The sequence below is a fragment of the Synchiropus splendidus genome, chromosome 1 (assembly GCF_027744825.2).
Source record: "Synchiropus splendidus isolate RoL2022-P1 chromosome 1, RoL_Sspl_1.0, whole genome shotgun sequence".
Lineage (NCBI taxonomy): Eukaryota > Metazoa > Chordata > Actinopteri > Syngnathiformes > Callionymidae > Synchiropus > Synchiropus splendidus.
This window is the reverse complement of record NC_071334.1, coordinates 54,004,937-54,130,588: the sequence shown is the minus strand read 5'-3', so window position 1 is coordinate 54,130,588 and position 125,652 is coordinate 54,004,937. Positions and strand designations below refer to the sequence as shown.

Sequence of the window (125,652 nt, the reverse complement as noted above, 5' to 3'; positions counted from 1 at the left end):
TGATTTAAGCATCTCAGCTGGTAGGTGGATAAACCTGGATAAACCGCCTCATCGCTGTAGTAAAGCGCCAGCTTTGCTGGTTGGCAGCGAGAAAGTATTAGCGCGGAGATCAGCTGGCGGAGTTACAGCGGGCGGTTGCTATTTTGCCATTACAATTAGTGACAGGTGACCAGGCGCAGAGGAGCAGCATCACTCTTCCGCCCAGCTCTGGGCTGTTTAATTTTAGCGGAGAATGCGCGGCTCAGGAATGCGACCAGGATAGAAGCGGCAACTGAAGCGGCATCAACGACATCCCAGTGATTTGCATTTACTGTCCTTTCTTCCATCTTCAGGCCTCGCGTTTGACAGCTCTATTAAATCCCGGCGAGATCGTTCTAAGGCTTGTCCGAAAAGTTAATGTGCTCTGAATCTGCACGGTGAAAGCTGTGTATATCAGCTTCCTGCAGTCGCTGGACTCCAGTGTGTCAAGCAGAGGGGAAAACATTTGTAAGTCTTTCTGAAGGGGCGATGATGGACTCGATAATGACTTGGCTCTGTAGAAAATGTGTCATTTGTAAGTGCGTCAACCTATATTGTTGGGTTTCTGTTTTGCCAGTATGACTGTTGCATGTGCAGCGGTTCATAGCTTTTGGTCATGAAGGCTGCCCTGCCTGAGCCAACAGGAGATGTATAGAGGCTGACACCTGCAACTGCCTTCTTATTTAAAACGTTTCTTCAGCAAGTTGAGAAACCAATGAGTCACGCTGGGCCATCTCGGAAAGCCCACACGAACCAGGATAGCTACATGAAATGCCTGAGATTTGCCTGCTGATCCTTTAAGAAGGAAGGCCTCTAAAAGTTCTAAAAGTTTTTTAAGCCTTATTTTTAGTTATAATATCTCATCCCACTTGATTTAATATAAATGCACTTCTTTTAAAGTGATTAGAATGTAATGTTTTTTCACTTCTATTGGCAGGTTTTTATCACTTATTTCACTGTATTTTTACCTTGAAAGAAGTGGAAAAAAATCTGCCAATGGAACAAGTGAAAAAAAGACTGCATTGTCTTGAAAGAATTTATCTTAAATCAAGTGGATGAGATATTTTTGAGTAAAATAAGGCTGAACAAAGCCAGGTTTTGCTAGCATTTTCCATCGTCCTTGAAAGTGTAGCAAGTGGATGTGGAGGAAGGGGTTGGTGGTGGAGAAACGTGACACACTTTTGCTTTTTTATCTGCTATGACTGCCTCACTAAGAAGTATGGAGTGGAGGCAATGAAAGACAACAGTTGCAGAGTCATGCCTGACCTGTGGGTCACTAGTGATGTGGTTTGTGTGTTGGCGATCAGCTTGAAGAGTGTCCTTGGATGGTTCTGGAGCATACACTACGGAGCGGTCCAGTCTCATCAGCAGTCTTGGAAGTGGTTTGCTTGCTTGGTTTGTAGACACATTGCCAGTCACTCTGCAAGAATTTCCCCCTCTAATTCTCGCTCCCATTCCTCCTCCTGACATTCACAAAAGCCGATGTAAGTAGAGCAGCAACAGCTTCTCTGATTCTTGTCGAATCTCTTTTGCCGAGTGAAGAAGAGCGTGGACGCATCAGTGGAAGTGATGCCTCCGGGCGGGCGGCCTGCACAAAGGCGTTTCAGATCTTTCCCGTTGTGCTCTGAAGGCTGACGCGACTGACAGAACCTGGGAAAGCAAGCGTCATGAGTTTCTGACAGCAGCCATATGACGCTGCTCTTCGTTCATCAAGATGAATTGTGATTTGTCCTGCTCTGCGAGCCATTTTTCTCCTCACATGGTCACACCCATCTATGGCACAACATCTACCCAATGTTCAATGAAAACCCTCCAGGTCCTGTCTGAAGGCTGTGGTGAGCTCTCCCGCTTCAGTTTCACAGCTGCTCATCCTGTTCCTTCTGACTTCATCGACAAGATCATTTTGACTTCTTACATGGAAATTTTTCTGAAAATGTTTCGGCCAAGCCATCACAGAGATAGGAAATCTAAGATTATTAATAGTTGATAGCTAAGGCTTCCTGGAAGCATGTCTCACTTACACTGTGAACCTCATACTCTTTGAGTATTGCTAGCTCAACGAAAACAGTGTGGATGATCATGGGGCGCATTCGTGAGAAACCTCTGTCGAATTTGCTTTAAATCTCCTCTGGAGCTTATGCGGGGTGATGCTTAGGACCCAAGATATAATCTCTCTCGTGTGTAGGGTTGTCACAATATCAAAATAGCAAACTCAGTATCGATAGTGATACCATGAGGATAAAAAATACTTATAAAGGATTACATTTGTCTCAATATAAAAGACGGAACCACAGATCAATGCATTCCATCTGTCATGTTTTCTCTTCCTCACAAATATCTTCAAAGCTTCAGGAGACTTGACAGGACGAGTTGACTGTAACCGCTTATGTGTTATTGCAAGTTGACTTCTGTCCGCTTCAGTCTGCATCTTTAAAAGAAGAAAATGCCTTTAAGTCAAGTTAAACACAGTTAGCATAGACTGAGGTTGTGCTCTAGCCCTAGATTTTTTTCCATGAAGGCCCGGTGCTGGTGTCCCTGTCTGTCTGCTGAGAGAGAGCGCAGACTGCTGCATCGATACCTTGGCAAATACTTTTCAGAGGATCAATACTTTTGACCACCTCAGTTCTGATACATCCTAAAAACTTGGCCTAAGTCCTGCTTTACTGGCTTATCGTGATGTGGAACAGGGATTAGGCTTCGAGTCTCTTCCCTCTGAGACCGAGTCCTGCCATTCGACTGTGAAGACCCGCTTCTGGCTGAAAGGCGTGATTGTTGAGAGCGTGTTCCAGGTTTGCCCCAGGGCCTCCTCCTGTTCAGATATACCTAGTCCACGCTTTCAGTTACGACCTGAAGCTTGTGTTCTGTGCCACAACAATGCAGCTATGACCCAGCAGATGATAGATTTACAATTGAATGGCAACCATTGCCATGACTATTTACTACCCATTATTTACGTCATTCTTCCGAACCGACTGAATTTTTGACTGGAAACAGACGTGGTCCCTGCAGCCTTGTCAAAATGGCTCCTCAATTTAGGCTCAGATTGCAGCTTGACCTCGTTTAGCCGTGCCATGTTACAGGACGGAGCCTGCTCCAGGTCAATACTGGGAGCCTGTGGACATGTGTGTGTGTGGTGTCGGGATGGTCACGTGCGATCAAGCTGTAAGCTGATAAATGAGGTTCAACCTCTCAGTGTGACACTGTTGTGACTGTGAGGTGCAGAGCCAGGCCCCTTCTGTCCCTCGTGTGTGTGTGTGTGTGTGTGCGTGTACTTCCATCTTTGTCAGAACCCTTATGAGTTTTTGAATCAACAGAGTGAGGACATTTTTGCAAAGTGAGGACATCTTTTTTCCTGGTCCTCACTTTGTCAGGACTCATTTTGAGGGTTAGAACTACAAAATATCTGGGCCATTATTATTGGGTTTTAGTTTGGTTATGAGTAAAGGTTATCTTTATATGGTTAAGTTTAGGTTGAGAGGCTGGGGAAAGGGTGATGTCAATGTATGCCAATGACGGTCCTCACTAAGATAGCAAGACCAATGTGTGTGTGTGTGTGTGCTTTCTGTGAGGGGAGCGCTGCTCCTCTTCTATGACAAGGACATAACCTTCCCTGCTGTCTCTGTGTGTGTCAGAGAGAGAGAGAGAGAGAGAAAGAGTCATGACTCGACAACAGTGAAACTCCTCATCCCAGCTAAACCCCTGCCGTTGGAATTAACACACACACACACACTTTGGATGGGATTCCCTCTGCGGTGAGGAGATTTAATCACTTTGCTCCAGATTGACGGCGGAACACAGCTGATAAATAGACCTGATTACAACCAGATGGAGACAGTTGATGATTCATGCTGTTGTTTTTTGGATTGTGACCAGCGGTTAATCAGCTCTCCCACACATTTTGATCATCAGATGAGAGCAGTGCCAGAGAGCAGAGCCATGAATATATATATATATATATATATATATATATATATATATATATATATATATATATATATATATATATATATATATATATATATATATATATATATATGATAAATAGGAGTTCAGTATTACTTATTCACAACATTACTTATTCACTTTAAGTATTCTCTTTCATTTAAAAACTATGAGGGAATACAGGTATATAAACACAAAAGGTAGTTAATGTTCGAATGAAATTCGCACAGTCAAAACAGTTATACAACTATAATTACCTGAAAGAATGTGTGAGACTAAAATCTGAAAATTAAAGGAATATTTCTGAACTGATTGGTTCATACACTTAAATAAATAATAAATAATAAAAACAGTCTTTTTTCCCATTTCATTTTTCGAACCTTTTGCTCTATTGTTTACTTGTGGTCAGACTTGCTACTTTAACCTGATATGAAGCGTCATCAGAAGCATCGTGACTCATATTTGTGTGTCTTAAAAAGTGACACTGGATGGAACCGGGGAGACGTCAGCTCTGAAGCGTGAGCGTCAGAAAACCAACCACAAATTGATTGAGCTTGACATCTAAGTGCAGCTTGTTAAATATCAGCTCTAATTTTAGACGTGTGTAATATCTAATCCTGGCTGCCGCTCCACCAGACCCCTGCCCCGACACACACACACACACTACAACAGATCCGGCCTGACTTTAGCTGTTTGGTCTCAGTCGTGACACAACTGGACACCACTCAGACCATCTAGGGCATCAAAGTCTGAAGATCTAATTATGACACACTCACACACTCACACACACACACACAGGCCTGTGAGTCAGCCTGAAGAGGAGGCCCTTGTTTGTTCCACATGACGCTCCACGCGGTCATGTATGAGCAGCTTATGTAATCGTAATAAGTTCGTAATTGACTTGATGGCATGAATGGTCTGTCCTCAGTCTGGGCTTATGAGAACATGAGCTTCTGTAGATCCCTCATCAGTCAGATTGTCTGCCGTGAGGCTGGGGCCGACCTTTCACTCACCACTCGCAGCTGCCAAATCACTGTTCGATCCCCAAATCGCAGTTTTCACACACACAATGTGAACGCCATTTTCAGATCACTCACTGCCCTTGAAGTAGTTTTGCTGTTTCAAAAAACACAAGTCTTTGGAATTTGAATTAGACCTTCAAAACTGACAAACAAAAAGTTTTGATTTATCTTAAATGCATTTTTGGTTTCACCGCTGCGTCACAAGTCTTCAGATCTGGATAATGCACGCTGAGCAGGAGCCCTCTGATGAGAAAGTTGAAGTTTCTTGAATGGATTTTGTCAAGTGGCGTGGAGAAGAGTCAGGGTTGGCAAAGTGGGAGTTGAAGGTTGCCACTGGGAGTGACGACAAGAAAGGAGCGCATCAGAGGGACAGCGCAGAGCAGATGGTTGGGACACGCCCAAGGGAGGAGACAGACCTGTGACTCACCTTCAGCTGATGCAGCAACAGCTGGTTGCTTTAATATTAATGATGCTGTCATTCGGAGGTCTTTAACTCTGAATTTTACTTAAAATACTCTTTACTTTCACTTTCACTTTCGACAGAATGACTCTAATGTGAACCCAGCGCCCTCATCTCTGATCTGTCACTGGAGCTCTGTTCAAAGACGAGCTGCTAAATAAGCATCATTCAATGAAGTGAGTGAAGTGAGTGAATTGAGCTCATCGCGGACATGTTCTTAAATTGGTGGAGGGGGTCGGGGGGGAGAGATCCTCACAGCCCTGCAGCCAGAGCTCCAAACAGCAAAGCTGAGAAGTGGGTCATCTATATGCCAAGCGTGCATCCAGCAACAGAGCGGCTCTGCGGCCGCGGCCTCATAAAAAAAAGGATGAATAAAAGAGGAAAATGGGGGAAGGGCAGATGATGATGATGATGTTGATAGAGGATGAAGGTGAGTGCATCGCCGATGCTTTATATTCAACTGACTATTGTGAAGGGTTTTTTTTATTTTTACCATTTTAAAAGTAAGATATTTCAAACAAATACAGGAGCTGCAGGGCTCTCTTAGGGGTCGGGTGAGAAGCTCAGTCATCTGGGAGAGGCTCAGAGTAGAACTAGTTCAATAGTACTGTCTCCAATCAGGTTCACATTTTCTTAATTATTCTGTTTAAGTTTTCTTTTTTTTTTTTAATTATTCAATGTTTATTTTGCTTCACAACACATTCCTCCTTGAAACTGAATTTGGAGCTGTTATAGCTGTTAAGCTTATATGTATGATACATTTAAATTCTTTATGTTCCTCATGCTATGACAATTTATTTATGGGCACTCTTTTTTTCGGTAAACACTAGGTTTCTTTGATTTATTGTTTCATATTCCAATAACTTGTATTTTTCTGTTCTTCTGTGTGTAATTTATTTGAATCATATTTTTATTTGTGCATCTGAATTATTTGTCTCCTTACATTTCCCTAGATTTAATGAATTGTATTTGCCTTTTTCAATTTCAATGTCTTTAGTGCACCTTTATATTTCAGATGCGTAACTTTTCTATAGATTTGACATAAAATGTCAGGTGAATCTGGAGACTTTTGAACTCCAACTTTTACATTTTTGTTCCCAGAGATTTGTTCATTTACATTTCAAACCAAGCACAGGTTACTGTAGCATGGACCAAAAAAAGTTAAAGTGATTAACTACTACTTACTACTACTACTTACTAATACACATTGCCTTACTAGTACAATGTGTATTGTGTGTTTGTATTTAAGAAAGAATCTGATCTATTTAAATGTCATTATCTGATGAACTGTTGGTTGTTACTTCATCTCTTGTATCCAGGATGTTACGTTTACCCACTTTTACGTGATAAAGAGAGCAACGGGCGGAAGTGAAAGTCGTCCTCAGATGAACTTAGTTTTGCACTAAATGCTGACATTGCAATTACAAACACAAATGATGGCAACTGACACGGTATTAGCAAACCCAAATAGTCCACAACAATTTATTCTGGCAACTGAGCAAGACACAGTTTTAAACAGGAAGTGTAACTTTCCAGCTACTTGTGACAAGAAACAGAAAAATGGTCTTTGGTTTCCGTCCGGAACCCACACGCAGGGGGCAGCAGCAGCGGTTCGGAAGAGTCAGGACCAACAAACAAAAACTCAACTGCATTGCACTTTGTTTAAGGCGAAAATGTTTGCAGTGGAAGCGATGTAAACGTAAGGCAGCATGGATCGAATGTCTTGCATGTCTTTTAAAAATGACTTCCGTCACCCAGTGCAACGCGTCGTGCTCAAGTCACGACAGTAGACACAGTAGAATGCACTCTTTCCCAGCCTTTAAATAGAAAACAAAACCAGTATTCTAACACTAAAATGCTGTGCATATCCAGGTGTGGAAGCATGTCCTCAGCCACTTGGCTCCATAAAAATACAAAACAAAATAGAAAACTGCTATGGTTCGAGTATCTTTGTCCATTCGATCTTTCACCGAGGATCAAATGCTTTATTTTCTTTCCGTTTCAGCGATTCACTGTCTCAACAAAGTGAACCCAAAACCTCCAGGATTTTGTTGGACAGCTTGCTTTTCATCTGTGCTTGTTTATTTGTTGTCACCTGTCCCAGCTCTAACCTGGGTGTGTCTTGAATTCTGGGCGGAAACCTGAGTATCTTAAGGAGAGCAGCATGAGGAGAACATGCTTCCTTGTCTCTTTAAGGGTTTGTTAAATTGTCTTGTTCAGGGCTTCGTGCTTGAAAATCCCAAGGCCAATAAACACCACTGCGGAGACGAGTGGCAGATATGAACGCTCTTGTTCCCAGGACAGATTTAAGGTGCAATTAAATAGATGTTTTGTTTCGAGTATATTTTCATAAACAACACAACTGGTTGATGAAAAAAAAAAAACGACGGAAATGCTTTTGATCCTCAACTGAATATCAAGTGGCCAGATGATAAACAGACCTGTCACCTCTTCACGTAGCACAGTGAGATCCTGTTTGAAGGTAGAATGGTTGTTCGCTCCAGTTTACCCAGTGCTGGTTTCAGTTCAACTTTTCAAAACACGCACACAAAATAAATATCACAGACACGGAAGAAAACAGAGCTGGTGAGGTACAAAAGAAAAGAATGATACTGTTTAGGTATCCAAGGCCAATCTGGTGGGTGACACAGGTCAGTATTTGGGTGGGATGACCACCACGGCGTCACCGTTCTTTGGCCGCCACATTAGCACCTGTGCGTCGTTGGCGTTGGGCTTGACCATGGCGTTAGGAGGGATGGGCTCGTTCTTTCCCAGGATCTGAGGCTGTTCTTGTGCTACGGGTTCATTGAGAATGGCTCTTTGACCCAGAGGCTTCTCCGGGTCCACTTGGATGTGGAGACGCATCCTCCAGCGGACGGTCTGCAGGACCAGGGTCTCGGATGTCACCTGGTTGATGGCCACAAGCCACGTGGTGAAGCTCTGGTCGCGGCGGATGCTGCTGAGCTGAGGCACGTTGCTGTCGCTGACCGGGACCCCCCACGTCACGCTGGGATAGAAGTTGTCGTTCATGCTAACGGTGAACTTGCTGTCCTTCTTGGTGGGACCCACGATGGTGCACGTCTCCGTTGTGTTTCCGTACCAGGGGTAGTTGACTCCATCCGAGTCGCTGATAGCTTGGATCTTCCCGTCACGGAGATCCGGCAGCTCCCAGCTGGACCTGCATGGAGATGGATCGGAGTTTAGCGTTGGAGTTTATTTGAACTCAACAAATGCGTCACATCAAAAAAATACTGCACTATAGCGACAGCTTGTACTCAGGTGCTGCCACCGTTTGCAGGTTAAGCAACAATTTTAGTGATGAAAACAGCAACTTCATTCTTACTAAACTGAGCTATTTCCATCCGAGGAATGAAAACTGATTTCTTTGCGAGGTTTTTTTTTAGCATTTTCAGCATGTCAGGAATATTATTTGCTGGACATGACTCACAGATTTTCTTGTATTTTCGAACGATGTCATCCTAAGTATTCCGTCACCAGCGCACCGCACACTCAGGCGCTTACGGCAGGAGATTTTCCTTATTTAAACCACGGACACAGTGGGACACTGTATTGACGGTAGCTTCTGGACCACTCATTTTGAATTCACTGCTTAGCGTCACCCAACCCTCCAACAGACCAGTCTGATCACCAGAAACATGACTTTCTGTCTGCGTGGCCTGATTCAGCAGTGAGATTTATGAATTCACCCGGGGCTCAGATTAGGAAGTCAGGCATTGCAAACGCTTATGTGTGAGTGTGTGTGCGTGCACTTGTGTCCTGGAAAAAAAGAAAAGCTTAATCCGCACTTGCATTAATTCCAACTTCAAGAGTATTCATCTTGATAGCGTTTGCTTGAATCTCTGGAAATGTTTTCCTTCGATTCACACGAGTGTTTCAGCCTCCAAATCGTATAAAAACTAACCACCAGTGTCTCATGTAGCTCCACCACTGAACCACTATCAATGTCTGTCTACGTGTGTGAGCTGCTTTTTTCATCCCTCAGGTGTGTGTGTGTGTTTCCCCTCAAGGTGTCTCTTTGCATGTGAACCTCCTCTAGTATCTCGGTGCACCTGTATTCCCCCATAATGTGTCGCCCCACAAGTGCTTCCATGAGTCTCCTGTGTATGTATCTCTTTGTGTTTATCCATGCATGGCTCTGCTTTAAGCCCCAAATGTCTCTTGGATTCTCTTCAAAGCAGCATCCTTCAGTATCTATATGTTAATGCCGCCTGAGCTGCCATGTGTGTCTCTATTAATTGATGATTTCACCGTGAGTTTCTCTGTGTCATCCGACAACGTCTCACTATGTGTCCCTGCCATTTGTATTTTGGTGCTCATTTTCTGATGAGCTGTGATGTGTATGAACATCCATGTCTACATCCATGAGGGATTGCTGCATTTGCTCTTGACTGGAAACCGTTTCTGTATCGTAACTCAGTTGAGATTGATATGAAGATTGTGGCTTGCTGCTGTTGTCACTTCTCTGAACATAGAAACGGCTGCAGCAGCAGAGGAGTCATCGATTGTCATTGTAGAAGTCACTGCAGCGCGGTGCTTCACTTCCTGTAGCGCTGTGTGACGATGAAGTGATCTGTCATGCACCGGCTTTGGCTCGGACTCTATTCAGATGATTATCAGAAAAGTATTTCTGGATTTTCTCAGACTCTTTTTCTTTCTGAATGACGGTAGTTGGAGTTCATTTCTGTCTATCTGGTGAAGCGCTTGGTCTGAAAATGACAGTTGCACTTGAGATTTCCTGTTCTGACATTAAACCTTCCTGTGAGGATTAAGGCAGCGTCACAATTCAGAAAGGCTTTGACTAGATAACAGACTACTACTATAACAGACTAGTAGTATGAGGCACTGAAAAGTAAAGACAGTGCCAAGCAGAAATCTTTTACAATATTTTCACAGATTTAGACAATATTTGTTTCATTTAAGACACTACGCGTTAATGTTACGTCCCCCCAAGTGTTAAAACTTAATGCAAAATCTAAATATTAAATCTAAATCTAAATCTTAAATCTCTGTCATTTTGAAATGGCTACCCAGCAGCAACTGGAAAGCGCTTTTATGGCAGGTGTGTGAGTCACCTGTGATGTCGACTGCGGAGGAATGAAGCCAGCACCGTGTAGTTCAGCCCCCACAATAGCACTTCCAGTTGAGCAGAAGGGGGCATCTAAATCTGTACTTGGAGGAAAGGGGCATCTAAATCCTTTAAAGTCAGGTTTAGATTTAGATTTAAGATTTGGATTTAGATTTACGATTTCTATTCCATATTTAGATTTAATATTTAGCTTTAATATTTAGATTTACATTTACATTTCATATTTAGATTTAGATTTAGATAAATCTAGATTTAGATTTAAATTTAGATTTTTGTTTTAATAATTACAGAGACTAAACAATGGTACATAACGTTACAGTGTAGTGTCTCAAATGTAACAAATATTTGCTAAATCTGTGAAAATATTGCCAAAGATTTCTGCTAAATCAGGAAAAAAACAGGTCTTCATTTTTACATTCGGCGCCCCATACTACTAGTGCGTGCAGAAATCAGTGGCTCATTTTCTGTGACCAGGTTTGCACACAACCAATTTGTGGAGCTCAAGTCAAGCTTGCCAGCTGATGTAGCGTCCACAGATGGCGAGGATTGGATCAGCGTGGCAGGAGCAAAGTGATGGGTGCTAATCACTTAATCAATTGCAGCAGGCTCGAACATCTCCACAAGCTTCATTGTGTCTTTCTTACTCTCAAATATGTGTAAAAAGATGTCTTCCACAGTGGCTATTTTTAGAGCCTTAAGAGTCTTGTCTTATCACAGCACCCTCTGGTGTGTCATCACATCAGCCTGTCTGGTTATAAATACACACTACAAACCAATAAACTCTTTCTCAAAGTGGGCGAGTGACAACAGACAGATTGGAGAATGAACGTGTCCAGAACTTCAAGCGCATCATTTGAAGTCAGCAGCGAAATCATCAGCACTACCATCCTCAGCTGTTCGCTCCATTTATAGCGCGGTGCAGCATTGTAACCATCAAAGAAGCGACTTAGTAGGAGAATCTCAGCCGCCTGAGTCGACGCCTCAAATGCATCCCAACATTCCTCACAAAACTGGTTTTAAACCAGCTGGAGGAAGGAGAAGGATGCAAGTCTTTCTTAGTCATCTGTAGGAAAATGGCCTTAGACGGATCAGAACTTAATAACTTGAAGTTAGACGACAGGGATGCCGGCTAACTGCAGTCACCCTCCTGGGGTTGGTGTAACAAAACACCTGGATTAGACTTGAGGCAAAAAACATGATCCAACAGTCCGAGCCAACATTTTTAGACCTGATTTATTTTTCGTCTTAAAGATGTTTTCTTGCTTGATGTGTCAAAGGCAAGGCCTCAATACTCCTCTGTCATGCTGTCATGACATGCATCAGCGTTGTGGCCGCACTAGAACTCACCATTGAATTAAATTTGAGGCAAACTTGAAGTGTTTAAAGCTCTTGCAGGCCACATGGAATCACTTGATGGCCTGGATTTGACCCCCGGGCCGTGACTTTAACACAGGCATGAGTGACAAGGAAAGTCTCTCCCCATAGAATTGAGTTATTCAGAAGCTTTTTCAGTTATGTTCGGGAGGAAAGATACCAGGACGTGAAGCTTTATGATGTCTGTATATGTTTGCTATTCACAAGAGTGTTACAGGGAGAGGGGCAGGGACAACCCTGGACAGGTTTTCAGACTCACTCCTATCAAAAATAAAAGTGAAAGCAAAATTGACGGCTCATCTATGTATTAGTTGGAGAGTGTAAATAAATAAGGCATGGGACACACTTGTGGGGGCCATAGTGCAGGGCAATGGGGCGAGGCCTCTAATCTTAGCTGTGCAGCACTCAAACATCCTCCGCATGCTGCAATGTCGAGAGATAAAGAGAAGTGTTGACACATGAACTTGTGGTTCACTGCGAGAGGACAGAAAAAAAAAGCCCTCTAGCGTGCAGAGTAATTACTCCTGAACTAGAACACAACATGGTCATTAAAATTAAAACGCGATAAGCCTAAAACCACAGCGTGATAATCTTGCCGACCCCAGTGTTTAAGGTGTTTGGCGCGCACACACAAACTCGCTCAGAGGACTTCGGTTCTGACGTGTCAGTATGTTCAATTACCTCCGTTTCCTCTGCTCTCGTCTCCCTGAACACCAATGTGAAGACATCTTTGGGTTTTCTTGAAGCTGCTGTCATATTCACCTCCATCACTGACTGTACTCATCATGTATTTGTAGTATAAGTATATAGAAAGAACACCAAATCAACAATTCTGTATCAGTTATGAACCCAATTGTTATGAAGATGCAGTGATAAAGTCTCCTGTTTTTCAGCTATTACTGTTTTAACTTTATTTCAAGCCCTTTTTTTAACCCTTTCTGCTCATTATCACATCACAACTGCTATTAAGAGTGACACTACAATGACTATTATCTGTACAGCTGCTTTACTGACTACTGTATTCACTCACCCAGCAATATACCATTATCAATATATTCTATAACTGCAACAGCTCATGTGACTCTGAGTATAACTACTACTACTCTGATCTTCATACGAGGATGACCACAGTTGATGCGGAAATGCTAATATTGCAGACTCCTAGATTGCTAGACATCAGATACTGGAAATACTGCAGCTGTAACAATGACAATAACTGCCGGCATAACTATAAGCCCAACTTTACTCTTTGAACACTGTTATTACATTGTCATAATCATAACTACTATCATTACCATCGCTGCCTCTGTTGTCTGTCGTTTTTACAGCCATTCTACAGATCACCGATTTTGAAGTCTTTTTTAACCAACTATTATATATATATATATATATATATATATATATATATATATATATATAGATGTAACTTTACCTCCCCAAAATAAATGTATTCTAACTTGACTTATAGTATGAAATTAAAACAGACTGAACATAGAGTTTAGTCACAATTTGACTAAAAATAGGAACTTAAATGTCGGATTTCACTGCCTTCCGTCTAAAATGCACTGTAAGTGGAAAATTGTGAGTGTTGTAAGCAAACCTGGACGGTACTTACATCCCCTTGTCTCCGTAAGAGTTGTGGAACTCCATGTGGTTACAAGCTTGAATCCACCCGATGGTCCACGTTTCTTTACTGGGTACTGGCGGCACAAGTACCCGCGCACAAGCTCGGAAGTGCGGCGTCCGGTAGCGCAGGACCACGCTGGATGTCTCGTCGATGCTGGTGGGGTGGGAGTCGATGGAAGTGTTGACCTCCAGGACGATGATACTGTCTCGGAAACTCTTGGGCTTACACCTGATACTCTGGATGCAGCCCATCGCATTAAATAGCAACACAATCCACAACAACGTCCAGGGGTCTGGGGGAGAAAGACGCATGGGAACAGCAGCTGAAATCACCGCAGGCGGACCCACATCATGTTCTCCAGGAGCATATCAGCCAAGTCATGCGAGTCGACAAAACAAACAGACCTAAAACATCTGCACATCCGCGCGCCTGACAGCGCTCTGCGGTGCGTAAAATCCAAGCGCCGCCGCAAACGTGCAGGTGACACTTCTCCTCAGCGCTGTGACGTGCTCGTGTTGTTCCACTTCAGATGGAAGCCGTGCGTAAAAGTATCGGGTAACTTTGGAGCTAAATAATTCACAACAGAATTTGGCGTCGAATTGTCTTGCGCGTTTTCCTCACAAATTGTTTATTCCATCTGAGACTTGGCGCACTCTGCTTAATCCTCATTAATCCCAGAATATATCCATAAAAATGTTCTTTAATACTCACTCAACTAGGAGCGGCTTACGTGTTCATGCAGAGCTGGAATTGCGCGACCGCAACATGCAAAGCCAAGAAGTCTACCTAAAAAACAAAGTCTCCAGTGTCCTCGGCTGGTCCCGAATCACCGACGGCTCGTTCCCGCACTTGTTTGGTCAGAGGTTAATTCCGTTTTCCTCCTCACACACGCTCCTCCAGTTACCGAGGCGAAGACTGAGAGAAGGAAGCGGCAGCGTATCCGAGTTTGACAGCTCCGCACCATCCAGAGGACACCGCCGGGTCAACTTGAGCGCCCATTTCAGCGCATCCACACATGAAAACATAGCGTCCGTGAGGGGTGAAGCTGCAGCTGTCACATATTTGACCCGGGATCGATGCGCGCTCTGCACCGCGGAGGCTAAATTCCAGCACAGAGTCTCATCGCTGCGTCCGTCCCATCGCCGCCTCGGCAGGTTCACCCCGCTACGCATCGGTCTGACACCGCCGCCTGGAAGCTGCTTTATAAGTCTCATGGTGACGTCACATCCGCCACAAGCACGCTGGGTAATGTAGTCACCCAAATAGGCATCGCTGGAGTAGAATTTCTCTTATTTCCTAACGTTTCAAAGAAGTGAAACTCTTCCAAAGAGTATAATATGTCTCAGACGGTTGACATTGCGCTGATATTACGCATTTACCCCGCTGTTGTTTTATTTATTGATTTGTTTTCATCTATATGTGTTCTTTTAAATTGCTCCCAACTTTTTGGAAATAATGTTTATTTCAATTTTCTCTAATACATTGCAAGTAATGCGGCATTATACATTAATATTATATGACATGGCTTGATTATTTTTACTTTGCATACAGTTCAGTCAACCTTTCTTCTAACATTATACAGAGATTAGAAAAGAATCTGAGTGAAGAATTGTATCTTATCTATTCTTGTGTCATGAGCTTATGACCACTCTGCTTGTTAACACGCCGCGCTGCCAGTTCACGCACCAAGGAGAACTCCTGAATCAGGACCGTGCGTAACGTGCGCCAAACGCGTAACGTGGCTGCAGCAGCTGTGTTCGGGTCGGGCCCTCTTGTCCGCACAGCATCCTTTGTCCAGGCTTTTCTTTTGATGTAACTCGTTCTCTACGTGTCTGCATGTACACTGTCCGCCAACTGTTGACGTCGCGTCTCACCGTGGAGATGCATCATTTTAGCATCTTAGCATCGCGAATGCTAAGATGCTAAAATGTCAACATCACGTTTGTTTTGAGCTTTCTCGGCAGAAGCACTTGAAACAGCGGTTTGTTGTTTTTTTCTGGCGAAGCCGCATGCTGATGCCGCTGCTTTATTTCCGTGCTGTGGATCGGGTTTCGCTCGACTGGCTATAAACAGCGTGGCCACCGCGCATTCCGCCGGCTCTAAATATATCTATTAAGGCCAGGGGAAGGGGGACCGCTGAAGGAGGGAGCGAGGGGGGGTTATTCTCGGAGTGTCGCGGTGAGCTCGGACTATTATCTTCCGGAGGCTGACAATTGGCTGTAACGCGCGGAGACGAGGAGTCCAAACATGCCCGCCGGTGCTAGCGCGCGATCCCGGGCCCGGGAGAGAAACAGCGTCCTGGGGAGACCCGAGTTCATGTCTCTCAATCAGCCGCTCCGGGCCAGTGGCGGCTCCGAGGGTCGAGGCGGCTCCAGGAGAGCCGGCGCGGTGAAGCACCAGCCCAGCGAAGAAGCCTCCGACGCCGGCAGCAAGGACAGGAGAGAGTCGAGCAAGATGCCGGAGGAGGACTGCATGCAGCTGAACCCCTCCTTCCGAGGAATCGCCATCAACTCGCTTCTCGCCATCGACATCTGTCTGTCCAAGCGCATGGGCGTGTGCGCGTCCACGACGTCCTCGTGGGGGGGCTGCCGCTCCATTGTCAACCTGTTGGCGCTCACCGGACACGGAATCACGTGGATCGTCGGCACAATCGTGTGTCTGACCAGGAGCAACACCCTGGCCGGACAGGAAGTCCTGGTCAACCTGCTGCTCGGCAAGTACCCGTGCTCCTCCACGGCTTAGATCACTTCGAGAAGCCTGTTGTCACTTCTCACTTCACTTCACTTAAAAAAAAAAAAAAAAAAAAAAAAAAAAATATATATATATATATATATATATATATATAGGGTAAATATTAAAACATCAATATTTGCAAATTATATAAATATAGTATTTTCAATTTAATCAAATGCCCACACCATTGTTCTGAAAAATGTTTGTGATTTTGGTTTTCGTAGCATTGCTATATAAGCTCCAAGCACCTTTTCTGAAAGTTAAACTAAACTCAGGGGTCATCATTGTTAATACATTTACTTTAAAGTTATAGCAAGTATGATTCAAGAACATATACACAATAAAAATATGCAAACATTTATATGTATAATATACTATATACTATACTATACTATATGTATACTTGTATAATACAGAAATTCATTGACTTTTTTTTAATGAGTTTCTGCTGGTGGTTTATGGATCCACCTCCTCTTACCTGTGCTCATGAGCCATGGGTAGGTAGTGACCAAATGATCAAGATTATATGAAATGAGTTTCTACACAGGGTGGTTGAATTCCTACTTTGAGATCGAATGCTCCGTCATCCAGACCCAAAGCAGGTGGCTGCTCCATCAAGAAATGCCAGTTGAAATTTCACAAGCATCTTTTTAGGATGTCTCCTGGACTTGGCGAGGAGCTCCAGATGTGCTCCACTGGGTTGAGGCTCCAGGCAGAACCAGGACAATCTTGGAAAGATTGGTCTGGGTAACTTGTTGAAATGGTTTGTGTATTTGGAACCAAGATTCTTAGTGAGCATAACTGGTATAGTACTTGTGACGCAAGTCTGTTGCATTTTGCAAGCCCAGTCATGTGACCCAGTCGCCCACTTTTGTCACATGCACTGCCAAATTATGTGCCAAAAAGCAGAGTAATCTCCAGGTCATTGCTACACTGCAGTCTGATTAGAGGCCTGTTAATCTTTAGATGTGGGACACAGTTAAATGATGTTTGAAGCAGCTGAGTCCAGTTGGGGTTTAATGCCTGCTAATGATCCAGTATTTGGGGGACAACAGAGACTGGTGTAGTCAAGGATTTTTCTATTTTACGTCGATGCTGAGATTGGCTCTGCAAGTCTCCTCTGGAGGGCAAAGCAGAACAGAAGATGCACAGTATGTATTTATGTATTTTGAAAATCAAAGCTTTGGTTAGTAATGTGACTGTTTATTACGGTCCCCCAGATATTCACTCTGTAAATTGTACTACATTTAAAGTATATTTTTTGATTGGCCGTTAGTTGCAACACTTCTCCTATAAAGTGGTTGTGTTTTTGTTGCTCCGACTTCCTTTGAAACAACGTGCTTTTTAAGTCTTTGTTCCTCTTTCGTTTCTCAGATCTTTTATTAAGTGTGGTCACCTCAGGAAACAAAGTCAGTTGTGTGGCGCCTTTATCTTTGACTGTAGTTATTTGACTTTCATGCTTGTTTCAGCTGTCAATGATCTTTTGATTTTATATCAGGTATTCTTTTCATCACTGCGTGCCTCACTCTTTTCATCCTCAATATTGAGTTGCCATTTTATTCAGACTTATTTTGACTCTGCATGACAAGTGTCATGATTCTTTTACACAGGCAAAAAGTAGCATGGAGTATACAGCAATATCGTTCTCATTTCTGGTGAGCATTCCTCCTGAGATTTACATGAGATGTCCTTTATCATGTCAAAAGTCAACCTCCACACTTTTATAGAAATAGTAAAATTGTATCTTATTTCATGTATCCCATGATTATGAAACATCTGTTGAATATTAACTTTTTTATCATGACTGAAATATGTATCCATTCATGTTAGATCAAATGTTAATCGAATCGAATCGAATCAAATCTAATCTAAGTGTATTTTATCAGGTTAAACCTCAATTTGAGGATTGGAACTTCAAAAGAATAATATGGTCATTATAATAGGGTTTAAGTTTGGTTAAGAGTCCTGGTTACGGTTAGAAAATACAAACTTTATGTGCATTCAAGCTTATCTATCCTAGTGAGGACCAATTTTGGGGAAAACACCACCTTGTGGGACACTTTTGCCAGAGGTCTAAATTTGAGTATGAGGGCTTGAAAACAACAAGGTCATTATAATTAGGTTTGAGTTTGGTTCAGAGTCCTGGTTAAGTTTATGTATTTGTTTAGGATGGTTTAGTGAAGGATGCGAGGCTGGGAATAGCACTATGCCAAAGAGTGGACCCTACAAACATAGTGCAACAGACCTGTACGTGCGTGTGCATTATCTTCAGGATATTGTTTTTAAAACTTTCATTTAGACACCCAATTTTCCCATGACTTCATTCGACTACCAGGTCGCTCTGATTTCATCTTCACTTTAAAATCCCAAATAAAAATTTTGGATTGAAATGATTCCATATTAATATCTAATAGATTGAATTGTTTTATATAATGTGTTTCTTTAGAAGTTATATTGTAAAATATTATTTGATTTCTTGTTCTAACTCATCTTGTCAACCAGTCATTGACACAAAAACTGAAAAGTGTCAAAAAGTGTCAAGTTTGCTGTGTCAAGAATTTTGTGTTGAAACTCCTGATGTCGTCTGAAATAAATGGACTCTGTGCCCGACAGCCCTCCTTGTTGACGTGATGACGGTGGCCGGCGTCCAGAGACTGGTGAAGCGCAAAGGACCCTGGGAGATGTCACCGGGCTTCCTGGACTGTGTAGCCATGGACATGTATTCCTTCCCCGCCGCCCATGCCAGCAGAGCTGCCATGGTGTCCAAGTTTCTGCTGTCCCACTTGGTCCTGGCGGTGCCACTCCGTATCCTGCTGGTGCTGTGGGCCTTCCTGGTGGGCCTGTCCCGGGTGCTGCTGGGACGACACCACCTGACAGATATGGTGTGTGGCTTTGCACTGGGCTTGTTCCACTTCAGCCTGATGGAGACGGTGTGGCTCTCCTCCAACACCTGCCAAGCTCTGATTTCCTTCAGCACCCTCAGCTGGAGTCCCTTCTTCTGAACCTCCTGTGATGCTGCAAGCTCTCCGTGTGAAGGAATTTAAAGGAGTTTTGCAATGCTCAGGCGTTCTCGTTGCAGGTGCAGGGAAATGGAACTTGCATGTGAGACACAGTTTTGTTGCCGAAGCTTGCAACATCAGCTGCCTCTCCTTTGATTTCTATTCAGGTTGATCAGTGTATGCAAAATGACACCCGACTAAAATCAGCACTCACCATGAAGGTTCAGACTTCAATGTGTTTTAAATTATTTTTCTGTGAGTATTCCCCTGCTTTAATCTCAAATGTCCAGTGATGTGGTGGAAGCAAGATCTAGAAAGTTAAGTTATTAAATCCAGTGAGTTGTTTAAGGTTTGACAAGAGAAACAGAGTGAGATTAGATTCAAGTACGTAACTATGATAGTCTTTGGTTAAAGTTGAGGAGCAGCTTGGTGGGCTTCCATCACATACTCCGGTTTCCTGTCACAGCCCAAAAACACACCAAGGTCAATTGATAACTTGAAATTGGTCTGTGGACTGGAGGCCTGTACATGGAGTTTCCTCCGCTCACCTTATTTGCTAGGATGGTCTCCAGCTCCTACTTTTGAAATGGATGATGTTTGGAAGTTGCTGCACAGTTGCTGCTGAAAGTGTCAAAAAAAAGTCAGTATGGAACGCTCAGGTAGCAGGAGATTCCTGCGTTATAGATAGATATAGATAGATCAAGACTGTTTCCCAAATTCAAGCTTAAGTCTGAGACAGTGTGTCTTGGTGGTCATTTTGTTTGATTTCTGAACCTCTACTTTTTGTGGGTCATACTATTTGCTGCATCTATGCAAAAAGGGCTCGCAGAGTTTTAAGCTTTCTCACTTTTAACTGTCATCTGAATCTGCAGACTTTCCCTCCAAGCATCTTGCACAACTTCCCTTGTGCCTCTCCTTCCTATTTCACTGAGGTTTTCTTCCTCTTCTCTTGTCGTCTACTCCTTTTTTGGTGAAACACTATGATAGTGTTGAACACTATTTTGAAGCATCAGCTTAAAGTAAACCACTAATTTGAAATAATGCTGAGCTAATATTTAACATCATCCTGTCGCTCCTACTATTATTTAACTCAGTTCAACAAAAGGCCTGAAATGTCTGTTTGAAGCTGTATTTTTTTCTGATATTCAATTTGGATTTTAATTTCAAGATTTGCGTGTAAATAGACAACAGTTTATTGTAAATTAGTTTTCGCTTTGGTTATTGATGTAAATGTTTTTCATCTCTTCAATAAAGAGAGGTGAAGTCTTGTATTAACAAATTTTTGTCTTTTTTTTTTCAACTAAATCGACGTTTGCCACTTTCTCCCTTTTTATTAGAACTAATTTAAGTGTGGATGAATTCTTTATACAGGAAGGACATTTCCATGAGGAGTTTCATTCAGAAATTGGCTAGTTTTAGGTCTCAATTTAAGTCCTAAAAGGTTGAGAAAAATAGTCCTGGTCTTTCAAGTATCATTTTAAAACCAGCAGAAAAAGAAATATAGAGTTAATGTTGTTTCAGTATTTAATTCGGTTCATTAACTGTGTGTTTTCAATGAGAGTTATGGACACTTTTTTTCATTCGGTTTTGTAAGACAAGGAACTGCCATTCACAAACAATGAACAGTACCAAACGTGTTCCTTGCCCTCAGCCCAACATAAAAAATAAAAAGAGTGATCTACTCTATAAACATACTCAATAAAAAAAGAGAATAATAGTGGCTAAAACAAATCATAGATTCCAAAAATGACACGCAAAGCAGACTGTTGAATCACAGTCTTGTTATGGAGTGAGTGAAAATTCAAGACAGACCAGGGTCACAGTCTTAATGGTTTCTACATTCAGGAATCATTTGTCACATATTTGAAACAGTAACTTACAACCCACCTGCACCCAAACTCCTCCTGGCCAATCTTGTTTTTAGTTTACAGAGCACATGCAGAATATTTTATGAATCTACTGAATCGAATTAAGGTTTGTAACATGAAACGTGGGTAAAACGCTCACAGGTTCAGCCTTTTACTTGAGTTCAAAACACACTATGCTAGGAGACACCGTGACACGTGGGTGTCAGCACATCTCTGGCCACCATGAGTCATCCGTCACTGTTTCCGGTGTCTTCCCACACGAGCCATCAACGTAACTTGCTCAACACCTGACCCAGAGTTGCAGCAAGAGGACGTCGAGGAAACTAAAAAGAAGCCCCTGGGGGATCAACAGGCAGTTCATCGATGACTGACGCATCGTTATGTCATTCAGTAACAAAATTAAAGCAGCGGTTTCAGTGACTGAACTGACAACACACTTGCACTGTTGTGTATTTGTTGCACCTCGGAGCGTCGTTTATGAGAAGAGGATGGTGAATAACGAGTCAAGTGCTCCCTCTAGAGGACAATACTGGAGACACACCTTTTCATTTTAAGCCATGCGCCGGTGAAGCTTTGCCTTCTGGCTCCGCTCGTTTTGTCATCACAAGCAGCCCTTGTTTCTGCTCTGACTCAGCTCACCAGTCACCATATATATATATATATATATATATATATATATATATATATATATATATATATATATATATATATATATATATATATATATATACATATATATATAGTGATATGTAGTTGATATGTATTTAGTTCGTATTATATTAGTTCACATGGAAACTAATTTCCTTCAACTACTTAAATTTTTCCACACAGTGAAACCAAACTAGATAAACTGTGGAAAATAATACGATTGATTACTCACTGATGCAGAGGTCTAATTTATATCAGTGATTTTTACTTGAAATATTTTGTTCACCATGTTTCCAAATTTCGCAATAGAAATAATAATACATGACTATAAGACTGACTATAAAAAAAATAGAATTACAAACGTACCTGTTGCTACTTTTGATTGATTGAGTTAATTCACACACAGCTGCAGGGTGAACGTCAACATAAATCTGCCTGCTGAGGAATATTTTCTCATAAACACTGAGTCCAAATGAAATTATCCCCATCTGGAGTGCTTAAACAATAAACAAGGATGCAAAACTCTAAAAAAAAAAATACCTGCAAAACACTGCAAACATTACCACAGTCCACTAGGACATAACCCATGGTAAATAAAAACCAAAATAGAAGCTGTGACCAATTTTGACCGTTGGAAATGGAGGACCAGCATATGAGAGACAGGTTCATGGATGTGGTAAATGAGGTCATCATGTGGGTAGATTTGAGTACAAAAAAACAAAATAATAAATAATAATAATAAAAAATAATATAAGTGTAGTTTCACACATTGGTCGAGGGGCGGCAGTGTTGTGTTTTACGCTGCCTGATGACGTAGGACGTTGTAGCCGGAGCTCACTCTCAGGCCGGGTAGAAGCCCAGCAACAACTCTGCGATCGTTTCAACCTATGAAGATTGGCCTTTACAATCGCCATCCATCCTTTGGTTCGAGTGTGTTTTGTGGATAAACATCTCCATCTGTGATTAGACGCTACATTACGTCGTTGAATCGGTAGGTTTGTCGCCTGTCATCTGTTGACGGATTTGAAATGTCGCTCTTGCTCAAAGTGCCCGGTTTTATTGTTGCTTTGTTCTGGGCAGCAGCCATTTTTAATCGCCCTGTCCTACATTTCCCATCGCTGTATTGACACCGTTCTGATCCTCAAATTACGAATGTCACCTGCGGACTGGCTCTTATCGAGCAATGCATTCCATAAGTGTGTTTTACATGTTCAATACAACGTATATTTCGCTCTCCAAATCTGCCAGCAGCCGGGGTTATTATACAAAACAAACGCGTGAAGTTTAGGGTGTTTTTGGAGCTGCTCGACCCCTGAGTGACCAGTAACATTTTGCCAAGTACAAAATGTATTTTTGTCCAAACCAATCGTAGCATTTCTCCTTTTGCTTTTATCATAACATTCCGTGGTGTTTACACAGTCTTTTTTTCCTTTAGCCGCTAGCTTGGGCTGTATGTCCTTCTCGAATGCTTCATCAGCTGGCGACATTGTCAGATATTAAGAGGGAAAACAAGGTTTTTCGTTGTCGTGGATAGTCGTCTTGCGCTGGTATTTGCTTAGATTGTGATTCCGATCTCACACATCTGAAGTTAGCATTAGCCGCATCTAGCCTCGGCGATATAAACACTGTTGTCACAAAATCGCATGCTCAACAAAGTGACTGAAGATTGTCACGATTGCAGCTACGATTAAAACAGTAGGATAGTCTACTGTTTTGTTTTCCGTGGGTTTCTGCCATGTTGCAAATGTAAACATCTGCACAGCTGGATGCTAGCTTCGAAGCTAACGTAGCCTTTCGCTGAGGTTTTCAGTGTGTTTTGGCGAACAGCGCTATTTTACCAAAATCTGAGGCACTGCAGAGGAAGAACGTTTAAACACAGATCATGCTTCGCGTGATCCGAATATCGGGGTTTGGTTTGGTGACATCGGGGAGCCTTGCTCGGCTAGCGGCCTTAGCCATCTGATGAATCCCCTCTTATTTGTTGAAACCGAGGGATTTATTTGCTGAGGTGATAGGATGAATATTCACGAGGCCAAGTTTCAAACAACCAGGGCCTTTCTAACCTTCCTCACCATCAGCCCGTCAAAACGAGACACTGAGCCAACCTTGAGTTTAGTTGTGGTGGTTTAACCTTCCCTTCATGAACGTTGGTCATGGTGCAAACCACATATTGCAGATGATCACTTTGAAAATCATAGAATGTGTGTGAAAGAATGTCCACAGTGCTTCAGACAGATGAGGCGTGAAGGTTAAGTACAAAGTAAAGACATGGTTCTTGGGTTTGAGGTATTCTTGTCATTCAGGCCGGAACAAAATCTTTGAGTTGGCTGAAAATCTCTGAGTTTTGTTGTCTTTTCTGGTGGTTTGGTGTTTGCACTTACACTTGATTTATTTTTATTATTTATTTTTTTACTCTTTGTTGCAGCACATCTTGTTGTGGATCATCTTTTTTGTTGAGCTTGCTCTAATTTTCAAAATTTCTGTCACATTCTATGACTATACGAATGATTCGATCTGTAAATGACTCGCTCATAGTACCAGTAGAATAAGACATATATACTTGAATCACTCAGACTAAGAATTTGCATGATGCATCACAGGCTTAACATTCTTTTCATTTTTAGTGCCCAAACTTATGCCTAGTTGCATGTAGTGATAGGATCTTCGTTTCTGTTGTGAAGGTTGTCAGTCGCACTCACTGATAACATTCCTGACTAAAATAATACAAAGCAACGTTGCAAGTTATAGTTATGTTTCTTTATGTAGGGCCCTGCGATTTCCGCCAGGATGTTTTGAAACCGTGTGTGGTGGAGCCCCCGCCATCCCCAGAACAGACCACAACCAATCAAGAAACAATTTGATGGAGAAACAAGAAACTTGAGGGTCGAGTTGGCATTTATTAAGTTGGTGACCATAGAAACACGAGTTTCTAATCTTGAGAAGTATATCTCACTCCTGTCTGCATTCCTCCTCTCCCTGTTTGTCTCTTCAGATGTGCCACTTCAGTTCTGCGAGCAACAGATCTATTCCTGTCATTTAGTAATGTTTCCTTAGGGATTTTGTGTTTTTTCGCTTGTTTTTATGTTTGCAATTTGCTTTAAGACTTAGACTTAGACTTTCTTTATTGTCATTGCACAAAACATATTACTATATGATGGCAACGAAATTTCGGTCTGAGGCCTCCAGTTTCCAAAAACAAAACGAAATGTCCAAAAATAAATAGATAGATAAATAATAATAAAATAATAACAGATAAGTGCCAGTCCAGAGGATGTACAATTGAACAAATGAACAGTATTGCAGCTATTGTCCAATGTTCAGCAACCTGACAGCACCAGGAACAAAACTGTTCCTGAATCTGGTGGTTCTGCATCGGATGCTGCAGAACCGTCTGCCAGATGGCAGGAGGGAGAACAGTGCATAATGAACATAATAAACATATTTAATATGTTTGATGTGAGATTTCATCTTAAAAAAGGTGGTCAATATTCTGAAGCCATAGCTGCTCTCATGTAAGATGGTGAATATGTAGTGGAAGCCCTGTCATGGAAGCGTGGAATCTGCAGATTAAAACGTAATCTGAAGTCTTTAAAGTTTGTTATCCTGCTGTAACAACCCAAATTTCTCCATTGTGGGAAGAATAAAGTCTAGTTTAACGTGGAATATCTTGGAATTGGGCAAAAATAATGCTCATGAACCCTTTTTAGGCGGAAAAGATACATATTTTGGACAATTGTTACTGCTATTAAGCAGTCTGAGCGAATGAATGTTACAGATATAATAAAGAAGGTAAATAAGGAACTGTATGCCAACCTTTACACTGCGCAAATGTCTTTGTAGATGATGAAAATAGATGAAATGGAAATATGGTCTGAAGCTGCTGGAGCTTTTCGAATCAGATCCAATAACCAGACAGACAGACTGACTGGTATTTTTTTGTTAAAAATGTGAAGTTAGGATATTCATTTGACTGTTTTCAAAAAGGCTGTTCTTAAATCCTGACTAAGTTGATGTTGTAGCTACATTCAGTTCCAATGTCATTGAAAGCCACCTATTATGCTGGGTGATTGCTCTTTGTCAATAGTGTTGTTGTTTACTATTTGGTAAGCTTATATACTTTGCATGTGTTGGCAAAAATCAAAATCCAAACTGTTGATTGTTTTTTTTTTTTCTTTTAGGACACAGAAGTAGTTTGGTTGCACTGAGCAGAAACTATTCAGCTATTCTCAAAAAGACATCTAATATCTAATTGAAAATTGAAATTGTGATTTCGTAATTTCGGAAATTGTAATATTTTTGCCATATCTGCCAACCCTAATTTCAATTTAATTTCCAGGGATTCCACTACATGTGAACGAAATGGCACACTGCCGCGGCTCAAAAGGAGTGCAGCCACTCCTTCAGAATAATGGTCACTTTTAAATGATGAAATCTCATGTGGTCAAATGTACCAAAACAAAGTGGAAACATTCAAACAAGCGGATCAGCAGAAATTAGTAAGCACAGGTTAAACTTAGGTGCAGCAAGATTTTCAAGTTTAAGTAGGGTGAACGTAACTGAGTGTTACATAGCAACTTTTTTGAGAAACAATTTCCATCTTTACCTTTCATAACAACCTTCCTGGCAAGCATTAAGTTGCAAACTGTGACAAACACCTTAATAGTCAGGATAACTGTGAGATTTCGCCTGAAAACCAATATGGTGATCGCAAAAACCATGGGTCTACATGAATCAATGAAGTTCTGTCTAATTCAGCAAAATTACCAGGGAGTCCCTTTTTTCATGGGAACCAGTATGATAGCCAGGGGATAGTGGAAAGTATTTGTTCTTGGATCCATCATGATTCTTAAATTACTCACAGGGCATCATGTGGGATAAATAACAGACATTTAATATATATAGTTTCTGAAACTCTAGAATGTTTTTACATCGTCTTGCATGTGTATTCTAGTAACTCACGTGTAATTCACGTGTAAAACTGACAAAAACATCTCCCTAAACGATGTTGGATAAATATCGATATTGCATTGTATTGCTGTGCTTTCTGTCGCAATAAATAATCACTCGTGTCACCAGACCACTGATAGTATTTTTAGTAGGGATGCTCCGATCGATCGGCCGATTTCAGCTGGATGGGTGAATGCCGATCACTACCTGTCATTGCCGACGGGTCACAAGTGACAGCTGCCGCTCTGATGAAGCATCGCTGGTTGTGACGCGTCCATTCGCTGCTCACTCAGCAAAGGCATGTCTGCCGTGAAGATTCTTTCACGGAACGGGTTGTGCAGTAAATAATTATTAATTTCACCCAGCTCGATAACCAGCCTTTCTCAGGTGTCGTTTATGCTGGATCCGTCGCCGTTTTGGAGTCAGGTGCAGCGTTCGTCAGCCACCTGAATCTGAAACTTTTGAAAACGTCCGGAGTGGATACTGTCATAAATGTAGTGCTCTCTATCTGGGAGATCTGCTACAAGTGGCCAGTATGTAAATATTTCATGGACATAGCGAAGTCTCTCGAGAGTCTCCGAACCACAACATCTCACATCAAATTAAGTGTTTTTCTGTTGTCCTTTTGACAGAATAGTTGCTGCATTTTTTTCCTATTTTTCCTTCTTGAAGAGGTATATTAAAACGTGTCTGAATTAAAATGATTTAATGGTTCATGTTTTCACATCATGTACACAGAAGGTCTCATTCATTGTCAATCCATGTGATTGGTATTGGTGATGATTGGCATTCTGGCTGATCGGTATCGGTGAACGGCAGAAAAAACCCTGATCGGAGCACCCCTAGTTTTTAGTTGTTCAGATGTAAAATGAAAATGTAAATGTCCTGTTCACGAACGTATCCTAGTTTGCCTGTTCGCTTGGAATCATAGTCATGCTCCATCTTGAAAAACATTGGGCGGTGAGGGGCCAGAAACTGCTCTGCTTTTTGCATTTTCTGCTGTCATGTGATATACACTGGCACTGCTAATGGCTATGGTGACTACGTCTGACCCGGCAAGTCTGAGAAGGAAACATGAAGGATAATGACAGCGGGAGACCAGGATTAAATCAAGAACACGAACCGAGGGACAGAATTTGATGAAATCATGCCATGAACTCAAGAAGTTAAAACACATTCAAGAATGGAAGTTGCTTCCAATAGCGTGGCGACACAAACCTGATTCTGAACAAATATAAAATGCATTCTCTCACTGAAATGTGAAATTTGTGAAGTACATTAAGATAGACATTAAGCAAGTTTCTGTGAATAAGTGAACAACTAGGAATGTCCCAATACCAGCCCTCGTCTTCGTGCTGACACTGGTCTGTTGGGTTGATGCTGACCTATTCACACGACTGAACGATGGCTACTATTAGGGCACTCAACAACTGATGATCAGATTTACCAGGTCAAACCACGAAGTTCAACCCTATTTGAATACAACTGACGCGCTTGATACTTGACACCTCAGATGACATCAATGAGCAAATGTGAGACTAGGGTCGGGACACTCAAGATCATTTTTGGGTGTGCTGATCAATCAATAGCTTGGTCGTCAGACGGTGCTGTCGTCCGTGTCATGGCTGTTGCGCCTCTGTGACTGGTGAAGTTGGTGGCCAGGTTTTCTACTGCAGTGTCATGGAGCTTGATTCAGCCCCGCGGCAGGCTTTTGTTTTTTAAATCACAACTTCAAACATTGCATTCATTTCATTGCAATGCCAATTTGAGTTGGGGAAAAAAACACAGATTGCTGATAATTTTGAAAGTCTGAACAGATGTTCTTTTTTGCACAAACAAAATCACATACAAAAGTCATTTTTTTTATGTCACAAAGCTACTAAATACGAATATTACTGCACATTATTTAAAGCAAATTAAATAGCAATACAAAACACAATTTGCTTAATATAATATGGATAACCTTTATTCTCTTTTCAGTGAACAGATCAAATGGTATTACTCATCATTTGTGAATATAAAGGGCATCCTTTTTGTAACAAAAAAAATGTTTAATCTGCCTACTGGTATATTTGATTGGCTGATCGTGATGACGTCATAAACCTCCATATCGGCACCAGTCGATGAGTCGGTGCAGCCCTAAACCTAATGTATAGACCGAAATAACAGGCTAACATGAAACCAGCTTAATTTTGACTTGAGTTCAGTTGTTGTGGTTCAATATATGTTATGTATTTAACATGAAATGTTGCTGTTCTTGTAAATTTAGCATCAAGTTCAAGTGTGTGACATACTCATCTGACCAACACTTTTCTGTTTCTATTTCTGTAGAATCTGAGGCACTGGGCAGAGGCGCAAAGAAAAATTTCCATACTAGATGACATTACATCGCAATGTCCGATCGTTTGGGGCAAATAACCAAGTCCAAGGATGGGAAAAGCAAGTATTCCTCTCTCAGCCTATTTGACAAGTACAAGGGAAAATCAATAGAAACTCAGAAAAACACAGGTAAGATATAACATGTCTGTGAAATTATTCTGCTTGTTCCTTTCCATAGTTTTTCAATGTGTCTTTGCCTGTAGTTCCTCGACATGGCTTACAGAGTCTTGGCAAAGTGGCTACAGCCCGGCGCATGCCCCCACCCGCTCACCTGCCGAGCTTGAAGTCTGAAAACAAAGGAAACGACCCAAACGTGATTATCGTGCCCAAAGACGGTACAGGATGGGCAAACAAGCCGGAACAACCCGATCAAAAGAGGTAATGATTAAGACAGTTCTCTGCTCTCAGTGCCATGTTTTCTATCACATCGACTCCCTTTTTGTTTTAGTTCTGTTGCATCAACACCACAGCTGCAGGAGTCGCAGCCACAGCTGGCTTTACAGAAATCTGTCTCCAATCTGCAGAAGCCCTCGCCAGTAGCCAGCCAGGAGGTGAGTTCATCCACCATATCTGGATGAATATATCTACACTGGAAATTACAAAACTAAACCTGTTCAAATGACCTACAGATAAAGGGTGATGATTTATGAGCTTTGTCTATGATTTCATAGAACACAAACACAAGTGGACCAAAGCAATGGGCCCAGCTAAATGGAAAAGCAGTAGAGCAAGATGGTGAGTGGTGGTTGGATGATTTCTGATCCATAATGTTGACAAATTTTAAGTACTTGTATAAATACACTTGCTTGTCAACTCCAGGTCTAAGGGTCTCAAACAGACTGCAGCCCTTCTCTCACGAGGAGTTCCCAACGCTAAAGGCAGCTGGAGAACAGGACAAAGCTGGAAAGGAAAGAAGCGCCTTCGATCCGTCGTATGGGCCCGGACCAAGCCTCCGCCCCCAAAGTGAGCATTCACGGAATCACCAGCCACATAACCAGATGATGCTGAATAACTTTGATTATTGCTTTGGTTAGTTCAAATGGATGGTGGAGGATAATGTTGGTTTGATTCAGTTGAGCAACATAATGCTATTTTTAGTAGAAAGGATGACAAATGACTTTATTTTTTTCGTTCTTCATCTTCATTCATGTTTCTCTGCCCCCTCATTTCCAGATGTTACGAGCTGGAGGGAAGGTGGAGGCAGGAACCTTCAGCCCTCATCCCTCGGTCTGCTCGTAGATCCTGAGGGTAAACCCACTGCCCCGGGTGAGACGGGAACCCCTCCGGCCACATCTCATCCCACCTCTGCCACCGCTATCTCCTCCTCCACTGTTGTGTCAGCTCAGTCACCAGGGCTCGATCCCAAGGAGCTTTCGCTGCGACCTGCCCAGCCTGTACGAAGAACAACCGTCCCGACTGCTCTGCAGTATCAGCTTCAGCATACTTCCACTGCTGTCTACCACGACATGCTGCCTGCATTTGTACGTTCTTTTTTCTATTTTTTCTACGTCCAGTTTATCTATTGTTGATATTGAATGACACTCACTTGTGTTGACAGATGTGTTCTAAAGAATCCCGGGAAACCCCCGGGCCGGACCCTGCCCCAGCACCTGTAACAGCACCAGCTCGATTCGATAGCAAACCTGCATTTAGACAAAGTTATGCCAAACCTGAATTGGTCAAGTAAGTGCATTCCATTGAGGAAGTAAAATTGAAGAACTTTGCATTTGCTTATGATTGATTTTGTGTCTCAGTGGTGACGTGAGGAGAGAAAACAAATTTGTCAGAGCTCCACCAAGACTCATTTCCCAGCCGATCCGCAGACCTGGTGACAGAACGCTGCGCCCTGCTATCATCAATCCTGACGACCTGAAGGATCTGGATGATCTCGACAATGATTGTGATGACGGCTGGGCTGGTGAGCGTCTTAGGACAAAGTTTCTGTACCTTACACGATTGCCTTTCCACTCACCTGGTGTTTTTGTGATTCACTAGTGTGTATGTACCTGCAGAAACAAATGCCCTTCACCACCGTGACATGAAATGTTCATAAAACATGTTTGATTTCAAGTGCAATCATTTGTGTGCGTCTTCAGGTCTCCATGAGGAAGTGGATTACAGTGAGAAACTGAAGTTCAGTGATGATGAAGAAGAGCACTCTGCCAATGATAAAAGCAAGATGTGGTAGGGCCTCTTTTTTTTTTTAATTAATAATCAAGTGAAGTAATCATCAGATTTCTTCTCTGTGGTGTTCTTTGTAAACCTTGTACTCAAACTATATGTTTCCTTAGGGGTGAGTGGGAGAGAGAAAGGGAGAACCAGCGTGATTGCCAGTCTTCCCCAAGTTCTGGTGAAGGTCCTGAGGACGGTTACCCCTACCAACAACAACACCTTCATCAGCATGAACCTGCCAGGAAGACAAACGGCAGAGTCAGCGCCACAGAAACACTGGTAGTCAACACTGATCAGTTCTGTACACCGTTTTTCACACACAGCACACTTCTTCCATTAATCCCAAGGCACAACACCAATGGAACGTTGGCCATAGCAAAGACAATCCCTTTTGATTTCTGAAAAAGCTTTTAGTGCAACAATTTTGAGCAAATAAAAGGTCTTATGTCTATAAGGCATCTTCTATTATCCTCTCCTATAAAGTTGACATGCAGACAGATTCCTATCATGGATTATTGGCCTGGAAAACCTTTGTCAACTTTATCTGGCCTGTACTGTACTGTAGGTTTCCATGCACTTTACATCCTTTTGTGTCATTTTATTCTAGCTATCTTCTTCAATATTCATTATCTCAGCTCATTACATGAATTATTCTTTAGCACTCCACATTTTGAAGAGATTTTATTTGGCCCAGCATTTAGTTTTAAGCCCATTAAACAGTGTGGCAAACTTGCACGAGTGCAAATCAAGGCGTCAAGTGAAACTTAACGTTAGCTCTGCAGTGCAGGCTGTCTTTGGCGTTGCAGGTCAAACTAAGAAATCTCCATTATTCTGACGTGAAGTTGGGTGTTAGTGAGACAGAGGCACATCTGCCTCGTGTTTTCTCCAACTGTGAGTGTGTGTGGGACAAATATGCGTTTGCGACGAGTGCGCAGTTCCCTCTGTGATTGAGAGTCTGTGTGTCAGCATAGATCTGCAATTGATAGAATGTGACCGAGAGCATTAATACGGTCTCCTCACATCATCAACACATACTGATTGGTCACGGTCTAATGTCGTCATATCACACACCCTTATCTCCAAACAAATTAAGTGAAATTGGATAATTTCCTACAGCAGTCCTACTGGTCTCTTACGGGACACTGGTTGAAAAACGCTGGTTTTATTACATTTTCTTCCGGCTTCTGTGCCACACACTAAAGTTATAGCTATCAGATGAAGCAGTTCTCTCCGTCATTCCCAACTTTCTCTCTGCAGAAAAACCACGGTGACCAATTGACTGACAAGGATGATCACCAGCGTCAGACTCAGCCTCCGGCCAGGGCCAAGTACGTGTCTCCAGAGCTGTCTGAGGCAGTTGAGAGAGCCCGCAAGCGTCGCGAGGAAGAAGAGAGACGTGCGCGTGAGGAGCGACTAGCAGCCTGTGCTGAAAAACTCAAGAAGCTAGATGAGAAATTTGGCAAGACAGAAAGGCAGACGTCACGATCTGATGACGGGTCCAAAGATGGGGATGCCAAAGCGGTCCCTGTGTCTCCCAACAGAGAGCAGGGTAAAGCGCATCATGAAAACTGGCAATATAGCACAAAAGGTGAGAAAATGAAACGAATAAATTCATGATTGTGTGTATGTAAAATCAAATTTCTTCTAAAAATCATTTCCAGACGATTGTCCTTCAGACAACTCCCCTTGCAACAGTTACCGTGAGGAATCAGGCTTCCCTGCCTATCGCAGCAGCGAAGACGATGGCCCAGAATCCTCTGCCTCTGGAGATTATGGTGGGCGTCACCCCTCCAACACCATCCCACCACGCTTTCAGAAACAGCCGCATCAACAGCAGGTCAGCGTTCATTGATTCATAGATTTATTTTCACTGCTCAAGAGAGCTTCATTCATACAGCGTGTTTCATATGAGACACACAAAGCAAATGGCAACTATTTTCCATCCCTGACATAACATCTTTGAATAAATGCTATTTTTGTAGGAACAAGTGTATAAGATGCAGAACTGGCAGTCAAGCCATCAAGCTCCCTCTGTATCAGGCCACTCACAAAGGGGATACTATCCCCCCCATGTACTTGGTTTCGACCCCCGCTGGATGATGATGCCACCATTCATGGATCCTCGTGTGCCTCAAGGAAGATCCGCAGCTGACTATTATTCTGGAAGTGTCCATTCTTCAGGTGGGCATTTGAGAAATCCACTCTTTTCCAAGATGTGTCAGCCATTACAGAATTCTGTGACGTCTCAACAGGAATGGGGAAACAATTGCTGCACCAAGATCACTTAAATAGTCCCAATTCTGATGAGGGGAGTCATCCCAATAGCCACCAGGACAGGAAAACTCCTTCTTCTGATTCCTATCCCGTGTGGAGCCAAGATGGCTACCCACTACGCAGCTTCACGCCACCATACCAGAGGCAGCACGAGAGCTCGGAGAGCGGCCAGCCGGATGACAGGTCAGTGTCTGTTGAATTTGACACTGGTCTGAAGACAATTTGCTGGCCACACCAGTGCATTAGGGCGTAAATTAAAAAAGATGGTTCGTATTTTGTGACAAAAGAGATGGAAATTGATTGCAAAGAGTGCAGAGTACAAATTGGTGGCCCTCAAGAAGCTTTAGAAGAAGACAGGGCTGGCAACATCTTGCACAACATTTTTTTTATTGACACATTTGAATGTCACCTATTTTATCATAATTTTAATCGTGGTTATGACCAAAAAGCCAAACCAAATGTGGTTTGATATGAGTAGTTAATTTTTTCTTTTTTTTTTTTGGTTCTCAGTGTTGATCTGGCCTCCTCCCTGCAAGACACACATGAAGCCAGTGAGGCTCAGCCTGGTCCTCAGGAAGATGTCCCCCAACACTCCTATCAAAGCCGAGAAAGAGAGCACCACGATCATGGATTGCTGTCCAATGCTCAGAGCCGCACGCAACTTCATGGAGACGGTGAATTCTCGAAGAGAGATTCTTGGGACCGGCATCTGAAAGATGGTTCAGACTCTCAGGACGAGAACTTTATCGCCTCCAGAGATGGCTGGAGAAGAAGTGATTGTCAGAAACAAGATGGAGGTGTCAACAGTGCTTCTGGCCAGTGGTCTGAGCTCAGCTCATGTTCAAGTGGCAGCATTACTCAGCCGTCTGAGACAGGCGGACGCACCCTGGTCAGGAGAACTGGTCCAATCAAGAAGCCAGTGCTCAAAGCTTTGAAAGTAGAAGATAAAGAAAATGAAAAGCCGAAACCGGAGCCTGAAGAGAAGCCTGTGCCGTACCGTCTGGAGAAGGAAGTCCTAACCAATGTGTATGACTTGAAGAAGGATAACCAGCCTGTTAACAATCGGTCCTCGCCTGTTGTAGAGAAACAACATGAAGAGAGGCAACGTCAGTCTCCTGCTCCCAAATCCGAGAGACCACTGAGCACTCACAATGAGGAGAGTCCCAGAGAGAGTGTGTGGGAAAGTAGCAAAAACCAGCCTGGCAGAGATTGCCAGGATTCACAAGCACCCCGACGTAATAACTGGATCTTCATAGATGAAGAGCAAGCCTTTGGAGGAGTCAGGGGATCTGGTCGAGGACGTGGCCGAGGGTTTAGGGAGTTCAATCCTCGAGGTGGCAGCCGTGGTGGCAGAGGTGGAGACAGCTTGAGAGGAAGCTACAACAACAACAACAGCAGTGGTCAGAGAACGGGCAGAGGTCGAGCACATACGGGAGATCTTAAGGTGGACGAGTTTCTGAGGGGAAAACCCCGACGACGCAACGTTAGCGAGACTTTGAGTGAAGCGTCTGAATATGAAGAGCTGCCCAAGAGACGGCGGCAGAAAGGATCAGAGAATGGAGAATCGTACCCAGAGACTGGTGAGGTTCGGAAAGCTGATCGAGACTCATGGAGGTCTTCTAAGATGTATGCTGAAGACCAGAACACTGAAAGAGAGAAGGCCAAGGTGGGCCGAGGTTTCGGAGGTCGAATGCTGCCGCCTAGGCTCAACACCAGTGTTAACTACAATCGAAACTTTGGCGGCCAAAGAGAAATGTCTTCATGGAGGGGGCGCGGACACCAATTTAGTAACACAGGTTCCATGCAAGAGAACGGCTACGGTACCGGAGCAGAGACGAGCTACAACCGCAGACCCCCATCTGACCGAGACTCTCTCAAGTATCAACCAAAGTTTTCTGGCACCTTTATGGAAAACGGCTCCGAGGAGCGAGAAGGAGAATACTTCTTCGACAATGAAAACCCCGACAGGCAGATGCTGAGAAGAAGACGACCTCCACGTCAGGACAAACCACCACGATTCCGCCGTCTTCGACAGGAACGTGAACCTGGTTCAAACCAGTGGACCAGCGACGAGTACCTTAATGGAGACTTCACCAACACCTGGTCAAGTCGCCCCAAGAGCACCGCAGAGGAGAACTGGCCGACTGGCCACTACACTGGAGTGCGTCCCAGCCAGCAAGCTCCTGCAGAAGACTGGGAGAGTGGATCAGACAACAGTGACTTTGGCGACTGGAGGGAGAAACGGACGGGAGGGGGCTCTGCTTCTGCACAGGGACACGCCGAGGTTCCAACTGACTCCTGCCTCAGTGAAGCTGCTTCTGTGGACACAAGAGAACTGACCAAGAGAAGCTTCTCCAGCCAGAGACCACTGGTTGAAAGACAGAACCGGAAAGGGGAACCGTCACTGCTGGAAACAAGCAAGATGGCACGAACGCCTGAAAATCCCCCAAATGCTGTGTCCAACAGGAGCGACGGTTGGCAAAATGGAGGAACGTCTTGTAAGAGGTCAGTCACGCTATTTCATGTCTTAGCAAAGTTGGAAAGCTGATGAATATATTTTGACAGAGCTAATGCAGGGATTCCGAAATACCACAATATGCAAAGAATATGATTTACCTAAAAGTTAAATGACAATTAGAAAAATAATATCATTTTAGTGTTTTAGATCACATGTAGTTGGTCTTCTAATGCCATGCACTATTTTCATGTCCCCACACTGTGCAGCTCATCTGTGGAATAAAACTGTGAAGATCAACCTTAAATGTTTTTCCTCCAACTGAAGTCACCTTGCTCCGTCTGTCTTTCCTAGCAGAAGCCCAGACGAGTGCAGTCCAATCTATAACATCGAGCAGTCGGAGGAGCGAGAGCCCAGCGAGTCCTCTGGGAAGAAAATCGACAAAGAGCTGAAACCAGGAGCCGTCAAGACAGACCTGACTGAATCTCTGCCCCAATACGAGCTCAGCGGCTACCCAAGTGAGAATGTGTGATTTGAATGAAACCTGAGAGGCTACAGGTATTTATTCCTGTTTATCTCTGTAGTTGATGAAAACACCGGAGGACCAATTTCAAATTCAGACAGCTACCAAGACGCGTTGTCCAAAAAGCAAAGACGGCCACAGGAGGATGACCGGAGGAGGAAGGAGCAGTCAGCTCAGGTATGTCTCCCTCATGACCATAAACCTGTGAGAGAATTGGTGGTGAATTGTTTTTTTGTTAAATCTGCCCTAGGTCTCGGTGAAAAGCAGATCTCTCACCTCCAAGATCCCACCACGCTTTGCCAAGAAGCAGGGGGCCATGGTCATGGAGCCGCCGGAAGAACCACTCACCTCGAACAACCTGGGAACAGAAATCTGGGAAACCAATAGCTCTGGTGAAGTTCTTGCTTTCACTTGAGAGATTATAGGCAGTATATGACTTTGAAAATGCCATTGACTCTCGACAGTTCTTATCTACAGATGGTAGTTACTGTCAGCAGGAGTTTATTCTTCAGCATCAGTTAGCAAACTGGTAGCTGCATGTTACATGTCATCATATTGTGCGTATTCGCACAACTGTTGCGCTATGGTTGGTTACTTTGGTTACTAACATGTCCAGGAGGAGAATTGCCAGCCCTGAAACACTTTGAGACAGAGAGCCAAGTATAATGTTAGGGTCTGAGGTTTAAGCGTTGGGAAAAACAGTATCCATCGTTGCACACTATGTTAACAGTAGCCCTTATTATCATGCTGCAGCTCTGTCAGTGCAGTCCTCAGGCGGAGACTCGTGGACCAAGCAGGTGTCTTACACTGGAAGTGAGCCCAACTCTGAGGTAAATCCTGTTTAAATATTATGTGTGGCTTCTGTATGGTGTCCCTTACTGAATCCCTGTTGATGTTGTTTATTGTTGTTGTTTATAAGGATTCAGATGCCAGTCCAGAGCAGAGCAAGGAGCAGCACAAACCAGGTCCCATCGGGAACGAACGCTCCCTCAAGCACCGTAAAGGATCAGAAGGTGTCGATCGATTGGAAGTCAGCGGTCCCATCACACCAGTCAACGGCGTGGATCTCCATGTGGACAGCGTTCTGCCCGTGCCTCCTATAGAGTTTGGGGTCAGTGCCAAGGACTCTGATTTCAGCCTCCCGCAGGGCTCAACAGCAGTGCCAGTGTCCAATCCTGTCAACAAGCTCCAGGACGCTCTGGCGACCAACGTGAGTCCAGCTTCCATCTTATACAGTCATCTTTCATGAGCTCCTTGAATAAATGTGTAAATGTACTGCCATAAACAGACGGCGCTCAACCAGAGCATCCCTATACTGTGCTCCAACCACCTGCAGCCGGGAATCAACCTCAACCCCATCTCCTTCCCCAGTACTGATCTCACGCTCAAGGTAGTTGTACTGGACTGACTTGTATGTGAAGGCGCAGAGTAACAGTCATCTTGTCACGCAGATGGAATCAGCTCGCAAAGCTTGGGAGAACTCCCAGTCGCTCCCTGAGCAGGGTTCTCCTGGAGCAGGGTCCTCGGGCGCTCAGCCTCCCTGCAGTGTGGGCTCCTCCAGCGGCGTCAGCTACAGCTCCTTTGGTGGAGTGTCCATGCCCCCGATGCCTGTGGCCTCTGTCGCCCCCTCCATGTCCATGCAAGGTAGAGTGCTTTTTTTTAAGTTATTACTTACCAAGAATGAGAGCTTTTGTCGAATTACTTGAGTCTGAATTGTGAGCTTGCACCTGATCAATGTGAATACTTGTTTTAGTTTGGAAGTCAGACAGTGAATTATCATATTCCACTCACCCTAGTGTGTTTCCAACCATCTCCAGGAAGTCATATCCCTCCTCTCTATCTGGATGGTCATGTGTTTCCCAGCCAGCCCCGCCTGGTTCCACCCACCATGACCCAGCAGCAGACCTACCAGCAGGTACACTCTGACACACCCACATTCCCAAACTGGCTATATGAATATTGTCTTGAATCTTGTTTGGTTCTTTCTCAACACTCAACAGGCTGCAGCTGCTCAGCAGATTCCCATCTCGCTGCACACCTCTCTACAGGCTCAGGCTCAGCTGGGTCTGCGAGGCGGTTTGCCAGTGTCTCAGTCCCAGGAGATGTTCAACTCCATCCCTCCCTTCAGGTGTGGATCGAACTCACCGGACGTCCAATGTCAGTTTAGTGGAAGCTAAAAGTTGCTTTTTGTTTCATCTCTTCAGGTCACAGGTTTACATGCACCACAACCTTTCGCAGCCGAGCCCCATGGTCCTGTCCGGTGGAGGCCCTCTCAAAGCCCCGTACTCGCCTTTTCCGGGGATGCAGCACTCAGACATGGTGAAGTCTCAGTCTGGGTCCCACTACCAGCCCATGAATGGCAGCCAGCAGTTGGTTTACGACAGCCCGATGAGCCAGGGTCCCAGTCTGGGCTCCTCCCAGTTAATGGACTCTCAGCTCATCCAGGTCAGTTCAGCACCGGCATAGTTTGGTATTCAACGGACGGCCCCTAAAAGTCTGGACTCCACAGGTCACCATGCCATTGCCTGCGGCGTCTCAGCTGCGCTACGGCTCTGCTCAGCAGCACCTCATCCTCCCACAGTCCATCCAGCTGCAGCAAGGACAGAACCTGTCTGTGGGCGGTCCTCGGAGGATGATGCCCCCCGGCTCCCAGCCCACCGTTATGACTGGCAGCAGAGATGTAGGTGTCACGTTGATGCTTCCAAATTGCCGGATCTCAACATTGTGTGTGTGGTGCTGCAGCTTTCTCAGGGCTCCCAGATGGAAATGAAAGGATTCCAGTTCTCTGATAAGCCAAATCACTCAGCGGGACTCTCTGGCTCCTACAGGTGAGCAGCCAGTCAAACATGCTGTCTGTCTAGTCTTTGTTCATCCCTCTGAAGTGCCTCTGCTTCCCACCAGGCCTGGTTCTGCCAGCCCCAGCGGAAAACCCTCCGGCCCCGTCGGGCCTCTGCCAACTCACTTTGCCCAGCAGGTACCTTTTGAGGCTTGTTTCGTCATGAATTACATGTATCATTTTTTCATCTCCTTTAACAGTGTCCACTTTTGCTCTACCTTTGAATCATTACACTTCTCCTTCAGTTGACTTGTTTTTGTATCTATAATTTCCGTGTCTATGTTTTCTTGCGGCTTCTCACTCAGTTCTGTTGGCTTTTGTGTGATTTCCACGTGGATGTTTGAGAGAAATGATCATGCAACAGCGGTTTACTCACTCTCTCTTCCCTCCTCGCCCCTTCCCCTCTGCTCCCACCTGCCCTCCCTCACCACTAGGTGCAGCCTGCTCAGGGCAGCATGGTGATGCACATGCGGCCCCCCACCACCGGCCCTTTCCCCAACCCCATCCAGAGACCTGTCATGCAGGTCAACAAACCTGTCATCATCCGCTCCCCTCCTTACCCCAACCCTGGCCGCGACCTCCCCCACTCTGCTCCTCCCTCTGCTCCCGAGCCCTCTCTTAAAGGGCCGGAGGATGGCATGAAGGTGAGCCACCCACTGTAAAGATAGGTAATTTGATTTCATCCATTTTCTTCATCTGTAATAATTGTCTGGAAATATCTCTTTTTTCATGTGGACTTTGCTGTTGGAGCTGTTGCCGAGTGTGTAACGTTACGTCTTCAGCTTCATAGTGTCAGAAAAATGAGAGGACTGAAAGAATAATTGTTATGAACCAATCTGAGGCAAAAAAAAATGTGCTGGAATCAAATCATGCAAAAGAGGTAAATTGGGCTCTGTATCCCAACCTGAACACAGCACACGGCAGATGAAGCTGACCAGATTGTTTTCCAATGACCTGTGCTAGAAAGCTGTCTGGGTGTCTTCACTCTAGAAGGAAACTATGACGATGATAGCCGAACAGCAAGCGTTCCACTAAACGTGACCTAAGTTTGCATCAGTAATCTGCTCTGTGTTTTGCTCACTTAAATCCTGTTACAATGCTTATGAGGAACAGTTATCACTAATATTTTGGCTTTCATCTGTTCATTGGCTTTTTTTCCTTACAACACTGACTAGAAACTTGCAAGTCAGTCTCAAAATACACACAGGATTGTGATAAAATGGAAACAGTTATTTAAAATAAATATTTTTGCCCTATTACCCACCACTTTATGGAGACATTTTTAAACAGATACATTTTCTGCTATTTGTTTCGGCAAAGGTTTCACAATTTAATTGCTGACTAAGCACAATTGCGCTTTGGCCAAGGTTCCTTTGGTTCTGTGCCTCTGGATTTTTTTCAATGGACCAAGTGTGATGTGGCTTAAAATAGGTTAAAAAACACTGATGTATGGACTTCTGTTTACATGCTCAGCCTGTTACATCATAGGAAATTGTGTTTTATAAATTATCATTTGAAAAGCTTAGTCTGTTACATGTAAAAAGTCAAAAATATTCAGTCATCTAAACGGCATGTAAATGTGTTCTCTACCAGCATTCTGTATGAGTTGGTAATTGGCATTCAAAATTTTATTTAGCTTTTTCAGTTTGGTCTATTCCTTTATAATAACTGTAACCAGAATGAATCAGTGAGCGTCACTCGTCCTGTCTACCTTGGAATATGATTAACACCGCTGACTCTCAGCAGTGTGATCTCTGCACATCACGACCTTGAGGCTTTAGAGCACGTGTCAAACTCCAGGTCCCACCAAGTCCCTCCATGTGGCCTGCAGGAGCGTGAATGCAAGACTCATTCTTCCGAGCCTTGTGTTTATTTCAGCTGGATGTAGCTTGAAAACTGTTGATGAAGGCAAACTTCTGTGTGATCCAAAGTTGGCCATGGGAGCAAATTCACTCATCTAATATGACGGCGCCAGCCATGGTCAAATACTCTTTTGGCATATTTTTTCTGCATCACGTTTGACCGTGAAGTGGCTCCCGAATGTTTTTAGAACGTTGTCATGAAGCAGGGCGCCAACCGCTGCCCTCACTTTCTGTCCCACTGTACCATCTCCATCAGAGCGGGAATGTCACTCGCCTCAATCTGATGCTGTAATTCGCTCTCTTGCCGTCTGTTTTGCTCCTATTGCGTAACTCAAACCGACCTTATCTCTGTGGGTCTGTTTTCAAACTTTTTTTTAACTCAGAAACTGACAGAAACAGGCCCGAATGTTGCTCAGGCTGAAGTTACAGGTGTTCGCCAACTGCTTGTGGAAAGCGGTAACTACATCCAGCACTGTATTTACTGATAGGCTTGTATCAATGCAGCGATATTGCTTGTCTTAGTTTTTAACCAAAAAGGGTTAACAACCTTGGCCCTTCAGTGAGTTTGACTCCCCTGTTTTCGGGGGAAAGTGAGGCATCTTTTCAAGCCCAGACTGCTGTGTGCTCAGTTAATGTCGTAGTGAAGATTCTGCAGAGAAGGCTGCAAGTGACTCTTCCCTCTCTACAGAGTAAAACCATGCGAGATGCACGCAAAGCTCTGGTGGAGGTGAAGACACCGACCGGGACTCTGACCAGCGCACTGCAGGACTCCCTCACCTCCACTGGTCAAGCCAAACCTGCTCGCACTGGAGCCATCAAACCACAGGCTGTCAAGGTGGAGGAAGGCAAGGCTTGAGACTGGACCCCGAACCCTTGTCACCAGCCGGCCGCCACGTGCTGACCCTCTCATGAGCGAGGGCCGGAGACATGGAAGCACCAGACCTGGACACTATAACGTCACGTCACCTATAGAGATATCTAAATAAATATATATATAAATCTAAATATATACATAGACACAGTCTTTTAAGCAGATCTCTTCAAGTCCTCTTTAATTTATTAGTCACTTTTACAGGGAGAGTGATCCAGAGAAAAGATGTTTCTGTTTCTGTGTGCGTGTTGATCTCTGAAGTGAGAAAATGACCAAGCCAGTCATTTTTGCCAAACTGTTCGTCCTCGGTGTTCACGGACTCCAGCCTTCAAGACCGGGCCGACACTTGAAGCCGCTCGCCGGTAGTTGAGTTTTTAAACAAAAAAAAAATGCAGTGGGGCACTTTTTTTCTGTTCTTTTGCTGATAAATAAATGTCCATCAACTTTTTTCCCCCTGAAAGACTTACTTTTATTGGAAGACATGATTGCATGTCGCCGCGGCAGGAGCGAAGCACAGGAATTTCAGAAGAGCTGCGTGGGGACTAAATTTGCTTTGCTTTCTAGTGTGAACTGAAACGGTGGATGTTTTACCAAAATCTTGTCGCTTCCACGTGAACTTCACTGGCATTGATGCAGCGTGTGCATGTGACGTGTGTGAACCTGCAGCCCCTCTAACCTCCCGCCACCACCCCACCGCCGCCCCAGCTCTCGAGACAACATTTCACAATGAACTGTATTTACCTCAGCGATCAGGATGCTGCCGTCGACTGTGGATTTTATAAAGCTGGAAAAGCTTATCAGCACCGTTTCTGCGACCCTCTCTTCTCTACCGTCTGAGTTAGCTGGTTTGATCTGGTTACAGATTTATTCTTTTTTTTTTTTTTTTTTTTTTTAATAAACCCAGATTCACGATTCCGCAGCAGCGCAGCATTCAGGGTCCAAACGTCAAGTAGTTCTGTCACACTAATGAACAAACGTTGTCGCTTCTTTACTGGATTACGATCTTTGCTTGGCCTTTTCGTTGTGAGCGCCGCAGTTCCAGTCGACCACGAAGGACTTTTTACTGCTTGAACAATGTGAAGCTGTTTTTTTGTTTGTTTTTTGTAACGGACACTGATGTTGGGAATCACAATGTCATGACGCCGCCGCTTAAACTCTCATGTTGCTGCTGTGTATGTGTATGCAGTGCGCCCAGACCTCGCCAGCGACGGGGTCTCATCTTTGTGGCACTGTAAACGGAGTAACTGTTAAAAGAAGGTCATGTGTTCTTCTGAATGAACTGCTTTGGAGTGTCTGTGCCCCTTTCTCACTGCAACTGTCCTCGTCGCACCACCACCTTGCCAGAATGTTTCTTTTGTACCTTCCAGAGGCTTTGTTTGGGTCACAGGGGCGGCACTTTGTACAGCTGCAGTTTTATTTATCCACCTGACTTTATCCTTTCAGATATTTGGTCATTACTCTCCCTTGTTTAAAGTTGGAAAAAAAGAGCTTATTGAAAGAAAAATAAATAAAGCAGTTGTGATTTCTAAGATGTACAGCTGATCTCTGTGCTCTCACGATGTCATATTAAAATCATGCTTCAAACAGTTGTCAGGGAATTTATGGAAATTGTTTTGATACAGGTTCATCACTAGTGAGTGACAAAGTTTTCTTGTCAGTTTATGATGATCTGGGATTCAGGACTTGTAAATAATGCTGTAATATGCTATTGTTAAAGGTGAGGTTCAAATTCCACTTTTTTTTTTTTTACTTTATCCAATATTTAGTTATTTTTTGCTTAATTTGTCCCAGCAGCAACAGTTCAGAACTACACATTTTACTTCCTTCATTATATGTTATTCCTTCATCCCAGTTTTATTGAGGAATAATATATATAATATATTTATTCATATTTTTCAAACTTTAAACAGTTAAGTCCAGAATCCCTTATGATGTGACGCCTCTATTTACTCCCTCCCTTTTGGAAATATACCTTGGACAAACCTATGTGGAAAGGGAGGATTAATAACGTAAAAGATATTGCATTTAATATAGATATATGTTTGTGGCTGGTGAAAAGTGCGTAGCAATGATAAACTCCAGACTTGCTCACGGCTTCATATCAGCCGACGACTCTACAGACTAAACGGAAGTATCTTACTGAGCCCCAACTGATTCAAACAGTGGAAATTCATAGCAGTTTAAATGTGTCCAATAAGTTTGCATTTATGCGTAATAACGCACCTGTGGGGAAAGGAGGCTGCGTGACGTCAGAAGTGTCAAATTCCAGGGATGTTTTTGGGACAAAAGAAGCCTGTCTGAACGAGGACAGTTCGGTATCTCCAGTCTGCAGGAGGACGTCTGCACGCTCCCCGGTGAGTCTCCGCGAACCCGCGCCGCCGTCCGCCACCGCACCATCGCATTACTTCATAGGACCGTGAAGAATTGTGTTGTTCAACCTTTGACCCGGGCGATGTTCAGTCCAGACTCCAGGGAGCGAAGCGGCCGCCGCTGTCCATGTTTCCGTTGCGTGTGTGTAACTCACCAAAACGTCAAACACAGTCGAAGAAGCAGGGAGTTGAGACGACGCGTCGTTAGCTCAAGCTAAAAGTTGAGTTAGCGGAGCCGTCGTGACTAGCTTGGTCACTACCGCGGTGACGTCGTTGTTTCCCCTTTGAAGCGATGGTAAAAGGGCTTTCTGTCTGCGTTATGCACTTTGTGGGAAAACATTCGGGTGTTTATCTTTTGTTGAGTCGCTCTTCATTCGTCACTTTATTATGTGTGACCTTATTCGTTTTCGTTTAAACCCGACGCTGTTTTACACGACAGTATTGTGGCCCCCTGGTGGTCATCTATGTCAGACACTGCAACTCGTACTGCAAAGATACATGCCACTATATATGAAACTGTGTTTGTCACTTTATGCTTTTCATTAGCATCTCCTCAACATTAAAAATGTGACTCAAAATGTGGTGGTCATCTTGAGGGATTTGTCTCTGTGCCGTGTCAGAGGTCACCAAAGGTCACCCGAGCGACTCCCAGCAACAGGTCGACCCCCGGAGCTGCAGAATGTCCAACAAGCCCCCGATCCGACCAGACGAAAGCCTGCTGCTGATGCAGGAGCTGGACGACCGACTGAAGGAGCACGTGGACAAGCTGGAGCACATCCGCCTGGCTGCCATCCAACTCAAAGAGAGTCTCTCCGGGGTACGGCCGAGTCACGTCCCACTCGTGCGGTCTGCCTAATGCCTTGCTTTTATGTTGGGCTGCAGAGCCACTGTGATCTCCCTCAGTCCATCAGCAGTCACCTGGAGTGGCTGGATCACATCACGGGCCGCACCGAGACGCTTCACCTGAGCACCACGGCCTTCGTTCAGGTGAGCAGAGAGCACTGTTCGTCCGACTGGTTCTGTCATACTGGTCCATGACAGCGCGCACCCTCAGTCACGTCTTCATTCAGACGCCTCACTCTGTCACCTGTCTCCTGCGTCCAGATGAATCCCAAGCCTCGTGCTTGGACCGGCAGGCAAGGCTCCCGCCACCACATGGGGCGGCGTCATCTGCTCGACGACGCTCAGTCGGAGTTGGGCTGGTCGCCGGTTCGCACGCGCCGGAACAGCAACGCTGCCTCGGAGATGTCCTGCAACTGGTGACTTGAGTCATGCAAATCATTTCAGATTCCAAGCGTTACCTCACTTGTTGGTGTGCGATCCATATTATAGTAGTTGGATGATCCAGTTACATTTACATGTGTTTTAAACGTCCTTTTTGTACGACTTTTAATAATCATTTCCTCCTTGACTGAGATGAATTATCGACCTTTCTGTTAATTGAATTTGAAGACCGAATTGTCCGCATTCGTCGGCGTTGAAATGTATGAAACGTAGGAGGTTATCGCACATGACACTGACGCTTCGACGGCGTTTGTGGTACATGATGAAAGGCGATTCGCGTGTGTCGCATGACGCACTTCCATATTTAGGTCAGACAATGTTCCAGCAGGGGTCGCTGTTGACCTGCGAGTCGGTCGTCACTCGGTTGCAAATAAAGTTTTGAAATGATGAAATGTTTTTAGTGATTCGGTTGTTTTGGTATGTTTTTTTTTTTTAAATAATAAACAATGTATTAAGAAATGTATTTTTTTTTTTTAAATCGGCACATATGTTACGTCAAGTTGAAGTGACTCAACGTGTTTAGAGACTTGATGCTAAATTCAACAATTCATAAAAATCACAGAACAGGTGAACTTGACCATTGCAAACCTGGATCCCTGATGTTTTTTAAAGCTAATGCGTGATTATAAAAGTCTATAAAGCGGATCTGACGGATGGAAACGGCACCTTTAAATGAAGCAAAGAGCCGACTGTCGAGACCGACTCGTTCACTGGGCGCACACGGAGCTGGACACGCGTGCGTGATCGTTCTAGAAGGAAGGCTCGGCTCGACTCGTCCGACTAGCGCAGTTTCCCTCCCGAGGATCGCTGACGTCCGCGTTCACTTCACCAGACACATTTGGATTTTTCAGAGCGAAACTATGGCGGAGAGCGACTGGGACACCGTGACTGTTCTGAGGAAGAAGGGGCCGACTGCCGCTCAGGCCAAGTCCAAGCAGGTTAGCTCGGCTTCTACAGTCTCCGCAACAGTTACGATCGAGCTTCCGTCGGTATTTATCATATATCTGACACGTTCTGTTTGACAATGGCGACGGCTTATAACGCGCTTGATGGTAAACACGTGAAACGCCAGGCTGTTTAACAACAATAACAAACCAAAATGGCGTGTTGGTCAGTTCGTTTGAGTTGAAATGAAACCGTGTATTGGATAATCGACCCCTGAAATACTAGTGAAAACATTATCTGCGGTTATAAAACGCCAGCGTCTCAAGTTTGATAACAGCGAAGCTAACATGCTAATGCTAGCCTCGCCACAGCCAGGTCTAGTGACGACGCCTGACATTACGCTGAACTTGTGCTGGGGTGTAGTCGAGTGTTGACGAAGCTGAACTACCCGTCCCTGACCCGTTTACCACCACACATTAGCAGCAGGTCAACTTGTTTACGGCTAACGCGACATGACTCGATTCTGATCGTCTACGTCGTGTACGCTTTGTACGGCTGGGTTTGGAGTATTACTATGAAGGGTTCCTCACTACTAAATGTGGTTGTGGACTGTCAGGGGTGTCATGTGATCAGGTGATGCTGTTTCCTGACTAACTATTGTTCACCTGTTCCAGGCGATCACCTTGGCTCAGAGACGCGGAGAGGAACTTGAGACCTCCAAAAAATGTACGCATGTTTCCATGGCTCTCTGATAAAGGTCTTTTTTAATCATTGATTATAGCCTCCTGCCTCGCTGTCTCTCACCTGGTCAAAGTTTCATTTTGTGAGTCATTGCTTGACTCAATGGCTATTAGCTTTCTGAAGGAGAAAGTCAACATTGATCAGAGTATGTAGTGCTATGGACAAAAGTGATCTACGCAAACTGTACTAGCTAAGTTACATAGATCTATCTCACTGCCCTTGTGCAGTGAGGGGTAACGTTTTGTTCACTTGTCATGTTCTCCCAGGGTCAGCTGGACAGAACAAGCAGCATTTGGTGTCAAAGAACACGGCAAAACTGGACCGAGAGACGGAGGAGCTGCATCACGAGAGGGTTCCTCTGGAGGTGGGCAAAGTGATTCAGCAGGGGCGGCAGGAGAAAGGCTTCACCCAGAAAGATCTGGCAACTGTGAGTACTGAATGTTCGGAGGTCGCCCACAGTTTTTGTATCGTGTGTCTGCAGTTGGACTTTTAATTAAGGACGAGAACTTCCTGCTCCAGCATGTTGTGACGGTTCAGATGAGCTGATAAGATGGAGTGACGCAGCTTTTACAGCCAATGTTTGAGGAACACAAACTGCAGCTACATCTGTGCGATCATGGTTCCAAAGGTCGAGCTTTATAAAAAGGAACGTTGAGGCAATCGGTCTTTTATTCATTGGGAACAGTTTTGCTAACTTTTTTTTTTTTATTCATGTATTTTTTTTTTTCCTCCATCAGGCTGAAGTCATTTTTAGACAGAAGTTGTCCTGCGTCAAACTTGTGTATGATTAAACAATGCCGGCTGAAGCATGACGCCGCAATCAAAAGTAAAAATGTGATAACCACCAAGCCGAAAACATAAACGCAGAAAGAAACAAAAGTATAATTATATATTCATCTAGCACAGACACTTCACTATGCACTGTAGTGTATGAATACTTGCATTTGAGTACTCAGAGATGGAGAACTTATTCCTTATTCCTCAGAGTCGGTATGTTTTTCTTGTAGGTGACGGTCAGTTTCACTGCAGTACAAACACAAGTTGTACAAAATTTACAAAATCTGAGCATGGCTTTAAAGTGGTATGGGTTTCGTGTTCTCTATGGCCGTTCTATAAGTACGAGTGCTCGTTTTCTTTTCTTTCTCTTCTGCCACAGCTGGACCACCAGGTGGTGGTCTCCACCTGTTCCCACCCTGTCTGCACTCTCTTCTTCACCTTCCCTGAACACCTGTGATTCTTGTTTGTCATGTTCTTCCAGAAAATAAACGAGAAGCCTCAAATCATCGCTGACTATGAGAGCGGAAGAGCGATCCCCAACAACCAGGTGATGGGGAAGATCGAGAGAGCCATCGGTGAGCCGCTGTTTCTGTTCCCACTTGTTTGTCTGCTGCATAGATAAATGTTTTCAGACGCAGCAGGAGATAAATGTTGCGCTGTACAACGTGCAGTGACAGTGATCTATAAATTATTTATTTTTTGTGTCTGTCCTGGTCCCGCCTGGTGGTGGGACCATTGCTCCAACATAGCCTTGGTTATTGAAGTATCTTTGAGTCTTGTGTTTACTGTAGACCTGAAAACAGTCAAGCTTACAGTAGAAAACAATGACTTCATATCCAGAAGTCTTGTGACCTGACTGTTAGCCAGAGCATCGACTTGTTCCACCTCTTGAATCTCCCTCCCTTGCTCCCTGCCCAGGTCTGAAACTCCGAGGGAAGGACATTGGACAACCTCTGGAGGCCAAACCCAAAAAGAAATGAAGACAAAGCCTCGAAATCAGCCTTCTCCCCACCTTTTTTACCACCCTCCCCACCCGAGCACTCCCTCCCACCCCTGCCCTTTCTCTCCCCCTTCTTTCCCCAGGCTGATCTGGGCCCGAGTCTTGCTTGAGGCGCGGGCTCCACACTCTGCCCACCGGCAAGTGGTCTGAGTCTCAACCATCATCGACTAATCAAAGTGCTTTTTCTTTCTCCATCGGTTTGCTCACGTTCTGGCATGATGCGACGCTTCAGCAGGAAGTCGCCGGGAATCTCGCGAATGCCAAAAGTGCTCGATCGCATCTTTCCTCACGCGCGCGACAGTGAGTGGATGTCATTTCAGTGTTAACCTTTTAACACAAGGCTTTGTTTGGATGTGAGAAATAAAGTTTGGCTGCTCATGATCTCCGATACCTTGAGTTTTCTTTTCTTCTTTGATGGTTTTTGGGTTAAACTTCAGTCTGCTGCTCTGAAAGACTCACAGGTCTCCAACTAGGACTTTTGAAGCAGAGTTTGCGCAGGTGTTCCTCAACCTGTAATTCAATTACTGTCCACTGGGTGTCAGTAAAAGACTAGTGATAAATCAACTTCCATTTCAACAGAAGTTAAAAACCCTGCGAGTTCCAGTTTACCGATTATCAGTTCTGTGATCTCGTTGACTGCCATTTTGTTTCATACTCTTGTCTCACTGGCATGACTCATTTTAGTTAGTCTGAAAATTTCCTCTGAAAAACGGTCACCGGTCTGACGGAGAACTGTGGTTGAAATTCCCAGGTGAAAGCAAGTATTGAGTTATAAAGTGGAGGAATGAGTCGCATTTTGCCAACGAAGAAGAATGAACACACTTCTCTTGAAGGGTGAGAGAAATTGTTTGGTTTGGGTGTGAATACAATATTTTTTCATAGGAGACCTTTTTAAATTACCCAATTAAAAATAACATACACATGAGATATTGTTGCAATTTGAATATCCTTTTATCACATACTTGATTTTTATTTATTTATTATGTTTTGATTCGTTATTGCATATTGTTGCAAAGCACTTTCCTAGTGGGTGGGATCCTAATTCTGATTCATCAGGTCAAAGATACGTTACAAATAAGTGTATATATATATATATATATATATTTATCAGAACTATTTTTGCCTGTCTTGATTTGCAAGTAGCTCAAATCCAGAGCCCTGTACAGCAGGTCGCCCACAAGATGGCGCTGTCTGCCGGATATTTTTCAACCCAAGGACGAGCATCATTTTGTGCTTGGGTGCGCCACCTGTCGAGCTCTGAAAACGACGACATGGCCTCACGAAGCGTCGTCACTGTCACTGTGTGCAGCAAGTCAAGGTTTGACATTTGGGCTGATGTCTGGGCAAATGCAGCTCATTATTCACCGGCGGAGTGTGTCACAATAATGTTGCTCACCGAGATGAGACATGTTTTTCTCTAGAAAGTGGAGTGACATGAAGGAGGACGTGATCGAAAGGTCAACGTTTTAAAGCCGGGAATGGCTTCATCCATGATATTTTAAAGAACCTGTATTTGTTTTTCCATTTAACAAATGATTTTATTAATATTTCTGGAGCATATGTCTGTAAAAAAGATAATAACTCTGCAAATGTATTCATACAAGACATATAAACAGTTTGCAATGACTCACATGACTCTTTTTTTGTGATGGACTTGTTTCTGCATATGTGCCTAAACAGGAGTGATTGCACGGGTTCAATTAGGTGCTACAGCAGTTCAAGATGGGGTATCGGTTAGAATACCGGAGGAGGTCGAAGAGAGGAGGAGGATGGTCCTGATTCAGAGGTGTTTATTTGCAGCACTCAGTACAGCATCAATATTAGTTTCTGTAATAAAGGAAATCACAATTCACGTCAGGTTACTAACTACTGAACAAAGATGCAGGCGTCTCTAAGTCTACATACAACACAAGCAACACAGATCCATAAACGGCCCAACGGCGACACCTAGTGACCGACATAGAACTACACGCAACTCGGACTCTGTGACGAACGTTACGGACACACATAAACGACGACCAAACGTGCATCCGTACAACACTGTGCTTAACATGAGTGAAGCTCAACTTACTTCTGCTCAGTCACTCAAACGCTTGAGTGCTGCTGAACTAGGACCCGACGCGACCACGACCGAACACGAGCTCCACACATAGGGAAAAGGAACGATGGGAAAAAGGAACGATGGGAAAAAGGAACGTGACGTAAATGCAAATGAGCAAAAGGGCTCTTAAAGTGACAGACTCATGGTGGGAGCCTTTTATACAGCCGCCCCCAAATGTGTAAGGCACATTTGCTACAATAAATCTTAACTGTTCCTGACCATTGACCCTGAACACGGTGGAGGTTCTTCCTCCCCAGATGGAATAGCAGGTAGCACCACGAGCCGGGCGACTGGTCGAGTGTAGACATGTCCCTTGATGTTCACATCAGCTGACCGGATGCACCCGTCAGTACTGCGATGAACTTTCACCACGCGTCCTACAGACCATTGGGCGCGTGGCAATTGAGGCTCCACCACCATGACGACTGCTTCGTTCAGGAGTTCAGGGGGGGAGGAATTCCATTTCTGGCGGACCTGCAGACTGGGTAGATATTCCCTGATGAACCTGGACCAAAACTGATCCGCAAGAACCTGGGAGTGCCTCCATCGTTTACGGCTCAGAATCTCTGTTTCTGGGTAGACTACTTGGGGGAGGGATCCGTCAGGCCGCCCCATGAGTAGGCTATTTGGAGTGATGGGGTCGAGATCTGCAATATCCGCGGACACGTAGCCTAATGGCTTTGAGTTGAGGATGGCTTCGACTTCCAGCAGAACGGTAAGTAGGACCTCTTCTTGGACTGGTTGGGAGCCTAGGCAGGCATAGAGGGCAGCTTTGACCGACCGAATTTCCCTTTCCCACACTCCTCCGAAGTGTGGGGCCGCTGGAGGATTGAAAGAGAACTTGATCTGTTGCTGTGCCAGTTGGATTTGCAAGCTTTGGACCATGCTGCTATATGCCTCCTGGAGTTCTCTTTCTCCAGCTTTAAAGTTGGTCCCTCTGTCTGACCACACCTCTGCAGGGGTCCCTCTTCTTGCAATGAATCTCCGCAAGGCCATCAGGTAAGCATCAGCATCCAGGCTATTGAGGAGATCCAGGTGCACAGCTCTGGTCGTCATACATTTAAATATGAGCCCCCAGCGTTTCTCATGTCGTCTTCCAACTTTCACCACCATAGGCCCAAAACAATCCACGCCTGTGGAGTAGAATGCTGGCTTGTGCAGTCTGAGGCGAGCAACAGGGAGATCTGCCATCCTAGGAACAGAAGGCCGCGCTCGCCAGCGTTGACAGTCAGGACACGTACGTTGGTATCTTCGAATCAGTTCCCGCCCTCGAAGGATCCAGTATGATCTTCGCAGCTCCGCAAAGACCCGTTCTGAGCCAGGGTGGTGTAGGTCTTTATCGTACTTCTGGACAAGTAGGTGTGTCGTAGGGTGAGAGGCATCCAGGACTACAGGGTGCAATGATGGGTGTTCTTGACCGGCCAAACGTCTGAACCGACCGCCGACCCTGATAAGGTTCAATGACATGTCCATTTCTGGGGAGAGGGTGAGCAAGCGACTCCCCGCTGAGACGGGCTTGCCTGCTGCTAGGAGCTTGTAGTCTTCAGGAAAGGACTGTTGTTGGGCTAGTCTAAGGACCTGATTCTCCGCTTGGTGGTAATGCTCTGCGATCAGGGAAGGACTACTCTGACTGGTACATGTCTTGTACAGTGGCATCTATGAGCTCCTGCCATGTGTTGTGCTCCTTGTCACCTGTAAGAGGGGGTGAAGTAGCTGTTAGTCCACAGTGAGTGACCTTTCGGAGCTCGGTTTCCTCTTCAGCTGATGCCAGGGAAGGTTGCTCAGGCCAATGTTCAGGGCTTTGGAGGAGGAAGGTAGGTCCACAAACCCATCTATTTGGCTCTACCAGAGATGCTAGGGTCTTCCCCCTAGTCAGGTCATCGGCTGGGTTATTCTCGGACTCAACATAGCGCCAAGTGCACTTCTCAGTTAACTCCTGTATCTCTGCTACTCTCACCCCTACAAAGACCTTGTACCGGCAGGACTGAGATTGTAACCAGGTCAAAACAGTTGTGGAGTCTGACCACAATACAATGCGGTCCAGATTCAGGGTGAGTTCTTTCTCAATGAGATAGGCTAATTTGGCACCCACCAGGGCTGCACAGAGTTCTAGGCGTGGAATGGATTGGATACGCTTGGGGGCCACTCTTGATCGAGCCATGATGAATGACAAGCAGGTCCCTACAGAAGGGCTTTGTGTCCTGAGGTAGGCAACTGCTCCGTAGACCTGCTCGGAGGCATCTGCAAAAATGTGGATCTCGTGAGTAGCACCCTCTAGCTGGATGTCCTTAGGCATATATGGTCGTGGGAAGGATAGGTGAGGTAGGGACTGCAGTTCGGCCTCCCAGTTTGACCAGGCCTGTAGGAGCTCGGGAGGTAGATTGGGATCATCCCAGCTGCGCTGCTGGTCCCATAGCTGCCGAATGATGAGCTTGGCCCGAGTAGAGAAGGGCAGTAGGAGGCCTAAAGGGTCATATTGAGAGGCAAGAACTCGATAGATGTTCCTCAAGGTAGGTATCTCATAGGTCACTGGCCGGTGTTTATAACTCAGGGTGTCCGTGCTCCAGTTCCAACTGAGGCCAAGCGTTGACTCGAGGGGGTTTGACTTGTCCTGCACAAGCCACAGGTCAAGGCTCTCTGACCTGGCTTCATGAGGTAGGTGACTCAGGGCATCTGGATTGTTGCAGGCCCATTGTCGCAGATCAAAACCGGCGGGGGCCAGAAGTTCTCTGAGCTGATCAACTAAAAGTTTTGCTTCATCAGGAGTGCGCACGCTCTGCAGGCAGTTGTCCACATAGAAACACTTTTCAACTGAAAATCTCAGCTTATCACCTGGCTGGCTGTTGGCTGCAACGTGACTCTGCAGGGCGTAGGTGGCACAGCATGGGCTACATGTGGTGCCAAATGGAAGGACTTGCCACTCATATACCTTGGGAGCTTCATCCCCATTTAGGTCACGCCACAGGAACCGCAACAGTGGTCGATCTTCAGGTAGGAGTCGAACCTGGTGGAACATTCCTTTGATGTCTCCACTAACCGCCACAGGATATTCACGGAACCTTAGCAGGACTCCGAGCAGGGAAGCGCCAAGAGTAGGTCCAGGAAGAAGGTATTGGTTAAGGGTCTGTCCCAAGTATTGGTGTGAACAGTTAAACACAAGGCGATTTTTTCCATTGTGGCTGACAAGGTGGTGAGGAATATACCAACATTCTTTTGGTGGAATGGTTTCAGGAGCCACTTCTTGCACAGTGCCAGAGTCGATGAGCCTTTGCATCTCCACCTTATAGGCTTTAGCTTGAATAGGGTTCTTACGGAGACGTCTCTCGGTGCTACGCAACAGCGGCATGACTGAATCAGTTGGAGCACGGAGCTGTGGCATGTTGGGATGGCGCAACAATGGGGTGGCATACCTCGAAATTCCATCCACCTTGGTCCGGGCAGTCTTGGTCTCAAGCACCGCAACAGCCAGCTTATCTTGCTTTGAACGAGTAGCCTCTTTCTCGTTTCGGTAGGGGACTGTATCTATCTCCCAAAGCCTTTTGACGTGCTTGAACAATTGATCGCCAGTCGATGGTGAGGATATGAAGAGACACTGGGTTTCGTCAGTGAGCCGCCCCGTGCTTCTCACAGGACCCTGGAGGGTCCACCCGAGTCTTGTGTGGATAGCTGCTGGACCCCCAGGCGGTCCAAGCCGGACAGGCTCCACAGGGGTGATAAGATGAGGCTGATCTGATCCAATGAGAAGGGAGGGCTGGGCTCCCTTCAAAGCTGGAATGGGAAGCCCTCTGAGGTGTCGAAACCTCCTCTGCAGGCGATCAACGGGATAGCTGTGCTGAGCCAGGCTGAGACGGCTAGCTGTGAACGCTCCTGCAATGTTGTATCTGTTCTCAGGGTTGGTAGCTGGGGAGACGCTGAAAGACACCTTATGGCCATGGAGCACCTGGATGTCCTGACGTACTGTCCGCAGTGGGAGATCTTCAGGAAGGCCCTTCATATCAAGGAACTTAGCTGCAGCAGGGAGAAGCATAGTTCTCTCTGACCCGTCATCTAGAATGGCAAAGGTCTCCAGAGTTCGCTTCCCATACTGTACGAGCACTGGCACAACTTTCAATAGGACTCTGTTCCCAGTTCCATGACGGTCAAGGTAGAGGGCATCTGAGGTGGAACTAGTTAGGCAGGCTTCTTCTCTAACTGCAGTATTCATGCTCCCACTTGTTGCTCTTGTATTTATTTCGTGAAGGGCCAATAGGTGTTTCTTCTGGCAAATGTTGCAGGCTTTCTTCAATGTGCACTGTGCTGCTTGGTGTTGTCGAGCACATCGCCAGCACCGATTATTAGCCTGGATCCATTCTTTCAGTTGATCTTTGGAAAGCTTGGCGACGTCACTGCATTGACTGAAATAATGCTCCTTGCTCTCACAGTAAGCACAGTAGGCTTTTGTCTTAGTTTGGGTCTTCACTGGACTCTCTTTACCTGGCTGTATGGGGGGCACTGGTGGCTCTTCAGCACCATGCAGGATTGTAGTTGTTTGTTTCTTGGGGCTCTCACTCTTAGCATAGCTTCGATCTCGGCTTCCTCTTCCCCCGAGCTGATTATCGAATCCTTGACACCATGACTCATAACGGAGCCACTCGGATAGCTCATACAATGTATGTCCAGCTCTTGGTTGTTTGCCCTGGTGTCTACGAAAGTCAGCTCGCTGTTCTGGAGGTAGTTTGCTCAGTAATCGAGCTACATGTGAGCCACAGTTCAGTTCAATTTCACCTTCAGGTCCCAGGGTCTGCAACAGGCCTACCAATGACTGGATTTGAAGTGAAAACCTTTGGAATGCTGCGGCATCTCCCCGCCTAACTTCAGGGGCCTCTAATACGCTAGCTATTTTTCGTAGAGCCAGGTGATGAGGTTGGCCAAACTTGTCATGCAGGGCCATCATTGTGTGAGTGTAGGGGGTTGGTGAGTTTAAATAAGCATCCGCAATGAGTTTGGCTTCATCGAACTTTAAATGATCAACCAGTACTTGGTACTTAAAGAGTTCAGTAGCATCGACTGGCAGGAGGTTTTCCAAAGCTATGCGAAGCCTCGCAAACTCACTTGGGTCAGGGTGCAGGAACTTTGGGATGGTCGGCTGTGGGCCTCTATATACCTGCTCAGGCACATGACGACCCGGGTTGGGTGACGTTGCATAGACTTCTGGAAGCTGATAGGCTGATGTAGACGTGGGGCGTGTGCGGCCTGGGTAGGAGGGAGTAAGCCGTGGCTGTGAGAAAGTTGGTTGTCTTCGGGGAAAGGGTCCCGAAGCATGGGAGTGATCTGGTTGGCCTGGTTTCACCAGCGGTGGAGGGGGAGGAGGGTAGGCAGCAGCGTTGTCCGCGTAGTAGATTGGACCAGCATGTTGTCGTTGATCAAGCTGAAGGTTGTGAATACTGTCATAAAGGTCAGTCTCTGCTGAGGGCCAGGGTGGAGGATCAGGCCAGTTCTCTTCCTCGTCTTCATCTGTTGCACTATAGGTTTGGCAACCAACGACGACAGGTCTTGGCTCCCGACCTATGCGTGATGGAGCTCGACTAGCAGCTTGACCAATGTCTGCTTTCAAGGAACAGGCCAACTGGAGGAGCTCTTTAATCTCGCACCGCGCCTCGTCCAGTGCTCTCATGCCGGACTGAAAAACTTGTTGTTGGTGCATAAGTCGAGCATTCTCCTCTTGGATGGCTCTCATCTCGGAGTAGTAGGGCTCCGGACTTGAGTAGGAAGGTGAAGGGTTATCGGGAGAGTGCCAGTCGCTTCCCTGGAGATGACCAGGGGTTCGTCGAGGGGTCTCTGGTTGAGCCGCATGCCCTGAAAGTCCACTGTAGGGGGCTTGGTCTGAATAGCGGGGCATGGTACGCGATAAATCTTCTCTGGTGGTTGATGATGTTAATCCCTTCTGTCCACTGTGAGGGAGGCCTGCATACTCCACTTCAAAGTCTAGAAGTCTGACAGGAGGACGTGTTCGTCGCCGAGGTCTGACGACAGGGTGAATCTCTCCATCTGAGTCCATCTTGGACGCTGTATCCGGCTCGAAGGACCAAATAAACAGGAGTGATTGCACGGGTTCAATTAGGTGCTACAGCAGTTCAAGATGGGGTATCGGTTAGAATACCGGAGGAGGTCGAAGAGAGGAGGAGGATGGTCCTGATTCAGAGGTGTTTATTTGCAGCACTCAGTACAGCATCAATATTAGTTTCTGTAATAAAGGAAATCACAATTCACGTCAGGTTACTAACTACTGAACAAAGATGCAGGCGTCTCTAAGTCTACATACAACACAAGCAACACAGATCCATAAACGGCCCAACGGCGACACCTAGTGACCGACATAGAACTACACGCAACTCGGACTCTGTGACGAACGTTACGGACACACATAAACGACGACCAAACGTGCATCCGTACAACACTGTGCTTAACATGAGTGAAGCTCAACTTACTTCTGCTCAGTCACTCAAACGCTTGAGTGCTGCTGAACTAGGACCCGACGCGACCACGACCGAACACGAGCTCCACACATAGGGAAAAGGAACGATGGGAAAAAGGAACGATGGGAAAAAGGAACGTGACGTAAATGCAAATGAGCAAAAGGGCTCTTAAAGTGACAGACTCATGGTGGGAGCCTTTTATACAGTGCCTATATTGACTCACACAAACAATGTAGCCACCTAACTGCCACTGGGTCCACCGAGCAAACAAAGACTGGAGCCTGGCAGTTGTTGTCCGGGGAGGGGGGCTGCTTGAATTTTTGCTCAACAGGCCACTTCACTGTGTGTGTTCAAAGACAGAGGGAGACAGACTGCCATCCTGAAAATACCATTCCATTGGCCCAAACGCCATAGCAACATAGTTCCACCTATGACAAAGGAGCCAGCGGTTTGGAGGGAGTGATGTGAAGCAGAAAGCAGTCAGGGGTGTGTGTGTGTGTGTTGGGGAGGGGGGGTTGCGAGGGGTGAAAGTCTGGGGTCTGTTTTGGCCTCAGGCTCCAAACTCTCATTGAGATTCCTCAGCACGTATGACCTGTTGTGTTAAGCAGCGTCGTACACCTTCCTCACTCCACTGGCTTTGTCTGTTCAATATACAAACAGAAGCCATTGCACAATGCCATCCAAGCCAAGGAGTGTCCACCTGATCCTAAATACAACACCTGCGTGTTCCATGGAGCTTGTTTTAAACTACTTTAACTGTCAGTTTTTAACACTGTATGATATAAAGTTAAAAATGCAAAGCAACCTGTTGACAGGAAATTACTTTCCAGACATTAAAATATATCAATAATCTTGTTAGATTTAAGCACTTTATCATTAGTTTGGCAGTCTGGTTCCTCTGGATTTGCACGTTATTTTTTTCATCAGTGAGTGAATGTCAATTTTAGAAAAAATATTTGGGTTTGTTTTCGGCAAATATTTAGATGAATATTCACTTTTATTGCAGCTTCATTTGCATTGTTTTTTTTTTTTTTTTATAAATTATGAGGATTATATTAAAGTTCTATAATTCTTCAATGTCAGTTTTAATGGGCCTCATTTGGGTCCAAAACCATGTCATGAAAAAGTCATAACTTTCACCATCACGTTTTTCCCCTGAAGTATTGACATCTACTATCTACAATAGGCCGTTACATTATCATTATTTAAAGATTTACATGTCTGTAGTTGCCATTTATTTTGTATTCTGCACATTTCAAACTTGCCTCCTCACTTTTCCTTCAAACAAATGAAAACAGTTCTGACTGCTTATGGTCCAAAGAAGACGAAGACACTTGAACATCTGTGAGAAAATATATGCAGTTTATTGACAGCCGCCACAAAATAAGACTTCAGTCGTGAGAGTGGACTTTTGTTTCCCCGTCAAAAAAAACAACACACCATAAACAGGAGCTGTTTCTGTGCCGGGTCGCGGCTGTAAAACAAAGTATCTCGATCACACATGAACAGAGTCATTCCAGTGGCTGCTACAGGTTAACAATCATAAATATATTTATATAGACTTCGCCGCTCATGGCTTCTTTTTAAGACCTGCTTGGGCTCATTCTGACGCAGCGTAACATTTACAAAATTTGCTGTACAAAGTTGACGACGTTCTGTGAAAGGCCAGTTTCAACAGAAGGGACGAGTGAGGACTCATATTTACAGCTTTACTGTCACGTACAAAGAGACAAAACAAAAGGCACTAAAGTCAGTCAGTTCGTAAAGGTACAGACAGACAGGGTGGGATGGGGTCAGGGGTGGAGGGGGGTGGACTCAAGTGTGGGTTTATGAGCTCTCACTGGACTGTGTGTGTTCAATAAAGCTGCACAATGATACGAGACACAACTAGCACGTCAGTCATATTCTCAACACAAACTTTGGCAACTGTGCTAATGGAATACTGTTCGTCTTGTTTCACAGTGTTTGGAGAGAAACCCCTCTCCTCTTCCCTTGTCCTTTATGAAGTACGACGCTGAAGTGGGCGAGCAGTGGACGTGGAAGTCCTTCTCCCACCTCTCGCTGACAGGGTTACTTTGACCGCCATTCACTTGAAGAGGGAAGAACTGGACAGCGTGTGTGTCGGTAAACTCCCTACAGAAGAGTTGTTGCAGGCAGAGACGGGTCAAACTCAGTCTCATTGATTTGCACCTTTGAATCTGGACGAAGCTTTTGTGATGTCGGGTCATGAGAAAACCATGAGGTTGAAAGCTTCCAGAGTGACAAGAGCCAGTCCAGGAAGCCAGCACGGGTCCCTCCTCCACCTAGCGGTCACTTGAGCATGTAGAGGAGCTCGGCGGTGTGGCAGAGCGACAGAGGGTTAGCGGAGGAAAAGTACTGGCAGCACAACCAGTCCTCCAGCTCCGCGTTCCTCTCTGGCTCCAGCGAGCGCTCTGCGAACTTCATCATCAGCAGCGCCCGCTTCACATCCAGCCAGTTGAGGAGACTCTCGTGGCGAGAGCCGTCCACCAGGCCGCCAGGCCCCCGGCCCTCGTACTGCTGCTCCATCAGGTCTTTCCTGGGACCCCAGAGAAGACTCTGCAGGATGCGCTTGGCCTCCTGGATGTGGATGCGCTTGATGGGGTCCGGCTGGAGCAGCAGTTGCGCCAGCTTGTGGAGCCCGGCGGAGTAGAGTGAGACCGGAGGGATGGGCGGCAAGTCCTCGCAGCGGTAGTCCTGCTCCTTCAGAGCAGGGCTCACTTCGAATGGGTTGGCTTGATGCAGCAGCTCGTAGATGAGGATTCCTGTTTGGAACTCGTCAAATTTGCGATACTGCGCCGCCGAGACGATCTCGGGGGCCAGTCTGGCGTGGTCACGTTTGGATCGGGGGTCCACCCCGGTGGACGCCACCGCCTCCGCGGATCGGCGTTTGGACTTGGCAAAGTTGCTGATGAGCAGGCGCGGAAGTTGACGCTGGACGTCCGTGGACTCCGTGTCTCCAGGGGTTTGCTGGGGCGGGCGCCGGCTGTGGGGCACCAACAGCAGGTTCTCCAGGCAGAGGTCGCGGTGCGTGACGCCGTGCTCCTTCAGGTGCTCCAGGCCGTTACACAACTGCAGCAGCAGGAAGCAGACCCGTCGCTCGTACACTTCCGGCTGACTCTTATGGAACGCCTCCCACTCCCGGGCGAAGTCAGCCGCCGTCTGCTGCGGGATTTCAGGAGTGATGACCACCACCCGTTCCCCCTGCTGGCCGGCCGCGGAAACGCCTGGTGGCACTGAAGCGGAGGTGGAGGGCGGCGAGGCTTTGTCCGAGGGCAACATGCTCTGTGGCACGCAGGCCAGGAAGTGACCGCAATCCTGCTGGAGGTTGAAGTGGGGGGGGATGCTCTGCTGCACCGACAGACCATAGAGGTGACCCTGCCTGGCCTCGGTGGACGCACACTTGCAGATCTGGAGGGGGAGAGATAAGGAATGAGGCAGGGAGAAGAATAAGAGGGGGAGGCAGTGGGAGGAGAGCCAAGAAACACAAGGCAGGAATTCTGCTTAGTGAGGCTTCAAGGTCGACACCCGATCAGCTCCTGCTTTTCCTCAGGACTGCGGCCATGAACACTTTTGAATTAACGGACTTAAACGGATGTATTCTTTAACTCCGTATTCTTAATTTCAGATTGAAGAGTCACCTGACCTGTAGCTGTCTGTCACACTGTAACGTAGCCATTCCTCACTGTGCACACGGGAGAGACTTGCAGTCCTTTGAAGCTCACCTCCCTCATGTCTCTTTCCATAAAGTGACTTTTAATCATCTGCTTCCTTTCAACCTCACAAATGCTTGTCCTCTAATTCCAGCCCCCGGAAACATGGACGACAAATCCTCCACAGTTTATCTGCATGTTTGGACGATCGCTCCTCTAATCTGGTCAGTGGGATTAGAATCTCCAAATTTTTTGCCGGCCAGTGCAAACATAAATAGCCAATAAAAGCGCGGAATAATGCTGAATTCCTGTATGACTTAATACCGTGGCTTGGCCGGACTGTAAATCCGCCCTGGAATGTTAAAAAGATGAATTGGCCGTCAGATGTTCTGAAAGAGTTTACCCGCATCTGCTGCTTTGTGTGGAGGTTTGTTGATCCACACCCTGGCAGTCTGAAGCTAGTAATCTCCTCCAAATTTGGGATCCCTCTTCAAACAACTCCCCACTGTGCAAACTGACTCTGCTCACATCTTAAGGGCATCCACACCCCAAACAATATTTGACGGGCGTTTCAGTTGGATGCAACGACAACTCTGACCTCTGCTTGTTGGTGAACTGGCTTGACTTGAACTTTTTTGATAGACAATCTGAAGAGCAGCATTTACCTTGACAGCGTAGGAGTTCCTCGGGTCGGAGGCGCAGGCGGCGGAGTAGTACACAGCGTCTCCACTGTTGCAGCTGGGTTTGTTGGAGGTGAGCCGGAAGAGGGACCAGTTGCTCTCCTGGAACCGCAGCGGGTTCCTCTGTGTGCGGGTGAAGTGATCCTCACATTTCAGAGCAAGTCGTCTCAGCGACTCGGCGTACAGTCCACCCAGTTTGGAGTAGACTCCCTCCCGACTGTCAATGTTGCTGAGGAGAGTCTGGAGCTGCAGGCTGGAGCCCAGATTAGCCGGTTCAGGCGCTGACAACGGAGTGCTGAGTTGAGGGGAAGAGGAGGAAGCGTGGCTGCTGCGGCAGTGCAAACCCAGTCGCCCCTGGACCTTGAAAGGCTCGTCCAGAGTGCGGGATCGGGACTGTCGACTCACTGGAGTGTGACAGCGCTCCAGGGAATCGTTGGAGGCGAAAATAGGCCGAGGGTCAACCGGACTGGATGGTAAACTGGACCTGGGGTTGGCATCCACAGGTTGGCAGACGTTTGTCTCTGACCCGGCGAAAGGGAGACGGGGGTAAGCCCGGGCGAAGGACTTCCCGCCGCAGCTGTCTGGCGCCGACACAGTGCGGTTCACTAGCTTCTTTTCCGGCAGCGGTGGCGGCTGGTTACTGCTGGATGTGGAAGGATGAGGAGATCCAGGGGTGGAACCTGCCGGACTCTTGGGAAACGGAGAGGAACAGGACATGCGAGTGGCATCACGAGAACCTGAGGACACAAACAATATTTATTAAAATCTAAAGAGAAGCTGCAGTGACTTTTTAAAAACCAATTCAAGTGATTTATTGCCACAGAACCTCATACATCATGTTTGAGTAATAACATGTCAACATTAATTGACAAGAATGGATTCGACAGCAAGAGGTTGAGCATGCAAATCTGTACTTTGAGATGAAAAAAAAAACATTTTCATTCCAATGAAGAGCATTGATGTCTGGGTCGGTGGGCAGAATGGAAGAAAATCAATCTCCTGATGTGTTCAGGAACGAAACCCAATGTAATGTCAGAGGACACTCACAAGATGTGTGTCCCAGTGCCTGTCATTTAGTATACACTGTGCCACTGTCAGTCCAGAGCACGACATCACTTCATGTCGACTGGAATTACAGTCACACACGCACATGACAAGTTGACGCACGCCGCCTCTCGATTTGCCGACAACCTTGGCGTCTGCTCTGAATTCACCTCATCCAACTCCACTTACCGCGTTTTCTCAGAGCAGGAAACCTCCAACATCCAGGATTCACCATCAAAACATCCTCCATCCAACACCCAGACATCTCCACCTTTCCCACTCTGAAGTTCACGGCTTGATACGGGACAGCGGCTCCGACCAACTCAGTCTCCAGAATAACACAGAAGAGAAGAGCCAGAAGCAAAAAAGAGGACGGAGCCAACCCCTTTTCCCCTCATTATCAGAGTCCGTAATTATCTCTTCTAACAACGTTGGTCAGGAAGTTTGGGCAATTACGAGCGTCTGGGAGCCAGAGAGGACTCGAGGAACGGCAGCCATTCTTGAACCAAGGACACGCGTCCATCACTGCCCGAGTCGCTGCCATTGTTTAAACTAAACATTGTGGTAGTCTAAACAAACCAGTGAAAGAAGAGCGATAATCTTCCACGCGACCTTCAGGCCTGAAGCAAAGTCGCTGCTTCCATAGAGGAACGTGTTTCAGTGGCAGAGACGAAAGCGCTCATTAGACACCTACGTGGAGGGCGAAGTCCTGACTCACTTCAACACAACAGCTGAGAGCTCCACCGACTTTCAACAGTCAAATCAGCTTCAAGTGACTTTTCCCCAAAACTGTGTTCACTGTAAAGTCACCAGACACTCAGTTTGTCTTCATGAATCACACATTGACAAATGTCTCACTTTATCATTAACCTGCGCAAATAGATGACTTTGAAAATATCACTATCAACACCCCTGAGTTCAATATTTCTGTCCAACATTTTTCCAGCTCCTCCTCATGAATTACTGCTGGAGCATGTGCTATTTTGGCTTCACAGGGTTAATACATGACATAATGGATTAGTCGACAATGAAAATAATCGTTGGTTGCAGCTCTATTCTAAATAAAAAAAAAAACATTGTATAAAAACTACTTTGTAAATGATAAATGAAATTTGAAGTCTTTTGACATTTTTTTATGCCCAGAAAAAAAGGATTTCTTCTCTTGCTTCCAAGATGAAGCACAAACTCACCAGCATCTGCAGAGAGGCTGTCGGTGGAAGCGGAGGGCAGACTGCCGCAGCCCAGACCCTTCAGAGATGAGGCGGAGCTCTCCAGTGACCCCTGTTGACTCCAGCGGTCCAGCTCCATGTTACTGCCACTAAGCTTCCCTGACACCCTGAAAGGAACAACAGAGATCCATTCATAACTTATCATTTTCCAATTCAAATTCAGGAATTTCATCATGTTTCTTCCATCGGGAGCCAGGCACTGCATCACTTATTTGTGAGGCACTGAATAAGCTCCGATTGTGCTACCTGTTCAAGTGCAAAACAGCAAGCTCAGCTCAGTAATAACTAATAAGGCAGAGGACCATACGTTGAAGAATTATATAATGAAATATATATCTTTTGAAATGTGTCATTATATTAATTTGCTGTGCACGCTACTTAAATGGAGGCATGATGATATAGAAAATAAAACAACATGTTCAACCTGAGATGATGCTGCCTAGTAAGAAAGAGTAGCCAGCTCACCGTCAGTTGCTCCTCACCTCAATCCCTCAATTGAAATTCTGCTCTTCAAACGTTCGAGCACTCAGTACCCAGGTCTACGATGTCTCTATTATTGTGTTGTACTGTTGGACGAGGAAGCGCTCAGCTTCTCTTTTCGTTTCACAACATCCGCGTGAAAGTGCAGTGATTTCCAAAGAAAGAGGACATTGAATTAGGAAGCAGCGTTTTAACCTCCTTCTTTGGTCGCACACACCTACTCTATTGGCTTTACTTCTAACTTCAGCAACAGCTACTAGTAAATAATTATTAGTCTACAAGGAATTGACAACTTATACCTTTGTCACTTATCGTTACACATCTCAAATTATTTGCTGATTTTAGAGCTGAATCACATTACATGCTGTTTCGGCGCTGTGCTCGGCTGCACGCAGGAGTAGAGATGCGTTGGAATACATTCATGAGTCAGTCCCACTTCCCGTTCAGCAGCTTGAGTCACTTGGGTGTTCAGGTCAACATTTCGAGGGATTCCCTGTCTAAAAAACCTTGATAAAAAGGTCTGACATTTCAATGAGCCTTGCCAGTTGGTGTCACAAAAACTCAAGACAGTGAAGACTCAGTCATGTTTCAATGAGTCAGACCTGCTTTCTGTCTGCAAACCCACTGGGCCCACTTCCTCTTAATGTGTGATTTAATATTGTTATAGTCTTAAACACTTCCTGTCTAGAAACTTGAACCACAGTGGCCTTACCAAGACCATTTCAATGCATCAGACCCAACTCCTGCCTGGAAAATCTCTTCACCGGGACTGAGCCAGGCATGTGAGACTATGTGTTCCAGTGAGTCAAACCAACTCACGGGTGAACTCACTTGGATGTGTCCGTTTACACAATTCAACAAACAAACCCACTTTCTGTTAAGAAACTATAGGCTCAGAGATGCTTGACATCCACATTCCACCATGTTGTTTTTGCCCACGTTCACGAATAAAAATGGCTGCTGTCAAAACTCGACTTGGGGCTGCTGGCTCACTGGAGTCCAAGCAAGGTCTGCGGGCGTGCCACAGGTGGCAGTACCCTTTTCTGCACCCTGACCGACAAGTGGTCTGGGCCATGAATCCACTTTCTGTTGTTACAGGGGTGACTGGCCACTACCTTTTGAGTCACATGAGTTAATCCAAATTTCTAAAAGTCTTCTCATAGGACCTGTGCAAAGCCCATTCCCTGAAATAAAGTCATCTAATGTGTCATCTATCATATGTTTACACACTGTGTTCCACATCTACAACACAGTATTTCACTTGTCCTGTCAGTCCGGGACTCACAAGTGAGCAACTGTGTGACTCCACAGACATACACAACTGCAGTCAAACTACTGAAAACAAAGTTTGACTCGTGAATAAAGAGAAGTTGCAACGTACGGAATAAAATCATGGTCGTTGGCCTGTATACTAAACTGACGCCTCCTTCACGCTGCGCTCGCCCGACTGCAGTTGCCGGCGATAATAATGAAAACCGTGCATGAGTGGATTTCCTAATCCAGCCCAGCAATTAGGCCGAGTGACAGCCATTCACTTGTCTCATTAGAGCAGCTAATGGATTAGAGAGAGCAGGCCGCAGCGCTTCTTCCCTCCGTCCCTCTCCGTGCACAACACCACTCCTCTAGCCATTTATCTGCCGGGTCGCAGCGCCAACATAAATCAGCCCCACAAACGTCCTGGGAGGAGAACCAGGACCATGGTTCCGGGATTCTCTGCACCAATCTGACATCATTTTACAACACAAATGAGATGACGGTGGCGACAAGTTGATGGCACACAAACAGCTGCTTTTCTAGGTATCTATCAAAACCCTTAGCCAACATGTGTGGGTTTTTTTTGTGTGTAAATAACGATTTCCACTTGCTAGAAAACAATCAGAAAAGCTAGGGCTAAGATCACAATAATGAGCACATTTTACTTACTTTAACACTCCGCAAAATGAAAATAAACAGAGAAGAAAATAAGCAGAACCAACTCCTCTAAAAAGTATTTCTGATAGGACACAACATTTAATTATGTCAATGCTTCCATTCAATACACGGCAAATTTAAACATGGCAACACTCAGGTATACTGTGAAAAAGGTTTAAAAACACAGCTGTCGCTAGCTTTCAAAAAGACTACAGAGCTATGTGAAGCACAACTTCAAGTGGTGCTACTCAGTTAGGTTACACCAGTGAGCAGCCACTATTCCTCCAAACACACTCCATTGATACAAGCTAGTCTGTCTGGAATACTGTGGCGGAGCTAATGAAACAATTCCCATAATTTTAAAATGAATATTTATTTAATTTAATTATAAAATGAATCAGCAACAATGTATTGTAGATTCTAAAGCATCACTCTTTTTAAAATTCATACATTTCAGTGAAAAATGAGCAGGAAGTTTTAAAAAAAAGTACAGTTATAGTTACATTTTAATATAATTCAATTTAATAGCGTAAAACAAACACAAAACACTGTTTTCTAAAAAATTTTTCCCAGACTAAAAGGTAATTAATAACCACTCTCAGACTCAATCTCTTCCTCGACCAAAGTCTCAGTGAGAGATCACTGCTGTCACAGAACTCCATCATGCCTGAGTTTACCAATACGGCTGCCACCAACCGTCCCCTGGATTAGGAATGTAAACAATCATGCCGCAGTAGCTAAGTGGATCTGTTGACACGCATGCTGAGCTGGACCGGGTCTAAATAAAGCCTCGTGAAAGGAGCCAGGAGAGTTTTTAAAATTGGTTTGAGGTTACAGTTAACAGCGGATCCTGTGGCAGCGACACATGAAACTAAACTGCAGTGTTTTGTTGGCGTGGCTCAAGATCACACCTGGACCCGCAACCCTTCTCACAGACATTATGGATTGTTGATAGAAACATGTCCACAGAAAGAAATGGCTGCCAGTGCTGGCAGTAGGTTTTCAGTAGGATTTCACCAGGGGACGATAAGCTCAATGAAAAGTTCAAGTTTAAGCTTATTAAAATTGTAACAATCACTTGACCTTCTCAGCACAGACACTTGTTATAACAAAGGGTTACGGTTAGTGGTTAGTTTCTAGCTCAAAAGATGACCCTAACCACATTTTTGGACTTTATGTGTCTGTCACAAGGCTAATTGTCAAAGTTTAGGGAAATAACTTAAATTTTATAACTGAAAATGCCAAAGCTTATACAGTAACTGCAGAGAAAACATTTGACAGCAACAGTTAGGAGGCTGTTGTTTCAATTACAGCAGAAACATTACTAACCCAAACACAAATATGGAAGTCATAGTTCACAATGTGTTGTGTTGTTTGTTGCTAGTAAATGCATCACTAAGTCTATTGTGACAAAGACATAAAAAAAGAGATCGATAATGCAGAGTGAGCTTCAAATCAAAGACAGAAAGCAGCTCTTGGTATTTCTGTTAGTTACCATGGCAACACAGCTCAACAGGCTTTATCTCGCCGATTCAAAAGGCACCGATTAATGATTGACACTAATCCTGCTTGTCTTCTGCGATAAGGGCGTTATTGGCTTTCATTTTACCTTCAATAGAAATGAGTGAATAGCAAAGATGAATAACCATTCAATTTTGAGTCAGAAAAAAGCAAAATGAGCACTGGACTGAAAGTATACGCAGCCACGACACAGCCGTTCCTACCTCAGGTGCGAGTCCCTCCGGCGGGCTCCTGACATCCCCGGGTTGGCCCGGTGGACCTCTAAAAACCTGGCCATGAGCAGTAACAGAACCCCTCTTCACACCAGTCATGCACGTATTTTAAGTCAGACAGAGGAGCAACAGCGCTGTTCACATGTACAAATTTAAAGTGCTCATTTATAGCGTAGACTCTGGCGTCGCCGGGTAGCGAGATGCTATCAGTCCCGCACTGAGTAAAAAAAAAAAAAAAAAAAGGGTCAGGATGGTTTCAAGGAAGGCGGGGCGGTCGGACTTGGGACTGTGAATTCATACATAACACATTGGTGTGCACATGTCGGATCTATAAACTCCGGTGGCCACACTGGGAAGTCGCCCGGGGCAACAATCTGCTCATGGATGCTCCTCCCTTTGGCAATACTTGCTGACCCATCGACACACTTACTCACACACACAAACACGCTTGACTCACACACACACACACCTGGATTTGACCTGCTACATCTTGTTAATTTGGGTTTGACAACCCGAGAGGATTTGGGTTTTTATCCATCGTCAACAATGGCAGACTTTCCCAACCATCTGTCACTTTTAAATGATTCAGCACGTTAGGATAAAACTCCCCCAGAAAGCAGCTCTATAATAAGTACACTCTCTATTAATTACAAACACATTTATTATTGAACATTTGTGACCAAAAATAAACGCTTCATAAACTCTTTAAGTTCAATCATGTTTAAACTTTCACAAAGGGACTTGCTACTCCTTCAGCTTCTCACTAAATCATCTATATCTCAACATAATTCCTATGATACAATCTGTTATGCTTATATCGCTAAAATACTGGTGTAGATGCAGTGAAAACTCAAGCTATTACCATGTTCTTATTCGCTAGCTTTGATATCTATGATGATACAGTAGCTTAAACAAAGTGTTTAAGTACATACGCAAGTACACTGCTATCAAAATATGAGGATACAATCATGACAGTCTTAATGTAGCTGAGGGCACAAACATTTGTTATGACGTTACGTGGTGTTACGACGTAACAGGTTTTACACTTTTAGCATTAACAAAGCTAAAGCAGAAAGGTTGTGTGTTACCTTTTTATAGATAAAGTAGCATGAAAACACTTGACGGTTGGCAAGATTGAGGCTCAGAAACAACATAATATAAGACAAAACATGACCTTGCCAGAGCATTTATGTTGCTCAAATGAATGCATATTTATTATTTCCTTGAAATAATAATACTGGTTATAGCAGGTCATTTGTCATTTTCTATAGTTATTTGAATCATTGTGCAGTTGTGTGTACAACTAAAACACAGCAGTTAGAAGCGTTACAGGCAGATGTCGTGTGGCTTGTGTTGATGTTCAGCGGAGTCCTTTCTCTTTGTATTTGGGCACATTTCCAGCTCGTGTTTTCGTCTAGGGGCAGGTAAACATGAACTATCACACACAAAGACGAGCAGAAAAAGCCCTCAGCAGACAGTCACAATAAAGCCAGACTTGTTAGTCGTACAGCGTCCGTGGTTGTGCGGTCGCCAAAAAAAGACTGACACAGCAAGAGTATTTAAAAGCCTGTGTTAATTAGAATTGGAGAAGTCACATTAAACTCGCTTGAATAGAACAAGGAGGACATTGAGGACAGTCTGAATGAAGAGCAGAATAATGATGCAGTGAACAGGGACAAGACTATATTCCAGTGCATCCCATCCCATGATACACCCTCACGCGTGCTGTACGTGCTGAATTATGTAACATTAAGAAGCGTGTGGCTGAATGACAGTGGAGCTAATGCAAGTGACAGTCAGGAAAGTGGAGGACAATGTATGGCATCCATCTCTAGCAGGTGAATGACAAGCAATGAAAGCGGTATTTGACTTTTTTAACACCATAAATTGTTCATCCGATTGTAATGGCTAGGTGTCAGCAATACTGGACAGTGAGAACAGGACATGTGAAGGATGTATTCCGCTTTAATTTAGCGTGAGAGTGATGAATGTGGCCAGTGGTTCTGTGTGACACAGTGACGGACCAGGCCAAACTGAAAATCTGGAAATTGTCTTCCACAGCCAGTTGACCAAGAGGGGAAATACATTACAAAGGTGGGAATCAAATTTTGCCAACAACATTGAAAGAAATTTGCAGGTTCTAATCCCAACCTCTCCAGGATGACCATGTGTTATATTGCCAAGTGTTGCTCTATTAAATGACATATGATATTATCCGGATTTTGAAAACTCGCTATTTGAAAACTATAGATTTATCAATAACAAATGCAAAATAATTCTCCAATGTATTCAATTAAAATGTTAAAACATTTTTTTAAATTACTGTTGCATTCTATTTCTTCTCTTCTTTGAATTGTGACCCACTTCTATAATCCTCAAAACACTGCACTACAAACACAAAGCTACTTCATATTATTATGGCTTAGTCTGAGTGGTATCACAGGTTTAAGACTGAATGGTTCAGGGGTACAATTTCAGTAACTTTGAACAAAGGATCTTCTAAATTTGAACCACCCTGGTCCAGAAGGGGCAGAAGCCATTGCTAATGCCCGTCTGTCAAACAGAAAGTGCTTTGTTGGGTCTTACCTGTGCAGTTTCTTAGGTGGGGGAGGAGGTGGGGTGGACTCCTGGTTGTTGTGTCCATTCCCTGCTGCCAGAAGTTCAGTGGAGCCCACATGCAACGGTTGCTTTGCCCGCATGCTCACGTTCTGCCTGCCTTCCTCGTCTGCCCTAGTGCCCACAGTGTCCTCCTGACAGGCACCATTGTTGGGAACAGAAGGGGGGGCCGTGCCTGGCTCTGTCACCGGAGGAGGGCTGGCTTGGGCCTTGTCGTCCCTGGACTCCTTCCAGACAGCGGCACCATTGACCAGCCCTGCCACTCGAGATGAAGGATTGGTGACCAGCGTCTTCCTGTCCCCTTCCTTCCGCTCCTCCTCCTCCTCTTCCTCCTCAATGCGACAGTTCCAAGCGGAATTGTGGTGGAGGGTCTTGTGCCAGCGGTCGGAAGGTGCGTTGTTGTTCTCAGGTTGGACCTTGAAGTGGCCTTCTTTGGCGGAGACCAAGAAGAGCATGGGGAGCTCCGGTAGAGGGACGGGAGACGATAAGGAAGTTGAGATGCCAGGGGTGCTCAGTTTGGGGAGTTCAGGTAGAGGGACAGGAGAGGAGAAGGATGCAGAGAGGCTGGAGGTGCCCAGTTTTGGGGAACGTACTGTCCTCTTTGGGGGAATTGGCGGGCTGCACTGGGGTTTTGGGTGTAGTGAGGGCGAGAGGCTTGTTTCTGTGGTCAAAGAAGGTGCGCTGAGGCTTGGGTTAGGCCAGCGGAAGGCTGGACTAGCTGGGTCTTTGACAGCCGGAGGGCTAAAGCGGCACTGGGTGCTAACACCAGAATCAGGGCTACTGAGAAAAAACGTCCTGTTGTTCTCCTCCAGGCGAGCGGCCATGACAGTAATGGTGGCCCGCTGACTCTCCCCTGAAACCTCGAGCTCTGAAGCCTTGCTGTTTATTTGTGTTGGTGATGCTAAATTGGGCTTGTTTGGCTTGGACTTCTTCTTTGTGCTCTCGGCATAAATAGGCTCCTTGTCTTGGGCACTGGGAGAGGTTGGTGCAGAGTGTGAGGTAGCCAGTGCAGGTGGTCTTTTGGGGCTCCCTTGTCTTCCCCCTGAGCTCTCAGCCAAGGGTAGAGAATCGGTACTGCTCTGGTAAGAGGATGAGTCTGACAGGCTGGACTGTGGAGACAGGGCCAGAGAAGGCTGGGCGGAGGGTTGAGAACCAGGGCTGGTTTCAACACGAGGGGGCGAACTGGAGGAAGTGCTGGTTTTGAAAGGAGATGTGGGGCTTTTACAACCATTTCTGTAGACCCTTGATGGACTGCAGGGAGTGCTATCAGAGCAGGAACTCTCCACTGAAGCCTGGCGGCTCTCAAGGTAATGGGCCCGGTTGGTGACTCCACCGTAAGTGCTTTTGGTTGAAGAAATGTTGCTGGTGTTCTGCTGCCGACAATTCAGGTCTCTGTTCTTCTTGGTGGTCTGAGGGCATCTTGCCTCCTCCTGGGTGACAAAGATATTGCTAATGATCTTTGAGTCTTTGGGCGAGAGATTGGGGGACAAGGTGGTCGGGGAAAAGCAGTTGTTGAAGTCTTTTTTGGATTCTGGACTCTGTAGGTCTCGGTGGCCTTTGGTGCAGCCATTTCCATTGATGTAAAGAGACGAAAGGTCCAGAAACTTCTTGAAGCCAAGACGCTCCATGGGACTCTTGGTGTTCTCCTATAATCCAAAGCAACCATGAAACTGCTGCGTAATGAGCAAGGTTTTCAGTGTGGATTTTGGACTCACCTGCTCTTTATTCAGGTTCACATCAGTCAGAGACTCTGTTGTGTCAAGGCTCATCATGGTGGGCTTCACAGCGATTGTGGGTTTACTGTAGGGGGACGGTGACGTCACGCCAGCGTCTTCATCACCTCCGCCGCCGCCACTCTTCGGACAGGTTGCTGGAAGACTGCTGCCGTGGCTATTCGTCTTGTGCGCGCTGAGCTGGTGGAAGCAGTTCTTACAAGAGCCGGGTTTCCACACGTGTTCTGCAAAGTCACTGCACGCTGACATCTTTGGTTTGCTGGATCAGGGAGGTCACACGTGGCTGTGGGAGGAGCCGGCGGGATGGACACTCATGGCTAGACAAGAGGGAGGGAGAGACCGTGTGAAAACCACATCAACACACTTTTACGAGATAGTGAAAGTCACTATCACAACACACTGTCAATAAAAAACACAATTAATACAAAATAGCAGTTACAAGAAAAGAAATTGGTCAGCACAACCTTCATATATATATATATATATATATATATGCAATAACAGCATTTTATATAATATATTTTTTAAATATTTCATATTATATTATATCATTGCATTTGTCTATTTAAAAAGTGATGATAATAATAATAATAATAATAATAATGCTAGTAAAGACTTCATGAAAACTAATAATAATACATAATAGTTAATATTATTACAATGTTATTATTATTATTAGTTTTCATGAAGTCTCATTCTTATTATTATTGTTATTATGGTCATACAGTGGCATTATTGTAATGTACTCCAGCAACAAAAGTATTGAATTTTCCTAGGATTTGTTTTATACTTCTTTATCAAATCCTAATAAACCAATTCATTCTTTCTCCACTAAACGTTTGTGAAGCGTTTCACAACTGTAAAACTATCATGCACATTTAAGTCAAACTAAATATTATCTAAAGGACAAATGATTTAGAATCAAAATGATTTCAATCAGGGGTCACCAACGTGGTGCCCATGTGATTAGTAGTTCAATAATAATAGTTATAATAATAATAGTTTTGACATTTTCACCGCTTTACAGAAAAGTCATCACTATTTCCCATGTTGTTGACTTATTTTTGAATGAATTAAATCAAGTTAGCAGGTGATACTGTCGTAGTTCACTGCTAACAAAGGGGTCAACCCTGTGATTTCAGGAAAAAGGGAGAGTTTGTGTCAGAGAAACATCCACTTAACAACACAAAGTCAGTGACGAGGGGGTCCGGACTGCAAGGGGTCACTAAGCTGTTGGGATTTAAGTGTCATCTGGATGTAACTTAAGAGCACCCGGTGATACTTGTTCCCATGCTCTCCTAAATTAGAGGGTATGCGGTCTGAGTTGAAGCCTTCTTGTGTGAGCCCGCCGACATAAAAGCCCTCCCGAGTCTCCTGCAGCCCCCGACATGCAAGATGAAGACGGAGGAGCCTCAAGCATCCCAGAGGTCGGAATGTCAGGAATGTCTAAAGGCGCAAGTCTCACCAGGGTGAATCTCACACCCGTGAAAAAAAGAACCCCCTCGCCCCCCCTCCCTTGACACACAAACAGAGTGTGTCTCTGGAACAAACACCTCCTTCCTCTCAGTCTGCGTCCTGTTTAACAGGCCTGACAGCGAGAGGAGCAACACCGCATCACAGACCTCTTCTCCATCTGAGTCTCCCTTTTATTTTCTTTACACAGCTTTAATTGCTTCTCAACAAGGTGCCGCGAAGACCCACCGCGGCATTAGCTCACCTTCAAAACTCATTATCAGCGGCAGCAGAACAAGCCACAGCAGCACTTCAAATACGCTTGAATTATTTATTATCCAATCAGGCCGGTCGCCGTCCTGAATCTTGATTCATATCACAAACCCCAGCCAGTGGAGTGATGGAGACGCGTGATAAGACTTGTGGTAATTTACGGCTTCATTATAAGCACCTTGCGTTGGACTGAGCCTCTCATAGGAATGAGAGGTTTCCTGTCGGTAAAGATAATGCCTGTTTACATTTTTCTTTGTTCCCTCTGAGTCAGTGTGAGCAGGAAAGTACCCACTGGTGTTTGCTCAAGCGACGACACAGGAAACCGCTTGCCTCGCGTCTTGTGGAATGGCATTGTGCATGAGTCACACAATGATGACTGATCACCAGAACAATCCTCCAAGCCTCTGAAAAAGAGTCTAAACGGAGGGCATTTTCGCTTTCTCAGCTGGGAATCAGTGACAGCAAAGGTCGGCGTGTGCGAGGGGGAGGTCTTTACAGAACATTGGTGTCCAAACATGCTGCTGCCAGGTACACACGTTTGAGCGATAGACCCTGAGGTCCACATTCCCCACACCCTCTCAAGCTCAAAGTCCAGGAGTTCTCACCTGTAAAAAAACAGGGACCCTCGCACAGAATATCACAGCTAGAAAAGTATCAGTGGTGTGTCAGGAGTAGCAAGTGAGCACAACCAGCAGCTCAACATAGGTGACAGTGACAGTGACAGAAGTCACCTATCTTTTTACAGTACGTTTGAAGGAACAACAACCTGCTCAGGTTCAAACTTTGGTTCATAGATGTTCATTGCTGAATCCTTGTTTTAGTTGGTGTGTCAACAAAAGTTAGTGCAGAGCTGATATTTGAGCTGTGTGTCTCACAACTGCAGTTGTGAGCTGAGCTACGGAGCTACAGTGGAGGGGTAAGCGTACGCCTGCTCTAACACAAATGCTGACGCATGCTCACCAGATGCAAATGACAGGATTAACAGACACCTAAAGTGAGAGCAAAAATATGGAAGCAGAAGTAAAATCGATCCCAAATTCACAAGCCATGTAAATTATCTTTTTTTTTTTTTAAACATATTACAAACTAAACTCCCCGCTTGTAAACATGTCTCTACAAACATTCATTGATAACCCAGGCATCTGGATGGAAGCAACCATGCAGCACTGTTAAATTGTGATGTAACAAATGGGTTTCTGGACTTTATCGGGTTTCAATAATCCCAATACTGCTAAGTGGCAGTTTGGGAATGTGCCATGCTCGATTCCCCTTTAACAACATGTAACACGCAATAGCTAGGCGATGAAGTCTCTCCATGTTGTGCTTCCAACCACTACTTTTCACATGACAGCAGGCTTGACCTCCAAAGGTTAACTCGACAGAGCCGACATTTTAGCACTGAATTGAACATCTTTCCATCATCCAGCTCAAAATCTGTCACCAAGTGTGGGATAAATACATGGTTTTGGCACAGTGGCTCTCAGTCTGAGAAACATATGAGCATATGAATAACACAAAACCAATGTGACACTTGTGATGAGCTGCACTTTTCATTTTGGAAAATGTCATTCAGCTCATTTAAATGGATGAAACCGTTTGACACAGAACCAAACGGGGCACCAGAGGTTAGAGGGTTGATCAACAGTCAGCAGCTGTTAAAACTTCATTCAGTCCAAATCACTTGGCAACATGTGACAGGGCATCCTGTGTTACCGTTACACATCTCTTCCACACTAGTGCAGCACTCACCAGCTCAACGCACGTGAGTGGAACTCACTCACACACTCACTTTTGATGCTAGTTATTTAGCACCTATGCTATTGTGCATCGTTTCCCACAAAACTCGCTCCGTGTGGTCAACATTTAACTTTCTAACCACCTGAAACGATGAACGATGAAATGAAAAGATGAAATATAAACAGAAATATGTGCTGCACGAAACACTCTGGGATGTTCGTGTCATGACGGCACCACACCGGTGAACTCCAGTCTGAGAGAAGAGCCAAGAATGTTATTGCCAAGGTTACTGCCGCTTACCTGCTCGGACTTCCCTTCCCTGGCAATACACAGCAAAATCACCGAAGAAGAGGCGCACGGAAGCAAAATAAAGGTCGGTAGTTGTGGGTCCAGCAGGTATCCGCCTTGGTTGTGTGTGGGACGCGACAGGTTAGTGAGCCCGGGTGAGACAGAGCCGCGCACGGTGCTGCGCCGCTGCTGCTGCTGCTGGTGCCGCTGCTGTCGGAGTGTGCAGCGGTGGCGAGGCGGAGCTGGACTCCTCTGCAGCCTGGGGAGGGAGGGAGGAAGGGTCGGAGAGGGAGGAGCCCCGCAGGCTGGCAACCAGCCGAACTCATCAGGCCTTTTGTCCCGGTATCTGGCGCGGTCCTAATTCAGGGCTCCAGGTTTTTAATCAAGGATTACTTGGTTAAAAATGTTTCCCCCAAAACCACAGTCAAATTATCTTTGAGTAATGACTTAGGGTCAGATGATGTTTTTGTTCTTGAGTGACGATGACTGGTGAATTTCAGGATCAAATGTATCTTCATGTCGAGTCAGATCTGTGGGAGGTTAGGTTCAGCCGCACCAACAAACCCAAGAGTTCAAAGAAGAGTAGCAGCTACTGCAAGAGTTGCCCACCCTACGCTGAAAAAACAAGTTTCAGTCTGCACAAAATTTGAATCCCATCAGGGGCCACAAGGAAACTGGTGCAACAACTAGTGCTTCCCCTGTTTTGGAAGTGAAACTTGACAATATGAAGACCAACTACACCCAGACAAAGACCGGTGAGAGAACACGCAGGTGCCTCAATAAGACCTCATATTTCCCTGTCCATCGTAGATGAAGATGGAGAAGAGCTGACTTCTAATCTTAGTATGGTTGTCGCTATCATCTCTACTTGTGTGGTCAATGTGAGGAAAACACAGCTTGTGATCTGGCATAACTGGATTGCAAGAGATTGCAGGGGCGGGCGTCTGAGGTGTGGGGGAACTATATCTAAATAAAAGCATGAGAACTGTCACTTTATATCATGTCAATGCTGGAGCGGCTTCAAAACACATGAATTGTCATCCTTGCTTTTCTTTCTAGAATCGTAAATATACACTTTCCCATCTTTTAGTCCCTTTTTACTGGCACCAATTTCCAAGCATTTTCCAGGTTAGTTATTGAGATTTGTAATCTTCACTTGCTCTCCATTCCAATGGGTAAAACATTAATCTTTGCAGGTCACATCAACATGCTTTGCAGGTGAACTATTTTTAAATTAAATAGTTGTATCTCATTCCAACTATTTGGATTTAGACCTCTGTTGGCTGTGGCTCATGTTTTGTGTTGCTCCCGTTCTCATGCTGCTTCCACGTTCTGCTGTAACTCTTTAACTCTGTGCCCTCCTTTCCTGCCACTTTCTCAAACCCTAGCAAACACGTCACCAACCGCACGTCACTCCAGGACTGTATTTTTTTCAAATTTTCTTCCTTGTTGTGAGTCCTGGCCTACTTACACGCGCTCCTGTCTAAAAACACTTCCTACTATATAACGTTTACAACTTGACGCTGTTCATGGCCATCAGTTTGCGTGTCTACTCCTTTTGCAATAACTGCAAATTCGCTGAGAGTTAATCCCGGAGCATTTTTAATCAGGATGTGCGGTGGACAGGGGTATAAAAGTGCTTCCTGGGTTTTGATGCTGCTCTCTTCGCACCACCCCCCGGACAGCCGACCCACTCTTGCTACTGAGTCAGGCTTGGACCCCTGCTGCTTTCCATTACAGGCAGCAAAAGGAGAGGCCCAGCGTCGCGAGTGACAAACACAGCCGCTGTGTAACCTGCGGAGATTAACATCAATGTCTTGCTACTCCTGATGTCTGTTTGGATTTGTTCAAACAGGGTGACTGAAAGAGAAAGAAAACCCGCTCCGCTTTCTTTCCGGTGTCGTTTCACCGTCCACTTCCTAGGAAGGAAATGTCTCTTCACACAATCGATTCGACGCGGCTGTAGCTGCTTCCTGAACTTCACACAAGAATTTATAGCTGTGTTGAGATTATCAGCGTAATTGGTGGAGCAGACCCGCTGCAGGAAAAGTCATATCTTTTTACACTGGCACCTGTTGCTCCTGATGGTCAGGCCTCTCTGAGGGATTTACAGTCTGTTATGGGGATTCTATTTTTGGCAGGAACAATTCTCATAATAGCTCTATGCAAATGGATTTTTGCTTGCCAGACAGTTTGAGTCTCCATCAGGTCACACGGTCAGAAACCACACTGGACTCATTTTTAAACTCAAACAATGCTGCTCGTAGATGTCGACTTCAAATGAATGGAAGGACCTCATTTATATGTTCTCCAGCTGGATCCTCTTGTTCACTCCATTCTTGTGCATGAAAACACAAGCCATCTAGAGTTGTGAGGTGAATCAGAAGCACCACGTCTGCCGGGCCGATGATGAATTAGCAGTTTGCTGCAGGATGCTGTGTGTGAGTGTGTTTCTGATGAATACTGCAACATGGGGAGGCTGCTGGAGCTCAGCCAATCTCCAAGACAGCAGCGGCAGCAACATGAAATATGAGCCGCTCGGACACCCATGCATGATGAATGATGTTTGTATCTCCTGCAGTCGACAAATATACTTCAACTTAAAGTTTTGCTGCTGGCTAGTAAACATGGAGGGAAATAAAGAAGGTCCCCGCCCGTATGCCAGCTCTCTTTGCGCTTCCAAATGAATTATTAACGCGACATTCACCTTGGATTAAGCTCACTGAGGAAGTTAATGGGTTGTAATGCAAAGCAGGAGTAAATGGACTTCTAATAACCAAAGATCAAGGAAGATATTCACTTCAATTACGCTTCTGCTGAGTCGATCCTGATCCAAGGTGGGTCGATACGTCTAATAAAGTATTCCGGTGAACTGTGATGCATTTGGTTTTTTAGTGTAGCAGTATTCAGACTATCAGAAAACCCATGTTCCTGTCAAGGTTTAAGAAATGTGGATAAAATAAACAATCTACAGTAACTAAACTACAGCATGTCTACAAAGGTATGTCTCTATATGTTTGGTACTGCAGATCATTCTTGAGAGTTTTTAATAATACTAAAAACTAGTTAAGTTATTAACAGCGAGGCTGATGCTCTCGGGATGATATGATGCGTCTCTCATCTGGGCTGTGCTGCGGATCATCTTCTATCCTAAATCCGACCCTGGTGTGAGCCAGCTATGGACTAACCTTTGACGTGTGACTTGTTAGTGACAGATGACAGTCTTGTATGTAATGTAATGTAATGTTCGGGAAGGTTTCGGGAATTGTTCCAACCAACTGTTCGCTTGGTTGCGAAGTGCAATGCAACAAAGCTAACGTGTAAATCCCATAATGTACAACCTTAAAGAATTATAAATAGTAAAACATGAATCATTCTGTAGGCAACAGAGGTACGTGGAGAGGTCACTCTGCAGAGGTGCAGACAAAGAACTCATGAAGAAGACAGGATTTACAGAAATTTACGGGATGTTTTTTCCTCCAGCGAAACATGTCTGACTCTACGGCTGGAAAGAGCAGCTGAAGTTCCCCTGGACACCCTGTTTGTTTAGGCTAATTGACAAACCAGGTATTATGTAGCCGCGATCCCGGCCTGTTCCACCGTGTCACTTCCCATTAGGCACAGAAGGCACCATAAAGGAGATCCTGTCACAACAGCAAAAGGCCTTTGTTTGCTTTTTTGGGAATCCCGTCACCCGAGACATCAGACTTCTCCATTCAAATTCAAAATTGCTTCTCAGTTGAAACTTCAGGTTGCAATTCGAACATTGTACACAGGTGCTCGTAAAGAAAGGGCTGTGGTGGGAGCTAATGTGTTTACCGTGAGTCAGGGAAACTACAAAGATGTGCACAGCGGCTCCCCCAGGACTCACTTTCTTCTCCCCAGGTCGTCCCGAAACAAGACAACCCCCTCGTGTAACTGTACGCCTCTGAGAGCCAGACTTAATTGTGTTAAGGGGAGAGGTGGGTGTCAGGTTTAGTGTCTTTTCCATGCTGGGTTGCCATGGTGCCGGTGTCGAGGAGGTCTGTTTGGAATGCAAAGATAACGCAAGACAGGACCGCACCTCAGAAAAAAACACACACACAAAGTCAAACAACTCGCGCACATACACCCACCCTGTGTTGCTGTCGGTGCCCACTCCAGTGACGATATTCCTCCGCTGCTTCCACATTCCCCGACCTGTCCCTGCAGGTTCACCATGATTATGAAAGACACACAAAACACTTGAACATTTTCCTCTCGATACGCACACCGTGTGTTTGTGGAGATTTCTTGACGTAATCCCGCCTTCATTTAGTCGGATTACTCACAAGGGTGTCATAAATGGGAGCATAGACGAATGCAGTAGCGGCCAACACAACTTCTGAACGCAGTGGTCAGCACCTAACTACTAAGAGAAGTGATTTCAGAACTGCATCATGAAGCTGCAGTTGACGGCAACCCTGCCTCATGAATCTGATTCACTTGTATCCACTGCCATTGGTCAAAAGCCACATCAGAATTTCCTACACTCTGTCACCTATTAATACCACCGCTGGGCCTCAAGGGTGGTGGACGTATTCATTCCAACCAGTCAACCTACACAGGTGACAGCTGGAACAAGCAACCACTGACTGACAGTCAACTGACTAAAGTCTCAGACACCCCCCTAAACCCCAGCTCATCCACTCAATGATACATTTGAGTCCAAACCTGTACATTTATTTTACCCAATGAACGAAAGATAAACAAACAAACAATAATGTATTGGAGCCCAGGAGACATCTCGTATATGTGTATGTCGATACAGTGAAGTTGAATGTTCATTATGGATGACACATTGGGCTGCATTGGTCCTGCAGCAGGTGAATTAGATTTTGGGATTGAAAGCAACTGCTAACTCTTCCACTTCAGAATATAAGCAAGCAGGTTTCTCTTCGGTTTTCCCTCATTTATGATACAACCTATGTGGTCCAGTGTTAAATTCAAACTGTCGAACAAAAGACCACCTACAGTACGTGGTCTTGCAGACAAATGTACAACATATTGTGACAAACTGTATCTTCACCTTTATAGAGCTAAATAATGTGAGGTAAATTCACTTGTCCAAAAGCAAAACAGCACATGTGTATGTATACAGCACAAAATGTATGTACAAATTCATTATCACTTGACCGAAGACCTGCTGCACTGGATGACTCTCTCCCCCTCACCTGACATTTGACACGCATAAACACACCCACAGTTTGCGCTGACACTCACGAGGGGTCATCTGCCAGATGCATTAGCCTTCTGCAAATGCTGTGGTCACTGGAGGTCACAGCTATCATAGCATGACTCTAGAAGTCGGTGGGGGCTTCGAGTATATTTAACAGGCAGGAAAGTTGTCAGGCCACTTTTGAAATTAGAGGTGACCATTCAAGTTGAAGTTAAGCTGGGCCACTTCCTGATTGCCGATCTGTCTTGCAGCCACGTGAGGCTCTTGACGCAGCAGATGGATTTGTGACTCTGTGGTATGTGATAATGGCGGTGGAGATATGGCGATGTCTGCTTACCTCTTCCATTGAGGTAGCATTGGTGAATTTATCTATGTCAAACTGGTGCCACAGTTTCCGCTGCTTTGCTGTAGGCCTCTTGATTCAGTGACACTGAGCAGCTACTGGGATTTGTGGCGTGACTTCTGGGCTCCTCCTGCATGTCACCAGAAGAGAATCTCACATACTCACCTCCCCTTGGCATTTCATTCAGCCTTGGTGGATGTTATAGCCATGTTGATTCTTATTGCCATTCTTCATTGTGAGGTCTTAAAAGGGGGCTCTCATCTCCTGAGCCAAAAAAGATCAGATTGTTCAAATTCTTCAGCATTCTAATAGATTCATACTCCTAATGTAGACTTGCTGTGAAAACCTCAATTCCCGCTGCCAGACAGCGTCACTTTGTTGCGAGTCTGTCACTTTCTGGTCCTCAGAGAACTTGTCAAAGACAAACTCTATAATTAGCTCCTTTGTCGTGCATAATGAGGTACTTGATCTAGTTGTGCTGTCACTACCATGTGCACAGGTCTCTATTGAACCCTTCAAAGAGCTGATAGAGGAACTTGTTGATATGTTTTTCAGACCATGACTCCTTCATTAGTCACTCATAGATGAGTGAAATAAAGACAATAGCTCCTCTTGACAAACAGAATTCAGCCATCAAAGACCTTTCTCACCACTGTGCCCAAGGCTGAAACTGATCAGCATGTGGATGAGCAGCGTGTGAATCACACTTGTTTCCCAGACACAGGTTCCGTGCAGAGTCCCCTCCCCCTGCTACTTAGGCCCCCCTGACCTTTTATGACCCAGCAGAGGTCAGCAAGGCGTTATATCATGTCCAACACCAAAGGCATAGTGTGTGCAGGTCATTAAAAAGTGCAGGTTACTGAGCCTCACATATGTAAGGGCATTCTTGCAGTGTTCAGCTGTGGAATGGACACACTTTTTCATTCCTCATGCCGCCCAGCTGCTACACATAGAATAGATGCCCGTTACATTTTCTCGGCCAACTCCTCGATGTTACGGTGTGTTTTGTCAGCGCCAGAAACATGCAGATCACAGATTGTTTCCCACAAATGCAGCAAAAAAATATTGCACCCCGGATGAACCTCACCTCACCATGCAGTCTAGAGGCACTCAAGAGAAGTTCTTGTGGAGAACTGTTTTTGGCTACATTTGCAACTACAGACTTAGGCTTTAAATCAGGTGTATTCAGGGAAAATTTTGGGATTTGACCTAAAAGATTAAAACCAGAGCAGCTGGCTGTGTGATTACAAAAGCAGACGTGGGTGTTACTCACTTTCTATCCTCATCGTCGCTTGCTACATTTGTGGTTCTTGTCTGTAAGAACAAGATTGTGCTGAAGTTGAGGAGGACAATGAGACAGTTATTGGCAAACAAAAATGACGTTTGTGTATAACTGACCGCATTTTAGCCTTGCACTTTTGTTCTGCTGTTTTCAAGATACACAGAATTTTAAGTTTGAAGATTTGTTTTTCTGACACTGGGAGAACAGAACCCAACTAAATTTGTTGTTCCGCACAACTAACTGTGCTGCTGCACAATCGCTAATGTGTATGCGAGCTAAAATTAGAACTTTGTAAATGTATAAAAAACAACATGAATATCATATTATCCTACAGTGAATTCAATAGTATTTTAGTTACGTTTGTCGTCATGTGCTTCAAGTAAAGTATGAAGCTTGACTCTACAACTGCCTGCGTTATATTTGGGTACAAGTGATACTTGGTCAACCTGCTTCCTCCAAGTCTGCTCACAGAGCGCTGACATATACCGTGCCTATCACCCTCCATTCTAAATGCTTCTTAATGCTAAATGAAGTTCATCTTGCCGCCATCAGTCTTGGACCTGGGACGTTGTTTTTCAGACATTATTATAATCACTTCTTTACCGTCTTACGCAAATGTGCTGCAGGAGGACGCTGCTGCTTCAACCAATCTGTCATTCTTTTTTTCTGGCTGCAGTTATCTGTGCATCAGTTTTTGTCTGTGTTGCATGAAGGGGAAATACGGTTTATGTGGTTTAGCAGCTCCCTCCCATCAATCATGAAACTCTTCTAGGTTCTGAAACACCACTATGTACGTGCTGCCGTCTTAAATGTGAAATATGTCCACCGACCGAAAGTGGCAGCAAATAGCGTTTTATAACATTTGGGATCCTCTCTCAGGTGAAACTGGATCACTAAACCTTGAAATTCCACATGGGTTATCCACAGCCGGGTCAGGTTACAGAGAACCTGTCAACCCGCTGATTTCTCACATTTGTGTGTTGAACCAGAACCAGACACAAAAACGGCCGGGTTAAGTCGAGCCTGCGTGTGGCTTCTTAACACCGTCTTTGTTTACATGTCTCCTCCTTGCTGAACAATCGCTTCGTTGTTGCGATGAGGAAACCAGGTAACGTCTGCGTGGGAACGATGTAGCAAGGCTGAGGTATGAAATATGGCAGCGAATACTGCGGTCAGCGCTGGAAGAAAAAAACATAAAACCATCTGACAGAAATGAAAGTTTATTGAGCTCATCCAGACGAATTTGTCTCAGAGAGCCAGCGCTGTAATGACACAGCAACAATCTGATTTACAAAATATAACAAAACAAGATTTGTTATTAAAGGAGGAAGGATGCCGCTAAAGTCATTCCACAGCATCTGATCCCAGTGAACAAGTGGAGGGCGCTAATTCTGGTCAGCTGTCTGAGTGAAATTATTTACAACCAAAAAGGCCCAGGTCTGGTAATGAACACTACCGTCTGTCAAACACATATCCAAGCTGTATCGAGGTCTAATCTGCATTTAAATCTGGCATCGTCTTCGCTGCTGCCTCATCACCACATGAATGGTAATGATTATGACGGCACCACCAGCTTGTGCAGAGGTGCAAATAAACAGATAAACATGTCATCTCATGAAGTGAAATATGCGGTAATGACTACTGGAGAAAGGGACATTTTTGATCAGTGTAATTGAAGCAGAGTGAGTGTGTGTGCGCATTAATCTGAGTTTTAATGTGGTGGAGCAGGTCGGTGCTCTCAGAGGGGAAGAGGAGTGTTGCATTAACCTCTGCTGCACCCAAACACCTGCGCATCCAATGCATCCGAGTGAGACAAAGCGCCGGCACATGAGAAGATCAACTGCAGACCTGATCCTGATCCATTGATACACATTTTTGCTAAAGATCCTGCACCTAAAGAAAGAAAGAAGGTATGAGGGGCCCAAAAAGAAAGACAGGGAGAAAGAATGAAGGTGTGAGAAAAAAAAATGAAAAGAAAGAATGAAGGTAGGTGGGACAAATAATGAAAATGGACAGAAGCATAAAAAGAAAGTGCAATGTCAATAAAAACAAGAAAGGAACGAAAGTCAGAGTGGAGGAAGTAACAAAAAGAATGCAAAAAAAGAAAATGGTGGGTAATGGGGAAAAGTTGAAAAAAGAGGTGAAAAAAAACAAAAGGTGAAAGTGACTAAAGAAAGAACAGGGAAAACGAGGGAGCGGTGCAAATGAAAAGGAGAAGACACAACAAACCACCCTAGATTTGGAATAGAGAAGAAAAAAGAAAGCAAGACACAGACAAGAAAGAAAGAAAGACAAAGAAGAGAAGAAAAGAAAGAAAAGGAACATCTTCATCTAAAGCATCAGGGCACAACATTTCTACAGTCGGAAGACAGCAGTCACGTTGTCACTTCTGATCTGTGGCTGGAACATCTATTTATAGAGTTTGCATTGAGAACGTAATAAATCTTAAAAGCTGCAGCGCGTTGCAGACAACAGTGGAGCACTGAAGCAGAAACCTCACGCAGACCTCCTGTTTACCGCCTTCATCTATAATGCAGGGAGGCCACATCTGGTGCTTGTTGCCGTCAGTCTGCCGAGTGGTCGGTCACGTTTGCAGATCATCCTCGACACTTGTGAGTCCCAGACACCACCACTGAGGCCACTGTCTCTCTGCAGCGCCGTAGCGTTCTGCTGCGGTTCTTGCAGTGAAACACTCAGAGGCAAATACTGGAATGCTTGACTGTTATTGCAAATTGATCTCAGTAATTCTGGGGAAATGTATTTGGGCTGTCGAGGGATTTACGGATCTGAGAGGGGAAGCTGTTCGATTACGTCTGCCCAAGAGATCGTCTTACTGTGGGGTGCATTAGGATGATGAGAACACCTGCTCCCTCTCTCACTGACAGTGTCAGTGTTCGCTATCATTATTGTTAGATAAAAATGAATCCATGAAAGATGCAAAGAATAACCCGGATTTATGATGTCAGGAACAAACTCATCCAAAACCTTTAATTAAAACGCTTGCATTCAGAAGACGCTAGAGCTGAGCCGAGACACAAGTGACCAAAATGTGTTTTATGTGGTGCGTGGAGTAGAACCACGACAAGTTGACATGGCTCTGGGACCTCGCCAGGATGTCCAGGTTTCTGTAGAGAGGGGCATCTGGTTCTCTTTGAGTCGCTTCTGCCAACAATTTGTCCAAGTTAAACTGAAGATGCATACTCACCACCAAAGACAGACCTTGCCAAAGTGTGGCCCAAGGGCCAAATGCAGCCCTTCAACTGTATTTATGTGGCCCTCCTTGAGTCAGAGTGAAATTCTAAAACTGACATTGTTGTTGTCTCTGACATGTTTGTCCAGTTTTTCATTGGCTACTGTAGGAGTATTTCTTGTCCCTTAAAATGCATCAGAATTGAAAGTATATTAGTATATATAAGTAAATATTTGAGACCTATTGAGAATCTTTAAATGTAATGTGGTTTAAATTAAATAAAACACACAAGCCAACATTTTCCGTGCATTTTTAAATGTAATTTCATCATCACACATGATGTCATCACTTGATTTTTATTTTCAATTTTTTCATACCCTCCTGCCTTTGGGTTTGATGGCCCCTCTCAACGGACACAATATATAACCTGAGCCCTTAGGAAATGTTTTTGCCCACCTCTGATCTAAGAGGATGGAGCACAAACCACCTCCATCAGCTTCATTTTAATTTATTTTTAACTTTGGCTGGTGTATCAAAAGATTACAGCGTCTCCACTGGTAAAACCTCCAGATTACATCCCTTCACTGCTCCCCCTATTTTGAAAAGTCTTAAGCTATGGCTTGTTCTCTCAAGTGTCTTCAAAACCTTCGCTACATTAGTGTTAATGTGATTCACTGAATTGTTAACAGTGTCGGACACTGAAGAGGAACACGATGTGACAGCTGCAGCAACCGGACATCCATCTGTGAGTCGCTGGCACCATGCTACATCCGTGCACTTTAGAAATGTAGTAAACTCACACATCTCCTGGTCCATACACACATTTGCATCTCTATCTTTGTGGGGACCTCTCATTTACCACAATGCTTTCCCCAGCTTCTCACCCTCACCTTAACCATCCAAAACAAATGGCTAACCTTAACCAGGGATCTGAACCAAACCTAAACCTAATTATAATGACCCAGTCATTGTGAAGTCTTCATCCTCAAATTGAGGCTTAACCTCATGGGGTCCAGCCACATGTCCCCACTATGTCGTTCGGTACTCACAACGATAGTGTTTTGCCAAGAATTGGTCCCCTCAAAGTAAGACAAACAAGCCTAGCCGCAAACACACCGTCTTCATTATATCTATCTTTAAATTACATTTTTCCCCATCATAACTCCTATTTCCTCTCGCCAACACTCCTACTTACTTTGCTAGTGGAATCAAAAAAGGTCACCTTAGAAGCTAGTTTGACTGTGGAACCCTCTCTGTTGTCCACAACCATCTGTAACCAGGTTGAGGACTGTGGGCTCATGAGTCAAATTTTGCAGCCCGTGGAAGACATTTATAACAAGAATGGAAGTGGAAATGGAATCGAGACGTGCGGAAAATGTCATGCTATAGTTATCATGGAACCCACACCCCATGATGTCTGAAGGAAGCCCACAAAAAAACAACAGATCAGATGACCACAACTATCCAATGTCGCGTTCATAGAACATGCCATCCTTTATTTATACCAAGCACCAGTGGCAAAAGGTCAAACAACATGCACATTTAAAGTGTCAGGAAGGAATTATTGTAGGAGACAAAAGGACTAGAGGAAAATATCTTCTCATCATGGGGTTGTAGAAAAGCTTTGTTTTCTAGTTTCAGAATTGCTCAGGAGTGAACAGCACTGTGGATATGGCGAGCAGTGAAAGCTTACACTTGACGATAACTTCTGCGAGATCCACTTAATGCGCCTCCTCATGATGACCGTGATGATGATGATGATGGTGGTGGAGACCCCTCAGATGTTCCTTGGTCTCCAGGAAATGCTTATGATGATGCCACACTTCTGCCTGCATGTTGGTGTATATGTCCAACTGGTGCTTCATCAACTCCTTTCTGTTTCTTTCCTGCTGCTCACGGTGTACCAGGACTTCCGCTCTTATCCGCCGATAGGTCTGGATCTTCTCCAATCGCTCCTTCTGTCTGATCTCCTCTACTTTGTTGTCCACCACAGTTGCAGACTCCTCCTCCCGTCTGATAAAGGGAGAGTAATCCATGGGACGGAACATGTACAAGCCTGAGAGGGCCGTTGGTTCTTGACTAGTTCCCTCCAGAGCACTGGAAGAAGCAACTTCATCAGGTGCCAGAGCTTGCTCCTCAGTCTCATCTGTTTGAGAGTCTTGCATCGATTCTTGTTGGAACTCACTAAGAAAATCCAGACGAGACTTGTATGCTTTGGCAGCGCGCCCTTCTTCTGCAGTTTCCCAGGCTTTTTTAATGGCCTTGATTTGGTCGATTCTTTCCATGTCCTTTGTCACCATGACATCATCCCCTTTGCTTTTCTCAACAACCACACGCAATGTCCAATTGGGCTTTGTTACATCAATGGTTATTTCTGGCTTATTTGGGGTTTGTCCTTTGCCTGGTTTCCCCTTCTTTTTATCGGCTTCACCTTTACCTTTTCCTTTTGGTGAGCTTGGTCTTGCCTCCTCCTCCTTAGTTGCCTCCAAATTGACTTTCATTTCGTTCTTCTCTCTCACGTGCATGGTGACAAAGGCCATCTGAGATTCATCCAACTCCCAGCTCTGATAAAGCACCTCAGCTTTCACAAAGTAGTTGTGCTCGATCTTCTGCGCTGGAGCTTGGGCCGATGAGTCTGATTTCACGGTTGAACTGTCCTCAAAGTAGTCCTCCATCATCGCTTCTTCTTCTTCTCTTGCTTCCCTGTCTTCTGCAGTCTCTTCAGAGGGGTCAGTGGGGATTTCGTTGGCCAAAAAATTAAAAATCGGAATTAAAACATGGCCTCTCGCTGTGGTGCTGGCCATCTCTGTTTCTCCATCCAGAATGTAAAGCCGTATGAAGACGTCCATCTTGGAGGTCTGAAACTGTACTGTTGCTAGAACATCGGTCTCCACTGTCACGCAATAACAGCACATTATGTACTTGTCATTAGGAATGTAGTAATCTCTTATTTCCTTCACAGCAAATGTGTTAATTGGACCATCGTGTGACAGCTGAGCGAGCGGTTCTCTTGTACCAATCAAGCGCATTCTCCATTTAAGACCCGTAGGAGGGTTTTCGGGAGTGACTGCCTCTGCTAGAAAGGTATAACCGTTTTTATTGGGATAATAGATGTGAGGAGGGTTTTTTTTGAACAGCAAGCCTAACTCTTCTCCTGTGTCGTTATCTATGATGTGCAGCAGACAGTTTGGGAACGGAGAGTCGATCTTTGGGATGAGCAACATTCTCTGTGGAACGACAAACACTTCCCTAAAGATCAAGGCCCAGAAGCGGGAGATGTCCTGTAGAGGTACCACATAATCCACAAAGGAGATTCGGGTTGGCTCATCGTGCTGGCAGGGATAGAGTTCTGCTTTGGTCTTATAGTGACCAATGATATACAGGAGCAGGAAGGCAGAGTTTTTGTCGATGTCGATTTTAACAATGGACCACATGTCATAAAGGACTGTAGACACACTGACGTTCTCCTTGGTACCGTGCTTGAAAGCCTGCAGCATTGCTCGCACCAAGTGTCTTCTGAATGCCGCCTGTAGAACGATGACTGCCTGGAGCTCTGCCCGTGTTGGTTCGCGTTCAATCCAGTTCTCGGGCGGATTTGCCTGTGCCTCTAGTGAAGGGGCCAGTTCTCTGGTAATAGTGGCCAAGAGTGTGGGGTCAGCAGTGAGGGCCATAACAGCAAAGTTTTCCTCTGTTGTAAGCATCCGTCCGAGGACCTCCAACAACATGTGATAGACTGCAGAGTTAAACACCTTCCGCAGTTCGCATTTCTCGTGAACTGTCTTAATGTGTTTGGGACAGTAAGCTTTTTCCAGCGCTCTCCTCAAAACTTGCTGGTCATTCCCATCTTTGAAGGACGCCACTAAATCCGAGAGAGCATCCGTGATAGACATGGCCTGTTGGGTGAAACGGGCACTTTCCTTGGCCGAGTGTGTAATGATAGTGTCTTCATCTCCAAAAACAAAGGGCGACTTGCTGCAGAGGTGAATATGGTAGCCATGTGTTGCTCTTGCGTGGAATGCTAATACATGCCGCCCCGCAGGCAAGTTGAGCATGATCGCCTTTGAGTAAGTGGTCTTGATGGTCAAAATGTGGAGCCTGGGCTTTTGGTTCTTCCAACAGTGTGGCTGAGCAAGGAGAACTGCGCTAATAGACCTCAGTTCCTGCGTAGTTTCATTCCAGAGAAGCAGAGCAGAGAAACTGATGAGGATCTCTGAAGGTTCCAGACTGTCCATGCACATGTAGTGAATCCCTCTTACTTCAGCACATTCTGGTCCGGCCACAGAAACCAGCTCGGTAGTTGGGCCATTAGACGGAGAAGTCGTAGCTGAAGCAGCAAGACACATGGCTTTTGTCAAGATGTTGATTTTCAGATGGGAAGCCTTAAACTGATATTGGTATTTTTGGGGTTTATGGAAGACAAGTAGAGTCTGGAAGCAGTTGGCAAAATCCTCCTTGTCTATCCAGGTCTCTTTCAACAAGGACTTTACAGTAACTGATGGCTCCTCGGCTTCCTCAGGGTTATCCGGTTGGTCTTCATCTATCTGATCTTCACCTTCTTTCTTAGTGTCCTCTAAAGGAGCCTCTTCTTCTATTATGCTGCTTGCAGATGTAGGCCTAGTCTGAGCCGGAGACAGTTTTTGGGGTTCAGGCTCCTCGTTTTCATTCTCTCCTTCAACAATGGACATCAGATGGGACATATAGGACCTTTTCCTCTTGGGTTTTGGCTTAACCGCTACGGCCTCTGTGTCTGGGACCTCTGGCTCGCTGATCTGAGTGTTCATGGCAATGAAAGGGCTGGAGATCTCAATGAACTCCTCTGGTTTTGGCATCGGGGTTATCCGAGGTTCGTCTGTGATCAGAATCTCCTTCCGAGGCCGGATGAGTTTCCACCTGGGCACGGTTTCTGGTTTTGGTGGAGGTTCCAAAGGACATGCTCGGGTCCTGGTCAAAAGAACAATGTGACTGAGCATCTGAGAGAGCTCATAGCGTCGCAGATATTCTGAGAAATCAGCCATTTGCTTAAACCCGGACGAATTCTTTTGTGACTGGTGGTTGTAGAAAGCCGCGCATACCAATAGTTCTGGCATGCCATCATCTGACCCCGACTTGATGCTGCCGGTTTCCTCCTCAAGAGATTCAGTCGTTGAGGGAGACTCAACTTCCTCGACTTCCTCCTTGAGTGAAGTCTCCTCTGGGTGGGAAAATATCGGAAGGTTTTCTTGTAAAAAATCCCAGATTTTGTACATATTTCCGGGCTTTATGGAGGTGATCTCTGGGATCCACCCGGTGAGGTTGTGGATGAAGGAAAAGTCTCCCATCTCTCCCTCGACATCTGACAAGGGATTAGTGTTTGCGATTTTAATAAGAGCTTTTGCCAGCAGCATGGGCCACAGCTCCGATGGACTAGTTGACACTGGAAGCAGCAGTTTATTATCCTCATCAAATGGAATAGAATCGTCCACCGTTATCTTCCTCCAACAACCCATCCAATAAAGCCTGACCACATATTTCCCGTAGCTGTTGTAGAGCGGCAAATGACCTTTCATGACCTTGCAAAGGGAGTAAATATGCTCCCAAGGATTCCATTCCTCCTTGCATGCGCTCTTACACAGCGACCAGACAATGTAAATTTCACTGATGATCCACCTCATCAGCTCACTACAAAGCAAGTGACCGTTTGGGCTGATCAGGTCAAAGAATTCCATTCTCTCAACAACTACAGGAGCTTTGCTGGGCATAAAATCCACCGGGCGCTTCCAGGAATGCACTTTCAAAGTTCTAGGCAACTGGACTTTACCCTCTGGATCATCAAAGAACGGATGCACTGGACTCTTGGTTCTCTTCCCCTCGTCGGGCGCTTTGCTCGAGTCCCATCTCTCTTTGGCGATGTCTGCATCATTCCACTCTGGCCAGATGAAAGTCTTGTTTCTGAAGCCTGCCTGACTGTCAGCGGTAGAGAAAATCTGAGACACCGTCCTTCTGCTGGAGAAGTTGACTTTGCTAGAAACAGCCTCCTTTTTCTTTGTCTGCGAACGAGACATTACGTCTCTAGGTGGATGTCCTTTTCATGTAAAAGTGCTGTCTTCAGACACATCTCTTTTTATCCACATTGATGTTTGATCCTAAATGACTTTCATCTTCACTTTGTTGCTTGACTTTAATCTCACTTTATGGGAATGTACACTGAATAAACAACCACTTGTCTGCTTGCCTTTGTTTATAAAACAGCTATGCATATTTTTATTAGCCTGGCCTTTAGCTAAAATGTTAAAAGAAGAAGATATCCTGATCTTATCTTAGCGTACTGGCCATGGCATATTCATTTAGATCACACCAATAACAAGCACTGGACAAGTGTTTATTTACCCTCAAACACCTCTCTAGTGAGCAGAAGAATAATGACACCGGTTCACATGAAAAAGTCCCATCGTTCCCTCCTTTTTTATTGTGTTGATGATGCAGATGACAGTTGGCGTTCTCTTCACCACTCTGTTTATCTTTCAAAATAAACCTCTTGACCTGAGCCAGGGAGGAAGAAAAGAGCTTTGCTGCCTTAATGAGCACCTGTCTGAAGGATGAGGGGAGATAAGGGGGGTAGCGGACCAGAAATTCCTGTCTGGTTTGTGTGTGTGTGTGTTTGTGTGTCCGCTGAGTCTCATCACAACAGAGAACACTGATGGCCTGTCATTTGTTGACAGACTGGTCACAGGTGCAGGCTTTTCCAGATCTATTTATCCCGCGAGAGAGCGCTCAGTTTGGGTGGTTTTGGAGGTAAATGTTTGTCAATGGAGGAATCCTCGTCAACAACCTTGTGTTGTTACAAAACGGGTGGGAAAAATGAGTTCTGCAGTCAGTCAGCAAAAGACATACATGAAGTCTTTATCACCATCACATCAAAGATTAGATGAACCATCTTGCCAACTGCCACTGGTCTCTTAGGTGTAGATTTAATATTATGATAGACGAGATGAGATGTCCTTTATTTAGCATTGATATCGTTACATTTGCTTACTCTTTGCCTTATTATAGTATTCTCTAAGTGTTACAACGTTTGTGTCATCCTTGCTTAAGATAACTTCGCTCAGTCTTGCACAATCCCATTCAAGCTGAGTGGCGGCGTTGTGTTAGCTACTGTTAACTTAGCTTAAACATTACTTATCATAGCTTTACATTTACTAATCATCACATTAGCTTAGTGTTAACATTCGCTCAGCGTTAGCACGTTATGTAGAATAAGCTTATTAGCTAACTCGGGCTGTATTAGCATTACTTTAGCTTTGTGCTAGCTGATTAACGTTACATTTCGTTTGCTCAGCATTGCATTAGCTTAGTGGTTTGCATACTGTTGGTACATTCCAATTACCTTGCAAGTGGGAAGTTGAAGCTGGGAATGATGTCGTGCTCAAGTATAAGCTTCAGTTGTCAAATTCAACAAACAAGATAGCGACGTCTACGCTAAGCTATTCTCAGACATGCCTTGTCCAGACATAAGTTTCTTCTTTATATATTCGAGCGCTGTTTCCTATAACACCCAACTGAATGAAGAGGAAGCATAAATTCACAGAATGGATTTGTTTCTTTCACTTTATTTCATTGTTACAAACTTCTCGTTTACATCAGGGGAAGCCTTGGGACGGTGAGGATTTTGTCACTTTCTGATTTGGAAATCCTAGCATGGGGTGACATTATGGGCCTTTTGTTGGCATCATGGTATCTTTGTGCTTTGTGGTGGCGTCATTCTATCTTTGTGATATTCGATTAGCTGAGCATAGATTGCCTTTATTCTACATACTCAAGCTTTGTTTTGAATTTTAGTGTTGTGTTGTTATGATCTGCCTCTATTTTGACTTTATTTGGGCTCCACACTTCCCTTTTCTCTATTCTGATTCAGAGATCCACTAATGGCACACAGCTGGGACCGATGTTCATTCAACTGCGACAGCTACTTGTACCATCTGGTCACAGGATCGGATTGTCTGGATTTCTTGTCCGGTAAAGGTCTCTGTGTAATTTTTTGCGTCTTGAACTCTTGTTTTTGTACCTTTTGCCCCCGTGCCCTTTGGTTGTAGTTTTGTACCATGTGAATGTATTGACTTCCGTGTGTGTTTTTGGGGTTCTTTCAGATCTTCTGCTCCCTTGGTTCTGTTCTATCCAGGATTGGTGGACGCTTCGGATTTTGCACTTCTGGGGATTTTTGACTGTTTTTGGAGTCTGGTGTTTTGGTTTGTGATTCTGTATTCTGTATGTGGACTTTTGTATTCAATACTTCTGATTTCTTCAGTAACTCTCAAAAACTTTTCTTTCAACTCTGCTGAAATGATCCAACTTCAGTATCAGAGGTTTGGCAACTTAGTTGCGGAAACAGACCACTGTCCCTTGACCAGTTGCTGCGCTCGCCTCATTAGTCACTGAAGTGAACTTGACGACTCCATTTATCTTGCGGATGTGATTAAACACATTTATTACTGTATCTAATGAATGCAATACTTTCACTGAGCCACAACAGCTGTGTGCTTTGCTGCGATTACCGGTGCCAATTTATTGGGCCGGTAATGAAATAGTGGGAAATTATTGAGAAGAAAAATGAGCGTACATGTAGAGAATAATAAGTGCAATATTAACCAAGTCGAAGAAGGAAGACTTTTGTTTTTCCAATAGCGACAGACTACAGCTTTCACATACACACACCACACTTGTGTTTTGTTACACACCGTGAGAAATAAGACAGAACGAGAGGAGCAATAAAGCGGGATCGCCGTTGGGACTTCTCTGATTGCTTTTCTAATACTTCCGAAGTGCTGAATCCGAGGACGGCCTCAGCACAATTATCTCGGCCTGCAGCGATGATAGATGATCTAAACAGAGAGAGACGCTCTCTCTGGTGCAGGTTTGGCACATTTCTCTTCACGCTTTTCAAGCAACTTTGTGGTTTGTTCTCTCTTTGTCTGTGTAGTCCAAAACATACCGATGAATCCAAACTGTCTGCCAGTGGGAGTGCGTGTGACAGGCTCTCTGTCTGTCTCTGTCTGTCTGTTTTTTGTGATGGAATGGTGACCTTTCCAGGATGTCCCCTCCCTATCACACTGGAGAGTCAATAGACTATAGGGGCTATAGAGACTATGGGAAAATAGGTATTTGTGGTGCTGATAGTTACTCAATAATGGATCCTGATATATATTAACTTTAATATAAAAAAGTGGAGTGTCCGCTCATGCACATGTTGCTTTGGACATGAATGTGATGAGAGTCTCAACGAAAGCAGTAGTTTTGATGAAATTACGTCAATGCAAGTCCATGAAAAGGTGTGTTTAAGAGTGTTTTGTTCTGAGGGTGAGGTGCCTTGACAGAGAGAAGGATTGGTCATTCAGCTAGCAAGCACTTTAGGACCCGAGGGTCCTGGCTGACTCATTGGGGTCAGCATTTCTACAATGTATTCTGGGGCTTTAAAAGTTATTAATATAATCGTGAAGTTGATTCTGAAGTCCACAGGGAGTGGTGTGCTTCTGTCTGATAGAGCCTGCTTGAAGCCTCTCTGCTGAGTTCTGAACCAGCTGGAGGCGTGATAAAGATGTTGATGCTAGTAAGGAGAGTGTTTCAGTAAACCAGGTGGTGAAACGCACTAAAACATTTTTCTCAATCGGCTTGGGAGGTATCTTTTTCAGACGATGGAAACTGGAATAAATGTGAGGGTCAAATTAAAGTGAAGAGTCAGAGATTTCGGCCTATATGAGGCATGAATCATGGTTGCTCCTCGGGAATCTAGGAGAGGTTGGTGAAGGATAGTGTTTCTGCTTTTGACTGGTTCAGCCGTAGGATATTTGTGCCATCCAGCTGGTGATATGAGCCATCAGAGCAGATTTCGCACACTTGTGTTGGTCAATGTTTGGATAAGAAAGTAATAAGTAATAATATTCAAAGCTGCTGGCCATAAAACCAGTTAACAGGTATCTCCACACAGGGATCTCGGTGGAAACTCAGTGAAGTGGAAAAGGTAAAGGCCACTTAAAGCTCTCCTGCATTTATCATTACATCTACATTCCTCACTGACACTGTTCTAGTTGAAAGGTGAGCGAGACTAAATCTTGGCTCCGACGGACGCCACAGTTCGTCCGTCTTCCTGAGGCGGAAACTTGGAAAAATATGGTGGAACTCCGTGTCCCAGTCAGTTCACAAATCAGCGAGGTGACATGAACACATGTTCCCTTGAAACTAAAATGTGATCTCTGCTGTATGGTTTTTGCTTCACATGTATAGACTTGTGAGGAAGTGAAAATGTAGGTTCTAGTTGACCCAGGTGTCAGCAGAGGTGACCAACTTTACACACGACACATGCATTGGACGGTAAAGGCTGGTTCTTGATGGACAAACACACACACAAAACTTCACACTAGCTTTTCCTTTCTTTACAATCACTGGGTTAAATATTGATGGAGTTTGACACTGTGACATCCTGTTATTGTCTCTTAGAGTGAAGATGCACGTCTCTCATCCCACTATTATATTTCCAGTCCTTTGTCTATTATGTAATGATTCTACTCTTCCTGAACAGCTCCTTCTCTTGTGTGAGTGGTCATTCATTGTCCTCAGATCCTCCCCCGAAAACACACTACTTCCTCTTTCAATCTGCGTCTTTTGCTGATTAGATATTGTTTAACAAGTGTTCATTTACAAAACAGATAGTGGCAGTCAAGTGAGCCGACGATGAATGAATCTGAAGCAGCGAAAGTGCTCGGCGTAGTAATGTATGCGCGGCTAATCCCTGGCCATAGGTTCGGCTAGTGCGTGTCAGTTCACGGCAGCGATACAAAAGCCTTTTGTGTTTCTTCCAGTAAGCCCAAGCTTTGCTGCTCATCTCCTTTAATTGGCCATGCTCTGTTTGTGCCGCAGTGAGAAAGAGAGGCTTGACCGCCTGAATAGTCATTAACACTTGCCACCATTGGGTTGGGGTTGCAAAAACCCTTCACTTTACTACAAAACTCAAGGATTAAGGTGACGTAGCTGTGCTGCTTTACACGCTGCACACTGCTACAGTGTTTTTTTAGTGGAATTTTCTTGTATGGGTTCCCTCCAGTTTCCTCAAAACATCTACAGAGGTTATATGATGCGCCGCTTTATCTCCTTTATTAGAAGGAGAGAAAGATTTTAGCTTGGTCAGGTCCTGCAGAGACACTATCTGCTTGTGAATTCACACGACTGCTATGACCCTGTGGCGGGTCTCCTATGGAGGCACCTGCCCTCTGATTGGCCACCGCGCATGACTCCTTGGAAATGTCAACCATGATGCTTAGCTCTCTAAAACGGCACACAGAGTCACTACAGCATGTGAGATATGGGTCGGAAAGTCCAAATACAGTAATTTCAATTTCCACTCATGTTTGGTCAGCAGACCATGTGACTGTGCAGTGAGTCGGGTAGACAACATGCTAGTCTCACGGAGCTCGCTTCATACTCGCGGTGCTTTCTTTGAATTTGAAAAAATGCATCCCTCACATAGTTTATGAAGTCACTCAGCAAGAATTGTGTGAGACAGGGAAAGGTTGGTGTGAGCCCATTTATGTTGTCGTTTATTGTTAATGCTGAAATTGAAACTTTTTTTTCCACAGAATTTAGGTGTTTTTTTCTTTTTGCTATACAGAACAAAGTTTTTTGCCCCCATTATTTGTTGCTTTTGTGCAGCTCCCTCAAAAGTAATTGTTGTTACCCCCTGTGCCCCACTCCAAAAGTTTCTCTGGACCCACCCCTGCTATGATCAACTTCCCTTTAATTTAAAAAGAATTAAGATGACTTGTCATCAGTTATGGAGTTTCATCAGGGCTGATTGATGCTGCATGCTGCAATTCATAAGTTGTATAAATCACATCAACAAAGGCTCGAGTGTGGTGCAATAAACAGTGCATGCCAAGAAACACAAACAAAAAATATATATTGTCATTTTTTTCAACACATTTATACTTCAGTCATAAGTTAGCTAAAATAATAATAATAAGTTAATAATAAGTTGTAATAAATATGGTAAGTTCATATGGTAAAAGGTAAAAACATTGTCCAAGAGAGACATCTTCCTATGTGATGATCGTCGAGCTACCGTGCAGAGTTAGAACTCTTGTACTTACATTGATGACATTTGACGTATTTTCTCTGTTTCACCATCAGACTAAATGAGAGTTAGACTCAATGTGTGCTTTACGTTTGAACCTTGTCAAACTTTGTCATTGTATTTGTAAAATTAATGGTGTTATTAAAGCTGCAATTGTGTTTGCTGAATGCTGAATGTCAACTTTTGTACATTTTGTAGTTACTAGATACTGTATGAATACAAGAAACCTCCATAAAACAAGAAAGTGTCCGGGGTTTCTTCTCTAGGTCGCTGGCTGTACAGCTGTACATACGTGCACATGCATATAACAATAGTAATTTAGCGAGCAAAACCCAACAGGAGGTCACCAAGAAATTTAATTCCAAAAATTGAAATGAAATACGGTAATTGTGCAATAATAGAGTACATCGTTTGCAAGGGAAAAAGAAAATTGAATTGCGGTGGGGAGATCCAGGACGAAAGACACCATGCAGGCAAACATAGAATTCAAAAGAGCAAAGAAAAGAAAGATAAAAAAAAATATTCACTGAAAAAAGGTGACAAAAACAAAAAAAATGATCTGGCGAAAAAAAGATATAGGCTATAAAAATATGAACATCAAAAAACACTTTTGTTCATGGTTGAGGTAAATTTTGACCCGACGACCTTTCAGTGAGTTCCCTCAAACCTCCATTCTGCGTCCACCCCTTGACAGCCTCTCCCCCAGGAAGCGTCTCTGCCAGCAGGACATCCTCACTAGAGGTTCATGGGGTGCAAGGATGACTCATTCCACTACGTGGAACCTCAATTTCTGACACTTCATTCGCCGGACTCTTTTCATGTATCTTAATCCTGCTGTCATCTCAGTTGCACCGAGACTCCAGACTTGTAGCTTAGTTGACCACATCTGCGAAATGTTAGATTCTATTAGCAGAAGACTTGCGTCAAGATGTGAATCACATGTTCCCACCTCAGCAAGTTGCAGCTTATCACTGTGACGTCCTGTTTTCGGTTGGTGGAGGAACAGAAACAGGATCAATTCGTGATCCACTTCCTGTTGGTGTGAAACCAGCGGCACTTGCTTCTCTTTTTAGACGATGGTGTCACTCACGCACATACGCATGAGATGTAGACACAGTCACGCAAATCACATGTGAAGTTTTTTTTAAAGTTCAATCGTACAAAGGTAACTTACAGAATCATTGTGCAAGTCCGTATCAGTCACATGTCGCTCTAACATTAATCTTTCAGCTGAATAGTTTAACCAAAGTTCAGGAAATAAAATGGCTTTAAATCGTCCTGGTGTCACCTCGCTGGTGTTTATGTCCAACCTACATAAAGGCAAATTCATGCTCTGCTTGTGGCATCCATCTGTTAAACTCTGACTGAACTGTACTGTTACTGCACGGGCGTCACATAAAGGCTGGTTGACAGAGCTAAATTGACAACAATGAACTATTACTGTGAACCACAAGTGGCGTGACATCATCAACAAGAGACTGTGACACATTGTCCAGCTGGGTTCACTCACAAGGTTCATGTTTTTGTGCATATGTATAAATGTTGTCAAACACTTAACACCCACATAAATGTGTACCGTTGTAAATAACTTAAAACTTTATATATACTTATATATAGAATATATACTTAATATATTCTGGATCTATTAAAGTGACAATACAAAAATCATTATTTTGCTGAAGAGAGGATGAACATTTGCAGTTTTTTTAACAAGTCAGAGAAAGTTCAAAATAAATGGTGACGTCAAATACCCTCAGAGTTTCTCGAAAATGTCATCCTGCTGGAGTGAAAGTCACAAGATCTCAAAAATCTATCGGTCAGCTCCTCTGGGAGATGTCTGTGCAGACAGTCTGACATTTCCGAAGCTGCTCCACCATCACTAAAATAAAACCAATGCTCTGGGAGAGCAACGCAAAACAATACCAAATGTCTAAAAAAAGTCGAAACTTCAAAAGTTTTAACATTGTGGCACAAAAAGGCTGATAGAATAGGACTCTAGTTCAAGAAGGTACTGACGTGGGGGGCTGTAGAACAAAACAGCAAAATGCTTCGGTCTCCTTTAGTTCTGATACTGCTTCCTGCATTAATCCGGTTTAAAGAAAATATGTCTCCTCTTTGTTTAATCATGGCGTTGGTCTGGTTTGGAATGAGAAGAACGCACACGTGAGGGCTGCTCCGACAAAATCCCCAGGTCTCTCTCTCGATGCCAACCGCTTTGAGGCACGACGGGAGATTTACACTGACTTTGACAAGGGCAGGACACGACACGCAGGCTGCCACCGGGAGACACAGCAGAGTGTTGCTTGTTGGCCTTAAGAGACACACACACACTCGCACTGCCAAGTGTGACTCCATGTGCAGCAACACCTGGGAAGGTGTGCGTCAAACACAGCTGTCTGAGACTTTTGCTTTCGCCATCCGCTTGATTGATAACCACAGCGGCACGGACTCTCTGTGTGTCCTTGGGAGTTTACTTAGGATTGGCGGTGGGTTTTCTTCCTGCGTGTAAACGTCAGACAGCAAATCCATTTGGCTGCTGCTCCTCTTCCTCTCGGGCTCTTCTGTCGATGCTTCCAGCGACGTCTCGCACCGATTACTCACACTAACAAGCATCAGTGGTTGTTGCTGCCGGCCTGCAGGGACTTTTCTGTAAGTAACTTTTCGAGTTCTTCTTCAGCCCATGCGTCATCTGACTGAGAGGTGATCCAAAAACAACCAACTCAGGCACAAAATATCACTTTGGAGCTAAAGGCTGGAAACCAGCTGCCACATGGCAGAGGAGGCAAGTAGAGGACACAAGCTTCATTGAAAACCAAGTGGAACACACTCCGATGAATTTGGAGATTTTTGACCGAGCATCACTATCAGTGCAAGAGACCAAACAAAACCTAAAAGGGAATGAGAACAATATGCAGAGGTACATCTGTTTATGAGCATGATGGACACTCACAACCTAAAATGCTTGGAATCCAACCCTTTTTTTAGCCTAAGAAAATAATCTCGTAGAATCAGTGTCTCAGAAATATGCTGTTTTCAGTGCAGGCCAACATGAAGTAAACCAGAACACTCTGAAAAAACATACTCGGAATCAAGAATTTGCTTGCCACAAGGTTGAGGACACAGAGGCAGTTAGACCTTCCAACGTTCTCTTTCCTTTGCTTCTGGTTCATGCAGAATAGAGGTGTTCCTTTCATGACCGCTGAATGCATTCATCCTGTAACCTCTTTTCTTTCAGCAATATTTTATTCATGTTGACATGATCTTTCTATTATTAGCAAACGTGGATAAGGAGACGTAACAGAGCGTGAGAGAAAGCCACACGGACTCAAATAATTGATGTCTTCTATTAAGCTCACTCCCCGTCTCTCAGCTCGGCGGATCACGGAGCCTTGAGAAGTCTTTAGAGAGGAAGCCGGACGGAGAGACGGATTCACAGGCAGGAAGCAGATTGAAGAGGAGATAAGAGGAAAAATGCTGAGATAAGAGCCGAGTGTGGAAGGAGAAGATGGGATGTTATTAACCTGCACAATAAGTTTTGTATCCTCACCAATGACCTTTCACCTCCACTAGATTTGCTCGTGCTGCCATATACCTTTTTTTTTCTTGAGAAATGACTTCTTCATTCCAACTGCTTGAAAAATAATAACGTATTATACCACAACAAGCACTGTTCTCATTGTCTGGGTCACAGAGCACTACAAGTAATACATTTAGGCCCAATTCAGCCCTTTCACAAGTCCCCCAGACCAGACTGTGGACATGACTATTCATAAATAAATCAACCAACAGCGATAATTAAAATATTGACACAACAATTCGAGAGCATTTAGTGATGAATCATCGTGGCCACCGCCGCGTGCCGCTCAAACTCGCCTCATTGCTGCTCACAAGGTCGAGAGGGTGAACCTCACTTCCTGCTATTCATCCACTTCCTTCCTGAAACCCAAGTGTTTGCATGACTCAGATCGGATTCGTGAGGCACTCGACCTACTTTTAAAACCTCTCTCATGATTGTTCTCACCAGGATAGGAAGGAGCGCACGCCACATCACTTGAGGATAAACTCATGCGAGGCACTTTATGACCAGCAATCTGTGTTTGGAGGCGTGAATAATGAGGTGTACTTTTAAAAACTAGGTGCATGACTTCACAACATACTGTACATACGTAGACAGAACAATCCCCTCAAATTTCTTGGATGTTTGCGGTTGTTTAGGAGTGTACACTTGCTTCAATTATCCATTGCACTCTTTGGATTTATGGCTCTGTACTGCACAATCTCACAATCTGAGCAGAGACAATGAAGCGCAACAACTTCTTCTTCAACTGGGAGTTAAAGTGGGTGAATTTTCAACACAGGAATTAGGTCCATTTGTGACATGCTTCAAGTCCAAAAAGCTTTCACCCGGGGTTGTGGCTCAGAAACAAACAGCCATGTCTGGTGAGATTATGGACGTACAGAGACTTCATACCACACATCCACTTTCTCAAGACAGGAAAGAGGGTAGGTACACCAGTGAGAAGGAGTCATCCAACTTGGAATCTACAAGGAAAAGGAACATGAGAGAGAACATGAACACACAAGCATTGGAGAAATGACTTGGGTGAAGAGCTGACTAATATATGTGTCAAAGCTGAGAGAACCAACGCTGTAACAGGATGACTGAGTTGTTGTGGTCAAATGGACATCGCCACGCTGACATTTAACTACACAATTGGATCTATTTTGGACAAAGTCTGCTTCATCTCAGTAACGTGATCCTCCTCGTCCCCTGAACGTCCCACTTATATCCAGCGTGGGGACTCCAGAGCTGAGCCGGTCCCAGGAGGAGACCTGGAATAGACTGAGGGGACTCATGTAAGGATGAGCTGAGTCAGCCCCCCCTCAGCAGGCCAGCCTTTTTATGATGTGCGTCTTTCAACGCTATTGTGTATCACAAAAATACTTTGTCAAAACCAAATGTAGGAGGAACTGAATGAACTAGATGTTCGATTAGGCCGAACGTATGTGTCTTCCTCCGCGTTGTTGGAGGAAATGCATTACATCTTGTTCCATTTATGAATGCACGGTTAAATTATTATTTTTTGGATTAGTACCTTTTTTGAGTTTTTTTATTTTTTTTATTTTGTATGACTATTTAAAAAAGTTTTGGTTTTTCAATCGTACACTTTTTTTTTCTTTATTTTTCATTCTTTAAGGTGATGAGCTTCTCTCTTGCTTGTCGTGACAGACTGCACGTAGGCCGACAGTGAGCAGCTTCCTCTGGTCGATAAGATCGGAGTCTCGCTTGTTTGAACCACGTCTATTGACAGTCGGATTATCCACCTTTACTCTAAGAGCTCAACTGTAGCTGTGCGCCTTACAAACCCTGCAGAGCTGAACGAAGATTGATAAAGTGATTCAGCAACAACAGAAGCAGTGATCCTCATGTGTGATACTTTCATTCTGCACGCCACCCTCAGGACGCTGCTTATTTCTAAGACCATGATCTTAAATTCACAATGGTGTGCGAAGGACATACACTCATACACATGTGGGTTTCTTTTAGGAGCTTTTTGCTTGGCCTGCGACAATTTCCATCTATTATTGATGGTTTGGGTCATTTCTTCAGACTCTGTTTATACTGTACTTTTAAGTTTAGTGTCAAATTGCAGAGATTTTTAAATGACTCAGGAGAAAATAACCCTCATCTTTTGTCCATGTTTTGTTGTGGTTGTCAAACACCTGGAACAAAAGAGAAAACTTTTTTTTTAAATTGATGGCAGTCTAATAATAATAAAAATTTCTCATACAGGTTTATTAAAAACAATTTCACTTGTATTTATTATTATCTTGTATTTGTGATCTGTTTTCCAATAATAATGACTTCACATGCGGTTCATGTGGTTTAACCTTTTTTTTTTTCCAAATATATTATATAAAAAAATAGTATCGTATGTAAGTATGTTATATTTTTCTAATGCCATTGATTTCCCCCCTGCAGTGTCCATATTGTAAACATATTTGAAATGATCTAATTCGGAAGTTTCATTATGCAGATAAGACTTCGTGTTGTATTTGTATTTGGTAATGTGATTCTCTTCACTGGACGAACTATGTCGGTGATAGCAGTACAGCACGGTCCAGTTCCTAATGGGAAAATTATTATTTAGAGCATGAAAAAGTCAAAACTCCTGTGTCCTGCTGTGACCTTGGAACATGCCCGGCCATGCCTCGGAAGAATGTGAGCTGTGTGTCCAACTGACGAGCTCTGTCGTGCCTCGGTTCTCATCCAGAACTGCAGCCCATCGCCCCGAGCTGACCCTCCGCAGCGCCACCATCAGCGTGGGAATGAATCCTCGCTGGAATGTCTTCAGGAGTCATGCAGCTCCAGCCAGCAATCTGGCGCTTCTGCAGGTACTGAGCGAGCTGATACAGTGTGTGTGTGTGGGTGTCCACATTTTTAGGATTGAAACTTAAACTTGAGTTTAAGTTTGGTGCAGAGTGATGGTTAAGATGAGCCATTTGTTTTGGATGGTTAGGTGTAGGGGGAGAGGCTGGGGAAAGGGTTTGGTAATGGGCTGTCCCCACAAAGAGAACAATACAAACGTGTGTGCGTACATGGACCAATCTTTGACAAGACACTGGTCTTATGAGGACATTTTGGCCACATATAGTAGGACTTTGAGGGTTAAGACTTCAAAGTAACTCGGTTAAGGTTAGTCCTGGTGAAGGTGAGCCATTTGCTCTGGATCATTAGGTTTAGGGTGAGAGGCTGGGGAACACATTGTGTCCCTGAGAGGTCCTCACTGTGGTAGAGATACCAAGTGTGCACGTTTGTGTGTGTGTGTGTGTGTTTCCTCATCAGTGAGTTCACACAGTGAGAGTTTCTAATCACCACCAATTATCCTCAAACAAGAGTCAAGAGTGGAATTCCTCCTCAGCATGGACGTGAGCCGGCATGGATCTGCCGGAATGGGGTTCAATTTCATTTCTCTCACACTTATTATTCACTTTTACACAGCTTTTATGCAAATGTTTATTATTCTTAATTGTTGATGGCTCACGTGTCTGGAAATGTGTTGTTTGAATCTTTTCTCAGTTATTTCAGTCATTATTTTTCTCTTTTTTGATCGAGTAAACATTCTGATCATGGTCTGAGTTCTTTCGGCTCTTTTTTCTTTATGTACTATAGTTTAAAATAGTTGATTCTGATACAGTTTTCATTTGTTTTCTGCAGTATTTATTAGGTGTAGGATTTGTAAGGATTTTTAGTGTTTTCTACTTATTGTACTTTCATTTAAATACGAGTTAATATTTTTTCTTTATTATGTTTTCTGTCAAATGTTGCTTGAAAAAACGCTTATATAATAATAATCTAATAATAATGATAATAATAATAATAATAATCATCACCATCATCATCATCATCATCATCATCATTATTATTATTATTATTATTTGTAGTAGGAGTAGTAATAGTAGTAGTAGTAGTAGTAGTAGTAGTAGTTAGTTTTCCACTCTTGTTTCCTGCATCAACCATCTCGTGTGCTCTTCCCGAAGCAAGCCTGGTGATATGGACCTCCAGGACTTAAAGTATCTTCTGTTGGGGAGAGACGTGTGGATACTGTACTCCAGCTCTGCTGAGTGAGGTGTGAGTGAGGGCCATGAGGTTCCACTGTGTGCCTCCCTGGTGACCTCTGATCAGGTGCTCAGTCCAGGCATCCCACCATTCACAGCAGTGGGCCAGAGTGGCTCGAAGAGCTTCATTTTTAGCAGCGTGATAAAACCCTGTGGTTGAACTATCCGTGCTGCTGACTAACAAGGCCAAATTTAGTCAGATCAGATATACGCCAGACTGGGACATGGACCAGCTCTCTCTGTGGGAAGATTTTGATCAGCCAGTAGAAAAAGCAAATTTCTTATTTGGTTGATTTGGCCCAGCTCCCACTCTCCCGTCCTGGGAACATCTCGGCCCACATAGCTCCAGTGCAGCCGTGTGGATCATCTGCTGTCCAGCTGAAGTGGGACCTATTTTTGACTTCTTCATGGTGACAACAGACATCATTGTGGTTGCCATGACGAAGTGTGTGTACATTCTATATTGAAATACGCGGAAACAGAACATTGCTGTAGTGGAAAGATTCAATGACCTTGCAAGGGTCAGACAGGGACAGTCAACGTGAGGAATGTGGATTGAGTGTGCCCACACCAGGATCCACTTACCAGACTAATGACACTCCTCCACCCGTCCTTCTTCACGTGCCGCAGAGGGAGGAGATGGAGCCACACCCTCGCCATAAATCTCCCCGCTGCTATAAACACACACGTGGATTTTCTCTCTCTGCCACCAGGCAAGCCATGTCATTTCGGGAATGCCAAATCTGGGTGGTGGCTGGGTATGGTGATACCACAGCAGAGCGATGGGCTGTCGCAATCCTTTCATGGAAACTACGACTGGGTCAGAGGATGAAACCAGAATCAGAGGGAATAACATGCGCATGTTGAGGAGGGAGTCCACACGCACGATGAAATAGCCTCCAGCATGAAGGGTCGCTGACCCTCTGAACCTGACATGCTGATCAGGTGTTTGTTTTCATGGCAACCTTACATGCGAAGGCTGCTTCCACCTGCCGACTAGCTGTTGACACCACACGGGATTTGGCAAATGGTTGCATGCGGCTTCTGTCCATCTTTCAAGTCATGTTAGAAAAGGAGGCTGGACCAGGTCAATAGTTAGTCAGTGGATGGTCAACATGAGAGGTCGAATTGTAGCCCCTTATCTATCTAGCTAAATGTAATAAATACTGGGTCCATCAGATCCTGCGGGGTCAATTCCAGCAACCACTACAGTCAGCTTCTCTTTCACTGGACTTCTCCATTTTTTAATTTCAGCTCTGAGAGAGCAAACCTTTTGACTCGCGGACAGATGGAGAGACTGCGGACTATTGAAAAGGTTTGTACCAAATAGGATGAGAATGAACGACTTAATCCTATTTCAGTGCTCGGAAGAACAATGAAATCATGTGACACCGTCCCTGTCATATTAGTGTCTGCGGCATCTTGAACAAACCTAAGTAAGTGCTGAACCAGCAGGTTGTAATCACAGAGGCGACAGTCTCTCGCTGAGCCGTCATTTGCTTGCGATATAATCAGGGACCAAAATAATCTGTTTAAAACATGACTTCTAATTTCCCTCACCGTGACGCCAGACACTGGTCTCCCTGCTCCGTCCTGCGGTCGCACATGGCACGCGCCAGCACCTCGCTGGCACAGCAACAGTCGACCTGCTTTAGGACTCGGTGTATTTCTGTGCGTGTGAGAGATCTGCGCGAACATCCCGGGGTGTCAGAGGCGCTGTGTCCCACATACATCCAGGTTCCTGAGGCGGAGAATCAACTCCTGACTTACCGACTGACCTCCCTGCCCTAATGTGCTCAGGACCGCAGATGAGCTACAGACTTTTTTCCCAGCACTTTTGAGCAACACAGCAAGAAGTCGATACAGAACAACAGTGAGAACAATCATGGTCCACTGGAGAGCCACAAACTTTCCAACCCAAACTTTTTATTGGATTTACTGAGCAGAACCGCAGATACACATCGAAGTTTGTTCATCTAAAACATTTCATTGTTAAAAGAAGTAAATCACAGCACACCAGTTCCAAGCCCATAATTGTTAGCAAGACATCAGGTTGTAGAACATGTTACTATTTTTTCCACTGTTTATGGTTTGTCCTGGTGAGATTTACTGGCAGCTATACCACCTACCTTTGAGGAAAGTAGTGGAGTGGGAAACCTTGACAGAACCAGTCTCAGTATAAGTGCACTGTAGTAGTGACTGTCGCAGCTACACTATGAAGAATATTGAAACTGTTGAAAGCTATTGAAACTAGTTTTGTCAGTGTTCATGTTAATAATGCAGACTCAGCATTTTACATGCTGTCAGATGCTCTTGACAAAAGTCAGATGAGACAGTCCTGTGTTTTGTTGATAATTGATGTGGATTTTAAACATGAATCAACTGCTGACTATCATCTGGAGAACCAAACCCACAGTTCCATTATTCACACCAAAGATTCAGTCTAGAAGGTTAACATCCCCAAGCTTATATTGGATTAATGACTGTTATATTTTTTGCTTTTCTTTGTGTTTATAGGAAGTTTTTGTTCCAACGTTGACTCATTGCTGCTCTTGTTGCTGGACTTGTTGAAGGTTCACGAAGGAATCTGGGCAATTACTGACAGAAAAGTCAAAAGTATAATCTCAATAAGATATATGACAGGAAATATTTCACAAACTAATTTCAAATAAAAGCAAATTTAAATAACCTTAAAACTATAAGCACTTTTAAAATATTTATATAAAAACATTTTAAATAACAATATGATTGCTAAAATATTTATATATTGTATTCGCTGTTGTTAGTGATTTTCAAATTAATTTTATACTGGAACAAAAAGTAAAAAGAAGGAGTGATTAGGTCTCTACAGTTTCCAGGTCAGTCAACAAACATTACCCAACCCGACACCTGGCACAGCTTGATCCGGTATCACGTAGTTATCACTGGACGTATTTAGCTGCTACAAAGATGTGGCTTAATGCTAGCTGGCGTTTTCAGGTTGCTGTTTTAAAGCTGTTGCCGGGGAACAACTGGAGGCGTCGCTTGTCATCTGTAACAGGAGGGATGAGGGTCATCCTCACTTGGAGGACAGTGGAGGAATAACGTCACAGCTCAGATGATGAGATGCATCGTCCAAGAGAGGCAAACTTGGCCCTTGAATAAGACAAACTTGGATCAAATGTCTCCAGAACCTCATGACCTAGAGTGACCCTGTTGTTCAGGGGTGTTGTTTGTCCACCCTGTTTTTGGGCTGGTTCGTGCTGTTCATATTCATGAACTGACTATAGCTTTGTTGTTCCATTTGTCAAATGCCATTTGATTGCATCATTTTTATTTTTGCTTATCCAGAAAGGAAGGAAAACAATTCTCTGGAATCAACTTCCCAGGAAAAGGCCATGGCCCAGACCTCCTCCTCAGTGAGACATCTAGACTAGCCGCACCTCTGTCACGCCTCTATCAGCTGCCAGCAATGGATGAAGGCAGCAGTTGCAGAGTATCTCCCGGATAACTGTGCTGTACATCATATCTGGAAGGGGTGGTGTCACTTGTTTCACCACTTGTGTCCTGTCTTCCTTTAATTTCTATTCAAACCATCAAGTCCTGTGACTGCTGCACCAATATCCCATGTTCCATTCTCACTTCCCTCACACCCTCAGGCATTCAACTGAAAATATCCAAAGAAGAAGATTCACTAGAAAATATAGTGACTCTTCGTACAAAATGAAGCTCCTCTCTCCCTGCTTCCTGAAGTGAATTCGACTGCAGTCTGTGTGGTGAGAAGGCAAGCAACCGTAGTAGATTAATAGAGCCCTAGTTATTTCTGGTATTAGCCTCCAGGCCCGCCCCAAAATAAAGGGAAAGTCCCAGTGTGGTCAAAATATCAGATTCTGACATCAAGAAGAGGACAGCGATGACAACGGCTCTGACAAGAGAGTGTTCGTCACTTTCAAATGGTCGCATTACAGGTGGGAATGTACGACCTGTTTCTGAAGTCAGTGTTCTCAACAACACATACCGTGCGTGTAAAAGTGATTGACAGCTGCTGAACCTGATGACCTCAGCGGTAGTGCGCGGCAGGTGTCGCACATGCTTATCTCAGCTCAGTGGAATAAACTACAGCTTCCTGTGACGACATCGCGAACAATGAGGTGGTCCCAACATGCCAGGGCACACCTCGCTGCCCAGAGACGCAAACACAGGAGCGGCCCGCTGGGTGGAGCCCCGCTGTTGGCGCAGGTGACATCATCCCCTGGCCAATTTGGATTCCAGCTGCCATCCAATGACGGGATCATGTTGGGCTCATAATGTTTTAGTGAGGATCAGATTCACAAACAGAAAACAGTGAGTTAAACCTCAGCAGAATGGAATGTCTGAGACAGACTTATCATTGACATAAATAACATACACTGAAGAAAACCAATTACAAGTTATCTTTGAGTTCAGGCAGTATTTTACAGCCAACCAATACCACCGCTACTACTGCTGCTGCGAATAGTAATGTGAGCTACCTTTTATTGCAAATATATTTTCTCCTTACAGGCATATAACTACACACACACCAATATAATTCAGATATTAGAAACAGAATAAAACATTAATTGTATAGAGAGAGGCAATATATATATTTTGATTCACGCTTTTAAAATTGTTAAAGGTGCCTTACCTTTCAATCACTTAAATAATGCGCACCATTGTCAAAATGAGAATCAAGGTGAGACCTATATTCTGTGTTGACGTTACACTGCTGACACCATGTGGTCATTTGTGCACATTGCAACTTGAGCACTATGTACTGTATTTGTCTTTCTGAAAAATATCTTCAAAGAACTGTTGAATTCGCGTTCACTGCTGACACCATGTGGCCATTTGCGCACATTGCAACTTGAGCATAGTGTACTGTATATATACTGTATATATTCACGTTGTCTTTCAGAGAAATATCATTCAAAAACTGTTAAATTCACTTTTCTGACATAGCGAGTTCTGATCGCACTTAATCTTCTAATTTAATTTAATTTAATAATTTAACAGTTTGCTCAGTTTGTTTAAAATGGAATTCATTTCACATTTCGAAGATGTTTTAAACAAATAACATCAGATGGCCTTTATTGCAGCCCGTTTTAATTCAAATTTAAACTGTAACTTTTATGTTCACAAGCGGGGAGGATATCCATTAAAAAGGAGAGTGCGTCTTTGTGGCGAGAGTTATGCTGTATGGAGCTTTGTGCTGCTGGTATGTTTAGATTTATATCATCTGTCTGATCGTTTACACAACTGGCTCGACTGGTGCCTTTTATTTCGAAAAGTCCAGTCATCAAAGGTCCTCGTCACTTTAACGTGCAAGTCTCTGTCTTTACTCCAAAGAGATGAAAATCGGAGCCTCATAACACAGAGTATATGAAAGATGCGCGTGTCAAGTTGGAGCTGAAACGTTTCCCTGCGGTTGCATAGCATCAGAATAGTCGGTACAGTCAGCGAGATACTGACAGTCAACGGTCGTAGTAGTGTGCGGTTACTGTTTGCTTCTATAATTCCAGCATCGCCTCGTGAAGCCACTTCCTGGCTGCTGATTGGCTTCCACTGTTCTCCCTCCACCAATCAGAAGGCCGCTCTGACTCCGCCTGCCACATCACTAGAATGGCGGAAGGAACAGTGAGCAGGAATTCCGCCTCTGCGCCAGTGACTGAGCGTGAAGCGTAGAACATGACCGTCACTCGCCTGTCCAGCAGCATTGTCCAGCCAGAAACACCGTTCTCCAGAGCCAACTGACCAACCGACAGCGAGTCGTCCCCGGTCACCTGGCTGTGTCGGACGGCGGATGTAGACAAGTGTGGATGGAGTTGGACGCCTGCCTGTAATCCTGCTAAACTCCTGACTGGGATTATATTGTGAACTTTAAAGTGTCTTGGAAAAACTTGAAAAGATGGATGTGTTCGAGTTCCTGCCTTTGGACAAGCTGTCACACGAATTTTCGAGCTTGTCCATGTTTCCTTACTTTGACATGGCGCACTATATCGTGTCAATAATGTCTCTACGGGAGCAGCCAGGTAAGAGTCTGACGCAAACTTCGCCGCAGTACTGCACTTTCCACATTCGCTGCCTTCGGTCAACTTCTCAGAAAATAGAAACGGTCGTGGTCTGCAGCTCGTTTTAGTCTCTATACACCAGTCCTTGCTGCGCTACTGTATCCGACTGGAATTCATTTTCATTCCGGCTTTTAAGTATGTGCTTTTGTAACAACACACTCACTGTAAATATGTCAAACAACCAGAATGTCAAGTACGTTCTTCTCACGCACGAAGTTCTTAATACAAATGGAATAGTTGGAGCAGAAGGTGCCTGGATATACGTCACCATGGCGGACATGTTTGTGACTTCTATATTACTTTGCTTTGGACTTACTTCATCAGCTTTGTTTGGGTCCTATTTTCTTCTTCTAGTATCATCCTGGCGCACTATTCAATACCAACTCTATTGCAAATGTGCAGGTTGAACTACCACTTTCTCACACGGAACATGAGATATGCACTAGAACTGCACTAAAGATATGTGTTGGTGCAGTGTGCCCTTGACTGGCCATAATAAATTGCCTTGCTAAACTATGTTGTGTACTGTAATGGGGTTATAAAGGTGACCCCCATGCAACAGAACACATTGTCGATTGTGGCCTGTGGAATGTTGCTGTCCAATGGCTGTGCAAACATTCTTTTGGACACAGTGACCCCAGGGTTCCAGAGCATGGTCAGTGGGAGTATGCAGGTAGATGGGCTCTACTGCATTTCATTGCTTTTAGTGACGGTTTATAGTGGAGAAATGAGCATCCAGTTCTGAGGCGACGGCTCTGGTGGACATTCTTGCTAAGAGGCATGGCATCGCACTGCTTTGGTGATGTTAACGGCTTCTTTGAAGTTACCTTTTATTGTGGTCAGTCACCTGTGCCATAACCATGCTGTCTCATCTTGATGCACCACACTTGTGAGGTAGAATGATGATCGTAGTGAAGGAGATATACTCATTAACATGGTCTATGTCAGACGGGTGCAAGATCTTTGTGAGAGGTCATCCTTTTTTGTATGTCAAAAAAGAGTTATTGATATTTATAATACAGCTCATGAAAAACGTGAATCATATTTTCATATTTGTATGTGTTTGAAAGGCTAAAAAACCCTAACTTTTTGAAGCAAATTTAATTATTATTTAATTAATTTAATAGTGAATTATGTTACTACTACATGGTTACACTGTTAAAACAGTCCATTATTTGGTGCATTTTAATGATATACATTTTATATTTTTTTATTTAAAAATAGAAGTCATCGATGCTCTAAGAATTTCATAAAATTACAAAAAAAAATTTCCAGCCTCTGGGTTTCTGGTCAAAGTTCCCCACGTGGGACTGTGGACTTGTGTTAATATTGTTCTGTTCCGTCTTTTCCTGCTTGTCTTAAGTCACTTCCAAGGTTGTTTGATTTGTCCTCCAAGCTCCTTTGTTAACTCATTTGCAAAAGCTCTAATCTTGCATTGACGCACGTATGCCAACTATGTTACATCACTGGGATTGTGACAACAGGGACAGGTGGGCTTTAATTGTAACATGAGTCCACTTCCCACCCACGCACGCAAACACACACTCACACGGCGACGCACACAGACCATTGTAGTCACTCTGCTTTGGATCTACAATCTATTTCGGAACTTGCCTCTCAAAGTATCTGGACTCGCTGCAGCCTTTAACCCTTTGTCCTGGACTCCCATCAACCATGTAAACATGTCACGACTCTCCCAGAAGTCATGAAAGGCAAGCAGACGTCTCAGCTGCAGCCTGTATTTGCATTTCCAGCATCCAGTCACGGAATGATTGTCCTCATCTGGGCGATCCTTCTTGTCATCCCTCTTTCCTGAATGAATCCGCTTCCTTCCTCCTTGTAGCGTTCCACATACCACCCCCCTTTAAAATCCTTCAACGTCCTACCTCAGAAATGTGCCACATTTACATCGGTAACTGACTAGATCTGAGCTCACAAACCTCGGGTTTCCGTACTTTCTCTCCAACCGTGAAACAGTACTTCCAGCTATTCTAAGCTTGTGTGTAACCACTTCAGTGAAGACACATAGGAGGACTTGTGTTTATAAAATGTTATGAGCTATTATCTCTGGTCAAAAATAGCTCCTCGCTTTCTCGGGGTGGCATCTAAAACGACATTCCACTGGGAAAAGAAGTATGATTTGCTCCAGTTTATTAAGAGAAGTCTTTTTGAGTTGTGATCAGTGTTTGTGGAGTGAACGTCTGTATGGGCCGTATTCTTTCTCTGCAGCTCAGCAACTTTCTCAAATTGATGATGTCACTGCCCTGTCTGTCTCATCGCTCCCAAAAGTTGCCGCTGCACATAACCGAGTGTTGCATATTTGACAGCAGCCATTGTGCGTATTGAAATCTTCTGCTACTCTTTCATCACAATGAACTATTGTGCTGTGAATGTCGCAGTTGCACACTTTACTGAGATGCCAGTCACCAACATAAGTTTAATATTCTGACCAAGATCAGGGGTTCTTAACCTTTTTGATCTTGGGGCCCAACCATTGGCCCTGGCAATATGGTTAAGAATCACTGAATTAGATAACCACTGATCTGCTAAAAACACTCAAACATGAGAAACGACTAGCAGTGAACAGCCAAGCTGGCTGTCTGGCCACACATGCACCATGCATTACAATGCCATCTAGAGGCCTGACGTGTGCCAACCCACTTTACAGTTTGAACAACAGTGCTGTCACATTGTGAAGCCTTGAGTAAACCATCTATCGTGCCACTGAGAGTCTTCCTACTCGAGGGAGGCATAGCAGACCGTGTTCGAAATAAAAACATTTCTAGCCATAGATTTTAAAGAACACCGTGAGTGTGATTCCCCATAGTTTCTGTCCCTCAGTTATTGTGAAGTCTCCACAATGATAAACAAAAATGACAGTGGTAGCACAACATCAACTTCTGAGAAAGTGAGAGAAACTCAACAAGAACCACAGTTAACAGATCAGTGTGCATGTGAAACACTTCCTGTTTATACTGCAGTCGATGACTTGACTTGGTTCTTGAAAGCATAAATAGTAGAACCAATTTTATGTGATGCTGTTGTGTTGACACACCTCAAATTGTTGTCTTTAGATTTGATGCTCTATATTCAACTTTTTTAATGCACCCATTTATGTTGTAGATCCCTTTACATGATAAATAAGTGTTGACTCAATTCTCGGAATTTTTATCGTTCACTTCGATTGAAATCTGCCCAGTAAGTCACTTAGGTTTACTGTAATCTGTTTGTAATCCCCAGATTAGCATTTTGTTAAGAGTCCAGCCTGCAGGCCAGTCTAGTCGCAGGTAAACAGGCGCCATCCAGACATGTACACTGACATGAAAACTGTCTCAACTGAGGGGTTTCTGTTCATCAGCGCGCCTCCACTACATGCAAGTCACCCCCCCCCCCCCCCCCCCCCCCCCCCCCCCCCCCCTTGTCACGGCAACGTCAACAGTAAACTCCTGTTTGGATTTTAAATCAAGCGTGGATGAGTTTGTCAATGCTTCTGCTGTTCTTCATCATGGGATTGAAGAATGGTGCTCTGTGATTAAACATAGTGGTTGATAAGAGCCTATCAGGAAGTGACCCTTGTCGTGTCGGTCGATCACGCCCTTGTGGAGTAACTATTTGATCCGTCTTGTGTGCCTTGGCTTCATGCATGAGACCCTGTTCAAGGGAGCGATCTCTTAAATATATTCTTTCAAGGTTGTCCTCTTACAGGGCTGGCTTTATGTACTATAAACATGGAATCTTGTGCTAGTGCGCAAAAAAACCCAAATCATTCTCAAATGTGCAATTCACTCTCTCACTCGAGTGGCCCTGAGAGAATGGCGTGTAGGGAAGGACTGAACTTGAAGTCAACGTTTGGGTGGTAAATATGAAACTCGGAGCCACTCATGAGTTCAGTCCTTGTGGTAATGAAAAGGATGCTGGGTTCTTGAAGCTACTTGAAGTTGGCATTTTTTCACCTCTTATGTCGGTGAACAACTCATGTCTTGTGATACCTAGTTGCTTGTTTTAGTGAAGAATGTGTGCGAGTTGTTACTCTGCTTTCTACTCACTCTGTGTTCTCTCTGAAGACAGCCAGTGGTTTAACGTCATAAAAGCATAAAAGAGAGCACTATCAAGATGGCTGCCGGGGCCAAAGTCACGAGCTGTAAAAAGTGAATGTCTGGTTAAGTCCAGACAAAGATAGATAAAACTGTCAGCAGTGAGAAGCCAAAAAACTACTATCTGGTCTCGACAGCATCTTGCAGTTGAGACTCTGGTAGACTCAGACAAGAGTTGTCCTATCTTATGTTTTTTATTGTGAGAGGACACCTTTTTATTATAGTTATTATTATTATGAATTAGGATAGAACCGTAGAAAGAAAGCCAAAGAATATTACACAAATTTAAAAGTCAGTATTTGCTGGTGTTCAAAAGATGCTTCAACTTAATCTGTGGCATAAAAATGTTTTTTGTATTTAATGTCTTTAGATATACATTTTAAGAAATGCACACTTATATAAAACTGATACTATATATATATATATATATATATATATATATATATATATATATATATATATATATATATATATATATATCTCCATTCCCCATATGTATAGTCTTTTTAGATATGGGCAGATCACTTTGCTGTAAATTGTGAAATGTGTTTGAATAGCATGCTCCTATCACATGTAGCTTCACAGTCTGAGTGTTCAGACTTTGGTCAGGGTGGCTCTGGAGCACTACTGGAACTTGAACGAAGGTTGCCATCCGTACACTGCTGTTGACTGGTTAATGTTTGTCCGTAAACACGGCAGCTGTTGACGAACAAGGCAGTCGGGCAGGAAGAGACGAAAGGAGCCTTTTAATGAAACAAAAGGAGACAGCAGACTACATGGCTGCTGCTGTCAGTAGTGGACGTTTTTTAGTCCTATCTTGTGTTTAAATCTTCCTTGTTTATTGAAGTATATTTAGAATATCATTCCATCTCTGCCTTTTCAGTCTACCTACCTAACACAGGTGTCTGCCCAGTGCCCATTCTGTTAGGGGTGTAAGAAAATATCGACACACTCAAATATCGCGATACTGGATTGCGCAAAATTGTATTGATATTTTGATATTTTTTGCTGAAATATCTCACTTGATTGTGATATTGTCGTGATTTTTTTTTAAGTCGGCTCTAACAATATTTAATACATAGACACTTGGATAGGCTGCTGCATCGGTGACATTTTCTTTTTGCACGCTCGAGTTCTTTTGTTGATTAAGGGAGTTATTCTAGTCCTCTGTTGGAGTGCAAAGTTTAAATGAAAGTCTTAACTTGTTTTCATGCACATAACGTTGTATTGCATTCTGTATTGCAACTGAATTTCCCCCTTAAGATGATGGCTCTAATAACAATATATTGTTGAAACAAATACAGCAATGTATCGTATTGCCACACCTGTATCAGGATACCTGCCACTACACAGCCCTGAAATATCAAAATATCATCTGTAATATATTCTAATGAAACCTCACATCATACCCAAACTAGAGTGGATCCCCAGATCAGAGTCAGACATGAAAACGTATCTGTGTCTCCGTCAAAAACACCAGTTTCCCAGAGTACGTCTAAAATGGCCCAGAACAAACCATCTCCCCTATTGGCTCTTCTCAGAATGTGAACTTATGAAAGAACATTTCTTAGCTGAAATTGAAGTCTGCTTCTTTTTTAACTATGTCTCACATGTTTATGGAATACATCAGACCTCTCATGGTGATTTTTATTCACTCAGTCATCCCCTTGTTCTTGACTACTCGTGATGAACGCAGTAAAATTGTGTGACTACAACCGCACATCAGCAATGCGCATCTTCAACCACACGAGGAAGTGTGCAGGAAGTCTGTGCTGGACTTGTCAATAGCTGTCTTTCTTGTCTTGCACAGGAGCCATGGAGGTTTCCCGTGTCAGCCCTCTAGCCTGCTGGTTCAGCTCCATGCTCTACTGTTTCGGCGGTGCAATGCTGTCGGGGGTCATGCTGGCGGAACCGCCTATAGCTCCCATGTCAAACGGCACCAGTGTTCTGCTGGCCACAGTCCTCTGGTGAGTATGATAATCTGCAATCCGCAGCATATAAGTAACTACATTTTATATATGCTGTACTATTTTCTTTATGTAGTCAAGTCGATGTCATCTAATCTATTCTAACTCGAATAATACTGCCCCCTGCTGCTAAAAATAAGCATTACAAGTTTTTGCAATTCTTTTCAGACATTTCATTCATTCGAGTCATTCATGAACGTTTAATCTCTAAAAGTCAACTTTTACAAAGAGTTCCCTTGCAGTCCTCAGGAGGTAAAATGTGAGTGTGCCGCCAATACCTGTTGTTTTGAACTTAATATAATATATTATAACGTACTTAACATTATAAGATAGTAGCATTGAGAATATTGTTCAAATGTTAAAGTTGGTATAAACAAGTATTTTTTGAAAAGTGTAGTATAACTACACTTTTCAAAATGATTATTCATGTGAATGATTATGTGGTGATGGAATATTCAAAAAGAATTTGATCTGATGGGACATTACAAAGGTGGAAAGTACTCCTCTAAAGTGTGACTGTAACAACTTAAAACAAGTGAAACATAAAACACTAAATCTAGAGTCACACACAAAGGAAACTGATGAAGTTGCTGCCTTCAGCTGACTCAAGTCTGAAGTGCACCTGCCTGCTCCCCTCAGGTACCTGGTGTTCTACTGTCCCATGGACCTGGTGTTCGGCTTCGCCTCCCTGCTGCCTTTTAAACTGGTTCTATCAGGGATGAAGGAGGTGACCAGGACGTGGAAGATCGTCGGTGGGGTCACGCAGGCCCACAAAAAATACAAAGATGGTCTGCTGGTGATGATAACCATTGGCTGGACAAGAGGTGAGCGATGTTCATGATCGGATCTCTCACCAGCAGTGAAACCCTGCTGTGAACAAGACAGCGATTGAACTGCAGCTTCAAAGTACTCACTCAGACCTTCTGGCCCCATCTTCTCTGTATTGTATGTCTACAAGACGTTCTTATATTAACAGAATTCAAAAAAGGTTTAACAGGCAGCGTAAAAAAATGACATTAACTGGAATTTCGTTGTAAATACAGGTTGTAGACCATCTCAAATTGGGAAATGTGCTGAGTGAAACACTGTTTTCCACGTGTGTCGCCCCCATGTTGTTCTGCCACAGTACAGCTTCAGATTGTCTCTGGAGAAGGATGAAAGCATAATGTGTGGCTATACTCGTCCTTCCATGTACAATGCTAATGTTTAATTTAATTTGTGGTCTGTCCTGAACAGGTGCTGGCAGTGGTCTGATCAGTAACTTTGAGCAGCTGGTTCGTGGCCAGTGGAAACCTGAAACCAACGAGCTCCTCAAAATGTCCTAGTAAGTCTCCTGATGAGTGACTTCCTGGTCTGACGCTCCTAGTTAGGTGCAGTTCATAACTGACTGAGATGAAGTAGTGAGAACCCCGTGAGTGAGAGAGAGAAAGAGAGAGAGAGAGAGAGAGAGAGAGAGTTTCGTGGATGTGTTGCAGAAGTGAAGCTGCCTTTAATTGTGGCAACTGCAACGTTAGAAGAGCGAGTTATGTTGCTGTCCGAGCCAAATGGCTTCCAGAGGACGTTTGGCAAGCAAAAGCATATGGTGGTGCACAAGCGGATAAATGTGATGTATTTTATGAGATAAATGTGATGTATTTTATGAGACGATCATGTTTAATTTTATTTCTCTGTATCGTGGGGAGTTAAAGTAGTACTTCTCAATTGTGCCACGCCCAGAAGGAAGTAAACGTTCTGCGCCCCCAACTCTCTGCCGAAAGAAAGTAATATAGATCAACTTACAATAAAGAATAACTTTATTAACATTGTTTTTGTCTTTAACAAGAAAGACTTAAAGTGCGTCAATTTGGCTGAAATTAAAAAACAAGTATCATGAGTGGATGTGCAATTACACTTTATTCTAGCACGGCAAAAATGTATGTTCCAAGGTCACATGTGCCCCCCCCCCGCATCACTCCGCGCACCCCCCATGGGGCCCAGCCCCACCATTTGTGACAGACTGAGTTAAAGAAAGAAGGAAAAACAACACATGAAAGGCAACTAAACTTTTCAAATTCTTGATAAAACATGCTGGTGAAATATAATCTAAATGTACATATGTAATACACATTGAAATAAAAAAAACCTTCTGTAGAAATCCCGTTTGAGTGAAAAGATTCCACACATAACACAAAAAAATGACAGTAACCCAAACCTCAAAGTACCGATCATTTTATTCCAGAATAATATTATTTAGGTCTGTTAATCTAATATTAAATCTATTTGGTTATAGACAAACTTAGTGGGACACTAGGTGGCAGTGGTGTTCCAAAACTGCTGCTCACACAGATGGAAGTGAAGAAGAATGACTTCTCTCTTTTAAGACAGAGTGATGAAATCAATTCAGACTGTGGGTCCTGATGTTAATCTGTAACCAAAACGTAATGTGTTCCTAGAAGCTCGTGTTTGAAATCCCTTCTGCAAGTTATGCTGCCAACAGATGCTGATCTGATGACAGAACCTCCTTGGTGGAGGTTATTAATTCAGGAGAACCAGCTGAACCGTATTTGTACTCATTCAAAGTGACAATAACACTGCATATCTAGTCAATGTTTCTCAGTTCATTTCTATTATTTTTTGTTTGCTTCACAAAACGTTTTGTTCATATAAAAACAAACAGGAATTTGACTGAATACTTACTTACTTACTTACTGAGAACCATATTGTACATGTATGTGTTGGTGTTGACACAGAGAGTAATTAAGTTGGTCCGTTTGTTCAGTCCCACCAAGGTGACCCTGATGGGGGCGGTGCTGTTTGCTCTGCAGCAGAATCACTACCTGCCCATCCGCAAGCACCACCTGATGCTCCTCTACACCGTCTTCCTCGTGGTCAACAAGGTGAGTCGCTCCCCTGATACGCGAAACAAAAGGCTGCTCGCCAGAAGTCTGTCACCATGGAGACGGGCTAAGTCTCCCTCAATGAGGAGCAGTCGTGATGTTGTCCGAAGCTCCTCTTCAGCCTCCAGTGTGTCTTCTAAACGACCTTCTCAAGTTGGCGCGGCGGTGACGGGCGTGGGTCTGGTCTTACCCTCCGGGCCGCGGCGTTTGCATCACTTTCATCAGCTTGCATCAGCGGCTTCGTTCTCTGGGAAACGGGTGTTTTTGACGGAGACACAGATACGTCTCTGGAGCGCCGGCGCTTTCAAGTCTCCTCTGACTCTGATCTGTCAAATTAACTGTGAGCCGTTTCATCAGATGCGAGAGCCGCGTCCGACCTGCTGTTGTTTATTAGCTCTGTCGTCGCCAAGATGCTCATGTCACACCGGAGTGAGCTTCGCAAGAGAGCTGTAAAATCTGGTGCCGGAATCATTTCAATCTATTCATTCATTTCATGCTGATTCCCTGAGCTTTTTGTTTCTTGAATCATTTCTGTGAGTATGAGGCTCCTGAGCCCGTGGGGATTCTGCTGGTTCACTTTGCCGGTATTGTCTCTGTTTCTTCCCTGCCGTGCCAGGACAAACCGTGAACTGGTGAAGCTTCATGAAGCACATTAGATGGCATCTATCTTGTTTTGCTTTGAATAATTTGAATGAAACCGCAGCTCATTTATGTGCTGGGAGCGCCACCTAGTGAGGTCTGAAAATGTGGACACTTCATGAAGCTTCACCATCCACCTGGAACAACACAAAAGTGGAATATAACATTGTGTCACGGCTGCTGGTGTTCATGCTGATGTTTGTTGACCTCTGACCATGGTCAAGTGGATCAGGGTAATCGAACTTGTCTTTTCACTTTCAGTCACGGATGATGCTGACCAGCTCCAAGACTTCGCCTTTCGCCTCCATTGAGTCGGTCCTCTTCAAGACCCTGTTTGCTGGCGACTCGCCGTACGCCGCCCTCACCGAAGATGTGGGGAGAGAGCGCAGCGATGATGATGATGCTGCTGCCAAAAAAAACAATTGACCTCTGCCACGACAACGACCAAAGACACCGGAGAAGACTGGAGCAGGGGGTCGGTCTTCTTCCAGCCAACAAAGGAAACCTCTCAGCAGCCTGGTAGCCCAGACTCAAGGAAGTCTGGTTGGCTGACTGTTGCCTTTTTTTAGCCTCCCGGACGGTGGAGTTTCTCATCAGGGCGTCTTAAAGCCTTTTATCACTTTTATTTATTCTCCAGAAATGAGTTTCTGCTGAGTCATAAAGTATCTCTGGGCTGTCACCTCATCCTTAATTATTATACTGTGGTGACACAGCATCATGCAGAAGCATGTAGCTTTTTTTTTTTTTTAACTTTAACTTTTATCTCTGGGTTTTGGGATCAGTGCACATGTTAATATGTTGAATGTTTTTTTCCTCTTCTCTGTAAATAATTATGAGCTCTATGAAAATGATATATTTCCTACTCCAAAAAAGAAAACTATATTCTGATATTTTATTTTATTTATATGGGTAATAATAATTGCACTTTGAAAGTTGTGAGCAAAAGCACGAGATTAAACTGTTTCACACGCGGACGTGTTGTGTTCATTTTTTCAGGGGAAGCAACCCTTTTCCTAATTTAAAGGAGTCGCCCATGGCTTCATGTCGCGGTGCATTTTCTTTGTGCAGACAGTTTTCACATCATTCCACCTTGATAATTAAAAAGCAAAAAAAATCTCCAACTCTGCTTCATAAAGAAGCTGAAGTCTGATCATCATGAGATCAGATTCAATTGGATATTTACTTTGAAATTTCAACCATAATCCAGTTTTCACTGACTGTTCTCACCTAAGAAATTGGATTTATTTCTTATTTATAATGGTTTCATTGTAGTTAAGTGTAACAAAATTGCTGCCTTATCATTTCTTTATTGTACTTTAACCAACTGAATTTATACCAGCAAATGTGCTTAATAATACCAGCGCCTTTATTGAACATGACCGTTTCCTTTCTTGTTAAAATTGAGTCAAATGAAGTGTGCAGTATTTGTATTGAGCAGAGGGGGGCGCCCTGTACACCAAACATAAACCGCCCCAACAGTGTCGTGAAGCGTCTCGTGAGCTCCTGCAGATGATCTCCCTCAGTAAACAGAAACGGAGCTCCACACTTCTCTGTTGCATCAGAGTGACATCAGCACCGGATTGATACCTCGCCCCTCTCTTGAAACATCCCCACAAATCCCCCCCAATTCTCCCGCAGCAGCATCAGAAAGCAGAAATCCTCCCTCAGATTGAAAATGAAAGTAGACATGAAGAAGTGATCAAAAGAGAGAGGTGGAGAATATGTTTCTGAAGTCCGGTCCATCCTCTGACAGGACGTTGTGGCGATGAGCTCTGGACGCGGGTGACCCTCACCTCTGTAACCGACGGACTAGAACGGATCCGCTCCACCTCTAAAGTGAACCCGCTGTGTAGCGTCACAATAAATCTTCGCACCCAGATGGAAGTGGTGGGGGATGCAAATACTGTGAAGAGGTCCAACATGCGACACTCGCTTCCCTGGGCCTCCGGATGAGAAGACCGCGAGGTCAGGACTGCAGGCTTAACGTCCTTCAGAGGACTATCATTCACGGCCGGCACAAGGGCACTACCACACCAACGCTTGCTGCTCGTGTTCACGGAAACTTCGTGTAAAAGGGGCAGAAGCTGCAAGGACCTTGAGGATTTGTGAAGCCAAGTGAAGAATGTGTGGGGGAGGTGGAGCTGGAGCCACCACACACAGATGGGACTTCAACTGTCGCATTCCATGTGTCTTCAGCTCAAGACTGGCCACAGGCGAAAGTGCTGCACAACACCGTTCCCCAGCCATTGATCTTCTACTGATGTTGGTCCACTGTGTGTGTCAGGGTGGCGCTGTGTCTCAGCTCAAGCTCCCCTGGTCAGAGTGGAGGCTCCTGCTACTCCACTGACCAACACGGTGCATGTTTGTGTTGAAGATGTGGAGATACAAGAAACAAAACATGGCTGCCAAGTGTTTCATTACAGCCAAGCTAGCGACACTTCATCATGTAATGCTTTATAACTCTGAATCCCAAGACCATCATGAATGAAGATTTACGGCACGTTGCAGATCGTGTTGGTGAATGCCTTCCTCATCAGACACCCAGCAACCCAGGAGCTCCTGGTGACATGAGGGAGACGATGAGCTCTCTCCTGGAGCTCACCACACTGACTCACTATTACGGCGGTAGACATTAAACTGACCAAGCTGCTTGTTCTTTGGTTTTCCATCTTATTTCCCCCTATATTTCAACTTTTACAGTTAAAGGACTTTTGTTTAAACTTATTTTTCGCCTCTTTCTTGTGAAATATTTTGCTTCATCTTCATCAAGACTCCACTGACAAGTGACTTCCTCTTGGTGGCGTTTGGAGACGAAGTGACGGCAGGCTGAGTCGGAGTCTGAGTCTGAGAGCGGGCAGACTCTCATGAGGACCACTGTGTGTGCGAGTACACGTGTTAACATTCCTGTGTGGACTCATCTTTGACAAGACACTGATCATAGGAGGACATTTTGGCTGGTCCACATACAGTTTTGAAGGTGAAGACTTCAAAATATCTGTGTTATAATTGGATTTCAGTTCTTGTCAGAGTCCTGGTTAACTTTCGTCATTTGTTTGTGATGGTTTAGTTAAGGGTGAGAGGCTGGTGAAAGCATTATGCCAATGAGAGGTCCTCACAAAGACAGAGATACCATCGTCCGGGTGTGTGCGTGTATACCTACTGTTATTTGTGAGGACATTTTACCCAGTGGGGACATTTTTGCTGGTTCCCTCAGGGTGAAGCCTCAAGTTGTGTTAGCGGTCCTGGTTAAGTTTAGCCATGTGAATTGGATGGTTAAGTTAAGTTAAGGGTGAGAGGCTGAGGGAAGCATTACGTTTGAAAAGGTTCTTGGTGGTTTCTGTTTACAAAGCATGAAAACGGATAACCACTTAACACTGCAGTATAACAGTAAAGAATGATATAAAATAGCAAGTAATATCCGACAATCTTAAAGATTAAAAAAAAGTTTGAAAATATCACTGTGGGAGATTAAAAACGCCATAATTTAGAGTCAAATTGAGACAAACTATTGTAATGTTTTATGTAGTAAAATACCTTGGGGTCTTCCTCTCATCAGCGGAAAATTGTAGTTGGGAAGTTTAAATGACACAACTATCAAACAGAAATGACAGCTGCGTTGCTTTCTGATGAAGCTAACATGCTAATGTGGTGAAGTGGCGTTAGCAGCTCACGCCGATGGAGCACTGAAGTCGTACTTTGTTGC

General features: G+C 44.4%; 8 protein-coding genes across 12 annotated transcripts; 4 read left to right on the top strand and 4 right to left on the bottom strand.

Moving 5' to 3' along the window:
- Positions 1–6,904: 6,904 nt before the first annotated feature.
- On the bottom strand, positions 6,905–15,883 carry fam78ab (family with sequence similarity 78 member Ab). Its single transcript, XM_053844025.1, has 2 exons — positions 13,539–15,883; positions 6,905–8,620 (listed from the first exon to the last, which is right to left on the bottom strand). The coding sequence occupies exons 1-2, from the start codon at positions 13,859–13,861 to the stop codon at positions 8,095–8,097; spliced, it is 849 nt and encodes a 282-aa protein (XP_053700000.1). The 5' UTR covers positions 13,862–15,883; the 3' UTR covers positions 6,905–8,094.
- LOC128746736 (inactive phospholipid phosphatase 7) lies at positions 15,129–20,501 on the top strand. 2 transcript variants are annotated; one of them, XM_053844008.1, is made up of 2 exons: positions 15,129–16,263; positions 18,897–20,501. In XM_053844008.1, the coding sequence occupies exons 1-2, from the start codon at positions 15,798–15,800 to the stop codon at positions 19,283–19,285; spliced, it is 855 nt and encodes a 284-aa protein (XP_053699983.1). In that variant the 5' UTR covers positions 15,129–15,797; the 3' UTR covers positions 19,286–20,501. The 2 variants fall into 2 exon arrangements, 1 of the variants encoding a protein (XP_053699983.1); XR_008412583.1 differs by lacking the exon at positions 15,129–16,263 and adding an exon at positions 16,407–17,938 and having other exon boundaries at positions 18,897–19,042.
- A 2,130-nt stretch (positions 20,502–22,631) lies between these two features.
- Positions 22,632–43,003, top strand: prrc2b (proline-rich coiled-coil 2B). 2 transcript variants are annotated; one of them, XM_053854122.1, is made up of 31 exons: positions 22,632–22,789; positions 29,077–29,253; positions 29,328–29,502; positions 29,573–29,675; positions 29,796–29,859; positions 29,944–30,087; positions 30,298–30,605; positions 30,683–30,807; positions 30,879–31,042; positions 31,221–31,308; positions 31,416–31,575; positions 32,554–32,884; positions 32,958–33,133; positions 33,279–33,477; positions 33,549–33,753; positions 34,081–36,075; positions 36,383–36,543; positions 36,610–36,725; positions 36,799–36,940; positions 37,302–37,378; positions 37,468–37,758; positions 37,837–37,938; positions 38,000–38,192; positions 38,366–38,463; positions 38,549–38,676; positions 38,753–38,993; positions 39,058–39,228; positions 39,291–39,376; positions 39,450–39,522; positions 39,819–40,028; positions 41,935–43,003. In XM_053854122.1, the coding sequence occupies exons 2-31, from the start codon at positions 29,139–29,141 to the stop codon at positions 42,100–42,102; spliced, it is 6,609 nt and encodes a 2,202-aa protein (XP_053710097.1). In that variant the 5' UTR covers positions 22,632–22,789; positions 29,077–29,138; the 3' UTR covers positions 42,103–43,003. The 2 variants fall into 2 exon arrangements, with proteins under 2 accessions (XP_053710097.1, XP_053710096.1); XM_053854121.1 differs by having other exon boundaries at positions 36,380–36,543.
- A 1,217-nt stretch (positions 43,004–44,220) lies between these two features.
- On the top strand, positions 44,221–49,561 carry edf1 (endothelial differentiation-related factor 1). Of its 3 annotated transcripts, none has more exons than XR_008413694.1 (6): positions 44,221–44,471; positions 45,107–45,303; positions 45,369–45,473; positions 45,591–46,708; positions 47,330–47,381; positions 47,663–47,823. XR_008413694.1 is itself a non-coding variant. In XM_053854126.1 (5 exons), exons 1-5 carry the CDS (start codon positions 46,631–46,633, stop codon positions 49,151–49,153), a joined length of 447 nt encoding a protein of 148 aa, XP_053710101.1. In that variant the 5' UTR covers positions 46,452–46,630; the 3' UTR covers positions 49,154–49,561. The 3 variants fall into 3 exon arrangements, 1 of the variants encoding a protein (XP_053710101.1); XR_008413695.1 differs by lacking the exon at positions 44,221–44,471 and adding an exon at positions 44,582–44,781; XM_053854126.1 differs by lacking the exons at positions 44,221–44,471; positions 45,107–45,303; positions 45,369–45,473 and adding exons at positions 48,655–48,748; positions 49,092–49,561 and having other exon boundaries at positions 46,452–46,708.
- A 3,332-nt stretch (positions 49,562–52,893) lies between these two features.
- LOC128752671 (uncharacterized) lies at positions 52,894–58,906 on the bottom strand. Its single transcript, XM_053854124.1, has 2 exons — positions 57,742–58,906; positions 52,894–57,497 (listed from the first exon to the last, which is right to left on the bottom strand). Exon 2 carries the CDS (start codon positions 57,309–57,311, stop codon positions 52,896–52,898), a length of 4,416 nt encoding a protein of 1,471 aa, XP_053710099.1. The 5' UTR covers positions 57,312–57,497; positions 57,742–58,906; the 3' UTR covers positions 52,894–52,895.
- A 181-nt stretch (positions 58,907–59,087) lies between these two features.
- LOC128752672 (inactive tyrosine-protein kinase PRAG1) lies at positions 59,088–76,789 on the bottom strand. Its single transcript, XM_053854125.1, has 6 exons — positions 76,589–76,789; positions 72,809–73,143; positions 71,064–72,739; positions 64,315–64,460; positions 62,066–62,817; positions 59,088–61,158 (listed from the first exon to the last, which is right to left on the bottom strand). The coding sequence occupies exons 2-6, from the start codon at positions 73,073–73,075 to the stop codon at positions 60,040–60,042; spliced, it is 3,960 nt and encodes a 1,319-aa protein (XP_053710100.1). The 5' UTR covers positions 73,076–73,143; positions 76,589–76,789; the 3' UTR covers positions 59,088–60,039.
- Positions 76,790–88,081: 11,292 nt separating this feature from the next.
- LOC128770719 (androglobin-like) lies at positions 88,082–92,646 on the bottom strand. The gene has a single exon (XM_053885538.1). It carries the CDS (start codon positions 92,627–92,629, stop codon positions 88,310–88,312), a length of 4,320 nt encoding a protein of 1,439 aa, XP_053741513.1. The 5' UTR covers positions 92,630–92,646; the 3' UTR covers positions 88,082–88,309.
- A 19,048-nt stretch (positions 92,647–111,694) lies between these two features.
- tmem38b (transmembrane protein 38B) lies at positions 111,695–122,936 on the top strand. Its single transcript, XM_053854083.1, has 6 exons — positions 111,695–112,334; positions 118,278–118,434; positions 119,074–119,258; positions 119,671–119,758; positions 121,193–121,310; positions 122,211–122,936. Exons 1-6 carry the CDS (start codon positions 112,211–112,213, stop codon positions 122,373–122,375), a joined length of 837 nt encoding a protein of 278 aa, XP_053710058.1. The 5' UTR covers positions 111,695–112,210; the 3' UTR covers positions 122,376–122,936.
- The last annotated feature ends 2,716 nt before the right edge of the window (positions 122,937–125,652 follow it).

Bases quoted from the DNA above. Each gene is read 5' to 3' on its own strand.
- fam78ab (XM_053844025.1), bottom strand. From the start codon at position 13,861: ATGCGTCTTTCTCCCCCAGACCCCTGGACGTTGTTGTGGATTGTGTTG. The intron at 8,621-13,538 runs GTAAGTACCGTC...ATCTCCATGCAG, and splicing joins TCTTACGGAGACAAGGGGAT to GTCCAGCTGGGAGCTGCCGG.
- LOC128746736 (XM_053844008.1), top strand. From the start codon at position 15,798: ATGCCCGCCGGTGCTAGCGCGCGATCCCGGGCCCGGGAGAGAAACAGC. The intron at 16,264-18,896 runs GCAAGTACCCGT...TGTGCCCGACAG, and splicing joins CCTGGTCAACCTGCTGCTCG to CCCTCCTTGTTGACGTGATG.
- prrc2b (XM_053854121.1), top strand. From the start codon at position 29,139: ATGTCCGATCGTTTGGGGCAAATAACCAAGTCCAAGGATGGGAAAAGC. The intron at 36,941-37,301 runs GTGAAGTTCTTG...ATCATGCTGCAG, and splicing joins CTGGGAAACCAATAGCTCTG to CTCTGTCAGTGCAGTCCTCA. The intron at 37,939-37,999 runs GTAGTTGTACTG...CTTGTCACGCAG, and splicing joins GTACTGATCTCACGCTCAAG to ATGGAATCAGCTCGCAAAGC.
- edf1 (XM_053854126.1), top strand. From the start codon at position 46,631: ATGGCGGAGAGCGACTGGGACACCGTGACTGTTCTGAGGAAGAAGGGG. The intron at 46,709-47,329 runs GTTAGCTCGGCT...CACCTGTTCCAG, and splicing joins CTCAGGCCAAGTCCAAGCAG to GCGATCACCTTGGCTCAGAG. The intron at 47,824-48,654 runs GTGAGTACTGAA...ATGTTCTTCCAG, and splicing joins CCCAGAAAGATCTGGCAACT to AAAATAAACGAGAAGCCTCA.
- LOC128752671 (XM_053854124.1), bottom strand. From the start codon at position 57,311: ATGGACTCAGATGGAGAGATTCACCCTGTCGTCAGACCTCGGCGACGA.
- LOC128752672 (XM_053854125.1), bottom strand. From the start codon at position 73,075: ATGTCAGCGTGCAGTGACTTTGCAGAACACGTGTGGAAACCCGGCTCT. The intron at 72,740-72,808 runs GTGAGTCCAAAA...TTTGGATTATAG, and splicing joins TGAACCTGAATAAAGAGCAG to GAGAACACCAAGAGTCCCAT. The intron at 62,818-64,314 runs GTGAGTTTGTGC...TTGTGTCCTCAG, and splicing joins CAGCCTCTCTGCAGATGCTG to GTTCTCGTGATGCCACTCGC.
- LOC128770719 (XM_053885538.1), bottom strand. From the start codon at position 92,629: ATGTCTCGTTCGCAGACAAAGAAAAAGGAGGCTGTTTCTAGCAAAGTC.
- tmem38b (XM_053854083.1), top strand. From the start codon at position 112,211: ATGGATGTGTTCGAGTTCCTGCCTTTGGACAAGCTGTCACACGAATTT. The intron at 119,759-121,192 runs GTAAGTCTCCTG...CCGTTTGTTCAG, and splicing joins GAGCTCCTCAAAATGTCCTA to TCCCACCAAGGTGACCCTGA. The intron at 121,311-122,210 runs GTGAGTCGCTCC...TTTCACTTTCAG, and splicing joins TCTTCCTCGTGGTCAACAAG to TCACGGATGATGCTGACCAG.